Consider the following 144,179-nt stretch of genomic DNA (forward strand, 5'->3'; position numbering starts at 1 on the left):
TTCGTGCAGGGGACGAGTGGAAAACAGCTTTCCGGACAAGGTATGGTCATTTTGAGTATACCGTGATGCCTTTTGGATTAACCAATGTCCCAGCTGTGTTCAGGCTTTTCCATGATTTGTTGGATCAATTCGTGGTCATTTATTTAGATGACATTTTAATTTAATCAGACTCCTTGCAGGAACACTGGCAACATGTGCGGCTGGTGTTGCAATGTTTGCGTGATAACCACCTGTTTGCTAAACGTGAGAAGTGTCAATTTGCACAAACAATGATTGACTTCTTGGGACATCGTATTTCACCTGCTGGGGTGCAAATGGACCCGGAAAAGATACAATCGTTGCAGGAGTGGGAACCTCCACAGCGGGTTAAGGATGTGCAACGACTGTTGGGGTTTGCAAACTACTACCGCATATTTATTCCCTGCTTTGCTGCCTTGACTGCTCCACTTTCTAATCTGCTCAAGAAGGGGGAGAAGTTCCATTGGGGTGCTGAGGAGCAGGCAGCTTTCGAGGCATTGAATGACGCCTTTGCTTCCAAGCCTATCCTCAAACACCCTGATCCAGGCCAGCCATTTGTGGTGGAAGCAGATGCTTCCAATGTGGCTGTCGGTGCGGTGCTCCTCCAGGCCTATGCTCCCGCAGGCACCTTGTTCCCGTGCGCTTATTATTCCCAGAAGTTGTCAGCTCCAGAGCACAACTATATGATTTGGGACAAGGAGCTATTGGTGGTTATCACTTTTGAGACATGGTGGCACCACCTGAAGGGGGCTCGTCACCAAATCGAGGTTCGGACGGATCATCAGATACCTGGTTCATATTACCATATGTGGTGGACATGTTCGGATGCAAAGAAATATTGGACTAAAATCCACACATGATTGGAAAAAATGATAAAACAACATAATAGACTTTAAACCAGAGATCTTTTTATTGGGAATTATACCAGAAATATACAACAAAGAGCTGAAATATTTGACTGTAAATGTTTTAACAGCAACTAGAATTGTATTTGCTAAGAATTGGAAAAACGATAAAATACCTATGCAGGAGGAAGTTATTAAGAAAATTATGGACTGTGCTGAAATGAGTAAATTGACATCTGAAATTAGAGAACAAGAAGATAAACAATTTTATATGATATGGGATTTGTTTTATCAATGGTTGGACAAAAAGACATGGTAATGTAATAGACTAGATAACTTTCTAATAAAAGTTTAATAGATTGATATAAAATATAATATAGACATATATAACCATTGGATGAAAGTATAATATAAATTTTAAAACAAAATTTGGAATATCATGAAAACCCCAAATACACATTCTCAGAAAATTAGAATTCAAGTCCTACACTGCAAAAACAGATGGATTACTCTACTTGACCAGGGTAAAGCTATAGATGCAATTTACATAGACTTCTGCAAAGCCTTTGATTCAGTGGTACATGACAAACTACTGCTATAACTAAACTCTTATGACATTTCGGGATCACTTCATAAGTGGATTACTGTGTTCCTGTCAAACAGGCAACAAATAGTAAAAATAGGGAACGCTATATCAAACCCTGCTCCAGTTAACAGCAGTGTCCCCCAAGGCAGCGTTCTAGGACCCACCCTCTTTATACTCTATATAAATGACCTTTGCGATCACCTTATAAGCAAGTGCATCCTCTTCACGGAGGACGAAAAACTATTCAACACCACCGACAATGCTACTGTCCTTCAAAGTGACCTTGATTATGTGTCAGAATGGTCAAACATCTGGCAAATCCAAATCTTGACCAACAAACGCTCTGTCCTACACATTGGTAAAAAAAATCAGTACACCAAATACAAACTAGGGGGATATGACCTCATTGACAATCCTCACTTTGTCAAGGACCTTGGAGTTCTCATATCAAATGACCTAAGTGCCAGAGCTCACTGTAACAGCATTGCCAAAAAGGCATTAAGAGTTGTAAATCTAATCTTACAAAGCTTCTCCTCTGGAAATATCGAATTGCTAACTAGAGAATACAAAACTTTTGCCAGACCAATACTCGAATACAGCTCATCAGTCTGGAATCCACACTGCATATTGGACATTAATACAATTGAGCGAGTCCAGAAGTATTTCACAAGAAGAGTACTACACTCGCAACAGAATACCTTATATCACCAGGCTTGTGATTTGGGGCTTGGACAACCTTGAACTAGGCCACCTATGGTTAGACTTAAGCATAGCACACAAAATAATCTGCTACAATGTCCTACCAGTCAATGACTACTTCAGCTTCAACTGCAACAATACAAGAGCACACAACAGATACAAACTCAATGTAAACCGCTTCAAACTCGATTGCAGAAAGTATGACTTCAGCAACAGAGTGCCTGGAATGCACTACCTGACTCTGTTGTTACATCCTCTAACCCCCACTCCTTTAACCTCAAACTATCCACTATTGACCTCACCCCATTCCTAAGAGGTCTGTAAGGGGCGTGCATAAGTGCACCATCATGCCTACCGTCCCTGTCCTATTGTCCCCATTTATTTGCACCTATTTCCTGTATTCTTACTTATGTTAAAACTTATACCTATGATCTTGTAAGCCAGTGGTTCTCAACCTTCCTAATGCTGTGACCCTTTAATATAGTTCCTCATGTTGTGGTGACCCACACCATAAAATTATTTTTGTTGCTACTTCATAACTGTAATTTTGCTACTGTTATGAATCGTAATGTAAATATCTGAAAATAATATACAGGTAAAAATTAGAATATCGTGCAAAAGTTCATTTATTTCAGTAATGCAATTTAAAAGGTGAAACTAATATATGAGATAGACTCATTACATGCAGAGCAAGATAGTTCAAGCCGTGATTTGTCATAATTGTGATGATTATGGTTTACAGCTCATGAAAACCCCAAATCCACAATCTCAGAAAATTAGAATATTACATGGAATCAATAAAACAAGGATTGTACACAGAACAATATCGGACCTCTGAAAAGTTTAAGCATGCATATGTACTCAGTACTTGGTTTGGGCCCCTTTTGCACCAATTATTGCCCCAATGCGGTGTGGCATGGAAGCTATCAGCCTTTGGAACTGCTGAGGTGTTATGGAAGACCAGGATGCTTCAATAGCAGCCTTCAGCTCTTCTGCATTGTTCAGCCTCATGTCTCTCATCTTTCTCTTGGCAATGCCCCATAGATTCTCTATGGGGTTCAGGTCAGGCGAGTTTGCTGGCCAATCAAGCACAGTAATCCCATGGTCATTGAACCAGGTTTTGGTGCTTTTGGCAGTATGGGCAGGTGCCAAGTCCTGCTGGAAAATGAAGTCAGCATCCCCATAAAGCTCGTCTGCGGAAGGAAGCATGAAGTGCTCCAAAATCTCCTGGTAGACGGCTGCGTTGACCCTGGATTTAATGAAGCACAGCGGACCAACACCAGCAGATGACATGGCTCCCCAAATCAACAGACCGTGGAAACTTCACACTGGATTTCAAGCATCTTGCAGTGTGTGCCTCTCCATTCTTCCTCCAGACTCTGGGTCCTTGGTTTCCAAATGAGATGCAAAAGTTGCTCTCATCAGAAAAGAGGACTTTGGACCACTGAGCAACAGACCAGTTCTGTTTTTCTTTAGCCCAGGTAAGACGCTTCTGACTTTGTTTGTTGTTCAGGAGCGACTTGACAAGAGGAATACGACATTTGAAGCCCATGTCCAGGATCCGTCTGTGTGTGCTGGCTCTTGATGCACTGACTCCAGCCTCACTCCACTCCTTGTGAAAATCCCCAACACTTTTGAATGGCCTTTTCCTGACAATCCTCTCCAGGCTGCGGTCATCCCTGCTGCTTGTGCACCTTTTTCTTCCACACTTTTCCCTTCCACATAACTTTCTGTTAATGTGCTTTGATACAGCACTTTGGGAACATCCAGCTTCTTTTGCAATTACCTTTTGTGGCTTTCCCTCCTTATCGAGGGTGTCAATGATGGTTTTCTGCACAACTGTCAGGTCAGCAGTCTGCCCCATGATTGTGATTCCCTGACTGAGAGACCATTTAAAGGCTCAGGAACCCTTTGCAGATGTTATGGCTTAATTAGCTGATTAGAATGGGACACTTTTGAGCCTAGCATATTGAACCTTTTCACAATATTCTAATATTCTGAAATTGTGGATTTGGGGTTTTCATGAGCTGTAAGCCATAATCATCTCAATTATGACAAATCACAGCTTGAACTATCTTGCTTTGCATGTAATGAGTCTATCTCATATATTAGGTTCACCTTTTAAGTTGCATTACTGAAATAAATGAACTTTTGCACAATATTCTAATTTTTTGAGTTCCACCTGTATAACAAAAGCTTTAATAATACAAAACATGATACATGGCATAGTTCAGTCAATACAGTTCATTAAAGTTTCCTATGATTTACCATTCTGTGTTGTTTTTTTACGTACCTGTTAGTATCACAAGTGGGCAGTATTCACACCAACCACAGCTGAATATAAAAAGACCCATCAGCATCCAGATTAAGTTTCCATGGTACAGATTTTTTTTTTTTGCGGTAGTTGATTATTTTACAGTACATGTGCTGGTCAGACAGTATATAGTTAATTGGGAATTGGGAGTTGTCCCTTTAAGTGAATGCCTCATGGGAAATGTAGTTAATGCCTCATGGGAAATGTAGTTCATGTCATGTGGTCACATCTGTAATCCTGATTGGTCACTGAATTGATCCTTGGTTGGGTTTGGGGGAGTTTCCTTTATTCTTGCTTGGACCCCAGCATCATGCTGGTGTCTTTCCCTTTGCTCCATCATTATGGGATCAAGATAACTACACTGCTCAAAAAAATAAAGGGAACACTTAAACAACACAATGTAACTCCAAGTCAATCACACTTCTGTGAAATCAAACTGTCCACTTAGGTAGCAACACTGATTGACAATCAATTTCACATGCTGTTGTGCCAATGGAATAGACCACAGGTGGAAAGCATAGGCACTTAGCAAGACAACCCCAATAAAGGAGTGGTTCTGCAGGTGGTGACCACAGACCACTTCTCAGTTCCTATGCTTTCTGGCTGGTGGTTTGGTGTCAATGTGTGCTCCTTTCAAAATCCAAGAAAGAAATACCCAGACTCCATGGATCAGAGCAAAGTTATCCTTTTACTGGAGAATGAAAAGGAAGCTACAAATGGAATTCCGAAACTGAGAATTTGGCGCGCAGATCACACATACAAAGAAATGGAATTGTTCCCACCCCCCGAAGTCCAGAAGTCTCTTCCAATTAAAAGTTCTGAATATGATCATGTGGGCATCTTCAGGTGGTGATGAGGCCTCTGTCCGTTGACCTTGACATATTTTGATAAGACTTCGCAGCTGCGCAAAAAGGGATAGAGGCTAGCAAGGAAATGGAAAGTTGAAAAGAAGAAATCATATACCCCCTCCCTTTTCTGCCCACAGTAAAAGAATGCAAAACACCTCCAGCTCTCTTCCCCCCCACAATTACCCCTCCCCCCGTTGCTAATGACAGCCGAAAGAAAGTAAGCCTAGCAGTAGAGAAAATAAGGGAGAAATAAATGAGATAGATAGCAATTAGGGTACCCGAAGAGATCTTGAGGCTGACATTCGGACCCCCCTAGAAAAAGGACATTAGTCCCTGTAAGAGAGAATAAAAAGATACGTTAAGCATTGCATACATTCTTATGGTTTATCCGGATACTTAGTATAAAATTTCTTTAGCAGTTCAGCGGCCCTAACGTCTTTTTCGTTCACCCACTCAGCATGAGAGGGGGGAAAATGTTTCCAGGCTACAAGATATCCCTCCATTTTCGAGAGTCCAAAATTTCTTTAATCTCAAAATGTTGTTCACCCTCAATCAACAATGGGACGGGGGGATCAGTCTGGGTCGGTCTCAATGCACAGGTATGTTCGGGTTTTAGCAGGCTAACATGGAAAACAGGATGAATGCGGCGAAGAGTTTTTGGTAGAGTCAATTGAACCGTCACAGGATTCACAATTCGCTCAATAGGAAAGGCCCCACGTACTTAGGACCTAACTTTTTGATTTCTGAGTGGTTTGCAGATATTTGGTTGAGAGGAATACTTTGTCGCCTACTTGATACAACTTTTGTGGGGCTCTCTTCTTGTCCGCAAACTTCTTATGGGATTGGTGCACCTCGTCCAGAGCTTTACGAGCGACTGGCCAATTGAGTTGAAGTTGAGATATCCAGTCATCCAATGACTGGATATTGGGTTTCTCGCGAGGGAGTTCAGGTATGGGTACAAAATCTTGCCCCGTGGCCACTTTGAAGGGGTAAACCCAGTACTGCTGTGGACAGAATTGTTATACGCCACCTCTGCAAAAGGTAGTAGATCCACCCAGTTGTCTTGCTGATAATTTATGTAACACCGGAGATATTGCTCTAACACCCCGTTAGTCCTCTCACAGGCCCCATTAGTTTGGGGGTGGTGGGTGGAGCTTAAACCCTGGGTGGAGCCTATTAACTTCAAAAATTCCCTCCAGAAGTTCGAAGTGAATTGAACCCCTCGATCTGATATCACACGTTCAGGGACACCATGCAGTCTGTAGACATGTATAATGAACAGTTTGGCTAACGACTTCGCCGAGGGAATCTTGGAGCAAGGAATGAAGTGTGCTTGCTTGGAAAATAAAATCGGTCACCACCCAGATGACTGTGTGCCCAGCACTCTCAGGTAAATCTACTATAAAGTCCATAGAGATTTCCTTCCAAGGGGCAGTTGGTCTGGCCACATTCTGCAACAGACCTGGCAGCTTACCAGGATGTCTCTTGGCTGAAGCGCAAACTGGGCAGCTTGCTACATAAGTTTCAATGTCTTTTTTCAAGGAGGGCCACCAGAACTGCCGCTTCACCAGGTGTAAGGTCTTCACGAAACCAAAATGACCCGTTGCCTTGGAGTCATGAGTCTGTTGTAACACTTGGCTCCTCAGTGTTTTTGGTACATACAGCTTCGCACCCATCCAGGCTAACCCATCTCTAACGGTGCAGTTATTCACATTTGCCTGGAACCACTCATCTGTTTTCAGAGCTTCTTTAAATTGTTCGTTCAAGTCATTGGGCAGACCTGCCTCTTGTTTCTTCTTTTGCGCTCTGGTGACCACTGGTGCAGCCAGCTGTGTGGTGGGCACAATCGGACTTATCACTTCTTTTCGAACACTGTTGTATTGAGGCATTCTAGATAAAGCATCCGCCATAAAATTCTTTCCTCCTGGGATGTATTTCAGGAAAAAATTGAATCGCTTGAAGTACTGGGCCCACCTAACTTGCTTAGGAGATAATTTCCGAGGCGTTTTTAGAGCCTCCAGATTTTTGTGATCAGTCCATACTTCAAATGGGTGCCTTGCGCCTTCCAGAAAATGCCTCCAGGTCATTAGGGCCCAACAGACTGCAAAAGCTTCTTTCTCCCAGACGGCCCATCTACGTTCAGTGTCAGTTAATTTACGGGAGGTGTAGGCACACGGTTGTAGTGTCCCCTTCTCGTTTAACTGAAGTAAGACCGCTCCTACAGCCACATCGCTCGCATCAGCTTGGATCACGAAGGGGACATCCATGTCTGGATGCTTTAGCACTGGTTCTGCAGCAAATAGTCTTTTTAGCTTCTCAAAAGCGGCTTGGCACTCCATGGACCAACTCAACGGCTGGCTGGGTTTTGGCTTCGTTTCTCCCTTCGTTTTTAGGAGGTTGGTGATAGGCATGGCTATTTTAGCAAAACATGGGATGAACTGCCGGTAAAAGTTGGCAAATCCAAGGAAACTTTGAAGTTGTTTTCGGGTTCTCGGTGGGGCCCAATCCAATACGGCTCATACCTTCTCCGGGTCCATCTCGAGACCCTCAGGTGAGATACGATATCCCAGGTAGTCGATTTTTCCTTGGTGGAACTCACATTTGGACAATTTGGCGTACAATTTGGCAGCCCGCAGTTTGTGCAACACGGACCGTACCAATTTCACATGTTGGTCTCTAGTCTCCGTGTAGATAAGGATATCGCCCAGGTAGACCAAAACCCCCTTATATAAATGTTCGTGGAGCACCTGGTTGATCATTTGCATGAAAACGGCTGGTGCCCCCTGTAGGCCAAACGGGAGAACATTGAACTGGAAGCAACCCATTGGGCAGTTGAATGCAGTTTTCCACTCATCACCTTCTTTAATTCGGATTCGGTAGTAAGCCTCCCTCAAGTCCAGTTTCGTGAAGATCTTTCCCTTGGCCAGGTGGGCTAACATGTCCTTCATTAGAGGAAGGGGGTACACGTTCTCCACGGACACCGCGTTCAAATTTCGATAGTCCACCACCAAGCGCTTGGAGCCATCTTTCTTCTCGCGGAACATCACAGGGGCCGCCACTCGAGGTCTGGCAGGTTGGATGAAACCTCGTTTCAAGTTCTTGTCGATAAATGATCTCAATTCCTCCAACTCCCTTGGGGTCATCGAATACATCTTTGGTTTCGGGAGCGTCACCCCGGTAGAAATTCAATGCTGCAATCGGTTGACCGATGGGGAGGGAGCTCGTCGGAGGCCTCTTCGCTAAACACCTCCCTTAGGTCCCAGTACTCTTTCGGGATTTTCTCCTCTCCTTCTATGCGCTCGGCCCCGTGGAAACTGTCTCAGCAGGGTTTGGGGCTTCGGATGGGGATTCTCCCCAGGTTCCGGGGGTTGCTCCTCCCTTCCCGGAGGTTGGTCAGTTGAATCCGTATCCACCCCTCTCTCCAGTTCACTTGGGGATTCCATTTCCGAAGCCAGGGCAATCCCAAGATTAGGGACTGTTCCATCCCGGGAGCCACAATAAAACACAGGGTCTCGCTGTGGGTTCCCATGGTCATCTCTAGGGGCTCCGTTATGAAACGTGCAGGGCAACCTCCCGCCTCAGACCCATCCAATTGGCAAAAGGATATGGGCGTTTTCAAATTTCTCAGTCCAATGCCCAATCCCTTAACTACTTTCATGCTAATTAGGCACCTTGTGCACCCCGAGTCCAATAAGGCCAGCATTTCCCCCTCGGTACCCGAGGTGGGCACCCTTAGCTTAATTGGGATGGTAAGGGGGCCCCGGTTAGGACTTACCGGGATGTCGTCTTCCGAGTCGGTCCCACTCTCGTTGGGAGGAGTCGGAGGTCCCAGCTCTTTTTCCGCTGGGGGAGCGACTTCTACAGCCTCCCCTATCTTTAGCCCGGTTTCGCGAGGCCTGGTTGGGGAGGATTCGGGCTTCCTTCCTGGGCCCCGTCCCTTCTTTGGATCTGGTTTGACTCGACAATCCGCAATCTGGTGGCCCTCTTTCCCACAACGAAAACAGGCAGTAGATTTGGCCCTTGTCATCACCCCTCCCTTTCGCGGTTTAGGGGTCTCTCGGAGCCGGGGAGGGAGCAGGTTGCTCCATGCGGGGCCTCCTCTGCGTCTGCTTCGGGCTAGATCTATTTCCACCTCTTCCGCTAGCAGGTACCTCAACTGCAAGTCGTGTGGATCCCTTCTGGAGATGCACATGTGGTATACCTCTTCATTTAGGCCATCTTTGTAGGCTTCTATTAGAGCCTCCTGGGACCAGCCTCGGATGCGATATGCCAGCTGTCTGAACTCTTGGGTGTAGTCAGCAACTGATCTTCCCCCTTGAGTTATGGTTTTCATTCTGATCCTGGCCCTTCTCTCCGCCAGAGGGTCTTCAAACCTCCTCCTCAAAGCAGTCATGAAAACATCAAGGCTTCGCAGTTGGGGGGAGTTATCATTATACAAAGTCACCACCCAGTCAGCTGCCATCCCCTCCAGGGTCCTGGTAACACATCTTACTTTGGCTGCTTCAGAGGTGAACTCCCTTTCATATTCTGCCATATAGCTTCCCACCTGCACCAGGAAAAACCCCAAGTCCTTGGGATTTCCTCCAAACTTCACATCTAAGGAGGGCAGGTGGCGTCTTCTAGGCATTACCCCCGCTGCTGGGGCTCCCCGAGCGGTGGCTGGTTGTTGCGCTGGCGTGGGCTGGGCCAGTGGGGTGGTGGCAGCCCGGCTTCCCCAGGCTGAACTCGCTCCCCCTTCCCCCTCATATATTGGAGCCCTGCCGGGTTTCTCAGAGGCATCCTTAAAGCTTTTCCCGGCTTGATCCAGCCTGCATTCCATCTCCTCCCCTCTTGCCACAGCCGTTCCTCGCACCTCTTCGACTTACAGTGATTCCAGGAGGGGGGGTTCTTCCGGATCTCTCCATCCAACTCCTAACGACCATCTGGGCATCTCAGCTGGAGTTTCTTCCAGAGTAAGGTCAGCTAACAAGTCGGCAGCTGGCATCTCTGGTAACAGCATTGGCTGCCCCCCCACAGCTCCCTGGTCATCTTCATCGCTGGCTGGAGATGACATGAAGTGAAACCCCCTCGGAAGAAAAATTGGTGTTTTCTCCGGGTGGGCTGATGGTGAGTTTCGGAATAATGTCAATGTGTGCTCCTTTCAAAATCCAAGAAAGAAATACCCAGACTCCATGGATCAGAGCAAAGTTATCCTTTTACTGGAGAATGAAAAGGAAGCTACAAATGGAATTCCGAAACTGAGAATTTGGCGCGCAGATCACACATACAAAGAAATGGAATTGTTCCCACCCCCCGAAGTCCAGAAGTCTCTTCCAATTAAAAGTTCTGAATATGATCATGTGGGCATCTTCAGGTGGTGATGAGGCCTCTGTCCGTTGACCTTGACATATTTTGATAAGACTTCGCAGCTGCGCAAAAGGGATAGAGGCTAGCAAGGAAATGGAAAGTTGAAAAGAAGAAATCATATACCCCCTCCTTTTTCTGCCCACAGTAAAAGAATGCAAAACACCTCCAGCTCTCTTCCCCCACAATTACCCTCCCCCGTTGCTAATGACAGCCGAAAGAAAGTAAGCCTAGCAGTAGAGAAAATAAGGGAGAAATAAATGAGATAGATAGCAATTAGGGTACCCGAAGAGATCTTGAGGCTGACATTTGGTCACTTTTGAATGCTGGCAGTGCTTTCACTCTAGTGGTAGCATGAGACGGAGTCTACAACCCACACAAGTGGCTCAGGTAGTGCAGCTCATCCAAGATGGCACATCAATGCGAGCTGTGGCAAGAAGGTTTGCTGTGTCTGTCAGCGTAGAGTCCAGAGCATGGAGGCGCTACCAGGAGACAGACCAGTACATCAGGAGACATGGAGGAGGCCGTAGGAGGGCAAGAACCCAGCATCAGGACCGCTACCTCCGCCTTTGTGCAAGGAGGGACAGGAGGAGCACTGCCAGAGCACTGCAAAATGACCTCCAGCGGGCCACAAATGTGCATGTGGCTGCTCAAACGGTCAGAAACAGACTCCATGAGGGTGGCATGAGGGCCCGACATCCACAGGTGGGGGTTGTGCTTACAGCCCAACACCGTGCAGGACGTTTGGCATTTGCCAGAGAACACCAAGATTGGCAATTTCGCCACTGGCGCCCTGTGCTCTTCACAGATGAAAGCAGGTTCACACTGAGCACATGTGACAGACGTGACAGGGTCTGGAGACACTGGAGGATGTTCTGCTGCCTGCAACATCCTCCAGCATGACCGGTTTGGCACTGGGACATCATGTCTTGCTCCATCCACCAACGCCATGTTGCACCACAGACTGTCCAGGAGTTGGGGGATGCTTTAGTCCAGGTGTGAGAGGAGATCCCTCAGGAGACCATCTGCCACCTCATCAGGAGCATGTCCAGGCATTGTAGGGAGGTCATACAGGCATGTGGAGGCCACACACACTACTGAGCCTCATTTTGACTTGTTTTAAGGACATTATTACATCAAAGTTGAATCAGCCTGTAGTGTAACTCCAAATCCAGACCTCCATGGGTTGCTAAATTTGATTTCCATTGATAATTTTTGTGTGATTTTGTTGTCAGCACATTCAACTATGTAATGAACAAAGTATTTAATAAGAATATTTCATTCATTCAGACTAGGATGTCTTATTTTTGTGTTCCCTCTATTTTTTTGAGCAGTGTATATTTTCATACTATGAAGACAACTATGCAAAGATTGGACATTAGATGAATCTCAACGTAACAGTGAGTTATGCCCTGAGGATGCCTATTACAATCCAATAAAGAAACTTTGTATGGAACCTGTATTTGTATGGGGTGTATGTGATGGGGTTGGCGTGATGTCGTCATCACGCCGGGTACTCATATGTGGGCATATCTGCAAGTGGGCGGACCCACCTGGAGACAGATAGAGTGGTGTCTCGGTTCCTAAGACCATCGAAAATATGTGTTTTCTGATGGTCTTAGGCGACCCTGTGAAAGGGTCCTTCGACCCCCAAAAGGGTCGCAACCCACAGGTTGAGAACCGCTGTTGTAAGCAATTAAAAAATCAAATAAATAAAAATAAATCTTAGTTGTCAAGGTTGGAAAGCTGTTTGAAAGCAACAGGGAAGGCTTTCTTTCAATGGAGCAGACACGTTGAGTATAAAGACCACAAAAAGCCAGCTTGAACGGAACTCAGCTTGTACAAACCCACAATGTTGGCCAGCCCTGCACAAACCCAGTTTGCACCTGGGTGCGCGCAAAGCAGAACCCCAGGCAGGTAGGACAGCCACTCCCGTCTTGGATCTCGCCCACTGACGGAATGCAGCCCCCTGAAACACGTGCCCTGGGTTCATTCAGCACGATGGGACCACCACGCCAAACCTAGCCAACCAGGCACGGCTTTCGCATTCCCTTTCCTTGCACGGCCGGTCCCTGGAGCCGAAGACAAGCCAGTATTGTCTTCTTCTCACCTGCTTTAGCTCAGATCCGGATTTATCCCATCGCTGCGAAAGAAACTCCAAACATTTTCCTTCGCTCCGCCTTCGGCAGGAGGAAGAGCCTCGGGCGAGGTGATGGAAGTCGGAGAAACCATCCGGAAATACCCGAAGACGAACTCGACTGCCAGGCTTCCGATCAAAGGCGCTTTCTTTGGCGCTGGGCGGAAGTTGCTGAGAGTTTCCGTGATCGCCCCCCAACCGATGCCGAAGATCTCCGGAATTCCCCGAGTCCTTCTCAAAACTCACTTCCAGGTTGGGAAGCCTCCTCGAAAGACCCGGAAATGCCCGAAGTAGTCCGGAAAGAGTCGCCCGAGCGACAGCGGCCCCTCCGCCCTTCCCTCCTTTCCTGCCGAACGCAAGCCTCCGAAACCAGACGGCGCTTGACGAAGGGCGGCCGAACGTCCACGAGACGGCGCGAGCTCCGGGTCGGAGGTCGCCTCCGAGCGCTGAGGCCTTCTCCGGAATTTCCCGAACGCCGCCGAAGCTCCGGGGAGGGCAGGCAGCAGCGCCACGCAACATGGCGGACGGGGAGGAGGTTACTCTGGACGGGAGGCCGCTTCAGGCGTTGAGGGTCGCCGACCTGAAGGCGGCTTTGGAGCAGCGGGGCCTGCCTAAGAGCGGGCAGAAGAGCGCCTTGATTAAGCGGCTCCGTGGGGTGAGGAAAAAGGGCCCGGTGGGAAAGGGGCCCGGGTTGCTTCGCGCATGCGTAAACCAAGATGGGCAGGTTTTTTTGTTTTTGTTTTTGCTTCTAAGCAACGCGGGCCCCTGGCCCTGGGGTGCTGCCGATGCTACGCATGCGCGGGCAATAGCCCACTACTGCCACCAAGCGGAGTGGGGAGGAATGGGTCTCTGTCGGCTGTAGGGAGAAAAATGGGGGAAGAGTCCTATTGACAGCAGAAGCCTTGACATCACTTTGGGGGTTGCCCCATAGGAATAGGGGAGGGGATCCCCTTTTAAGTGAGTTGGGGGAAACCCTTGCAGAAGTTTAACAGCCTGTTGCTGATGAATGGGCACTTCCTGGCCCCACCAGTGGGGGAGGGCTATGGGGTGCCCCATGGCAGCCTGATCCTCTCCCCCCTGCCAGTTTTGCAACTTGCCTTTGACTCACTTTTGGGGGGTGGGGTGGGTCTCCATTCATCTCCTAAAAGCCCCCCACCTCCCCCAGCTGCATAAGTTTCCTAGCAGATGTTCCTGCAATGAGATGAGCCAGCAGGGCTCTGCTCTTAACCCTGCTTTAATTCAGATTTAATTCAGGTTCATAGTTTCACATGGGGACAGGTAGTTCCTCGCCCTTACAATGGTTCACTTACTGACTGTTCGGAGCAACAACGGCACTGGAAGAAAGGGACCTAGGAGCGTTTTTCCACGCGTAACGACCATTGCAGCCTCAATGGTCACGGGATTGACATTCAGGTGCTCAACTCACAGTTATGACTGTGGCAGGGATTTCCCCCTTTTTTGCCGCTTTCAGAAAAGCTAAAAGTGGACGGAGAAAACTGGACTTGCTTAACAACCGTGTGTGGCTGATTTAAGGACTGGAGCGATTCACTTAATAACAAATGTGGCCAGAAAAGTCGTAAAAAATGAGCAAAACGTGCAGAGCAAATTTCTCACTTAGCAACTTAAATTTTGGCTTCCATTGTGGTCATACGTTGAGGATTACCTGTATACTTTTTGTTTTAGGATGAGTGGGGTGGATGGATTCAGCTTTATAGGATAAAGATCCTGCCTTGAAGGATTAAGGGTTTTGAAACGGTTGTGGGCTGTGGAACTGCTTGCTACCAGAAGTTGTGGGTGCTCCATCACTGGAGGTTTTTAAGAAGAGACTGGACAGTCACTTGTGTGAAATGGTAAGCTCTGTTCTGATTGATTGATATCCCAATCTGGAACTAAGGACAAATTTCCTAACAGTGAGAACAATTAACCAGTGGAATGGCTTGCTACCAGAAGTTTTTGAAATAGAAGTTTTTTATTTTTATCACAACAACAAAAACAAACAAAAAACCTTTCTGTTCCACAGTGTGTCATTTGAGTCCATATTTCTTCGTGCACAAAATCATATCATACATATTTAACTTGTTTATATTTATAATTGTTCTTATCAATATTTTATATCACATTTGTCACTTATTCTATTATCCTTTTAAGTCCTTAACTTTCAATAATATATTTCAAGTTCATTTTTTTATTCTTACCTAACTCATCTATCAGTAACAATATGTTATACTATACTTATATAATTCAATTCTTTACTCTTCTATCCAACCATTCATAAAATAGATTCCAAATTTTATAATAGTCTTTTTCTTCTTGTTCTCTAATCGCCATTGTTAATCTAAATTCTATTATTTTCTTAATTATTTCCTCTTCTGTCGGAATTTTTTCATTTCTCCTATTTTGTGCAAATACAATCCTAGCTGCTGTTAAAATATTAATAATCAAATACGTTAATTCTTTATTGTAACCCTCAGGCAAAATTCCCAATAAAAATGTCTCTGGTTTTAAGTCTATAGGTTGTTCTATCATCTTCTCCAGCCACATGTGTATTTTAGCCCAATACTTTTTAGTATCTGTGCATGTCCACCACATGTAGTAGTGATGATCCTGGTAACTTCTGGCTTTTCCAACACTTCACGGACTTATCTTCAAACATCTTAGCAATTCTCATTGGGGATAGATGCCACCTGTAAAACATCTTAGACAAATTCTCTTTATAGGCTGTTGACATAGTTAATTTATAGTTTCTAGACCATAATATCTGCCATTTATCAAGATCCATTCCATATCCAAATTTTTCCCCCCACGCAATCATTGTTTCTTTTACTTGTTCATCCTCTAACTTCACTCCTAATAAATAACCATATAGTTTTTTAATCAACTTTTCTTCAGTGCCTGTTAGGATTTTATCCAATTCAGTCAATTCCTTATAAAACCCAGCCATCTTAATGTCTTTTTCATACCTTGTATGTATTTGGAAGTACGAGTACCAATTTATATTTATCCCTTGTGAATCAAATTCTTGCTTTGTTTTGAGTTCACCCTTTTCGTTTAAAATTTCATCATATGTAATTATGTGTTCCTTTTTAAACAGCTGTGGATATGAAAAGGCTTCTAAAGTTGATAACCAGACTGGTATTTTCAAATAATGATAGTCTGTTATCTTTTCCCATAATGTTAATGAAGCATCTCTAATGTCTCCTAAAATATCCACGTGTCTTACTTTATACCATAAAAATGCATGCCAACCCAATTGTAAATCATGTCCTTACGTTAGTAATCTGGCATTTTTCAATACAATCCATTCCTTCATCCACATCAATATTGTTGCCTGATAGTATAATTCCCAATTGGGTAATCCAAAACCCCTCTCAACCTTGCTTCCTGTAATAATTTTATCTTGATTCTTGCCTTTTCCCCCGCCAGATAAATTTCATCATTTTATTGAAATCTTCAAAATATTTTTTTTCAGTTTTATTGGAATCGTTTGAAATAGATACAATATTTTTGGCAGAATGTTCATTTTAATTGTCGCTATTCTACCTATTAAGGATAGTTGTAGATTTTTTTCCATTTTTCTAGATCTATCGCAATCTGTTGTAATAATCTGTCAGTTATTTTCTTTAAGTGTTCCACATCTAGCTGTCATTTGTATCCCTAAGTATTTTACTTTTTTTTGTAATTTGAATATTTCATTTGTCCATTAGTCTTTTCTTTTGTTTTTCTGTCATATTTTTCACCAGAATTTTTGTTTTTTCTTTGTTTATTTTCAGTCCTGCTACTTCGCCAAACTCCTCTATTTCTCTAATCAACTTTGGGCCTGTTTCCAATGGTTCTTCCAATATAAAAACCAAATCATCTGCGAATGCTTGTAATTTATACTCTTCATTTTTTATTTTCATTCCCTTTATTTCTCCATTTTTTCTAATATTTCTATTCAAGACTTCCAATGTCAATACAAATAATAGTGGGGATAACGGACAGCCTTGTCTGATTCCTTTTAAAATATTGAAGTTTTTTGTTAATTCTCCATTTATCATTATTCTTGCTGTTTGCTTATTATATATCACTTTTCATGCATTCGTATACCTGTCTCCAAAACCCATCTCCTCCAATTGCATCAACATAAACTGCCAATTCACATTATCAAATGCTTTCTGTGCATCTAAAAACACTAATGCCATTTGTTTTTCTGAGTGGGTTTCATAATATTCCAAATTGTTCAATATTATCCTCATATTGTTTTTTATTTGTCTCTTGGGCAGAAATCCATTTTGATCTGAATGTATAAAATAGTTTAAATATCTTTTTAATCTTTCTGCCATTATTGAAGCAAATATTTTATAATCAGCATTTAGCAGGGATATTGGTCTGTAGTTCTTTATTTGTTGTGGGTCGGTATGTTCTTTTGGTATAAGTGTAACATATGCTTCTGTCCATGAATCGGGTATTTTATTTATTGTCAAAACTTCATTCAATAGTTCCAACATTGTAGTAGAAATTGTTTCCTGAATTGTCTTATAAAATTCAGCTGGTAGCCCATCCGGGCCAGGAGCTTTTCCAGTGTTTTGTGTATTTATTGCTTCTATCAACTCCATCATTGTTATTTTTTCATCTAACATGGTCTTTACTTCCTTGGGTATTTTTGGTAGTTCTGCCCCTTGTAGGTATTGCTGTACTTTATTTTCTGATATTGTCCCTTGATCATATAATTTCTCATAAAATTTCCATACTATTTTTTTTCTCTTCATTTTCATAACATAACATGTCATTTTCATCCATTAGTTGTGGTATTCTCTTTGATTCTTTTTCTTTAATTTGTATGCTAACCATCTTCCTGGTTTATTTGCATTTTCAAAATAGTTCTGTTTAGCTCCTCTGATCTTTTGTGCAAGTTCTTCTTTTTCCATTAGTCCAATTTTGTGTTTAATTATATCCATTTGGTTTTTAGTATTTTTATGTTGTGGATATTTTTGTAAATCCTTCTCCAGTTTTTTATACTCTTGTTCTAAAGATTGTTGTGTTTGTCTCTTTTTAGTGTTCTTTCTTCTTGTATAGGTTATAATTATCCCTCTGGTATACGCTTTCATAGCGTCCCATACATTTTGTAATGAGGTTTCTCCTGGTTTGTTTTCTTTAAGGAAGAAAGCCAACTCTTTTTCCAGATGTTTAATAAATTCTTTTTTTTTCAAAATTGAATTATTCAAAGTCCATCTTGATCTTTTCTTCTGTCCTTTCCATTTAATCCTTATTGGGTTGTGGTCAGCCCAAATGTTTGTATCAATATTTGCTTCTTGAATATTAGGTATTAAATCTGTTGACATCCAAATCATGTCGATTCTTGACCATGATAAATGTCTATTTGAGTAAAATGTAAATTGTCTACTTTTGCTATTCAATTCTCTCCAAATATCTTTCAGCTCCTCCACCATCTTAAAAAAAAGATTTAGGTAATATTTTCCTGTTCTTCGTGTTTGTTTTCTGTGTTTTATAGTCCAGTTCAGTATTTACAATTGCATTGAAATCTCCTAGGATGCATATCTTATCATAATCCAGTTCAATTATTTTATTATGTAGATTTTTATAGAATTGGTCTTGCTGGTTATTGGAAGCATAAATTGTGATTAAAAGTACTTTTGAGTTATTTCTTATTTCAACCATCAATATTCTTCCTTCTTCATCTGTATAGATTTGCTTGGCTTTAATTGTATTTCTAATATATAGGACGACTCCTTTTATTTTGTTGTGCCAGTGATGTAAATATAGTCCCAATTCTAGAGCAATTCAACAAATGTGCGTGTTGTCTTTTGATATGCACTTCTTGTAAGGAAATTATATCCACATTTAACTTTCCTAATTTGTGGAATATCTTTTTCCTTTTAATAGCCAAATTTAGTCCATTTATGTTTATAGAAATCAGTTTCTTTTCATCTTCCATTATTTATACTTTATAGGTAGGATTTATTGCTCTTGTTGTTCTCTGTTCCCTTGGTTCTGTAATTATCATTTGGCCACCTACTGCTCCCTCCTCCAGTCTCCTCTCCCTTTGTTCCTTCTCCATTTCCTTTGCCATTTCTGATCGCATTTTAAGTTCCTCTTCTCTTGCTCTCTCTCGTCTTCTGTTCCTCCAAAGTATTCATCATAGAATAATTCTGCATTCTCCACCAAATCAATTCTGTGTCTTTGTTCTCACCAAATAAATGTCAAACCTTCCGGAATCAACCATCTATAGTTAGTTTCTTTTTTGATTAACAACTTTGTCAAGAATTGATATTCTCTTCTTAAATCTCTCACTTTTCTTGGTATTTGTTTCAAAGCTATAATGTTTTTTCCTTTGTACTTCAATAGATTGTCTCTTGCCTTCTGCAGTATCTCAGTTCTTATTGTTTTCTTGGTAAATCTCACATGTACTTCTCTGGGTAATTTGTTTCTCATTGCATATCTGGTAAATACTCGACATATTTCATCCATTCCATCCATCACCTTTTCCTCGGTCATCTCCACGGGTTCCGCTAGTATTTCTGTCATAATTTCTTTAAGGTTTTCTCCCTTTTTTTCCTCAATATTTTGAAATCTTAGATAGAAATCAGCTTTTTCCATTTCCCAAAATATTGAATCTTTCCCTTTCTCACTTTCAATCCTTGTCAGTCTATTATCTATTTCTCCCACTTTCTTGTCTGTTTTATCACCTTCCTTCCATCTTCTGTATTTTTTCTCCATATATCATTAATACCTGTTGTATGCTTCCTTCCATCTTCTCCATTCTTTCCTCTAACTTCTTCATTCTATCTTCTGCATGCTTCCCTTGGTCTTGTATTACTTGTAACATAGACTTAATTTCTTGCATGGAAGTCTCCTTTTTCTTTTTCCTTCTCCTGTCGTAACATCATAGTAATGAATTGTTGACCAGCTGAACTCAGGGATGAGGAAGTAGGAATTGATGATTCTGTAATTATTCTCTTACTCATGTCAAATCAAATTATAATCCACTCGCAAAAACCCAAGGGAAAATAAAAACCAATCTTCAAATTCTTCTCTACCTTAATCCAATTTTATCCAATAAAAAAGGGGATCAAAAAAAAGGAAAAACAGAGAAAAAGAAGACAAAAAAAAGAAACAATGATGGAATCGATGAAGTCCAATAGCAAAAAAAACCCCTGTAAGATTCAAAAAGCCCAATAAGGAGATCAGAGGAAAAATTCCCCCAAAAAATAAGAGGGGAAAAGAAAATAGCAATGCAAATCTATCCACTTCTACATGAAATAGAAAAAAAAGGAATGTCAAGAGAGAGGGGAAAAAAAGCCACAAATCCAAGGATAATCCATTTACTAGTCAATCAATAAATAATGGGAAGAAGAAAAAGTAAAAAAGAGAAATATAAAAAAAAGATTTAAAAAAACCAACCCAAAATTAAGCCATATTAAAAAACTGGACCAAAAAATAACATAAGCCGGTAGAGGGGGGAGGAGAAAAAATAAATCCAAAATGTATCACAGCAAAAATAGGTTGGTCAAAAACAAAGACAAAGCACAAAAAAAAAAAGAAAGGTGCCAGCTATAATTTATAAACCCATTGTAACTAAATAAAACAAAGTCTCAGTGTAACATTCAGTAAATCCAGAAAGCCAGAATCAAAAGCCAATGTCTTTGTTCAAGGTCACGTTGTTCTTTCTTTTAATCTTACTCAACTTTAAAGGCAGCACCTGTCTTCAGTGCTGACTTATCTTTCTCTACTTCTCTGTAGTCAAAATAATTAGTTTGTTATTCTTAAGATTTTTCCTGTGACCTCTAGATGGCAGTGCTGCTTAGCTTTCCTTATAATTCCTTAGTAATGCTGTATCTCTATAACCAGTGAAAGTAAAAAGGGAAAGTCACAAAGGAAAAAAAAGAAGGAAAAGTACTTTGTATGTTTAAGCTGAAAAAGCAGAAAGAATTCAATTTCCAGTCCAGTTATTTAAACAAAGAAACCAGTCAGAATAATCCTTCCCCCCTCCCCGAATTAAAAAAAAGTCCAAATAAGATTGACAGTTCTTGCCATTCGCCACTATTCTTAGCTTTCCTGTCTTCCCTTTCTTTGATAATTCTTTTATCTGGTGTACTCCTCTCTATTTTTTGATATAAAACTTTCTCACCCAAACCGACGTACTGTTTTATTTCTTCTTCCGTTCCGGGGCTGGCACAGCTTCTTAGCGGCTCATGATAAATGGCCACTTCCCTCCGCTGTCAGACTGCAGGAGCTTTCCTGGATCTACCAGGGACTTTGCAATATCCCTGGGATCGACAGGATGTGCTCCTTTCACTCACCGTCTCACCAGGACAGTTGGGATCCCCTGGGACCGTCTAGCTGCGGGGGTATTGGCGGCTTTCCCGGAGCCCCAAGAAAACCGTCTTTCTGCTGCCGCTCAAGCCCTGCCCCACCAGAAGTTGTGGGTGCTCCATCACTGGAGGTTTTTAAGAAGAGACTGGACAACCATTTGCCTCTGGAATGGTATTAGGTCTCTTGCCTGAGCAGGGGGTTGGACTAGAAGATCTCCAAGGGTCCCTTCCAGCTCTGTTCTGATTGATTGAGCTGGCATGGCTGTGCAGAAGGTGCATTGTAGTCCAGGTCATCAAACGAAGTACATGCCAGGAAAGGCCAGAAAGCGGAGTACAGGTAGTCCTCAACTTAAAACTGTTCATTTTGTGACCGTTTGAAGTTACAGCAGCATGGAAAAAACAGACTTATGACCATTTTTAACACTTAAGACTGTTGCAGCATCCCCATGATCACATCATCAAAATTCAGATGCTTGGCAACTGGTTTGCATTTATGACGGTGGCATTTATGACTGTTTGCAACCTTCTGACCAACAAAGTCAATGGGAAAGCCAGATTTGTTTAACAACCATGTGACAGTAGTTATTCGCTTAACCACAGTGCCAAGACAGGTTGTAAAATGGGGATTCACAGAACAAGGGTCTTGCTCAGCAATGGAAATTTGGGGATCAATTGAGGTCATAAGTTAATGACGGTTTGCAGATGGTGTGGGCCATGCTGTGGCTTTTGAGAGGTTTTTCATGCTTGTTTTTGATGGGTGGATTTAGGAAGATGGAGTTGTGTCCCACAAAGTTTATTTATTTCTTTTAAAACTCAAGGTGGCAAATCTACCCAATATACCTTTCCTCCTCCTGTTTTCCCCACAACAACAACCCTGTGAGGTGGATTGGATTGAGAGATTTTGACCAGCTCAAGATCACATAGGGTATCTGGTTTACATGGTTACAGTGGTACTAGAATTCCCCATCTCCTGTGATTGGCCCAAAGTCACCCAATTGTCTTTCATGCCTAAGGCAGGACTAGAACTCCCTGTCTCTTGGTAATTGATCCAAAGCCACCCAGCCAGCTCATGGTTAAGGCGGGACTAGAACTCTCCATCTCCTGACGATTGGCCCAAAGTCACCCAATTGTCTTTCATGGCTTAGGCAGGACTAGAACTCACAGTCTCCTGTGATTGGCCCAAAGTCACCCAGCCAGGTCTCATGACTAAGGTGGGACTTGAACTCACCATCTCCTGCTTTTAACCTGTTGGTTAGTGCCTTAATCACTAGTCCCAAATTAGCTCAAACATGAAGTTGTTATCTTCAAGTTTTATAACCAGGTTTTTTTGGCACTGAACTCCCGTCCTTGCCTGAGGCTGCCATTTTCCTTCCTCGGGAATGTACAGCTTGGGATGATCAATATTAAATATGATAAACTTAATGACAGAATTGAACCAGTCAATGTAGCATCCTAGTTAGTGTGGTTTCACACAGATGGTGGCAAAACTGAACTTTGTGCCTAGACAGTTTATCTCCAAAGGATACTTTGTTGTACAGGAAGTCCTCGACCTACGGCCGCAACGAAGCCCAAAATTTCTGTTGCTTAGTGAGACATTTGCGAAGGGAATTGGCCCCCACTTTACAACCTTTCTTGCCACCATTGTTAAGTGAATCGCTGCAGTTGTTAAGTGAGTCACACAGTTGAGTGAATCTGGCTTCCCCCATTGACTTTGCTTGTCTTAAAGTCGCAAAACGTGATCACCTGATCCCAGGACTCTACGACCGTCATAAATATGAGTCAGTGGCCAAGTGTCACATTTTGATAACCTGATCATGGTGTAGCTGCAAGTGTGAAAAACTGATCATAAGTCACTTTTTAAAGGACTACCCGCATTCAGGTGGGATTTCAACACAGAACTTAAAATATTTGATGCCTTGTTTGTCCATCATTGGCTGCTTATAATGCAATTCTGAAATTATTAAGGTTGTGTTCTAGGGGGATTGCACTCTGTTTTAATTCATTTGTAATCTTTTGGAAGCAAACTGATTCGGACTCTTAAGGCAGCATAGTATAGTGACTAGAGTCTGCACTGAGGCAGGGGACTGATTTGGTTCATTGCTCACCCAGGGACCAAAAAAATTTCTTTTCCTCGGCACTTCCTGCCCCATAAAATTGTTGGAAAATAAAATGACCGAGGAAGGGCTGCATGCTTTAGCCTAGAGCTCTTGGAGAAATAAATAAGAAATATTAAGAAGTAAGTACAAGTAGTCCTCCACTTAAGACCACCATTGAGCCCAATGTTTCTGTTGTTGAGACATTTGTTAAGTGAGTTTTGCTCTGTTTTATGACGTTGCTCGCCACGGTGGTTAAGTGAATCACAGCACTTATTAAGTTAGTAACACGGTTGTTAAGTGAATCTGGCTTTCCCATTGATTTTTTTTTGCTTGTTGGAAAGTCTCAAAAAGTGATCATGTGACCCCGGGACACTCCAACCATCATAAATGCAAGTCAGTTTCCAACCGTCGGAATTTTGATCAAGTGACCCTGGGGATGCTGCAAATGTAAGTTTGAAAAATGGTCACAAGTCCTTTTTTTCAGTGCCGTTGTAACTTTTGAACAGTCACTAAACGAACTAGTCGAGGATTCCCTGTCTGTGTTTGCTTGGAGGAATCCAGGTGCATCAGGGAAGGTGGAACTCATAGTTTTTAGCACAGCTGCTCTTTTGCCTTCAATTTAAGAAAAGCCGGCTTGATTTAAATTATGGTTTATCAGGTGTTACCCTGTTTCCCTGAAAACATGACCTACCCCGAAAGTAAGTCCTAGCTTGATTTTTACACATGCACCCAATATAAGCCCTACCCCAAAATAAGCCCTAATTAAGATCCCACCCACTCCAGAGTGCACAAGTAAAAATTAAGCTAGGGTGGGGATGGGGGGATGGAGCTGCCCTATTACTTACCTTTGGACAGTTGTAGCCAGGCTTCGCACACCCTGACACCTGCCTTGCCAGCCCATTTCTTCTGTGGCTGGCAAGGCTTTCCTGAAGGCCTCTGTAGCTGATAACAAAGCTCTGGATCAATCCAGAACTCTGTTATTGGCTGCAGAGGCCTTCAGGAAAGCCTTGCAAGCCGCAGAAGAAGAAGTTCCAGTGAAAAGAAGGCTGGGGGCAACATGCACAAGTGAGGTTAGTCAGCGGAGGACATCCCCTGAAAATAAGACCTGGTGCCTTTTTTGGTGGCAAAAAATTATAAGACAGGGTCTTATTTTTGAGGAAACACGTTTGGCCTTGGAGTGCTTGGCAGGTCATGAAAAAAGGGTGTGGTGTGTCAGAGACAACAATCAGCCCCACATTTCCCGGCGAGAGAGGTTAGATTTTGTATACGGGTAGTCCTCGGCTTATAATTGTTCATTTAGTAATGGTTCGTAGTTACAACAGTGCTGAAAAAATTGATTTTTGAGGAATTTTCACCCTTAGGACTTTGGCAGCGTCCGATGATCACGCAATCAAAATTCAAATGCTTGGCAACCGCCGTGTGTGTATGACGGTTGTGGTGTTCAAGGGTCATGAGATTTTTTTTTTTACAACCTTCTGGCAAGCCAAGACAACGGGGAAGCCAGATTTTTCACTTAATAATCATGTTACTGACTTTAAAATAACAGCAGTGATTTCCCTGAACAATCGTGTCAAGAGAGATAGTAAAATGGGATGAAGCTCACTCAACAGCTGTCTTGCTCAGTCACAGAAATTTGAGGGGGGGGTCAACTGTGGTCGTACTTCGAGGATTCCCTGTATGTATTTCCCCTCAGAAATAATTTTGGACGGGGGTGTTTAGCTACCTTCGTGGCCAATACGGCAAATCTAATTTCAGGTGTGCAGGTGGGAAACTTGTAGAAGTGTCTGAAATTTTCATCTCATCGTAACTGAAAAACAGTCTTAAGTCCCTTCTTTCAGCGCCATTGTAACTTTGAATGGTCACCAAATGAACTGTTGTAAGTTGACTGCCTGTACTCTCTGTGGTTTCATTGCGTTTTTCATATTCAGTGCTGCTGATCTTCAGCCAAGGAAGGGTATTAAATATTTTGAAAGCAATGACCATGTACAGAAATTGTAGCCATTCAAAAACTGTCCCAAATCAGATTTTACTGCATTTTTCTATGGCTTTGCTCCACAATCTTTATCCTCACAATAATGCTCTTAAGTTAGGTACATGAAGGATATAAAGTATGTATGCTTGAGGATTATTTAATGAGCTTGCAGACTGGGAAAAATTTCTCTTTTAACCCTTTGCCCTGTTAGCCTGGTTGAAGCCACACGATATGGTGTAACCTGGTTTGTTTGATATTGGCCTGTGTCTTTTGCTGTTTTGGTATCAATAACCAATGGTGTAAGCAAGCATGTGAACCCATTAAATATGTCCCTGCTTTGAAAGAGTCACCAAAAAGTTAATAAGAGTTGAAATTCTAAAAAGGACAAAAGATGATGGATAGATGTAGAATATTTTTTTAATGTGGTTATTTTATGAAGTGTTAGAAAAAAGAAGTAGAAAGTAGAAATTGGGAAAATAATGGTGAGTTGGCCATGGTGAATTGGTTGTGGAGAGTTGTCCTGCAGAGAGTTGGTGTCATGCCCCTGGTGGAGACTGACTCTGAGGAAGAGGAGGAACAGCCAACAGGGAGTGGAAGTGTGGCTCCAGAGGTGGTGGAGGAGGCTGGGGAAGGGCAGAGGCCGGCTGAGCAGTCAGAGGAGGACCCAGGCCCATCCCCTATCCATCCTAGGGCACGCAGGGAGGAGAGGATCAGGGTAAAATGTGGTTTACTCAGGAGGAGAGGGCCATGGTCCTCTTCATGGGTTGCAGGTGTGAGATCTGCATAAAAGGTTGGACCTGCATGCTAACACGCTGGAGACAAATTAGTGTTTTATTCCTAAAGCAAGTTTATCTTGGTTGGCGTTCTTCCAACAGACTGTCCCTGGTTATCTTCCTGAAGTTGGCAATTATCCTGGTCTGTCGTGGAACTTTATTCAGTGCGGTTTGTTTTTGGTTTTTGCTTCATTATTGGCTCTTTGAATTTGAACTGTGTTTCTTTCCTTTGAAATGTTATTTTGAAAATAGTTTACTCCTCCATTATGAACAATTAAACAGTGAAGCCAAGTTGAAGGCATTAAAGGACTTTTAGTTACATTTTGGATTTTGTTATATTTCTGATATTCTCTGGGTCATCACAGTTGGCCATGGTGAGTTGTCTTGTGGCAAGTTGGCTGTGGTGAGTTGGTTGTGATGAGTTGGCTGTGGTGAGTTGGCTGTGGTGAGTTGGCTGTGGTGAGTTGTCCTGCAGTGAGTTGTCCTGCAGTGAGTTATCTGAGGTGAGTTGGTTGTGGTGAGTTGGCCATGGAGAATTGGTCTTGGTGAATTGTCCTGCAGAGAGTTGGCTGTGGTGAGTTGGCTGTGGTGAGTTGGTCATGGCAAGATGGCCATGGTGAGTTGGTCCATTTCCTCAGTGGATTTGCTGTGGAGCTTCACTCTTAAGACCACAAGTGAGAAGTTTAGATAAAGGTCGGTTGTGTGAAAGATGGAGGGATGGGCTGTACCCAATTTCTCCCAAACAGAATCGGTTCTGATCAAGTTTATGTCTTCAAATTTGGTTTGGTAGTCCTTGACTTCTAACAGTTCATTTAGTGACCGTTCAAAGTTACAATGGCACTGAAAAAAGGGACTTATGATCATTTTTCACACTTACGACAGTTGCAACATCCCCATGGTTCCGTGATCAAAATTCAGATGCTTGGCAACTGACTCATAGTTATTTTTTTTAAACAAATTTTATTAATTTTTAAAAACAATACACAAACAAAACGTAGAATATAATAACATAAGACATCTTTTCTGAAAAACAAATAAAACATCTTATTTAAAGACAGGATAATTCCAAATTATCACATTTCCATACAAGCACAATTTAATATGTATATTTATCTTATCTGTTCAACTTCATATCTTTTCCCAACTTCTCTTTATTTCTCCCTTTCCTTCTGTTCAGTTATATTTCTTTTGCCTTGGATTGTATATATTCATTGTATCCATCTGTCTTATTTACAATTTCGTTATTCTCTTCCAACATTCTTCTAGCATTTTATTAATTCAAACACAGACAAACAAAACACAAAACATAAATACATAAAACTTCTTTTTGGAAAGCGGCTTACCCCGGGTTACATCTTTTTGTACAGACATAAATCAAATTCATACTCACTTAATATACTTTTTCATATCTTATTTAACATTCTATATTTTCTATATATTTTCTCTCTTCTATTCACTTTCTTAATTCTATTTTATTTGTTTCATCTCAGTTTAGATAATTATACTTCCATCTTTTGTCCGTTCTCTTTCAATTATCTATTTATCTTTTCTTTCTAATACAATATTTCTCCTGTAATCACTGGTTGAAGTATGACAACTTTTTATCTTTCCCCTAAATTTAACTCTTAAAATAATACATACTTTCCATACTGATTCTGCTTAGTACATTCTAAGTACTACATTTTAGAATAATAAAACAAAAAAAGAGAATTAAGTTTATAATATAGTAAAAACAATATTCCATAGGAAGTTAAACTCTATTGTTAAATCTTAAACATTTTTATACATTCCCTTTAATGCATTATTAACTCATATAATATTTCAGTTTTCTAACTCGATTTCAAATACTAATATCTACAATACAGTCTTATGGACTTTTGCAGAATCAATTTTTAAAATTATATTTTACCCTTTGTCTCTGAAAAAAACCTGTTTTTTAACATCTTGTTTTAAACCTTTATGACTTCTCTTTCTTTTTTCCCTTCCTTTCTTATCAATTCTAGCCTTTTTGCCCCCCCATCTCTCAAACTCCACTCTCTTAATCTTCCCTCTCTGTTGTATTTCTCTTTTCTGTTGCTTTCTGACATTGTATCGATTTTTCATCTTATTTTTCCCTTTCTTGGTTGCTTTTTTAAGTTCTGAATTCTCCATTTTCTTTCCCCCCTTTCTCTTTTCTTCCTCAACTAAGATTATTTGTCCATTAAAGATGGCTTCTTCTTCTTCATCCCAGCCTTCTTGTTGTATTTCTTGGTAGGTAGAAATCGCCATTTCTAAAAAGTGAAAAATAGATCCAGAAGAGCCCTTGCCTTCTTGTTCCTCTTCTTTTAGCTTTTGAAACTCCATTTGCAATTCTTCAACAGATAATGCCATTTTTTTTTAAGAACAACCCAAATGTTTTTAATCTTTCAAGAAATAGTTCCCAAAAATCCCAAAGTCACAAAGCAATCCAAATCAGAACGAACTGTTTCATTTAGCACTTTCTTCTTTTTATATTTTCTCTTCCTGGGGTAGAATTCAATTACACAGTTCCAAAGTAATTTTTTAGAAGTCTTATTGCTGTTTATTTCTAGTCTTATAAACTCCAAGCAGTCTCCTTCAGTACAATCTTAAAATAAGTTATTTATCTCTTCCCTCCCACTTATAGCAAAAAATTTGTAGTTTTTAATTCCAATGTTCAGAAATCTTTTATCCCCTTGGCTTTAAATTTCAAGTTTAGTTACCTTCTGTGCCCAAGCAGGTTTTTCAGATTTCCATCTGCTATTTCTGTGGGGAGGGAGAGTGAGAGAAAATAACTTTCCCTTTCAATTTTCTTCCGCTGCTTTTACAGTCTTCTTGGGAGACAATGTATCATTCAAGCAATTAAATTTCCAGGGTGTTTAAAGGTTCCTTGTTGTCCCGGTTCAGCCAAAAACTTTCACTTTCTCCGACTTCCTCCTGCACAATCTTACCCGGCTGCAGGCTTCTTTGTGGCAGCCATTGCTGACCGCCGCTCCACCGCCTTGGGAAAAAGGAGTTTAGCCGGCTGAGGAGGGGGTTTGCGATACTCCCAAGCCCCTACCCGGATCTCCTCTATCTTCGGTTGCCTTTACGGGGCAACCATATCCTCCAGATCCAGCTGGATTGGAGGCACTTCGGCGGCGAGCGCAGCAGGAACCGCGCACGACCGTGGATTCCTGCCGCCGCCAAAGCCTTGCAAACCAGAAGCCACAACTGACTCATAGTTATGACGGTTGCAGTATCCTGGGGTCATGCAATCCCCTTTTGCGACTTTCTGACAAGCAAAGTCAATGGGGGGAAACCAGATTCGCTTAACAACCATGTTACTCACTTAACTGCTGTGATTTCACTTATCAACTGCAGCAAGAAAGGTGGTAAAACCGGGCAAAAATTCACTCGATAAATGTCTCGCTCAGCAACAGAAATTTCGGGCTCCGTTCTGGTTGTAAGGCAAGGACTACCTGTATAGGACGAGGTGATGAAATATTAGCAGAAATAAACAAACAAAGCAGAAACTTTGGAGTGTGCCCATTCCTGGTTGGCAGAGAAACCTGGTAGATCTGGGTCAAGGCCATATAAAAATAAGAGTAATTCTCAGATCAGTAAACCTGGAATAAAGTGATTGGTGTTTTACTAAAGAGGCCAATTAAGCAAGCTCCTCACTGCAAATTGAATGGAGATTAAAAGGAGATGTTTGTTTGGTGATGGTTCTGCCTTGAGGACTGAGAATTGCACAGCTATCACTCCACCTTCTCCAAACATAAGGGTCAGTTGGTGGGATACTTAATCTGGCCCATGGGGCTGCCCTGGAAACAGCAAAGGACTGGCCTTCCCAAGCTCTGTTTTTGCTGGCAGAGGGTTGCAGGAGCCAGCACAGCTGAAAACGGAGCTTGGGAGCCCCTTTTCACTGGCAGAGTGCTCAGGCCACCACAGGCACCCTCGATGTGAGTGATGACAAGGTGGCCACACCCACCCTGGCCACACACCCCCAGGTCAAACACAACCCTGATGCGGCCCTCAATGAAATCAAGTTTGATACCCCTGTCCTAATGGGTCAAGAGATGGGAGGCCCTGCTTGATAAGCTTCAGGGTAGCTTTCCCAATGAAAGTGCAGAGTAGATCAACTAAGATGATTAAGGGCCTGGAGACTTAAACATGTGAAGAAATGGTGGCAGAAATTGGGTATGGCCAGTCTAGAAAAAAGAAGGACTTGGGGGGGACATGATAGCAGTATTTAAGTATTTGAGGGGCTGCCCCAAAGAAGAAGGGGTCCACTTATTTTCCAAAGCACCAGAAGGCAAGATCAGAAACAACAGATGGAAACTCATCAAGGAGAGAGGCAACCTGGAGAAACCTCCTAGCAGTGAGAACAATTCACCAGTGGAACGGCTTGCCACTAGTAGTTGTGGATGCTCCAACATAGGAAGTTTTTAAGAGATCGGACAACCAGTTGTCTGGAATGGTGTAGGGTCTCCTGCTTAAGCAGGTGGGAATGGACTAGAACAGCAGTCACCAACCGGTGGGCCGCGGCCCACTGGTGGGCCATGAGAAAATGTTGGTGGGCCACAGAGAAATCTCACCCCCAGAGCACCCCCCGCAAAGCAATGAAACACAAGGCTGCACTGCCCACATGGCCCGCGGGAACCCTCCCCACCCACTCACTCCTTACCTGGCAAACTTGCCCAAGAACAGACGAAAGGTGCCCTGCCCAGCCTCAGTGCTCAACCTCGGCACCGCAGGCCATTTGAGGTTGAGCATTGGCTGCTTTTAATGCCCTATGTCTAGAACCACACAGTGATGTTTCTGCACGCTTGACCAGTTGGATGGGGGACTGACCACTAATGGAGGGATCCAGCAGCCTCTAAGGCAGCGGCCCACTGGTGGGTCGTGAGAAAATTTTGGTGGGCTGTAGGGAAATCTCACCCCAGAGCACCCCCAAAGCAATGAAACACAAGGCTGCACTGCCCACATGGCCCGCGGGGGAACCCTCCCCACCCACTCACTTTTTACCTGGCAAACTTGCCTGCTAAATTTCTGTTTTTCCTTTTTCCTACCATCATCTGTTCTGCTGTGCATGGAGATTTAGATTAGCTAGGAAGCAGGAAATGGTTGGATTTCGTGCTTTCTAGCTAGTCTTTAGATCTTTGGCTCTGCTTTTAAGCACAGCTGAACCTCTCTTAGGACTGAAGGTTTGCTTGCAAGTAAATTCAGTGCAGATTCACTGTAAGCAAATTTGAGAGACTGAGCTAGATGATGGCAGATAGATACATCACTGAACGATTCTGTGAGCAACTCAATCTGCCTGCTTTGCCTGATTTTGGGTAAAAGTTGCTCTTTATAAAAATATATATATATATTTATAATATTTACATATAAGCCATGCCCAGCCAGTCACATGACCACCAAGCCACACCCACAAATTAGGCCACACCCACAGAACCAGTTAGTGGTCCCTGGGATCTAAAATTATGAGTTTGGTGGTCCCTGAGGCCCAAAAGGTTGGTGACCCCTGCTCTAAGGGACAGGTTGGATGGGGGAGGGAGGGAGGGATCCTGCAGCCCTCCTAAGGAAAGATTCCTGTGTGCTTGACCGGTTGGTTGGATGGAAGGATGCTGGGGAGGTCTGGCCTTTAGAAGGGAGGGCTCCTAAAGCCTCTAATGGAAGTTCCTGCACGCTTGACCAGTTGGATGGCAGCTGGTCTTTAAAAGGGATGGCTCCTGCAGCTTCTAATCTAAGGTTCCTGCTGTGCACTTGACCGGTTGGATGGATGGATGGGGGGTCCGGCCTTTAGAAGGGGGCTCCTGCAGCGCCCACCCACATGTATTGGGGACGGAGTATCCCAAAAGTGGGGGGGTTGGGTCGGGGGTTAATTCAAGGTTGGCAACCCTGGACTAGAAGACCTCCAACTTTATTCTGTAAGTGGAAAATAAGTTCAGCATTTGGACCCGTTGAGGGCATGTAGAAACCATCTCTAATGTCATCTCCTCTTTCGTTTGTAGGCCCTGATGCTCGAAAACCTCCAGAAGCATTCAACCCCCCACACCACCTTCCAACCCAATTCTCAGGTAAGATGTGCCAGCCCATCCTTTGTCTGTGGTTGAGCCAGTCCTGGGTCTACCTACTTCCTTTTTTTGTCCCTCTCTCTTTGCCAGTTGACATGGAAATTAATCATAGAGTTTGGCCTCCTTGTGGTCCCAAATAGAAGATTTAATTACCAGTTATCTCCTGTTTCCCTTCTGTGGCTTCCATGCCTGAGTAGCGTGTCAGGCCTTACTCTAGATCTGTTCATCAAATTTGGCAACTCCCATAATTCCACAGCATGGCTGGCTGAGGAATTCTGGGGGTCAAAGTGCACAAGTCTTAAAAGTTGCCAAGTTTGGAGATCCCTGCTGTATATTGGTGTTTCCCAACCGTAATCATTTTAAGATGTGTGAAGTCCTTGGCGGTCTCTGAGCTTGGTTGCTTTCTTGAAGACATTTCATGACCCAACTATGTAACATCATCAGTGCTAGAAGGGAGTGGAGATTGGGGAGAGGAGAAGGAGGGAGAGGAGAGGGAGGGAAGGAGGATGATTGTGGGTTTTTTGGTGCTCTCTGAGCTTCGTTGCTTTCTTGCAGGTGTTTCATTACCTGACCAGGTTACATCATCAGTGGTAGAAGAGAGTGGGGATTGCTCTCTGTTCATATGCAAGTCACTTGCCCTGTCAGTGTTGGTAGGAGTGTTCTTGGGCTGTTCCAGTTTCCACTGGGAAACAGTGAGCATCCTAGACCAAACCAAGTCCAAAAACTCTAGAGAATTCCTGGAAGCCTGGCACTCAAACAAATCAGCCATCAACAGGCACATAGTGTCAGTCTCCGTTTGGTTTTGTAGAAACTCTGGCAATAAACCACGTTATTCACAGTTCTTTGTGGATAGATGCATTTATTATCACTCGTTTCTTCCCAACACGGCAACAACAGCAATTCCGAGTAAAGCCAGTGCTGAGAGCATCTGCCTCTCAGCGCTTTTTATTATGCAGTCCCAACCCCGTTCGGATAACTAACATCCGCCCTCCCCATTTACCCTGCTCGCCTCCACCCCGCAATGTTAAATGCAGCTAATAGCTGAAAACCATTCCCCTCCCACGAGCAATACAACTTACAAAACCTCAAGCCGCATCCTAACCAACTGTTCCATTTTGGTAAACTATTTCGCCCCGCTGTTCCGTCCCATTGAGCTGTCGTGTCTCGTCTTGGTAAAATGAGAAGGAGAGGAGTGATAAAACCCTCCCCCAAACCATTCCCTGTCAGATTGTTGTGCAGATAAGGGATTGATGGGTCGAGCCAGTATGGGAACTGCAGGAATGGAGGACCTTTCTCGATCAAGTCAACGTGTTGGAAATGGCAGGAGCGTAGGATCTTTCCCCAACCAAGATAACGTGTCGGGCTTCACACCATAGGACGGGTCGGCAGGATTTTTGAAGCCTGACACATAGAGATAAGCAACATCTACATATCATTCAAAAGAGACAATCAAAAAGCCAAAATGGAAACAAAAAGTCCAAAACCAGCATTCAGCCCCTAGATGACCGGAGATTAACACTAATATTAACACTAGACCAGTGGTTTCCAAACATTTTCAGTCCACCGCCCCCTTGGTGTTACAAACTCATCCTCAGTGCCTCCCAACCAGGGGTGGGATTCAAATTTCTGTGGGCGTGGCCTAATTTGAGGGCGTGGCTTGCTGGTTATGTGACTGTGTGGGCGTGGCTTGCTGGTCACATGACCAGGTAGGTGTGGTTTGGTGGTTATGTGACTGGGTGGGCATGGCCAGGTGACTGGCAAACCAAATACAAGTGGTCCTCACTTAATGGCCGGTTGTTTAGTAAGTGTTCTAATTTATGACTGGCCTCCCCAGAGCTACTTGACCTGTTTTTGGAGTTTTGACAGCCATGCACACACATACACACACACTCCCTTCTAACCCTGCTGGAGCAGGTCATTGGAGTAGAATCGTCAAAGCATCTCTGATTAGATTTTAGTAGTGAATAGAATCTAATCAGAGATGCTTTTGCCGATTCTTGTTGATTTGTTTTATTTGTATTTCTTTGTTTTATGTTGCTGAATTGCATTGACATGGGTGTCCCTTCTTGTGCACAGCCCAGAAGCTTTTGTGCTTCTTTGCAGCAAAAGTTACTGATCTCTGGCTCTGCTCTACTTTTCAAATGCTCTGTCACTGTCGCATTCTAGGTGCCTGCCCTGCAGGTCCACCCCATTGAGCCCGCTGCACCAGAGGGACCTGCCCAAGCAGAGTGACGGGGAGAGGGTGCAAGCCGTTTTCCACCCACCCACGCCCCCAACCCCAATTGTGCCTCCATGCATGCACGCCCCTTGCCAAGCTACAGAAGGCTGCGGGGGGGTGTGTGTCCCAGACCCTGGAGTGGGTGGGTGGGTGCAGGAAGACTCCTTAATCTGGATTGCAACCGGGGAAGGGGTGCAAGGCTGTTCCATTTTTCACCCACCCACGTACCCTTTCCCCAATTTTCCTGGCTTGGGGGAAAAAAAACCAGCGCTGCTCACCCCCCCACCCCATCAGTCTGTTCCTGTGCACAGGCCCACAAGCTCCCGCTCACACACACACACACTTTGCACCGACAGGGCATCCTTCCCCCGCCTCCCCCCTTCACTCCCGCCCTCCACCATGCAGGCACCCTTCTCCATTTGTTACACCTGCTCCTGGCCAGTGGAGGCACAGCACGCCCGGCCCCGCCACGCATCCATCCCATTAATCCTGGCGCCGGAGGAAGAGGGAGGTCCCGCTGCAAAAGCACAGCTTGCTTCTTCCAGCATCCAGCATTGCACAGATACCACTGCACGGGTGGGCTAACCGGTTGCTTCCCCTGCCGCCGTTTTGTGCTGGCCGGAACTGAGCAAGCGATGTTCCCAGCGCCTCCACCGCTACCGACCCTGGTCAGCCACCCCTTCAGGCCACTGGCTCCTCCTCTGCCGCCTCGTCCGCCGTCCGATGCCCTGGCCAGCGAGGCAGACCTGGCCGGCTGCAGCAAGGAGGAGATAGTGCACCGTTTGCGCCGGGAGGAGGCTGAGAAGCTGGCGGCACTTGGTGCAACACAGCTGGATGATCCAGGGTGTGAACCGGCAGCTGCAGGAGCACCTGCGCAAGATCCACGAGCTGAAAGACGTCAATGGGCAACTGCAGGTGGAAAACTGTGAGCTGCGTGACCTATGCTGCTTCCTGGATGAGGACCAGCTGAAAGCCAAGTGCCTGGCCTGCCACTGGCAGATCTTCAGGCATCACACTGCGCAAGTCCTGTGCTACGAGGTGGCCCGCTGCCTGCACAAGCTGGCCAGCTTGGAAGGGCTGCTCACCCCATTGAGCCCCTTGCACCGCTCTGGTGCAACAGTCAATGGGGTGAACCTGAGGGACCAGCGCCTTGAACGCCCCCTGCCGTCTCTTAGCGCCCACAGGCAGAGGTGCTAAAGCGGCAGGGGCATCGAGGCGTCGGCACCGCAGGCTCATTCCTGCTGACTTCACCACTTGAGCCGGCACCCGAATGGCAGCACGTTGGGAAAGTAGAGCAAAGCTGCTGCCACTGCATTCGAGGCGCCCGGCTCCAGAGCGGTGGAAGTCAGTGGGGTGAGCCTGCAGTGCCGATGCGTCGAACGCCCCCCTGCTGCCTCTTAGCGCCCCCCTAAGGCATCCCAACACCCCCCAGGGGGCGATACCGCCCACTTTGGGAACCACTGCACTAGACCAACAATCCAGAAGTAAACAATACCACAATGAAGGAACTACAGACTTGAGAGAACCAAGTTAACGGGAAGCAGCCCAGTCAATAAACCACCAAGAACATTCCCAGCAATACTTGTGGGGTAAGACACTAGTACATAAACAAGGAGTAAACCGTACTCCCTTCTACCACTGATGATTTTATCTAGTTGGATCATTAAATATCTGTAAGAAAACAGCCAAGCTCAAGAGATCACCAAAGATCCCACAGCTCGCCTCTTGTCTGTTTATATAGTACTGGCTTGTCCCTCACTTATGATGACCCGTAGTCTCTCAAAATAACCCAAAACATACATTAAAGTCCAGTAAAGCTTTCAACTTAACTTCACTGTTTTATTAGGCACAGTTTAAAGTCACAAAAGTAAATAATGAGGCAAACAGAAAACCAAAACAAACTGCATTGACGAGAGTTCTGAAGCAAGCCAAGATAACTAATTATAAACTCCAGGAAAATAACCGAGAAAAGTCCATGGGAAGAACGCCAGCAAAGATAAATCTCTTTCAAGGTGAACGCTAATTGACTTCAGCAATTCTAACTGCGCAGTTGCAAACTTATATACATAGTTCCCACCTGCAAGCCACGAGGAGGATCATGGTAATCTCCTCTTGAGTAGACCTCGCTTTTCCCTGATCCTCTCCTCCCTGCGTGACCTAGGATGGATAGGGGATGGACCTGGATCCTTCTCTGACTGCTCAGCCGGCCTCTGCCCTTCCCCAACCACCTCCACCACCTCTGGAGACACACCCGCACTCCCTGTTGGCTGTTCCTCCTCTTCCTCAGAGTCAGACTCCACCAGGGGCATGACATCACTCCTCCTCCTCTCAAGCCCCATTCCCTTCTGGCCTTATAATGTTACCTAGTTGGGTCATCAAACATCTGCAGGAAAACTGCCAAGCTCAGAAAGCAGCAAGGACCCCTCCTACTTCTCCTCCTCCTTCTCCCAAGCCCCACTCCCTTCTAGCCTTATAATGTTACCTAGTTGGGTCATGAAACGTCTGCAAGAAAACCACCAAGCTCGGAGAGCAGCAAGGACCACCACCACTCCTCCTCCTCCTCCTCCTCCTCCTCCTCCTCCTCCTCCTCCTCCTCCTCCTCCTCTCAAGCCCCATTCCCTTCTGGCCTTATAATGTTACCTAGTTGGGTCATGAAACATCTGCAAGAAAACCACCAAACTCAGTGAGCAGCAAGGACCCCTCCCTCCTCCTTCTCCTCCTCCTCCTCTTCCTCCTTCTTCTCCTCCTCCTCTTCCTCCTCCTCACAAGCCCCATTCCCTTCTGGCCTTACAATGTTACCTAGTTGGGTCATGAAACGTCTGCAAGAAAACCACCAGGCTGAGAGAGCTCCAAGGACCCCTCACTACTCCTACTACTTTTCTTCCTCCTCCTCCTCCTCCTCCTCTCAAGCCCCACTCCCTTTTTGCCCTGATAATGTTCCCTAGTTTGATAATGAAACGTCTGCAAGAAAACGTCCAAGCTCAGAGAGCACTAGGGACCCCTCAGCTCAACCTTGATCTACAAATAATCTCTTCTATTGGCATTTTTAAAATGCATAGACTTCCACTCCCAGGATATTCTGGCAGTTGATGTCTGCCCATTTTAAAATGTTTTAAGCTTGAGCAACGCTGCTCAAGGTCAGAATCCTGTTTCCTAAGGTTTGGATCTAAGGCAGGGTGTTCCACTCTTCTGAAGCCTGTTTTGTCTCCCGCGTCCAACCAGATCGGGGAGGAGATGAGCCAAAATACCATCATCAAGCAATACCTGGAAAAACAGCAGGAGCTGCTGAGGCAGCGTCTGGAACGGGAAGCTCGGGAGTCTGCCGACCTAGAAAGTAAGTGGAGTTTGCCCCATGTCCTCCCTCCCCTCCTTCTTTTAAGCCATAATACATGGGGGAAACCCAGCTTGTTTTTGAACCAAACTCATCTTCATTCTTCTTCTGCTTTAAACTTCCTTCTGAGCTCTGTCCGATCAAGAAAAAACATCTTCGGTAGCCAAGCAACTAAAAATTGCCTTGCAACAAACTGACATGTTATTTCATTGATCGATCAATCGATTTGCATCTCACCTTTATTATTTTTACAAATAAGGTGGCCAACATATCCAACACACCTTCCTCCTTTTTTCCTCACAACAACAACCCTGTGAAGTGGGTAGGGCTGCAAGAGAGGGACTGGTCCAAAGACATCCAGCCAGTTTTGATGCTTAAAGCAGGACTAGAACTCCCACTCTCCTGGTGATTGACCCAAAGTCACCCAATCAGCTTTCATGCCAAGGCGGAACTAGAACCCAATGTCTCTTGGCGATTGGCCCCAAGTCACCCAGCCAGCTTTCATGCCTAAAGAAGAACGAGAACTTATAATCTCCTGCTTTCTAGCCCGATGCCTTAACCACTAGACCAAACTGGCTATTCGTTTTTCTTTTCTTTTACCTTTCCCTTTCTTGTCTTGCCCTTTCTTCTCTGTTTTGTTTTCTTTTTTCCCCCTTTCCTTTCCTTTCCTTTCCTTTCCTTTCCCCTCCCCTCCCCTCCCCTCCTTCCCTTCCCTTCCCTCCCCTCCCCTCCCCTCCCCTCCCCTCTCCTCTTTCCTTTTTGTCAGATTGGGCTAAGGGAAGGGACTGACCGAAAGGCACCGTGAAAGTTTCTGTGGCTAAGGGAGGTCTGGACCCTGGATCTCCCTGGTGCTAGTATAATACCTTCACTGCTACCTATATCTAGTCCTTGACTTAACAATCATTCCTTTAGCGTTCCATTCAAAACCATTCAAAGTTACAACAGCCCTGAAAAAATGGTCTTCACGCTTATAACCCTTATAGCTCTGCTTAGAAACAGACATGCTGGTCTCAACTGTTGTCACCACCTGCCCTAATTCTTCCTCGGAGAGCCTGTCTTAGCATTAAAACAGCTGATGAGAATCATCCTTCAGCTGAGAGATTATTTTTTAAGAAAATGTATGTGAATGCCCAACTCTCTGTGACTCCAGCTTCCTCATTCCTCTATATATTCAAGTTGGACAGTGATTAACATTTATATGTATTTATATGTATGGGTGTAGAAATATAATATGCATGTATGTCTATGTCTGCATACATGTATATATGTATCTCTCTCTGTGTATGTCTCTGTCTCTTTCTCTTTATGTCTCTTCTCTATCTCTATTTTTGTGTCTCTTTCTCACTGTCTCTTTCTTGCTTTCTCTCGCTGTCTATGTCTCTGTCTCTTCTGTCTCCCCTCTCTATCTTTGTGTCTCTTTCTCTCTGTCTCTCTCTCACTCTCTGTCTCTGTCTCTCTTGTCTCTGTGTCTCTTTCTCTGTTTCTGCCTCTCTATGTCTATATCTCTTTATCTTTCTGTCTCTCTTCTCTCTATGTATCTTTGTCTCTCTCTGTCTCTGTCTGTTTCTTTCTTTTTGTCTCCTCTCTTTGTGTCTCTTTCTCTCTCCCTCCCTCTCCCTCTCTGACTCTGTGTGTGTGTGTCTGTCTGTCTGTCTGTCTCTATATGTATGTATGTATAGCATATCTAAACAGGTAATCCTCGACTTACAACCACAACGGAGGCCAAAATTTTGGTTGTTAAGTGAGACATTTGTAAGTGAGTTTTGCCCCATTTTGCCACCATTGTTAAAGTGAATCATTGCTGTCAATAAGTTTGTAACCTGCTCTTTAAGCAAACCCAGCTTCCCTGTTGACTTTGCTTGTCTCAAATGGGGATTGGCATGATCTCAGGAGACAGTAACGGTCATAAGTCTGAACCCATTGACAAGCATCTGAACTTTGATCATGTGATGGTGGGGATGCTACAAAGGTCAGTAACTCTGAAAAACGGTCCTGTCACATTTTTCCGGTGCCTTGGTAACTTTTGCATAGTCAATAAATGAACTATTGTAAGTCAATTACCTGTATGTGTGTTAGGTAAGTATACACTTTTGAGAGTGGACAACAGAATTTCATTTTTAATGTGTGCTTCTGTGCCCACGGGGAAAAAAAAGACAGTAAAGTTCTGAGCTGGAAATATACCATATTTCCCCAAAAATAAGACCCTGTCTTATATATTTTTTTGCCAACAAAAAAGGCACCAGGTCTTATTTTGGGGGGATGTCATCCACTGATTAACCTCACTTGCGCGTGTCGCCCCCGGTTTTGCTGGAACTACTATTTCTGCGGCTGGCAAGGCTTTCCTGAAGGACTCTGCAGCCCATAAGAGAGCGCCGGATCGATCCAGAGCTTTGTTATCATCTACAGAGGCCTTCAGGAAAGCCTTACCGGCCTTGCAGAAGAAATGGGCCAGCAAGGCAGGTGTCGGGGTGTGCAAGGCCTGGCTACAACTGTCCAAAGGTAAGTAATAGGGCAGCTCCATCCCCCCATTCCCACCCTAGCTTAATTTTTACCTATGCACTCTGGAGTGGGTGGGATCTTAATTAGGGCTTATTTGGGGGGGGTAGGGCTTATATTGGGTGCATGTTAGGAATGATAGTCACTTAACTGTTGGGTTGGCAATATATAAACCAGGAAAGTCATTTAATACTGTTGTATCTTTAAGAGAATGCTGTAATTGTGATTGGCTGAGGTTCCTCCAACAGCCATTAGATGGAGCCAAAAACCTGGTTTGTTCTCTTCTTGCATTTTCCCTGTTGCCTTTTGCCTGATTGTCGTTCTGCTTGGATTGCTGTGAGTCTTGCAACTGTTAGCAAACTCCGTTTACTGAACTTTGTTTATGATACTGGACTTCATTTTTGGATTATCCCTGGACTGATTGTATTGAATACTACCTGCTTTAACCGTGTATGATTTGGACTGTTTGTTGGACTTTGTTTACCCGTTTACTGGAAGTAAAACCTACATTTTACTGTTCAGTGTATCTGTATGCTGGTTGTGTGTTATTCAACACTACTCTCAGTACGTTTCCCTGAGTACACTCATTCTCCTAATGGGGAATACCTCAACAGTGCACATGTAAAATCAAGTTATGACTTACTTTCAGGGTAGGTCATATTTTCGGGGAAACGGGGTAATTCAGCAGCATAGTTGTTAATTGAATCCGGCTTCCCCGTTGATTTCTCTCATCAGAAGGTTGCAATGGGATCGCGTGACCCCGTGACAGTGAGTGTCATAAATATGAACCGGTTTGCTAAACACAGCTGAATTTTGATCATGTGACCACGGGGAATGCAGCAATGGTTGTAAAGGGTGAAAAATGGCAATAAGAGACTTGTTTTCAGTGCCATTGTAACTTCATATGGTCACTAAACAAAAACCAAGCATGGCCTGAAGAGAAATAATTTTTTGCGATCCCCTCTTGCAACCTTCCAACGAGCAAGGTCAACAGGGAAGCCCATATTCATTTAACGACCGGGTTACGAACTCATTGACCACAGTGATTCACTTAGCCGATGTGGCAAGAAAAGGCATCAAATGGGGGCAAAACTCGTTTAACAAACGTCTCACTCAGCAACAAAAATCTTGGGCTCAATCCTGATTGCAAGTCGAGAATCACCTGTAAGGTACAGGTAGTCCTCAACTTACAACAGTTCATTTAGCAACCATCATGGTTGCAAGTCGAGGACTACCTGTATTTTATGAGTGTAAGGCCCCCCCAGAGTTACCCCATAGTAAGATGAGCGGCCAATAAATTTTATATAAGAAAATAATAAACGTTTTGTTCTTTCACCAGGCAAAAGCTACATCATCTCACGCAAGAGGGAAGAATCGGATGAAGAGGAAACCCAGAAACCAGAACAGCATCTCTCTCGCGTCAGGCAGGTAAATGACAGGAGCACAGGTGGGACGGGAGGGTTCAGCCAGGTCAGAGTCCCATGTGTCTCTGAAGAGGGAGGTGGAAGGGGCCGATGGGCAAGGTGATCGGAAGGAACAGGTGAGAGGGTCTCCCCATGTTTGAATAAACATTTTTCTGGCCACATTCGGGAAGCCATTGGGTGATTTCCTGATTATTATTTTTTTCATCCTTTTGTGCTTTTCTACAGCCAAGAAGGAGGGCTTAAAGCACCTGTTTTCCCTTAATTCCTCTTTGAAAATAGGTGACAATTAGCACCACTTGTTATTTGGGGTGGGTGAGTGGCTGCTGGATGTTGGCAGTTTGGGCTGCGGGGGGGGATTGTTGGCTGCTAAAAGAAGCTTCATAAATGGTCCCTTCAACGCATCATAGAATAGTATAGAATACAATAAAATAGAAAATAATAGAAAATAGAACAGAATAGAAAAAAAAATAGAACAGAATAGAATAGAATAGGGAAAGGAGTGGACTGGAGTGGAATGGAATAGAATGGAATAACAGAGTTGAAGGGGCCTTGGAGGTCTTCTAGTCCAACCCCCTACTTAGATTGGAAACCCTATACCATTTCAGACAAATGGTTCTCTTCTTAAAAACTGGTGTTGGAGCATTCACAACTTCTGGAGACAAGTTGTTCCACTGCTGTAACTGTCAGGAAATTTCTCTTTAGTTCTAGGTTGCTTCTCTCCTTCATTAGTTTCCATCCACTGCTTCTTGTCCTGCCCTCAGGTGCTTTGGAAAATAGGTGGACACCCTCTTCTTTGTGGCAGCCCCTCAACTATTGGAAGATGCTATCATGTCCCCCCTAGTCCTTCTTTTCATCAAACTAAACACCCCCAGTTCCAGCAACCGTTCTTTGTATGTTTTAGCCTCCAGCCCCCTCATCATCTTGATTGCTCTTCTCTGCAGTCTTTCTAGAGTCTCCACATCTTTTGGGGGGGCTCTGTCATTGTACAGGGGAATGATTGAGTCTGTCATCTGCACCTCTGTAACGGTATGGTTTGGCATTGCAACCAAACAAGACAAAGACTTCAACGGATAGTTAGGACAGCAGAAAAAAAAACCATTGCAACCACCCTGCCTTCCATTGAGGACCTGTATATTCTATGGGTCAGAAAGAGGACTGTAAAAATATCCCCTCACATCCTGGACATAAACTGTTCCAACTTCTTCCCTCGAAACGACGTTATATGGCATTGCACGCCTAAAACAACTAGACACAAGGAGAGTTCCCCAACCCTCCTGTGTCATCACTCTGCTAGACAACTCATTCCCACAACACTGAGAAACTGCTTAGTAGGGCTTTGTTATTATTGTCTTTCTCTTCTTTCCTACAACCTGTTTCCTTATCGTATGACAACTTTGTTGCTTCTAGCTTACAATTTATATGACAAGTAGTCCTGGACTTACAAAACTTCGTTTAGTGACTGTTCAAAGTTACAATGGCACTGAAAAAAGGGACTTAAGACCATTTTTCATACTTAGGACCTTTGCCACATCCCCTGTTGTAAGTCAAGGATTACCTGTATATTTTTAGCCATGTTGTATGACTGTAGTTAGTAGTATTATCCTTCTCATCTTCTCTACTACCCCTTCTTATCAGTATCATTATTATGATTGTTGTTACTCTGCTGTTTTGCATATACAGGTTAGTCCTCAACTTACAACAGTTCATTTAGTGATGGTTCAAATTTACAACATCAATGCCAAAAGCAACTTAGGGCCACTTTTCGAACTTACAACCATTGCAGCATTCCCCACGGTCACCATGATCAAAATTCAGACGCTTGGCAACTGACTCATATTTATGATAGTCGCAGCGTCCTGGGTGGGTCACGTGATCCCCTTTGCCGACTGTCTTCTGAGCAAAGTCCATGGGGAAGCCCGATTCACTTAACCGTGTTACTAATTTACCAACTGCAGGGATTCGCTTAACCCCTGCAGCAAGAAAAGTCATAAAATGGGGCAAAACTCACTTAACAAATGTTTTGCTTAGCCACAGAAATTTTGGCGTCAATTGTGGTCGTACATTGAGATCTAGCTGTACGCTGAGAACTTTTGCATCCAAGACAAATCCCTTGTTGTGTCTAATCACACTTGTCCAATTACCATATTTTTTGAACTATAAGACACACTTTTTTTTTTGAACAAATTTTATTGATTTTCCAAAACAATACACAGACAAACAAAACATAAAATATAATGACATAGGAATTTTTTTTTCCTTAAAAAGCCAATACAACAACTTATTTAAAGACAGAATTATTCCAAGTTATCACATTTCCAAACAAGCACAGTTTGATATATATATTTACCTTATCTGTTCATCTTCATATCTTATCCCAAACTTCTCTTTGAAGACACACTTGTCTCCCAAAAGTGGGTAGAAATGTCTGTGTGACTTATGGAGCAAATATTGCTGAAGCCTCGTGCACCCACTGGCCCCCACCCTTCGGCTGTTTTTGCCCTCCGCACATCTGATTTTTGGCCCTGTTTTCAACCTGTTTTTGGCCTGTTTTCCCAGGGCGTGCAGAGGCCAAAAACGGGGTGTGTGGAGGCCAAAAACTATTTTTTTTCTTCTTTTCCTCCTCTAAATCTGGGTGCGTCTTATGGTCAGGTGTGTCTTATAGTCCACAAAATATGGTAATACTGCTTTATTGGCCAAGTGTGATTAGACACGAGGAATTTCCCAAACCTTTCCAGATTTGCGAATCGGTGGGACAGGGGATTGTTCTGCTTGAACAGACGGCAAGCACATGCATTCAGACCTGGTTTTGTGAGAGTCAGGGATGTGCGGATGCCACTCACACAAATGTAGTGTGCTCATCCATGGCTCATGTAAGTAGGGATACACCCATCGCTTCTGTGGCCCAGTTGCAAACAGGCTCACACCTCAATAGCGGGCCTCAGCCTCCGGATTGGGGACCCCTGCCATAAAGTAATCTATTCTACCCTTTTCCTTTAGGCCAGAGCAGTGAAGACTGCAGGAGGCGGCCATGCGTTGGTGAGCGAAGAGCGGGAGACTTCCCTTCGGAGTCAGAGAGCTGCCCAGTGCGTGCCTGTCAAAGAGGAGGAGGAGGAAGAGGAGGAAGAAGAGGACGAGGAAGAGGAGGAAGAAGAGGAGGAGGAAGAGGAAGATGCGCCACCTTTGCTGGTTGGCCAGAAGCCCGTGAGGCCTGAGGAGCCAGGCATGTCAGCTCCCCAAGAGACGGGCATGTTCCAAGCTTCCCTGCCCATCATCCTGCAAGCCCAGCAAACGGAGGCTTGCTCTCAGATGCCAGACAGCCCAAGTGGCAAAGCCACCGTACCAGTCCTTGCACACTTGCAGAGGTCAGAAGACGAGGAGGCTCAGCCCCAGGCGACAGACCCCGGGGAAAAGCAACAGGCGGCTCTAACCCTGGTGGAATCCCCCGTGAAAAAGGATCCTCTCCCGGATACCCCAAAGGAGGTTGTACCCAAGTTACCCGAAGCCATAAAAATGGAGACTGAGGAAGACCCGGGTCTTCCGAAGGAGCCGAGTTTGACTGAAACTCCCCAGGAGAAGGAGGAGGAGATAATGGAACAGGGCAAGACCCCTGTGGCTGTTGTCTTGCAGAAGGAGGGCGAACCCCAGAGCAAGGGGACCCCAGAAGCAGCGGCAACCCAGGCACTGCGCAGGCTAGAGGAAGAGGCGTCTGCTGCCACTGCGGCGCTAGTACAGACCTCTCTGTCTCCCCCACAGCTGACTGAAGCACAACAGTCACAACAGGATCCACGGGGGGACAAACCACCTCCACCGCTCCTGACCAAGGAAGCCCTTGCGGGACTCGCTCCCACAGAAGAAGAAACCCCTCCTCAGCTCTCTCAGCCGTCTCCCCCCGCTCAGGAAGCTTCAGCTGTGGCCAGCCTGGGAGCCTCACTGTCCCCCTTGGTGCTCCCGCCACACCAACCCTTATGGCCTGGCAGCTCCCGCTCCTCCTCATCCTCCAGCTCCTCCCACTCCTGTTCTCATTCCCATTCCCTGGGCAGCTCACCGCTCTGCTTCCAGGCTAGGAGGACCTGCTCCGCTTCCTCTGAATCACCTGCTCAGAAACGACCAGCTTTGGAATCACAATCCTGCTCCGGCTCGGAGCAGCATAGCAGTTCGGGCTCCCGGTCCCGTTCCAGCAGTGGGGGCAGCAGCAGCAGCAGCAAGGTGAGTGGATTCAGGGGTGGCGTCTTTACAAACCAAGTCGGGAAATTTTACAGGTCGTCCTTGACTTAAAACAATTCCATTAGTGACCGTTCAAAGTTAACAATGGCCCTGAGAAAAAGTGACTTATGATTGTTTTTGACACCATTGCAGCATCCCCATAGTCACATCATCAAAAAACTAGGTAGGTAGGGAGAGACAGATGGATGGACGGATGGACGGACGCATGACAGAGATTAGATAGATGACAGATTAGATGATAGGTAGCTAGGTAGGTAGATGACAGAGATTAGGTAGGTAGGTAGACATGACAGATATGGACGGATGGATGGATAGATATAGGTAAATGATAGGTTAGATGATAAGGTTGTTCTGACCTAGGCTTCACAAAATCATGAAGCAGACTCCTCGTCCTGACAAAACCCATTTTATTTAGGCTAATGTGAATTCCTCTCATTCACATCCAGCAATGTCCCAGCAAACAGTCTTTCAAAAGTGATTTACAATCATGGACCTTATCAGGCTTGGAGAGTTGCCAGGCCAATAGCTTCCAAGCGCAACGCTGTGGCAGAAAATACTTAGCAAGGAGTCAGGAACAAATCTTCACCCTAATTAAATGAACTAATTGTCTCCTGCAAACCCCACTCCCCTTTCGCTCCTCTTTTATACTCTAGGGGAGGGGCCAGTCACTGTCCACCTGTGGCTTTAGTCCCAAGTCAACCCTTGTTCCTTAGCTGTTCCCTTCTGGCAGCTCTGTGCATGCGCACACTGGGAACAGGCTCCAGCTGTTCTTCTGCCCCACTGATGTCTGACTTGGAAGGCAGCTGATAACTGTCAGACGGCCCTGGCCCCATCTCTGCCTCTGACACAGAGCACTCGTCTGAACCTTCCCCAGACTCCAGGACAAGGCCCATATTCCTCCCCAACCTCCTCACTGTCTAAGTCTGCTGCCAGCTCTGCTGGCAGACCTCAACATAAATAGACATACATACAGATAGATAGAATAACTTTATTGTCACTTTGAATGTCCGCTAATTGGCATACATTAATATGAAATTTTGTTACATCCAGCTCTCAGGGTCGCCACCTCCAATATACACCACATAAACATGACAGAATAAATAAATAAGTACAAAATGACTGTCAGCGTTCCAGCAAACCTCCATTTTTCCTTGTAAGGCTGCAACAGGTCAGGATGGGTGATACTCTATTTTAGCTGCTTAGGACTGAGTCTGTGCAAAAGGCTTATTAGCCTAGCTCCGCCCACTCTGGGTAGCTCCTCCCAGTTTCTACTCAGTCCTTAGCAGAGTAGGACGCAAAGTATTGCCTCTCCTGCCTTTGGAGGTTTTTTGAGTCCAAAGGCAGCCTTGCAAGGAAATTTCTTCTAACAGAGAAAAAAAGCCTCCGTTTACATTCCCCCTTTGAATTTGGTACTCCGCTTCAGAGCTGATGTTCAGGAGCCGTCAAACAGCTGAGGACTGCTCCAGAGGTCTGGAGCAGCCTGCAGGGGCCACGGGGCCTTTTTTCAGCCCTCCAGGGCGAAGATTGGAGGTTTTTTCTTTGGTCAGAGGACTGTTCTTCGAGGGCAGGCAATTCCGCCCTCGTTACAGAGCCGCGGAGCCGTTTAGGCTTGCTGCGGTGAAGGAAAAGCCGTCTCTTTGTCGGGCGGCTTTCTGGAGAGTGGGGGCATCGGCCACGCTCTATTTGGAGCCGCAGGGTCGTTCCTTCCCCCGCGGTGAAGATTAGCAGCAGCTGGATAGCGCTGCTAAGTTTGGGGCTGCATCGGAGAGCAGCGAAGCTTAGAAGAAGGGACCCCGTGGCCAGAAGAGGCCGTATGCAGAAGGCGGTGGCCATTTTGGAAGAGCCTCGTGGCCAGCAGTGGCCATTTTGGCAAGGCCTCGTGGCCAGAAGGGGCCATTTTGAAGATTACAGGCCGGCAGCAGCCATTTTGAAGAGGCCTGAAACCTTCTTCCTGCCACTTCTGCGCCTTATTTGGTCTCCACCATGCTGATTCCTGTTGTAGCTGTGTGAAGACTGCGAAGGGTAGGCGCTTTATTTCATTCTTCCGGTGGGGGATTAGTTTCCCTATCCTGAGGTGGACCAGGACCCTCGGGCTTTCCAGCTGGGCCTGGTCTATATTTATTGCCTTGTTAGGCCCAGGAGGGTACGAGTCCCAGTAGGAAGTGTTAAAATGTCCTACTGAAGGTTCATAGGGCAGAAGAGACTGGTGGTTGGAGTGGGGATGGAGTATTCCCCTGAAGTCACTTTATAAATCCCTTTGTGTGCTCTCCTCCTTGCATAGGACTTTCAGTCCAGAATAGGCCTTGCTGTTCTAAGATGGCTGAAGCCCCAAGGGAAACCAGAGCTTCCAAAGCTGGCTCCTGCTGCTTCTACCAAAGGAAAGTAGCCTGTGAAGAAGGCCTCAACAGCGGAGGAGAAGGATGCTTCTATGGTGCCATCAGGCCATAGAGAAGCAGATAGCCAAGGTGCATCAAGCCTCTACTTGCATGCCTGTAGAGCTACTTCTCCAGCATCACTCATCAGTGAAGTGGATTTGGAGGAACCTAGACCTTCTAGACACGGCATCCAGACTTGGTCCCCTGATATGTCCAGGAGAGGCGCTTCTCCCATTCCCTCTGAAGGAGGCAGTCAGCTTGATGATCTTCAGGACGAAGCTGTACCTTGACGAGAGCATGGGTGCAGTAGACGGGGTGGAATCTTCCTTTCCTTCTACTGCTGCTGGCCTCAGCACAGCTGAACCTTCTGACCCAGATGTCCCTGTCAAATCTGCAGATCCTCATCAACAGAGCCATCTGGAAGGGCATTTCAGAAAGTTTGCAGAGAGCGACCCGACATTCTTCTGCAGCTTCTGTTTTATCAGAGGGAAGGTTTTGGGTTCGAGATGCTCTCTTGTCAGAAAGAGGTTCCTTTCTCCAGGATCCAGTTTCTGGGTTGGCTGAGAACTACGCTCCTGCTACCTCAGTGGCTCCATCACTGGTGGGGGAACCTGACAAGCCAGAACCTGACATGTCAGCAGATGAAGGCACTTCCCATGAGGTTCCTGTATTCACAGGTTGTTTCAAACACACCTTGTTTAGTCCCTTGTTGTCCAAGGCGAAGAACACCGCCAATCTCAAGGGCACAGATGATGAGGTAGCTGCCTCACTTCCTCCTGAGGAGTCAGATGTTCTGTTCGACGAACCGGAAGTGAGGAAGGAAGTGGTTCCATCTTCCAAACTGTTTCTGAAGGTGATCAGGAAACAGCTGGAATCTCCTGCCTCAGGGCGCAGTCCTCTGGCCTCCGACTGCAGGTTCTTTAACATGGGACCTGAACTTACCAAAACACTCCAGGTTCCCATGGTAGATACTCCTGTAGCAGCTTTGGCCTCCTCCTCGTCTGCTCCATCTGATCCAGAGGAAGTCCTCAAGGCAGAGGAGAAATGAGTTGAACAATAGCTACAGAGATCTCATCTGGTGTCTGCCTGGTTAGTCAAGGCATCTACTGCAGCGTCGTTCTTCACTAGGACGTCGCTCAAGTGGCTTAAGCAGCTGTGGGATAGAATTCCCACATCGGATGTCCGAGCCCACCAGAATATCAATAAGATCATGGCTGCAGAATTCACAGCTGATGCCACCCTTCATAGTGCTAGATTCGCCACAAAAGCCATTGCTTCCTTGGTGGCGGCCAGGCACATGTGCTGGCTATGCAACTGGCAAGCTGATGGCAGACAAAAATGGAAGTTGGCGTCTGCCCTGGTCCAAGGGAATAAGCTCTTTGGTGAGGTCCTTGAGCCCCTTTTAGTCGAAACAAAAGATAAGCAGAAAATTCTTCCTTCGCTTCTCAAGAGGGCTGAGCATTGGGCCGCTCCTTACTTCAAATGTCCTCAGTTCAGAGGGGAATCCAGTTCCAGTTTCCACCGGCCGTCCAAGTCCACTTACCAACACCAGGAACCTCCTCCTGCTTGTTCAGGCAAGGGCAGGCAGCAGTTTACTGCAAAACGGCCCTTTTGAGGAGGAGGAAGTTGCTCATACCGTCGCCAGTGGTAGTGCACAGTCTATTCCCATTGGTGGCCAATTGGAATGGTTTGCGGACCAATGGGAGGGTATTACTTCTGACGCCTGGGTTTTGTCCACTGTTAGATCAGGTCTTTCACTGGAACTCTACTTCACTCCTCCGAGGTTCTTTATCTCCTACCCAGTATCTAGGGATGCTGGGAGACGGAGTCTGATGGAGTCGGCCATCCAGCATTTACTGGATCTCAAGGTCATTCAGGAGGTTCCCCTAGATTCTACTCTAGAATTTTCATTATTCCCAAGGCCTCGGGGGGTGGGTGGGGTGGAGGACAATGCTTGACCTGAAACGACTCAATAAATATGTTGTGTACAGGCGTTTTAAGATGCACTCTCTTTCTTCCATCTTGAAAAGCATTCAGAGGGGGACTTCTTCACATCCATAGACTTGATGGAAGCCTATTTGCATGTTCCCATTTGTCCTCTCATAGAAAGTTTCTTTGACTTTGTTACCAGGGGCGCCATTTCCAATACAGGGCCCTTCCCTTTGAGTTATCTTCTGCCCCTAGAGTTTTTACCAAAGTTCTGGCTCCCCTAGCAGCGCACCTTGGTTCCTTCCTGGTGCGTTTACAGTGTTATTTGGATGACATTTTAATTATGTCTTCTTTCAGAAGGCTCAGCAGGATCTGCAGGTCACTATGTCCGTTCTGCAGGACCTGGGGTTTTCCATTAATAGGAAAAAGAGCCATTTCTCTCCTTCTAATCATCTTCATTTGGGAGCCATCATTGACACTAGATTGTGTCAAGTTTTCCTATCACAGGAGAGACTGGACAGCCTGCAGGGGATGATTAGGGGCATCCAGAGTAAGAGTTCTGTTCCTTTGGCCCTTCTATCTCAACTTTTGGGTAAAATCGTTTCCTGTATTGGCATTGTTCCCTTCATGCCAGATCCCTGCAGTGGTTCTTGTTACCTCACCAGAGGGCGGGGTCGAGTCATTCCCCTCGGAAGGTAAAATTGACTAAGAACATTTCACTTCCATTCCATTGATGGCTTTCCAGAGCCATGTCCAAAGGTCAGTCTTTCACGCTTGACACCTGCCTCGTCCTCACTACTGATGCCTCCTTATCAGGTTGGGGGGCTCACATGGACTCCCTCTGGGCTCAGGGCTTATGGTCTCCACAAGAACAGGCCCATAGCATCAATTGGTTAGAGCTCAGGGCTGTTCGTTTGGCCCTTAAAAAGTCTGACAATCAGGTGTTGGGGTCTAATGTCCTGGTCATGACTGACAATGTGGCCACAAAAGCCCATATCAATAGACAAGGTGGTACCAGGTCCTTATCATTTATGACAGAAGCGAAGTCCCTGGTTCGGTGGGTGGAGCGACACCTTCTGTCTGTCTATTTCTGGCTCTGATAATGTACAGGCAGACCTGCTCAGCAGGGCTACCACTGATTATGCCAAATGGACATTACATCCATCTCTCTTTCATCAAATCACTCTAAGGTTTGCATTGCCGGTAGTGGATTTGTTTGAAACTTCCCTTAATACCCAGTTGCCCAGGTTTTTCACTAGATATTTCACCCAAGGGTCAGAAGGAACCAATGCTTTACATTGTAGCTGGCCTTCGGGCTTGCTGTATGCCTTTCCTCCATTGCCACTGATCCCAGCTGAGATTTGGAAAATCTTGTTGGAACAGGCCGAGGTGATATTAGTGGCTCCCTTTTGGCCTTGTCGGACTTGGTTTGCTGATTTGATGGGCCTGTCAGTTATTCACCCTTGGCGGATTCCTGAGGCGGATGTCTCTCTTCTTCAGGGGTCTCTGATTCATCCGGAGCCCCAGTGGCTACATCTGGCAGTTTGGCGATTGAGTGGGGCATCTTAAAAAACGCCCACCTCTCCAACAAGGTGATTCAAACCATTCAGGCCTCCAGGAGACCCTCTACAATTCGTATTTATGAGGCTACTTGGCAATCCTTCTCTTCTTGGTGTGTCAAGTCTAACATCTTACCGTTACAATCCTCGGTGGCTGCTGTTCTGGAATTTCTGCAGGCAGGCCTGGATAAGGGCCTTTCCCCCAACACTCTCCGCAGACAGGTGTCTGCCATCTCATCGGTGTTAACTTGTGGGAAGTTAGAATTTTTGACTCAGCACCCTACGGTCCATAGGTTCCTCAGAGGAGCAACCAACCTTTGTCCTTCTATGGTACATAGGTACCCCATTTGGGATCTGACCAAGGTCTTGCAGTCACTCACAAAACCTGTTTGAACCACTTCAACAGTCCAGCCTACACCTCCTTACCCTGAAGGTGGCATTCCTGGTAGCAATTACTTCGGCAAGGAGAATTTCAGAGTTGGTCGCATACTCTGTTCGTCCTGATTCTCTGTCTTTTCCATCCTCACCGGGTGGTTTTACGGTTGGACCCGGCCTTTATCCCTAAGGTCAATACGTCTTTCCACAGAGCTCAGGAACTGGTTCTTCTGGAGTTTTGCCCTCATCCAGTCCATGAGTTGGAGGAGGCTTGGCACACTTTGGATGTGCGCAGGGCCTTAAAGGTTTATATTAAACTTACTTCTGAATTCCGCATGACAGAGTCTCTTTTTTGTTCTTTCCAACCTTCCACTTTGAAAGGTAAGGTGACTCCATCTACAGTAAGTAGATGGATCAAAGCATGCATAGCTCGAGCCTATTTCAGTTGGTCCCTGCCGATACCCAGGAGTATCACAGTGCACTCCACTCGTAGTGCGGCAACTGCGGCGGCTTGGGCTACGCAGGCATCGGTGGAGGAGGTCTGCAGAGCAGCCACGTGGACTTCTCCTTCACCTTTCATCTGTCACTACTGTCTGGACTCCTTCACTTCAGCGGATGCAGCGTTTGGACGACAGGTCCTACAATGAGTCGTTTTGGACCATGAAAGCCAGAACCAGTCTTAACCCTCCTGAGGACAACTCTGCTTTGGTATGTCCCATCCTGACCTGTCACAGCCTTACAAGGGAAAATGGGTGTTGTTTACCTGAACACCAGTTTTCCTTGTTAGGCAAGACAGGTCAGCTCCACCCTAGGGGACTGATCCTTTCAGAGGACCCATGGTGGTGTTCCAGATAATGTTCTTGTTTTTGTTCTTCCTTTCTTAGAGGCAATCCGGTCTGTTGCACTGACCGCAGAAACTGGGAGGGGCTACCCAGAGTGGGCGGAGCTAGGCTAATAAGCCTTTTGCACAGACTCAGTCCTAAGCAGTTAAAGTAAAGTATCTTGCCTAACAAGGAAAACTGGTATTCAGGTAAACAACACCCATTCCAACCAATAACTCCGAGACAGCATCTCTCAAAGGTTCCTTTTATTTGGATAGTAACTGGTACGTCTGTGGAATCCCGAATCTGAAAGTTTTGGGCTTCCTTGCAAAAGTAAAAACTACAAATCCATCCCCCATACCCATCACCACATCACATGGCCCAATCACCATCCATCCCAAAGTAAGATTTCCTTTTCACTATGCTCAACACCACCTGACCTTGAAACAGCAAAATACTTTTATTTTGTCTAACTAGATATACTCAAATGAATTCTCCCCTCCCACTTTCCCATGCTCAATTGTGGCAGCGTGGGAGCATCAAATGTCAATATGGCTTCCAAAGCTGACAGGTGTCCCCCTTTGAAAAAAATCACATCCTGGAAGATAGAATAAACAAAACACAACCAGGGGTTAATGCGATGCCCTTAACCCAATCTCCCCCCTCCAAAAGGACCCTTTGGCTTGTCAGGGAATTTTTCATGGTATTGGTTAACCAATCTGTCTGCATGTACATCCCAACTTTTCACCCAAGTAGCTTCTGACAAAGGGTAGACTTTCCATAGCACCAAATATTGTAATCGTCTTCAGTGTAATCTAGAATCAAGGATTTTTTTTATTTCATAGTGTCTCACCTTGTACAATCAGATGTTTTGGGGGAGCTGCTGGTATGGGTCTTAGATTTGACCCTACAGCAGGCTTCAAGAAACGACTGGAACACTGGGTGTATTTTCCCCAACAGCCGAGGGAGGCTTAATTGGACTGTCACTGGATTGATTATCTTAGATATAGGGAATGGACCCAAGAATTTAGGGCTCAACTTTCTACTAGGAAGTTTCAACTTAAGATATTTAGTTGACAAAAACACTTTGTCCCCTACTTTAAATGGTGGTTGGAGGGATCTATGTTTGTCTGCTTGTTTTTTATATTCCTCAGCGGCTTCAGTTAGAGCTTATTTTGTATCCTCCCAACCTTTCTTTAATGATTCCATCCACTCTGTTAAAGACATGGATGTTGGGGGTTCCCTAGGCAACTGCAGCATAGGGACAAAATCCATGCCAATGTTGATTTGGAATGGAGTTAAGCCTGTGCTGCTGTGTATTGCATTATTGTAAGCAACTTCTGCAAATGGTAACAGTTCCGACCAGTTCTCCTATTCTCCTGTTGATAATTTACATAACATCAGCTCTCTGCACGGCACCGTTACACGCAGGATGGAACACTGAGGAAAGCCCTTGGGAACGACCCAGTGGACTTCAAAAACTCCCTGCAGAACTTGGCAGTAAACTGTACACCTCGACCTGAGATTACTCTACAAGGTACTCCGTGGAGCCAATAAATATGCTTCACAGTTTCGCAAGTTTCTTAGCCTAAGGTAGTCCGTTACATGTTGTAAAGTGGGCTTGCTTAGAAAATAAGTTGATAACAGTCCAAATCACGATACTTCCTCCACTCTCAGGTAACTCTACAATGAAGTCCATTGCAATTTCTTCCCACAGCTTCATTGGTTCAGCTACTTGTTGAAGGAGGCCAGGGGTTTTTCTAGTTCTGTGTTTCATCATGGCACAAATTGAGCAGTTTTTCACATAGTCCTCGACATCAGGTTTCATTTTTGGCCACCAGAACTGTCTCTGGACTAAATGCAGGGTTTTTAAGAACCCAAAGTGTCCCCCCAGCCGCAAGTCATGGCTACGCTTCAGTACCATTAGTCTTAAGAGTATTGGGTACATAATTTTTTGTCCCTTTCCAAGCCAATCCTTCGTTCATTGTCAAATCGAGTTGATGTTCAACAAACCATGGATCGGTTAAAAGTGCTGCTTTCAACTCGGCTGTCTGTTTGTCTTCTAGGTGTCTGGGGCTGCGTTTGGCTTGGCCTCGGGTGGTAACTTGGCCTGCAGGTTGGGCTTCTGATATCATAGTTTGTGCTACTTCCTCTCGGCAACTGTCAAATTGGGGTTTTCTCAGTGCGTCTGCCAGTATGTTTTTCCCTCCTGGGATATAGTTCATGTTAAAGTTGAATCTCTTGAAGTATTGAGCCCAATGGACTTGTTTAGGCGATAGCTTTTGAGATGTCTTTAGAGCTTCAAGGTTCTTGTGATCAGTCCACACCTCAAAAGGCTCCTTCACTCCTTCCAGGAAATGCCTCCAAGATAGTAAAGCCCATCACATGGCAAATGCCTCTTTTTCCCAAACCGCCCACCTACGCTCTGTGTCTGTCAACCTTTTGGACACATAAGTGCAAGGCATTAGCTGGTCTTGAGAGTTCTTCTAGAGAAGAATAGCCGCGACAGCCACATCACTAGCATCCGCTTGGACTATAAAAGGTTTGGTTGGGTCTGGATGCTGGAGGATAGGCTCAGCAGCAAATAGGTGTTTTAATGTCTCAAAAGATTTCTGACAGTTCATTGTCCAAGTAAGGGGTTGATTGGGTTTTGGTTTGGTTGGGGAAGGCCCAGTTTTCAGTAACTCTGTTAAAGGGAGGGTGACCTCAGCTAACAAAGGAATAAATTGTCTATACAAATTGGCAAAACCCAAGAAGCTCTGAAGTTGTTTACGTGTTTTGGGGGGTTGCCAGACTAGCACTGTCTTCACTTTTCCAGGGTCCATCTCAATCTCCTGGTTAGACACTCAGTAGCCCAGGTAGTCCAACGACTCTTTATGGAATTTGCATTTTGACAGCTTTGCATATAACTTGGCAGCTAAAAGTTTTTTCAGGACTTGCCTGGCTAATTTGACATGTTCTTCTATGGTTTTGCTGAATATAAGAATGTCACCAAGTAGACAAGGACCCCTTTGTACAGGTGCAGATGTAACACTTCATTGATTAATTGCATAAATACCACGGGGGAGGGGGCCTTGGAGTCCGAAAGGCATGACTCAGAACTGGAAACTACCCAGAGGGCAGTTGAAGGCAGTTTTCCATTCGTCTCCCTCCTTTATGCGAACTCGGTAGTAGGCTTCTCTCAGATCTAGCTTGGTGTAAATAACTTGCCTTTAGACAGGTGATTTAATAAGTCCTTCATGAGGGGGAGGGGGGACATGTTTTTTACGCACACCCCGTTAACCCCACCTAAAGTCAACACATAAGCATAAGCCTCCATCTTTCTTCTCTTTAAACAGTACTGGGGCTGCCAACCTAGATTTGGCAGGTTCAGTGAAGCCTCTGTCTAAATTGGTATCAATGTATTTCCTCAACTCAGTCATCTTGGCTGGTGTCATGGAATACATCTTTGGTTTGGCAGTTTTGCCCTGGGTTATCTAACTCGATGGCTCGATGGGGGGGGGTGGGGATAAAATGTTGCACTCCTCTTCACTAAAAATCTCAGCCAAGTCCTTGTATTCTTTAGGGACTTGGGGCTCGCCTGGAGGAGAGTCTGAAGCAGTGGCTGCTGCTTCTGGTTGTGGATCCCTGTTGGGTGGCAGTTTCTTTGTGGGAGGAAGGGGGAGCAGCGGGCTGACTCCAATTATGATTTTTCGGTATCCGTCTTCCCACCTGATGGTAAGGGCCCATTTATCAAGCCAAGCAAGTCCCAATATGAGAGATTCTGACATTTTTGGAGCCACTACAAAATGTATGAGCTCACAATGTCTGCCTATCTCTAGTTTGATTAACTCTGTAATTTGGGTGGCTGGGACTCCTCCAATTAACGTTCCATCTACCTGTTCAAACCTGATTGGGCGTTTTAGGGCTTTAGTCTTTATGCCTAATTGTTCAACAGTGGGAAGCCCAGTAAGGCATCTGGAACACCCGGTATCTATTACTGCTTCTACCTCCCCTGCTTTCTCCATCTCACGCACCACCAGCTTCAATTTAACTGTAAACGGGGGAATGGCAGCACTCACCATGGGGTCCCCTTCTTCATCTGCCTTTCCGGGGAGGATTTATTTGGCCAGAAGTTCCTCACTCTCTTCTGTGGGGAGGGGGACCCTCTACAGCATGTCTAGCAAACCGGTTAGTGTCTGGAGGCTTCTGTGGATTTCTTCGACCACTGGCAGCTGTACTAGGCCTCAGTGGGGGAACAGGTGCAGGAGCCAGACAGTTGGCTGCCCTATGACCAGCCTGGCCACATCAATAGCACTTTATAATCCTTGTGAGTTGGGTAGGAGCAGCTTCAGCAGGTTTAGTCAGAGGCCCTCTGGCCATAGTTCTCCTAGGAGGGCCCTCAGAGGGAGGTTTTCAGTGTGGGTTGATTTTCCTGTCCAGCCTAAGGGACATGGCATACCAATCCTGTAATCTTTCTGGTATTCCTCTGGTGTTGCATGCTTTCTTGACTTCTGGGTCAATAGCATTCTTAAAATAGTGCAGAAGTATTCTGTCAGGCCAGTTCATGAGGTTGCTTGCGACCCTTCTAAAGTCCCATACAAAGTCTTTTAAGGGTTGCTTGCCTTGCTTCATTTCCATTATTTTGTCTTCACTTTCCCCAATTCTATCAGGATTTTCAAACCTAGCCCTAAGAAGCTCAATAAAGGTATTGGCATCTTGTAGCTCTGGGGCGTTCTCATAGTGCAATTGCGTCCTTCTCATTCATCCCATCTGTAATTGCAGAAACTAGGTCGTGGTCTGTTGCATAGTGGTTTCCAAACTGATCTATGTGTGACCAGATCCGGGTAAGGAAGTAAGCAAAGTTTTCACATCGTCTGTCAAAAGTTGCTTTGAAAGCCACTTGATGGGGTGGGGGGATCGCCATAGGAACTGCGGGCTAAGCTGGAATGTGTTGAGCCGACTGGGGCATGTAGGGGCCGTGTAGCTGTCCCCCGAGGGGCGGCTGAGCTGGGATCTGCCGAGCGGCTGGGGCATGCTGGAAGAAGGGCCCCTGCAGGGTTGCTCCAAGAGGCGGCTGGATTGGAACCTGCTGAATAGGGGCCATCTGTTGAATTCTTCCCCATGCTGGGAAAAGGGGGGTGGCTGCAGTCTGCTGCCTGCACAGATCCCCTTGCTGAGGAGGGATCACTGCTGTTCCTTAGGCCCAGGGTACTCTCGAACCAGGTGGTGCAACTGGTGCTGGCATCCACTGGCATTGGACCCACCCCTGACCAGGATAGAATCCCCACCCTGGAGGAATACTCTCCACAGGGGGTAATTCCTTGCTGGCTGTTGTTGAGGTAATACCCTGTTAGGAGAATGAGCACGTACAGGGAGACGTATTTGAGAGAAGTGTTTGAATAATACACACACAGCACACAGATAAGTGTACAGTATGTAGGTTTTTACTTCCAGAAACTTTTAAGCAAAGTTCAAGATAAGCAGTCCAAAGTCATTCACAGGTTAAATCAGTCAGTTTTCAGTCCAGGGATAATCCAATAACAAAGTCCAGTGTCAAAAACAGTTCAGTATCAGACTTACATCAAATCCAAGAATATCAGTCAATTAGGAGGAATGGCAAAACTCTCCAACAGAAGGAAAAAGAGACTCACTGAGACACTCTATTCTGAGACTAAGACTAAACAACCCAGGTTTCTGGCTCCATCTTATGGCCGTTTGAGAAACCACACCCAATTACAATATTATTTTTGCATTTTCTTAAAGAGGCAGTTTTAAAATGTCTATCCTGGTTTATATATTTCCAACCCAAATAGCTGTGAGGTGACTCATATTCCTAACAGCTGTGGAGGGGGAGGAATTGGGTTTTGTAACGTACCCAATGTCGGCTGCATCTGCTGTCTCTCCCTTGCTGCTTGGGCCTGCCATGCTGGGCTGATCCTTAGGCCACCTCTGACCAACGCCACACTGATTCCACTGTCAAGTCTTGGACTAGGGAAGGTGAACGTGGGCTATGTTAGGACCCAGCTCGTCTGGAGAGGCTGTGGCTGTGAGACACAACTTCCCACCTTAAGTTGCTGGAATTGCTCTGGGATCCCTGCCAACAACTGGCTTCGGGATGGAGGCAACAGGTTCCAGTCTTGGGAGTTGTCTGATTCCAAGCTCCCCCCTCCCCCCGCCGCTTCTCCACTCTGTCTCGTGGGCCGTCCTCAGGGCTGGAGTAGGAAAGGTGTTCAGGCCGCTTCTCCTCCTGTCCCATCTCTGGATTCAGCTCTGTCTGGCAGCTTCTCCATTAATCCGTCTCCTTGAGCCAGGTGCCTAGCCTTCATCTTTCCTCTGCAGCTTCCACCACTTGCAAAAATTCTTCAGAAGGGGGGCAGGGGGGCTCAATTAGTTCTCTGGTGGCCGGCCCCATAGCCCCTTCTGTAGCTTCCTCCCTTTCTTTCATCTTCACTGAGACTTCACACTGCTCCATTTTTTGAGTCAGTGCTGGGGCTCAGCACCCCTGACAGCCCCCTTTCAGGGGGCTGGAGTTTGTTTAGAGATTCGGGATAATGTCAGCATTCCAGCAAACCTCCATTCCGACCAATAACTCTGAGACAGACATCTCTCAAAGGTTCCTTTTATTTGGATAGTAACTGGTACATCTGTGGAATCCCGAATCTGAAAGTTTTGGGCTTCCTTGCAAAAGTAAAAACTACAAATCCATCCCCCATACCCATCACCACATCACATGGCCCAATCACTATCCATCCCAAAGTAAGATTTCCTTTTCACTGTGCGCAACACTACCTGACCTTGAAACAGCAAAATATTTTTATTTTGTCTAACTAGGTATACTCAAATGAATTCGCCCCTCCCAGTTTCCCATGCTCAATTGTGGCAGCGTGGGAGTATTGAATCTCAATATAGCTTCCAAAGGTGACAATGACGCAAATACATATATCATATGACATATTATCTTTTCCTGTGCCTTCTGTTTTTTTTCAGCTTTCTATTTATTGCTTACACGTGTTTTTTCCAAGTTTTCCGCAGCTTTTCAGCTAGTCCTCAACTTACAATGCTTCGCTTAGTGACTGCTCGAAGTTACAACGGCACAGGAAAAAAGTGACCAAGGATTGTTTTTACACACAACAGTTGCAGCATTCTCGTCGTGTGACTTAAGGATTTTGGATGCTTGGCAACTGGTTCGTATTTATGACAATCGCAGCGTCCTGGGGTCATGCAATCCCCTTTTTTGTCCTGATAAGGAAAGTCAATGGGGGGGGGGCAGATTCACTTAATGACCATATTATTCACTTAACAAATGCAGGGATTCACTTAACGGTGGCAAGAAAAGTAGAAAAAACTCATTTAACAAATCTTTCACTCAGCGACAAATATTTGGCTCTTGATTATGTTCATAAGTCGAGGACTTCATGTTGTACAGACATGCTTTATACATACACTCAGCGACAGAAAGTTTGGTGCTCCCTTGTGGTCGTAAGTCGACTAGCTTTATAAGCAAATCAGCATAGCTGTTTGCTAAGAAGGCCGAGTTTTGAACCCAGGGCCTAGAGCTAGGGGCTTTTAAATCAGAGCTGTAGGAGCCTTGTGGGACGTTGCCACTTGAGCAAGGCTGTGCCAAACGCTTTCTGAAAATAAATATATACCATTTCCCACAAAATACGAACTATTCTGAAAGTAGGTCCTAGCTTGATTTTTACGCGTGCACCCAATATAAGCCCTACCCCCAAAATAAGCCCTAATTAAGATTCCACCCACTCCAGAGTGGACGGGTAAAAATTAAACTAGGGTGGGGATGGGGTGTGGAGCTGCCCTACTACTTACCTTTGGACAGTTGTAGCCAGGCCTTGCACACCCGAACACCCATTTCTTCTGCAGCCAGAAAGGCTGCCAAGGCTTTCCTGAAGGCGTCTGTAGCTGATAAAGCTCCGCTTTGTTTATCATTATTTTGTTTATATTTTGTCAGCTGCAGAGACCTTCAGGAAAGCCTTGCCGGCCGCAGTAGTTCCTGAAAGCCTCTCAAAGTGAAAAGGAGGCAGAGGGCGATGTGCGCAAATGAGGTTAGTCTGTGGATGACATCCCCCGAAAATAAGACCTGGTGCCTGTTTTGGTGGCAAAAAAAAAATATAAGACAGGGTCTTATTTTCAGGGAAACACAGTATATTTCCAGCTCAGAAGAAGTTGATTTTTTTCAAGGGATAATGAGAACATTTGATGTAAAGAAACCATTGGATTTTAGCCACCTTCCTTCTCGTTTCTAGACAAACGTTTTCAAGTTTTGTATCTTAAAAGAAAAAAAGATGCATTTCACAGCTTGCCAAAAAAAGGAAAATGAGGCAGGAAGCTTGGTTTAAAGCACTTCAGGATGCTTTTTTAAAAGAACATTTTTTTCAGTGTGTTATACAATTTGAGAGGTTCTATCCCTCCAGTCGTTTGTCCACGAGTGTCTTCAAAGCCAATGAATTTCATAAAAAGACTAAATATCTCCAGAATTTATATCAAGTCGTTGAAGTTCAAAAGTCCAGCAGCTTTTTTTAAAAAAGGCATCTTCATTTAATTGCTTCGTATCCCTCGCTCTTTTGAAAGTATACAAACTGCAGAGACCTTTATAGGATATATCTTCCTTTCTGCGTGAAAAGTGTTTGATCAGGCAGCAGAAACTATGTATAAATTAGATGAAAACATTTAAAAACGTACATTTTCCTCCCTGAAAACAATTCTTTCTCAAATGAGCGTCTACCCTGTTTCCCTGAAAATAAGACCCAACTGGAAAATAAGCCTTAGGATGATCTTTCAGGATGCTCATAATATAAGCCCTACCCCACAAAATAAGCTCGTTAAGATTGTCAGCCAAACGACCGCATTTAGAAACCATATTTCTGCGAAAATAAGTCCTAATGTGTCTTTTGGAACAAAAATAAATATAAAACCCTGTCTTATTTTCGGGGAAACAGTATCTAGATTTTCATTGGCAAATCCATAGAATTAATCCTATATTTTGTGAGGTCCCTGCTGCTGTCTGAGCTTGGTCGTTTTCTTGCAAACATTTCATGACCCAGCTAGGTAACATCATCGGTGCTAGAAGGAAGTGGGGTTTGTGGAAATGAGGAGGATGACCGTGGGGTCCTTTTCTATGGGGAAATCCATAGAATTAATTTTATATTCTGTGAAGTCCCTGCTGCTCTCTGAGCTTGGTTTTTTTGAAAGACGTTTCATGACCAAACTAGGTAGCATCGTCAGTTCTCAGGGTAAATAAAAAATGATTTTTTTAAAAAAAAATGATTTTTTAAAATTTAAATCGGATTTTTTTTCTTTAAATTGATTTTTTCTAGTTTTATCAAATTTATTTTAATAAAATGTCTTTGGAATAAAAATCTATCTGAATTTGAGATACATTCATACTTTAGTTTATTCAGTATGAAATGGAGCTTAGTGATGTAGCACGAGGCTATATATATTCTGCAATATTTACATTTTGGGTAAACTCATTCCACAAATCCAAGCTCTGCAAGCTGAGATGCACCGCGTTGATGCATTCACACAATTTCACAGGAGGGATGACAGTTGCTCTTTAAAAGTTATGATTTAAATCGAGTTGATTTAAATTGAGCCTTTTTACTAGTGATTTAAATCTGGCACTGATGTTACCTAGTTTGGTTATAAAATGTCTGCAAGAAAACCACCCAGCTCAGAGACCACCAGGGACCCCCACCGTTTGCCCGAGCTACATAATACAGGTAGTCCTTGACATACGAGCACAATTGAGCCCAAAATTTCCATCGCTAAGTGAGACAGCTGTTAAGTGAATTGTGCCCCATTTTACGGCTTTTCTTGCCACGGTTGTTAAGTGTGAATCATTGCAGTTCTTAAGTTAGCAACATGGGTTGTTAAGGCCAATCTGGTTTCCCCATTGACTTTGTTTGTTGGAAGGTTGCCAAGGGGGTGGGGTCACGAGATCCTGGGGTCACGTGAACTGTCAGAAATATGAGTTGGTTTTCAAGCATCTGAATTTTGATCACATGATCGTGGGGACATTGCAACGGTCATATGTGTGAAAAATGATCCTAAGTCACTTTTTTCTGGGCTGTTGTAACTTTGAACGATCACTAAAAGAACTGTTGTAGGTAGAGGACAGCCTGAATTCTCTTCTATAGGAATTGAATGAATGAAAGAGGAAGGAAGGTATGAAAGAAAGGGAAGGAGGGAGGAACAGGAAGGAGGGAGCAGAAGGAATGAAGGAGAGAAAAGGAGGGAGGGAGGAGAGGAAGGAAGGAAAGGAAGAAGTGGAGAGGAAGGAAGGAAGGAAGGAGAGAAAGGAATGAAGGAGAAAGGAATGGAGAAAGGAATGAAGGAGAGAAAGGAATGAAGGAGAGAAAGGAATCAAAAGGGGGAGGGAGGGAGGGAGGAAGGAAGGAAAGGAAGGAAGAAAGGGAGAGGAAGGAAGGAGAAAAAGGAAGGGAGGAAGACGAAGGAAGTAAAAGAAAAGAAAGGCTTATATTTCACCTTAACCCACCTAGCCTTTTTGGAGAACAGTGGGAGAACCAAGAAGTGCCAAAAATTCTGTTTTTCTTTTTTTCTTTTCCAGTCCCGCAGCCATGAAGCTTCGCGGGACAGCAACAGTTTTCCACACACCAAAGAGCCCTCCCCACCCCACAGCCCCAAGGCCCAGCACCAAGAGGTCCCCTCCAGCCCCAGGGAAGAAGGGAGAAGCACCCCATCCCCTCCTCCGAGGCCACACAGCCATACCCCACAACACCAACCACCAGCACGCGGCATGCAGGCCAAGACCACGTTTCCAGAACGAGTATGGGGGCGTCTCCTCGGGGGTCCCAGCTCCACTTCAGCTTAGAATTTGGGGGGTGGCGGCGGCTAGGAGACCTGTCCCTGTAGCCCCTTCCTGCTAAATTAACCCTTTCCCCCACAGGGCAGCCCAGAGCCGCTCTTTCCCACGGAGGAGGGGTCTGGCCTAGACACCGGGGGTCTCGCCTCGGAGCCGCAGCGCCCGATCAAGCCACCGCACAGCAAAATGTGAGTATCAGGGTGGGCTGAACCATGATGGGTAGCTCACCTCCCACTCATAGAGTGCCCGACTTGGGAAGGTCGATCCATTGGGGGGCACCCCGAAAAACACAGGAGACAACAGTAAGCTCTCTGTGGCCCAGAACATACCAAGCGTGGTGCAGTCCCTCACCAATCAAGCAGAATGGCTGGAGGAAAGAAAGGAGGTTCGAGACGGGATATCACTGAGAAACTGACCAGACCATGGCCCGTTCCAGTGGGGCTGAGTCAACCTTGGTCTCTTTAAGCCAGGATCCTGTAGGGGTGACCCTCTGTCCTTTCTCACATCCCAGGGTTGTGATATTTATATATTTATTTATAAATATATATATATTCATCCCACTACAATTATTTGTAATTTTTGAAAAAAGGCATTGGCACTCGGCTCCATCTAATACCCGAATTAAGGGATTATTACAGGGTCGTAAAAGGGTAGCCCCTCCCCCACTACCCCAGTGATCCAGATCCCAGCTTGGCTTGGAATCGGTCAGATGTGCCCTGCGTGAAGGGTGGATCCTGTTTCTTGGAGGGGGAGCCACCTTCAGCCCTCCCACCCATGCCCAAGAACAGACGAAAGGTGCCCTGCCCATGTACCAGCCTCAGTGCTCAACCTCGGCACCGCAGGCCATTTGAGGTTGAGCATTGGCTGCTTTTAATGCCCTATGTCTAGAACCACACAGTGATGTTTCTGCACGCTTGACCAGTTGGATGGGGGACTGACCGCTAATGGAGGGATCCAGCAGCCTCTAAGGCAGCGGCCCACTGGTGGGTCGTGAGAAAATTTTGGTGGGCTGCAGGGAAATCTCACCCCCAGAGCACCCCCCCAAAGCAATGAAACACAAGGCTGCACTGCCCACATGGCCCGCGGGAACCCTCCCCACCCACTCACTCCTTACCTGGCAAACTTGCCTGCTAAATTTCTGTTTTTCCTTTTTCCTACCATCATCTGTTCTGCTGTGCATGGAGATTTAGATTAGCTAGGAAGCAGGAAATGGTTGGATTTCGTGCTTTCTAGCTAGTCTTTAGATCTTTGGCTCTGCTTTTAAGCACAGCTGAACCTCTCTTAGGACTGAAGGTTTGCTTGCAAGTAAATTCAGTGCAGATTCACTGTAAGCAAATTTGAGAGACTGAGCTAGATGATGGCAGATAGATACATCACTGAACGATTCTGTGAGCAACTCAATCTGCCTGCTTTGCCTGATTTTGGGTAAAAGTTGCTCTTTATAAAATATATATATATATTTATAATATTTACATATAAGCCATGCCCAGCCAGTCACATGACCACCAAGCCACACCCACAAATTAGGCCACACCCACAGAACCAGTTAGTGGTCCCTGGGATCTAAAATTATGAGTTTGGTGGTCCCTGAGGCCCAAAAGGTTGGTGACCCCTGCTCTAAGGGACAGGTTGGATGGGGGAGGGAGGGAGGGATCCTGCAGCCCTCCTAAGGAAAGATTCCTGTGTGCTTGACCGGTTGGTTGGATGGAAGGATGCTGGGGAGGTCTGGCCTTTAGAAGGGAGGGCTCCTAAAGCCTCTAATGGAAGTTCCTGCACGCTTGACCAGTTGGATGGCAGCTGGTCTTTAAAAGGGATGGCTCCTGCAGCTTCTAATCTAAGGTTCCTGCTGTGCACTTGACCGGTTGGATGGATGGATGGGGGGTCCGGCCTTTAGAAGGGGGCTCCTGCAGCGCCCACCCACATGTATTGGGGACGGAGTATCCCAAAGAGGGGTCGGGTCGGGGGTTAATTCAAGGTCCCTCCTTGCCCTCGCGGCTCGACCCCGCCCCTCGGGGTCCTTTCAGCTCCCCCTTCTCTCTCCCCTCCTTTATCTCTCCCTCCCCTCCTCCTCCTCCTCCTTCCGGGGCTGCCGGGAAAGCCTCAGCGCCGGCAAGATGGCCCCGCCGCCGGTTCGCGCCTCCGCTCTTTCGCCGGGGTGGTCACGCTGTTGCCGGGGCCTTCGCCTGCGCGCTCCCCCACCGAGCCGCTGCGGCGCCCGCGAGACTGCTAAAGAGGCGGAGCCTCCTCGCCTCGGCCATGCTGCTCTCCGAGAGCAAGGGAGGTGAGACCGGGAGGGTCCAGCCGGCCTCGGCTGTCACCACAGCCCCTCCCCAATGCCTCCCTCCCTCCTTCCTCTCTTGCGCCATTCTCTCCTCCATTCATTCATTCCCTTCCTTCCTGCGGCCCCTCCCCTCCTATTTTTCTCTGCCTCGCGCCTCCTGGGCTCTCCCCCGCTTTTTCCTGCCCTCCATTTTCTCTCTTCCCTCCAGCCAGTCGGCCCTTCCCTTTGACAGGGTGCCCCCCCTTCCGTGCGCCTCGCTTTCGCTTTCTTCCCATGAGGTCTCACTTTCACTGCGGGTTTTCTCCCTTGCTTGGCTGGCTGGCGGTTTCTTCCCTCCCTCCCCTCTTTTTTTTCTTCCGCCCCCCACCCCTCCGGGTCCTCTGCCTGACCTCCCAGCTGCTTCTTCCTTTGCCCTCTTCCCTTTCCCCATCTCTCTCTCTTTCTCCATCTATATCTTATATCTCCACACACCCCCTCCAGGAGTCCAGGTTCTCTGCCTGCCTTCCAGCTGCTTCCTCCCCTGGATTCTCCTCCTCCCCCCCTCCAGGGCTCATCCACCCATACTTCTGTCTCTCCCCCTTTTTCTTTTTCACTGCCTGCCCTTTTCTCTGCAGATTTTTTTTTCTTCTTCCCTCTCCCTTGCTCCCTCTTTCCATCCCGCCCGTGTCTGCCTTCACCTTGCTCTTCTTTCCCCTCTTTCGGCCTCTCTGGCTGCTGCTGTTCTGCTCCTGGCCCTCAACTTTCTCTCTCTTCCCCCCCTCCCCTGAGCAATAGTGGGGGGGAGGCTGGGACGAGGTGATCTGAGGCCCCAGGGACTGGCAATGGGGTGGGGGTGGGGGGCCTCTGAGATGAGAAGGCAGTGGTATAATTGACGGGGATGGAATATGCTACATGAAAGAAGGTTCAGGTGGGTGGTTTGGGAAAAGGGGCCATTTGGGGGTCTGGGTGCCTCCCCCCCTTCGGATTCTGATTCCTCCCCTTGTTTGGACATGGGGCAGCCTACAGCCAGCCCTTCGGCCAGGGAAAGAAAGGCCCTTCTCTTGTACTGTTTGGGGGGGAGGAGAGGAGGTGTTACTCTAGAGTTGGGGGAACAATATTCCAAGGATGCTCAGGGACTGAGAAGTGACCTTTAGATGGGCTGCAAGGAAGGGAAGGGTGCAGCGCGTAACTGAAGAAAGAAATGAATGGAAGTTGGCGCTGCTATGGGTCAGGGGTTTCTTGGGGCAGTGGGCCCTGCTATATGGGGTAGAGGCTCCCCAAGGCCTCTTTTTGTAAAGGCTGCTGCCCTTCCCAATAAAAGTGAGGTTCCTCTTGTCCCCTAGTGACCCCCAGTTCCCCTGCCCCCCCCCCAGTGATGGCCTCTCCCTCTTTTCACGCAGCGAGGAGAAGCAGACGGTGCCAATGGAGCTGTCGGAGCCCCAACCGGACAATGAGGCCCTGGAGCCCGGTGGCCCCGAGGATCAGCCTTCCACACACCCCTCAGGCCCTGAAGCAGGTCCCGAAGATGAGAAGAAAGAGGTAGCGTGTTGGGAGGTGCCCTTCAGCATAGAGGCAGGGGGCCCTAGGGGGTATCCATATGAGCGGCTGGGGAGGGTGGGGCTTTCTTGGGGCAGATGAAGGGCCATTCAGCCCTGGGTGTGTGTGTGTGATGGGAACAGAGGAAAGGCCTGGGGGTGGGATCTAAGCTCCCCAGCAAAATCTTTGCACTAGGGACTTGATGCCCCAAATCCCCCACTTTTTCGTGCAAGGAGATCTTGAAGGCAGGGGAGTCTGGGTGCACCACAATTCACTGGGTTTTTTTCCAAGCATGTACAATTCTGCTTCCTGAGAATTTCCACTTGGGTGTGCTTGGGGGAAATCTTATTTTCCCACCCACCCACCGCCCTTAATTTTACAAAATAAACCACTGCAGTTGGAAAATAGGTTAGGCCTATCAGGCTGAGAACGAGCAGAAGCAAGAAATAAGCCTTCCGTGACATGTTTTTCAACTGTAGTCCCTTTAAGATGTGTGGACTTCAACTCCCAGAATTCCCCAGCCAGCAAGTCAAAATGCATCCACCTTAAAGCATGCCGGATGAGGAATTCTGGGAGTTGAAGTCCACATGTCTTAAAGTGGACAAATACTGTACCAATGGCTAGCAGAGAAAAACAATCACTTCTTGCCTTTTTAAATTTTTCTTGGCTAGCAAATACTGCATTCATGTCCCAATTTAGTGCCAGATTATACCCAAATAAGAGAAAATACCGAATATTGACATGGAATTCAGAATCCCAGAGGTGTTTGGTATTTTGATTTTTTTATTGTCCAGTCTGGAGGCAGAATCTGCATTCTCAGCCTGGTGCTTATCCCATTTACCCTGCCTTAAGGCAAAACTGGTTTGAGTTTTTTCAAAGCAGTGAAAAAACCCAATCCCTTAATCAGGATTCCTGCTCTTAAGCATATTTTGGCATGCTTAATTTTTTGTCTGTGTGGTGGTGGTGGTTTACTAAACTAGATCCATTGCAAATATTTGGTTTACCCTTCGGCCATTGCTGATACTTTGTCTCCCCCCCGCCTTCCACCTGTAAAGAATTGGCCTCTTTCCCCTGTGTTGTATAAAGAGGGTGTGAGTGGGTTTTGTGATAGGAGGGCGCTGGGAGGTCTTGTGGGGGAGGGGATTGAATACATTTGTGCAATCACACGTACATATTTGCACTCACAACTCAGATCCTGGCTTTTCCGTGCTGCTGAGGAAGAGGGGTGGGTGGGGACAGGCCTTGCTTCTCCCCTCACCCTAAAGATAGCTACCCCACGCAACCCCCCTCCCCCATTGATGTTCTCCTCTGGACTCGTTTGTTCTGAATCCCATTTTAAAGAGGCATCAATCTCCTGGGAATGCGAGAGAGAGAGAGAGAACTGGAGAGAGAGAGCGTGGACACATTTGAGCAGGCTGCAGCCGGACATCCATGGAGGTTGGACAGGGAAAGAAACCACAAAGAGAGATTTTGAAGATGGTTGACTTGGCCCTTCCTGGAACTGTTTTCTGCCTTCGCTTGGTGGGAAAGTCCTCTCAACGCCCGTAGCCATGCAGAGAAAACGTGCCTCTCTGAGTCCCACCTACTCTGTGGGTCTTCCTTTGTGGGTCTGAAAACTTGATGGTGCACCTCAACGGGTTCCTTGTTCATCTCCACCATCTGTGACAGCTGCAGCTGCAGCTGCTGCTCTTGGAAGGCCACCTGGTCAAAACTCATCCAGCCTTCGGAACGAGGTATCCAAAAGACGCCCCACAACATGTCAACCTCTTCTGTCTCCTGCCCAGGGAAGTTTGAAGCCACATCTCCTTCACCGTCACAAGGAAGGCTTCCGTTGACATGAGATGAATTGCCCTGAAAAGAGCTATCCAAATCCTCCCGGATCTTGTCACCAATCCCGTTGCTCCTAGGATCCCGCCATCTTCCCTGATTTGGAGGACGTTTTGGTGCCTGCGTGACTTTTCCATCCGCCAAGGGGGGAGGCCGTCATCCCATCCCCCCGCTCCCAGTCACCGATCTCCAAATCCCTAGGAGCCAGATTGACGCCAGATCGACGTCCGTCTGCCAATCCTGAGACTGGGCTCCAGAATTTGGAGAGAAGCTCCTCTGTCCTCCCTAATGCTGCGGATATGCAGAGGTCTTCTACCCGTTTCACTGACCTCCCACGAGTCCTGCTTTCTTCCCGCCAGTGCCATGAAGGACCTGTTTGTGGCCTTTTTCGGGTATGCGCTGTGGGTCGCCTAAGAGGACTTGGTGTGCGGAGCGTCCCACAGACCCCAGAGGACATCCTTGCGGTGTGTTATTTCTTCCAAAACAAAAAAGGACTGTCTGTTCTGGTTAACCTGTTTCACCTGTCATCAGTATGTCTGCCCCGTTGTGAATTTTGACAGTTTTCACTTAAAAAAAGAGTCCCCGCCACGAACGGGACAGTGCCACATCCCGCTGTCCCGATGGTCTGCCTGCCGAGAACTGACTGATGCCTTTACCCTCGTGATGACCCCCCACACACTTCCGCCCTTGTGCGTGAGGGTGGCAACTTCTGTCTTGCCCTCTCTCTTCTGAGACACTTTGACTTCCGACCACCAGCCAATCAAGCACTAGGTTCCTACCTACCTACCGGCCAACCAATCAGCACCTCTCTTGTCACCCAGCCCAACCAAGCCACGCACCTTTCAGGCCAGGGAGGGCTCTTTCCAATTGGACCAGCCGTTGCCTAGATACAGCGTACACACACTGAGGTGTGATTGGCTGAACAGAAGACCTTGCCCCAGGTGTGAGAGGGTACCTGGAGCACTTGTCCTAATTTTATTTTTTTTAAGTTTTTTTTCTTGTTTTTGTGTTCTTAATTTAAATAGAAAAAAAGAGAAAGGGAGAATTGGAACTGCTTGGAGGTGGGGTGGGGTGGGTGGATGGGTCCCATTATGGTTTTAAATGGAGGGGTCTCCCCCCAGCTTTCTTTGTTTCTTAAATGATGGGGGAGACTTCGGGAATTAGCTTAGGTGTGTCAGCTCAGTTGGGTTAACCCCCCTCCCAAAAATCCTCGCTCAAAGTGATCCCTGTGTTGACCATTGGAGTGGCACCTGGTTTCCATTCACCTGCCCCATTCCAGGGACACCCACTGTTCAGCCATGAAGTAGAGAATAACAGAGTTGGAAGGGACCTTTGAGGTCTTCTAGTCCAACCCCACTGCTTGGGCGGGAGCGGGGCTGGCCTAAATAAAAGAGGGTCAGAAAAGGGAGAAGACCCACAAAGCGAGGAACGAGCAAAATACATTTTTTACAGAAATGCAAATATCTGGGTCTCAGTGGCCGCTGCGACCCCTACCTGGGTGCACAGAGTGGGGTCAAAGATGATGTAGACCTGTGAAAAGCCTCATGGACAACAAATCTTTGTTGTGTATGTTGCCAGAATTTAGCCTAGGTGCTCTCTCTGAGCTTGGTTGCTTTCTTGCAGACGTTTCCTTACCCAGACTAGCTAACCTGATCAGTTTGTTTGTTGAATGACCATTCAAAGTTACGACAGCACAGAAAAAAATACAACCAATTTTCACAGTTACGACCTTTGCAGCAGCCTCATAATCACGCCATAATTCAGATACATAGCAACCAGTTCATATGTAAGACCAAGGTCATGTGATCCTCTTTTGTGACCTTCTGACACAGTGAAATCAAATTCACTTCACAACTGTGTTACTGAGTTAAACCACTGCAGTAATTTCCTCGGTGGATAAAAATTGAGTACAAAAAAATTAAAAATTGAATTTTTTTTTACTTCAGATATTTTTAAAAAATTTAAATTGGTTTTTTTTTATTTTTATCAAATTTATTTTAATAAAATGGTTTTGGAATAAAAATACCAAAATATAGTTTTCTATTTGAGATACATTCATACTTTAGTTTATTCAGCATGAAATGGAGCTTAGTGATGTAGCACGAGGCTATATATATTCTGCAATATTTACATTTTTTGTAAACTTCATTCCACGAATCCAAGCTCTGCAAGCTGAGATAACATGTACCACGTTAAATCGATTAAATCGACTTGATTTAAATCAAATCTACCCTGGCTTTCCTTAACAACTGTAGCAAGAAAGGTCGTAAAACAGGGCAAAACTCACTTAACATATGTCTCAACCACAGAAATTTTGGGCTTAATTGCGGTCGTAAGTCAAGGACTGACTACTGCAAGAAATCAGCCAACCTCAAGAGAGCCACCCCCTCATTTCAACCCTGAGCTACAAATATTCTCCTTTATTAGAGTTTAGCCTGATTTGCAAAATGCTTCCTTTGATTCCCACCCAAAAAATCCACCATGCCAGAAAGCAGAGCCAGGAAGGAGTGGAAATAATTTGGCTTGAGACAGAAGGAATTTTCCAGATCACTTTCCCGCCTGGATTTGTGCAAATCCAGGCTTGGGAAAGGAACAGTTCTTTGAGGGTGGGAAAATCTGGAATTGTGCAAGCCATCAAGAATAACAGAGTTGAAAGGGACCTTGGAGGTCTTCCAGTCCAACCCCCTACTCAAGCAGGAGACCTTATACCATTCCAAACAAATGGTCATCCAATCTCTTCACTTCCAGTGATGGAGCAGCCACAACTTCTGGAGGGAAGCCATTTCACTGATTAATTGTCAGGAAGTATCTCCTTCAACTACAGGTAGTCCTCTAATTACGACCACAATGGAGCTCAAAATTTATGTCGCTTAGTGAGAAATTTATTGAGTTTTACCCCGTGTTACGACTTGCCACAGTTTTTAAGAGAATCGTTGCCGTTAAGTTAGTAACACGGTTGTTAAGTGAATCGTATTTCCCCATTGATTTTGCTCGTCAGAAGGTCACAAAAGGGGATCACATGACACACACACACACACGGGACACCGCAACCATCATAAATATGAGTCAGTGGCCAAGCATCTGAATTTGGATCAGGTGACCATAGGGAATGCTACAACGGTCATAATTGTGAAAAATGGTCCTAAGTCACTTTTCAGTGCCAAAACTTTGAACGGTCACTAGGTGAACTGTTGTACGTCAAGGACTACCTGTACTCTGGTGGGGAACTATGGCCCTTTTAGGAATGGTGGAGTTTAGCTCCCAGAATTCTTGAGTCAGCCATGCTGACTCAGGAATTCTGGGAGATGAAGTCCGCCAGTCCTAAAGGGGCCATAGTTCCCCACCTCTGAAAGACATAATTAGGGTTACTTGAAGAATCTCCTGTAGCTGAATAAATGTTGCAGCGGAGTAAAATCTCTCCAAAATACCAGAGAGATGAAAAGGCCCGATTTTTAAACATGTCTATTGTGTTGAACCTACTCCAAGGGTTAAAATGGCTAAAATTCACAACTGCTTCTCTATTCTTATTATTCCCCACCACCACCATGAGCTGATGGGCCTGTCTTAATGAACTTTTCTAGCCCATCCATCAAAGCTTGGTATTATTTGCCTGCTGGCCTGCATCGACTTAATATATCCATTGGCAGGACAAATAATCTGACGTCATTTGATTCCTTGTTTCAAAATAGATAAGCTGTATTTGAAAGGTTTTATATATACTGTATATAATATGTAAGGGAAACCCACCATTTTTATTTTTGCCCACTTTCTGGATTTTTTTATTGAGAGAGATACACAGATACAGGCAAAAATATTTCAATTTAAAAAAAGAAACAGGATATACTAAAGAATTGCTAGCAATGGGTTTCCCCTACATTTGTGTGGGCTTTTAATTCCCATCATTTCCAGTCAGTGCAGGAAAGGGTAGGCTGGCTGGGGATAATGGTATCTGTAGTCCCATGCAGCTGAGATCCAAGGGTTTGGGCCTCCACCAACTTCAGCCTTTGCTGTCACTGCGGCTTCCTTATTTTTTTCATTAAAAGCATCCAGTCTTGTTTCCATAATACAGACATAAAAACTGAGGAGAAACTTCTAAAAGCAGGAAAAATAACCATGGAATTCTTTTTTTTTTTAATTAAAACCTTTCTGGAGCAAATGTATGAAAACAATAGTTTGCCTGTTAAAAATATTGCTAAAATCATGAAAATCAACTGCCTGTTTCCAAATAAAAAGGGAATCTGAGTAGAAGTGGTAGTTGTTCCTCAATTTGGTGCCGCAACTAACAAGGCTGTGTGTGTTTTACCCACTGGTCACTAGTGGGATGTGGACTTCAGTCTTAGATGAAGGTGTGTCATTCTTTCCTATCCCTGGAGTAGTTTTAGCTCTGGAAACATTTACACCCATCAAAGAGAATATTTATAGCTCAGGGTTGAACTATTGTAAACCTCCCTCCTTTCTAACACTGATGACATTACCTAGGTTGGCAACGAAAAGTTTACAAGGAAACAACCCGACTCCACAGAACCATTTCGATTTCTCCTACCTGTGAGGACTAGAAACCCTTTTGGAACATTTTTTTTTCTGTTTGACCTCCCAAAAGGCCAGATAGAAAAAAAATGTTCTAACAGGGTTTCTAGTCCTCATGAGGGCTGCTTCTAGGGATGCCACTCCAATTGTGGACATCCCTAGATGGCAGGAACCGTGTGCAAATAAACTTGAGCAGATTTCGTGGTCTTGCAAAGTTAGGGAGGCAGGATTCTCCCCTCTTTATTTCATTGCCGAGGCAGCAGGAGATCCTAACTCTAACCCCTCCCCACTTCATCTGGGCCCCTCCATTTAGGCCTTCTCTCCCCCCACCCCTAGATGTCCCTCAGATGCGACGGCCACTTTCCAAATCCTCAATATTGACTTGACTTCCCCCGCTACATGGGGTTTTCTTTCTTCTGTCTGTCCTCCTGTTCCTCCCTCCCTCCCCCCGTCTGTCTGTCTATTGCACTTCCCTTCTTCCTTCCCTTTCTCCACAGGGTTCGGCTCAGCCCAAGGCCTTCAAGAGGAAGATCTCCGTGGCCTGTAAGTAAAAGGGTCAGGTTGTCCACCCATTGAGTTCAACCCTCCCTTGACTACCTGGTGAGACATATGAGGAAGGTTGGAGGTGCTCTGGAGTCTCACCTCCCACTCCTGAAAGCTGAGGTCTCCAACCATGACCACTTTTAAGACTTGTGGACTTCAACTCCCAGAATTCCTCACCTCAGCATTGCTGGCTGAGGAATTCTGGGAGTTGAAGACCACAAGTCTTTAGCCAGGGTTGGAGACTGAGGCATTCTGGGAGTTGAAGTCCACAAGTCTTAAAGTTGTCATGGTTGGAGACCTTTGCTTTAAGGAGTGGGAGAGCACGTCTTCTGTTTAGCTGCTGGGATGGAGGAAGGGTGGACATTCCCTTGCTTCCCCAGAAGAGACAAGGTCACTCTTTGGAGCAGAATGCAAGGGATTGTAGCCTTGAAAAAACCTCTGTTGGGTAATTTTTACTCCCACTCACTTAAAAGCTGGCTAATCCAATAGCTGCCATTGCAGGCCTGGGTGAAAGGTGAAAGAAACGTGCTAGCTTAACTCACAAGGGGTGTGTGTGTCCCATCTGTGCCTTGGCTTTGGGGAGGTAAGCTCAAGTCACATTCCCAGAGTGATGGCCAGTGTGATTAAATACACAGCATATACAGTTACATTAAATGCACTAAATTAAATACGTTAAAATACACTGGTTATAAATTAAATACACTAAATACACTGAAATACAGGTAGTCCAGACTTAATGACCAGTTCTCTAAATGACAAGCTGAAGTTACAACTGACCTTCCCAGAAGGTGTTCGCTTGTTAAAGATTTTTAGCCCACTTTTATAAGTAAAAAGTGACAAACATGCATGATACTCCTTCCTCCTCCTGTTTTCTCCATAACAACAACCCTGTGAGGTGGGTTGGGCTGGGAAAAAGGGACTTAGGCTTTTATGCCTAAAATGGGACTAAAATTCTCAGTCTCCTGGTGATTGGCCCAAAGTCATCCAGCCAGTTTTTATGCCTAAGGTGGGACTAGAACTTCCAGTCTCCTGGTTTCAGAGTCAACACCTTGACCACCACACCCAACTGGTTCTTGCGAGAACTGCAAACTGCATTTTTAGGCACTTGGCTACCGGCTCGCATTTATTCCTGTTTGCAGCATCCGGCAAACCGTTTTTGACTGGTTTCTAGTGTTTACTTCCCGATTTCTGGCTAAAAAAATTCCCTAATGGCTTTGTTTAACAACTGTTTGTCCCTGTTGTTAGGTGTTTTTTTTTTTTTGCAAACACATAGTGGCTTGCTTTTAACAGCAACTTACGAATGTAATTCTGGGCTCAGTTGTGGTTGTAATTTGACAATTCCCTGAATGCATTTGATTGGATGGGATGCATATTTCTTTATTTTTAAAAGATGTGCCTGGTAAAATATTGTTATTTTTTCAACGGTATTATCCTTGGCACCAAATGCTTCAGCCAACTTACTATACGTAGCATTGGGGTCGCAGAAACAGTTCATTTAATGCCTGTAGTAATGAAGGCAGCTGTGATTTTACTAGGAAATGGCTAGCTCAAGTGTTTCTCAACCTCCGCCCGTTTAAGATGAGTGGACTTCAACTCCCAGAATTCTATGCTATGCTAGCTGGGGGAATTCTGGGAGTTGAAATCCACCCATCTTATAGGGGCAGAGGTTGAAAAAAACTGAGCTAGATTCTTTTTTATCCCAATATATAGCCCTCAGCTTACAACCTTTCATTTAGTAACAGTTTGAATTTACAGCAGCATTCAAAAAAAGTGACTTATGGCCATTTTTCACATGACAGTTGCAGCAGCCTCATGGTCACCTTGATCAACATTCGGGCACTTGGCCTCTGGTTCATATTTATGACGGTCACAACGTCCTGGGGTCATGTGATCCCTTTTGCGACCTTCTGACAAGTAAAGTCAATGGGGGAAGCCAGATTTGCTTAACAGCCGTGGCAAGAAGGATTGTAAAGTTTAGCAAAACTCAGTTGTCTCACTTAGCAACAAATTTTGGGTGCAATTGTCATAAGTTGAGGGCTATGTGTATTGGCAGATCATGCAGAAAAGGGAATGCTGCTTAGGGAAAACGGGTGGATGTGAACTGACTCACTCGAGCCACCTCACAAGCCAAGCTACCCCAATTGTGTCAAGAAAGGTCGTAAAATAAGGCAAAACTCAGTTGTCTCACTTACCCACAGAAATTTTGGGCCCAATTGTGGTTGTAAGTCGAGGACTACCTGTATTGTCAGATCATGCAGAAGACGACACGGGGGTTAGGGAAAGCAGGTGGATGTGAACTGACTCGCTCATACAAGCTACCTCAAGAGCAAAGCTGTCCCCAACCGTGTCCCGGGGAAACTGCTCTGGTTTTTAACTCCTTTCCTCCCTCCCTCACTTTTAGCCTCCTCCGTGGCCAAAGGCTCCATCGCCACGAACAGTGATACCGAAGGAAGCCAGTTGGCGGGCCGCAAACGGCGCTGGGGCTCCAGCACCGCCACAACCCAGAAGAAACCTTCAATCAGCATCACCACCGAGTCCCTCAAGGTAGCCAGCTAGCCGCGACAAAAGTCGACTCAGGGACAGCCAAGATCAGACCTTGATTTGCTTTTCTCCTTCCTCCTCTTTCTCCTCCAGAGCCTGATCCCGGAGTTTAAGCCACCTCCAGGAGGCCAGGAAGCCGTGATGGACCTTCATGCCGACAACTCCCGCATCTCCGAAGACGAAGACGAGCACCACTTGGAAGAGCCAGCTCATGAGAAGGCACTCAAGATCTGCCGTACCGTCATGCAGGTTGGTGCTTGAGGGGTGGGAGAATGATGGCTCCCAATTGGTCCCCAGGGCAGAAGTGGCACACAGACGCAAAACTGCGAGCCACAAAGCTGTGTGCATGCCAGACAGCCAATTTGTTAAAGTCCATTGTTTTTACTGTTCTCTCGTCTCCCATCAGTTTGGGAGTGGTGGACAGCCAATCTCCCATAAATGAAATCATTAATCGCAATGCTATTTATTTATTTTTTTAAAGGCAGATGCTGATTCCAGTTCTCAGATTTAGACGCCGGTAAAAACTAAAAAATATCCTAAAACCTGAGCCAAGGACCTCGTATAGCTGTCAGGTTCTTTATCTGCAGGGTGATCCTCCTTTATTTAACACAACCATCCCACTGCCTAAAATTATTCTTGCAAAATGTGTTTGGCTACCGAAGATCTCTGGCCTTTGCCCACCAAGACAGGAGGGAGAGAGGAGCCACTGTTGCTTCTCTCTCTGTGTGTAGACCGAATACAGCTTGCCAGGAACACTGATGATGGTTACCTAAGTTGGTGATGAAACATCTGTAACCAAGCTTAGTAACTCCACAGAATATAGGATTACCTTATGGATTTGCCATTGAATCAATTGATAATCTACTGTACATAAAAAGAGGGTGTCCACTTATTCTCCAAAGCACCCCAAAACAAGACAAGAAACAACGGATGGAAACCAATCAAGGAAAGAAGCAACCTAGAACTAAGAAATTTCCTAACGGTGAGAAAAATTGATCAGTGGAATGGCTTGCCACCAGAAGTTGTAGGTGCTCCAACACTGGAGGCTGTAGGATAGGGTAGGGTAGAATAGAAATAGAATGAAATTGAATAGAAATAGGATATAGAATATAGAGTAGAATTAGAAATAATAAAAATAGAAATATAAACAATAGAAATAGAGTTGGAAGGGACCTTGGAGGTCTTCTGGTCCAACCCCCTGCTCATGCAGGAAACCCTATACCAGGGTGGGCAATTAATTTCTGTCGGGGCCACATGGAAAATCAGATCTGCGTTCGAGGGCAGAATCAATTTTATAAAAGGCCATTATAAAGGGCCCATTATAAAATGCAGCAAATTATATATAAGAATATTTTATATATATATTATAATCTTATATATAATTTGCTGCATTTTATAATAGGCCCTTTATAATATTATATATAAAAAAAAGTAATACCACGGCTGCTCCTGCTACTACTTTCCACGCTTTCCAAACATGAGCCCCAGGAGAGAACAAACAGCAAACCGCGCTCAGGGGAATCCAAGCCCACCTAAAGCTAGGCCGCTGCTGGTGGAGCCTTGCCCTGCCTTGGTGCCCCGTTTCCCGGCTTGTCGGTCCTGTTCGGGCAGCACTTTAAAAGCCCTCCTCCTCACGTACTCGCCCGATGAGCCGCTCACCACGACGGCGGCTCCCAGCACCCAAGCAACTTCCCAGCAACTTGCGGCTTGCTTTTTCCTCTCGGGCGCTCGCGCCTGGCCCCGAACCACACGGCGGAGGGGAAGCCCAGGGCGCCGCCGGGCCGCCTCCTCCCAAGCAGCCCGCCCGCCCGCTGGGCAGAGACCCTTCACGCTCCTCAGCAGGAAGACGCTCCCGCCTGCAAACTTTGCCTGTGCAAAGTTTAAGCCTGGAAGCCCCGGAAACCCGAGCAACTTCCCAGCAACTTGCAGCTTGCTTTTTCATCTCGGGTGCTCGCGCCTGGCCCCAAGCGCGCGGTGGAGGGAAGCCCGGAGCGCCCGCCAGGTCGCCGCCTCCAAGCAGCCCGCCCGCCTGCTGGGAAGTTGCTCGGGTGCTGGGAGCAGGCTTTTAAAGTGCCGCCCGAACAGGACCGCTGAGCTGGGAAACGGGGCACCAAGGTAGGGCAAAGCTCCACCAGCAGCAGCCTAGCTTTAGGTGGCTCCAAGCAACCCGCTCAAGCAGCCCACCCGCCCATCAGTGCGGAACCTTCCCGCTCCTTGGCAGGAAAGCGCTCCCGCCTGCAAACTTTGCCTTTGCAAAGTTTAAGCCTGAAGCCCCGGAAAAAAAGGGGATCGGTGGGGACTCACCTTCGGAGAGGTCGCACTCGAAGGTGATTTCGAACTCCTAGCCGAGGCCTTTGCAAAGTTCTTCTTTTCTTTCCTACCCCAAGAACGCTCCACACTGTTTTGCAGCTTTGGGGGGCACGTGGCGCAGGGCAATACGTCACGCCCAGCTATCTTTTTTCAGGGGCGGGCCAGACTGGACAGACCAACGGGCCGGATGTGGCCCACGGGCCGTAGTTTGCCCACCCCTGCCCTATACCATTTCAGACAAATGGTTGCTTAAAAACTTCCAGTATTGCAGCATTCACTATTTCTGGAGGCAAGTTGTTCCACTGATTCATTGTTCTCACTGTCAGGAACTTTCTCCTTAGTTCTAGGTAAATGTCTTTGAAGAAGAGATTGGACAACCATTTGTTATACAGATGAAACTCAAAAAATTATAATATTGTGCAAAAGTTCATTTATTTCAGTAATGCAACTTAAAAGGTGAAACTAATATATGAGGTAGACTCATTACATGCAAAGCAAGATAGTTCAAGCTGTGATGTGTCATAATTGAGATGATTATGGCTTACAGCTCATGAAAACCCCAAATCCACAATCTCAGAAAATTAGAATATTGTGAAAGGTTCAATATGCTAGGCTCAGAGTGTCCCACTCTAATCAGCTAATTAAACCATAACACCTGCAAAGGGTTCCTGAGCCTTTAAATGGTCTCTCCGTCTGGTTCAGTAGGAATCACAATCATGGGAAAGACTGCTGACCTGACAGTTGTACAGAAAACCATCACTGACATCCTTCATAAGGAGGGAAAGCCTCAAAAGGTCATTTGCAAAAGAAGTTAGATGTTCCCAAAGTGCTGTATCAAAGCACATCAATAGAAAGTTATGTGGAAGGGAAAAGTGTGGAAGAAAAAGGTGCACAAGCAGCAGGGATGACCGCAGCCTGGAGAGGATTGTCAGGAAAAGGCCATTCAAAAGTGTTGGGGACTTTTACAAGGAGTGGAGTGAGGCTGGAGTCAGTGCATCAAGAGCCAGCACACACAGACAGATCCTGGACATGGGCTTCAAATGTCGTATTCCTCTTGTCAAGCCGCTCCTGAACAACAAACAAAGTCAGAAGCGTCTTACCTGGGCTAAAGAAAAACAGAACTGGTCTGTTGCTCAGTGGTCCAAAGTCCTCTTTTCTGATGAGAGCAACTTTTGCATCTCATTTGGAAACCAAGGACCCAGAGTCTGGAGGAAGAATGGAGAGGGACACACTGCAAGATGCTTGAAATCCAGTGTGAAGTTTCCACAGTCTGTTGACTTGGGGAGCCATGTTATCTGCTGGTGTTGGTCCACTGTGCTTCATTAAGTCCAGGGTTAACGCAGCCGTCTACCAGGAGATTTTGGAGCACTTCATGCTTCCTTCCGCAGACGAGCTTTATGGGGATGCTGACTTCGTTTTTCAGCAGGACTTGGCACCTGCCCACACTGCCAAAAGCACCAAAACCTGGTTCAGTGACCGTGGGATTACTGTGCTTGATTGGCCAGCAAACTCGCCTGACCTGAACCCCATAGAGAATCTATGGGGCATTGCCAAGAGAAAGATGAGAGACATGAGGCTGAACAATGCAGAAGAGCTGAAGGCCGCGATTGAAGCATCCCGGTCTTCTATAACACCTCAGCAGTGCCACAGGCTGACAGCTTCCATGCAATGCCACATTAATTGCAGTAATTGCTGCAAAAGGGGCCCAAACCAAGTACTGAGTACATATGCATGCTTATACTTTTCAGAGGTCCGATATTGTTCTTTGTACAATCCTTGTTTTATTGATTCCATGTAATATTCTAATTTTCTGAGATTGTGGATTTGGGGTTTTCATGAGCTGTAAACCATAATCATCACAATTATGACAAATCACGGCTTGAACTATCTTACTTTGCATGTAATGAGTCTATCTCATATATTAGGTTCACCTTTTAAATTGCATTACTGAAATAAATGATCTTTTGCACGATATTCTGATTTTTCGAGTTTCACCTGTAGAGTTTCCTGCTTGAGCAAGCGGTTGGACTAGAAGGCCCCTAAGGTCCCTTCCAGCTCTCTGTTAAATGCACATATTATAGGGAGAAAACTATTCTTGGAATAGATTCATCAGTGTTCAACTAGGGAGTATAATAATGTGTTTTTGTCCATTGCCCTTTTCACATTTTTTAAAATGTTCTTGCCTAGTTTTGTTTTGTCTCTGTTCAGTTTTTTTTGTTTTGACTTATATATTATTTTTCTGAGTAAAATAAAAAATTGAGATTTTTTTAAAAATGAAAGCAACCAAGCTTAGAGAGCCCCAAGGACTGCCGCTCCCCCAAAAAAATTGGTATTTCTCTTGCTCACCAAGACTAGACACCCTTTAGAACATTCTCAATTTAACATCTTATCATTCTCTGATACCCCTGAACTAAAGAGGGAGGAAGATCCTTCCTCGTCTCATTTTACAATACTGTTCTCTTTATATATATATATATATATATATAAATTTTCATTAGTTTTTAAAACAAACATAAACAAACAAAACATAAAAACATCAAATCATCTTCTATATATAACCATATAACCACCAAAGCCCCCTCCCCAAATGTGAGGTTTCTTTTCTTTCTTTTTTTTAATTTTTTTTTTAAAAAATATTGGTTTTTAAGACAAACATAGACAAACAAAACAAAAAAACATCAAGCCATCTTCCATATATATACATACACTGTGTCAGTTGGTTTACAAATTGTTTTGTGCTTCCATTTCATAGTCTTCAATTATAATTACATTGTATATAATCTCGTATTTTCAATCAATATATTAAATTAATATTATTATCAATCATTTGACTGTACTTTTATTCATTCATGTTTTCCAAAATGATCATATTTTACTTAATTTGTTTTATGACAGTTCAGATTATCATCCCAGATCTATCCTAGAATCATTTTGTAGATATAAGAAAAGAATACATCTTTATATATTTATTATTTTCTTAAAGTCTACATATTTCATTACTATATTTTATTGTCTAACCATTGATAGAAATAGATCCCAAATTTTATAAAATTGTTTATCATCTAGTTCTCTAATTTCAAATGTCAATCTACTCATTTCAGCACATTCCAATATTTCCTTAATGATTTCCTCCTATGATGGTATTTTCTCATTTTCCAGTTTTTGAGCAAATACAATCCTAGCCGTTGTTAATACATTTACAATCAGGTATTTCAAGTCTTTACTATATATTTCAGGTAAAATTCCCAATAAAAATATTTCTGGTTTCAAATCTATATGCTTTTTGTCATTTTTCCAGCCACGTGTGGATTTTAGTCCAGTATTTTTAGCATCCACAAGTCCACCACATATGGTAATATGAGCCAGGTGTCTGATGACATTTCCAACACTTTTCGGATTTATTCTTGAACATTCTTGCTCTTCTTGTCGGGGGAAAGTGCTACCTGTAAAACATCTCATACAAATTTTCTTTATATGCTGTTGACATTGTCATTTTATAATTTTGAGACCACAATTTTTGCCATTTCTCTAGATCAATCCCATATCCAAAATTCTTCCCCAAGCAATCATAGTTTCTTTAACTTGTTCATTCTTCTACTTTAATTTCTAATAAATATCCATACAATTTTTAATCACCTTTTCATCAGTACCTGTCAAAATCTTATCTAAGTCAGTCAGTTTATCATAGAAACCTTCTGTTTTAGAATCTTTATCATACCTTGAATGTATTTGCGCATATGAAAACCAATTCATCTTTATACCTTGTTCCTCTAGTTTTTGTATAGATTTAAGTTCACCCTTTTCATTCAATATTTCCCCATATCCTTCTTGTATATTATAGGATAAGAAAATTCTTCAATAGTCGATAGCCAGACTGGAATTTTCAAATAACATTGTCTTTTAATCTTCTCCCAATTTAACCACAGAGACTCCCATATATAATGTCTTCTAAAGTACCCCTGTGTTTTAGTTCCTTTATACCATAAAAAAGCATGCCAGCCCAGTAATAGATCATGTCCTTCTAGTGTCAACAATCTAGTTTTTCTTAATGTTATCCATTCCTTAACCCACATCAAATTTGTAGCTTGGTAATACAACTCCCAATTAGGCAAACCAAATCCTCCTCTTATTCAAGCATCTTGCAAAAGTTTTAATTTTATTCTCGCTTTCTTACCTTGCCATATATACTTCAACACAATTTTATTTAAATCTTCAAAATAATCTTTGCCAAGCCTAATTGGTATTGTTTGGAACAGATATAAAATTCTGGTAAAATATTCATCTTGATTGTTGAAATTCTGCCTGTCAATGACAGTTGTAGGTTTTCCCATTTCTTCAGATCAAATGCTATCTGTTGTTTGAGTTTCATATAATTAATATAATTATTCTCAAGTGCATCTTGATGTCAAGTATATCCCCAAATAGTTAACCTTATTCGTGACTTGAATTTTCAATAGGTCACCAGTTCTTCTCTTTGTCTTAATAATATGTTCTTTGTCAGAATCTTTGATTTTTATCTTTATTTATTTTCAAACCAGCCATCTCACCGTATGTCTCTATCTTTTCCAATAGTTTTAAAGCTGTCTCTAGAGGGTCTTCCAGAATGAAAACCAAATCATCCGCAAAGGCTTGTAGTTTAAATTCCTCCTTTTTGATTTTCATTCCTTTCATATTTTGGTCCTCTCTAATATTTCTATTCAACACTTCCAAAGTCAATACAAATAGCAAAGGTGATAATGGGCATCCTTGTCTTGTGCCTTTTCTTATGTTAATAGAGTCTGTAAGTTCTCCCTCTATCATTACTTTTGCCGTTTGCTTATTGTATATGCCTTCTATTGCTTGAATAAATTTTCTGGCAAAACCCATCTGTTCCAATAGTAGTAACATAAATCTCCAGTTCACATTATCAAATGCCTTTTGGGCATCTAGGAATATCAAACCCATTTGTTTTTCAGGATGCGCCTCATAATATTCCAAAGTGTCCAGAATTACCCTCATATTGTCTTTAATTTGTCTCTTTGGCAGGAACCCATTCTGATCCGGATGAATAAAATTATTTAAGTATCTTTTAAGCCTTTCTGCCAAAATTGAAGCAAAGATTTTATAATCTGCATTCAATAAAGAAATAGGTCTATAGTTCTTGATTTGTAATGGATCAGCCCCTTCTTTTGGAATAAGTGTAATGTAAGCTTCTGACCATGTTTTAGGTATCTTCTTATTTGACATAACTTCGTTCATGACTTCTAGCAATGGAATGCTCAACGATTCTTGTAATGTTTTATAAAATTCTGCCAGTAGCCCATCTGGACCTGGTGCTTTTCCATTATTCTGTCTGTTAAGTGCTTCAGTTAGTTCCATCATTGTTATAGTGCTTTCTAGCATTTTTTTCAGTCTCTTCAGGTATCTTAGGTAGGTTAGCATTTTGTAAATAATGCTTAATTTTTTCCTCATCAGAATCCTCCTGTTTATATAGTTGTCCATAAAAGTCTCGGATAATTGCCTTTTTCTCCTTATTACCATAGCACATTTGACCTTGATCGTCTATTAACTGTAATATTTTCCTTGATTCTTTCTCCTTTCTCAGTTTGTATGCTAACCATCTACCTGGCCTATTTGCATCTTCAAAATAGTTCTGTTTAGCACTTCTAATTTTTTGTGCCAGTTCTTCTTTCTCTATCTGACCCATTTTATGTTTTAATTATGTCCATTTTAAGTTTGATATCTTTTTTCTGTGGCATTTTCTGTAATTCTTTTTCCAGTTTTTTTGTGATCATCTTCTAAAGCTTTGATAGTTTTGCCTCTTCCTAATATTCCTTTTCTTTGTATAGTCTATTATTAATCCTCTCGCATATGCCTTCATTGTATCCCAAACATTCTGTATTGAAGTATCTTCTTTTTTATTTTCACTAAAGAAGAAGGCCAATTCTTTCTCCATCCATTGTGTGAAGACTTTTTCCTTTAAAATAGTATTATTTAATGTCCACCTAGATCTTCTTTTTTGTCCTTTCCATTTAATTGTCATTGGATTATGATCTGCCCATGTACTTGTTTCAATATTTATTTCTTGAATATTAGATACTAATTCTGTTGAGGTCCAAATCATATCTATTCTGGACCATGATAAATGTCTATTTGAGTAAAAAGTATATTGTTGAATTTTAGCATTTCTTTCTCTCCATATATCTTTTAAATTTAACTCATCTATCATTTTGAAAAAGGATTTAGGGAGAGTCTTTCTATTTTGTCTTGATGCTGTTGCTGTATAGTCCAGTTTATTGTCTACAATTCCATTGAAATCTCCCATCATAACTATATTAATATAGTCCAGTCCCATTGTTTTCATATGTAATTTTTTATAAAATTCTTCTTGTTTATCATTCGGGGCATAAATTGCAACCAGGAGTGTTTTTGTATTATTATCCACTATTTCAACCATTAATACTCTTCCCTCTTCATCAGTATGAATCAGTTTTGCTGGGATAGTTTCTTTAATATATAAAACCACTCCTCTTTTCTTACAGTGGGTCAGAGAGGTAAATATTTTCCCTGATTTTGGTCGTGCCAGTAATTGTTCATGTTGTTTTTTAATATGTACTTCTTGTAAGCAAATTATATCAAATTTTAACTTCTCTAATTTGTGAAAGGTTTTTCTTCTTTTGGTAGCTGAGTTCAGTCCATTTATATTCATAGAAATCAGTTTTTTTTCCTCCATGATTATATTTTGTATTTAGGTCTAGCAGCTCTCGTAGATCTTACTTCGCGTTGTTCTTTGGTCTCCACTTGTCCACCTACTGCACCTTCTTCTTTTCCCATCCCCATTTGGTCCTCTTAAAGTTCAGTTGAGATGATCTCTTTTTCTGTTTCTATTTCTCTTTTTTTTGAAAAATTCATTGTAGAATATTTCTGCTTTCTCAATTGAGTCAATTCTGTGTCTCTGTTCTTGCCATGTAAATATTAATCCTTCTGGAATCAGCCATCTATAATTCACCTCTTTTTTCAATAACATTTTAGTCAGGAATCGATATTCTCTTCTCATCTCTCTCACTTTTCTGGGTACTTGTTTTAAGACCACAATCTCATTGTATTTCAACGTCTTCTCTCTTGCCACTTGTAGTATTTGTGTTTTAATAGTTTTTTTTGTAAATCTGACGTGAACCTCTCTTGGTAAATTGTTCCTCATCGCATATCTTGTGAAGACGCGGTATATCTCATCTACTCCATCCATCATCTTTTCCTTTGTTATTCCCAGAGCTCCAGCCAGGATTTCTATCATTATTGCAGCCAAATTTTGTCCTTTTTCTTCCTCTATATTTTGAAATCTGAGATAGAATTCTGACCTGTCCATCTCCCACTTCAACATCCCACTTTTGTCTTGTTCAACCATTGTTAATCTGCTATCAATATTTCCAATTGTCACGTATCTTTGCTTATCTTTCTCTTCCATTTTTTGGAGTCTCTCATATTTCACCATCATTTGTTGGATATTTTCAGTTTTTTCATCGGTCTTCCCAATTCTTTGTTCAATACTCTCCATCCTTTGTTCAATACTCTCTGTTCTTTGTTCAATATTCTCAGCTCTTTGGTCAATGCTTTCTATTTTCTTTTCAATGATATCCGATTTCGTTTTAAGTTCTTGAATTCCTTGCATAATCATCTTTAAATCCACTTGTCCTTTATCTTGCTTCGACATTATCTGGGTTAAACATTGTCCTCCAGCTGTTGGTGAAGCAGGAGCAGAAGTTGAAATGCCAGAAGGTATGGATTTCTTACTCATTTAGGTAACTCAGGGTCTTCAAGCTCTTTTAATCCAATTAGTAGAGTGGTCAATTATAATCCAATTAGGAAAAAAGAAAAAGAAGAAAAATAAGAAAAAGACAATAAAGAAAAAAGCCCAAAATTAAAAAGAAAAGGTTCTTCAGGTTCTTCTAGACCTTAATCCTACTGTGAGATAGTCAATTATGATTCAAAATAAAAATTAAAAATGAAGAGAAAAAGAATAAAACCCAATAGTATTAAAAAATAGTAAGAAGAAAAAAAGAATTCTTCAGGTTCTTCACACCTTAATCCAATTGGAAAATCTCAAAAATAAAAAATAGCCATAAAAATGGATCAAAAATGAAAATGGAAAAGGCAAAAATCCCAATAAGAAAAAGAAAAAGATATTCTGAGGCTTTCCCTTTACAAAGAAAAATAAATAAATAAATAAAAAATAAATATACAATTATTACAAAATACTATGGGATTGAAGAGGAGGGATAAGACAGCTAAGAAAGAATAGAAAAAGAGCACACTGCGTTTTATTTAATTGTCCAAGGCTCTTATTATGGCTTCTCCACAAATTTCAAAGCCAAGCTTCAAATATTCAATTGTTGATAGAAGTTCCAAAGAACACCTGTAAAAACATTCTCCAGTGTTCTTCCCTCTATCTTATCAAATTCCAGTGTCCTGGAGAGAGTTTTTCACAGTTCTCTCAGCTTCAAATAAAGTATTTTTCAAGCCTCTAGTTGGCAGTGTTACAAGGTTTCTTTAATCCACTCCCCCTTCTTTCACAGAAAAAGCACAATAGAAAAAGAAGATATATATGTATATGTTATGTCTCACCTATATTCATAGATGAGAAGACAAGGTTTCAAAATTCAAAATATTCAGGCAGAAACAAAACCGAATTCAAAAGGATTAAATTAGCACAGTTGTCCAGTCCTTGGCAGACTTCCTGGAACCTGTCAGGCTAATCAGAATTGTCCATAACTCACAAGGCCACTTCAAATGTATTCTTCCAACTCATCAAACACTTTGCTTCCAAGCAAAGCTTGAGAATCAGCACGCCTCTTTAAATCAGCTGGATAGGCGTGTCAGTCTCTCCAATCAATGTTTGTCCTGACGCCTCCCTTCAGATTGACGTTTCCTGGTTCTTCTAGTTCTGGCGTCAATCCACGATCTGTCAGTTTCCTCGCTGGAAACTTCTGTCTCATTTGTTGATCATTTGCTGGCCTGAACGAGAGTCGAAGGTTCTGGGGAGGATTGTCTCTGCGACAATCTCTCATCCTCCTGGCTCACGTCTGTGTCCTCTGATAATTCAGACTCCACATTCACAGCAGACTCCAACCTTCCATTGTCAGAGTCATCAGAGTCAAAACTCCCAGCAGGATCGATCCTTCCAGTCACAACACTATCCCTCACCGCAGGGCCCTTCCCCCGAGTCTGACGATCAGGATGTGGTTTTGAAGGGAATTGTGCATGATATATTCGAATAAGGTCTGGGGCATGTACCTTGGACACATCCTGCCAAGAATGAATCTCCGTTTCATTTTCTAATCTCCCCACAAAGTACTGGAATCGTCCCTTCAGCCATCGTGAATCATAAATTCCAACCACTGTAGTATCTGTAACAGGTTCAGTGCTGGGCCTAGATGGAGAGCCTGTATCTTCTGGAGAACGGAGGGTACACGATGGGGTGTCAGGTACTAACAGGGAGCGATGAAAAACAGGGTGAATGCGCATGGAGCGCAGTAGGGTGAGCCGATAAACCACAGGTTTAATAACCGCCTCGATAGGGAAGGGACCAATAAAGCGATGATCCAACTTCCTAATCGGACGATCGACTGGAAGATGTTTCGTTGACAACCACACCTTGTCACCCACAGCCAACGGAGGCGTCGCTCGACGCGAACGATCTGCGAAACGTTTATAATCTGCTTTTGCTCGTTCCAATTGTTTGGAAATTAACTGATGTACAGCATATAACTCCGACAAAAAGTCTTGTGCTTCTGGAACTGGAGAATCTGCGATCGACAGGGGGAAAAACCTCGGATGATAACCCACATTGGCGTAAAAAGGTGTCATGTGGGTGGAGGTGTGTTGAGAATTATTAAAGGCAAACTCTGCCAATGGAAGATAAGTCACCCAGTCGTTTTGTCGTTGATTTACAAAACATCTGAGGTATTGGGCGAGGATGCCAATTACTTTCTCAGTCCCACCATCGGTTTCCGGATGGTGCGCCGACGCTAAGCATACCTGTACTCATAGAGCGTTCATTAGACTTTTCCAGAATTGAGCGGTGAACTGAACACCGCGATCTGAAACAACTCTGTCCGGTAAGCCATGTAAACGGAATACATGTTGTATAAAAAGCCGGGCAGTAACACGAGCCGAGAGTAATCTTCTACATGGGATGAAATGGGTCATTTTAGTGAGCATATCAACCACCACGAGTACCGTCATATAACCCGACGACGAGGGCAAGTGTGTTAAAAAGTCCATGGAGATTGCTCCCCATGGTCTGCCCGGAGTCGGCAGTGGTTGAAGGAGTCCAGGAGGCACACCCGACGCTGCTTTTGCTTGTCGACATTTTACACAAGAAGCAACGTAGGCAAACACATCATGTTGAACTCGAGGCCACCAAAAAGTCCGGGTGACCAAGTGCAGAGTTTTGTAGAAACCAAAATGACCAGCAGCGGGATTGTCATGACATTGCGTCATGATGAGGGCTCTAAGCGTCCTGGTGGGTACATACAATAAGCCCCGATGTCTTAACAAGTCCTCCTCCAAAGTCCATGGGGAATCAGGTCCAACTTCCCCCCTTTTCTGCTGCGTCCATGCGTCTTAATTGCTGCGCCTCCCGTATTCGAGCCTGCAAATCTACTGGATCTTTAAGCACAGCCAAGGATTCCGGTGGTAACATCGTTCATGGAGGAAGAGGATCCTCGGGACCGAGATATTCGGGTTTCCTAGACAACGCATCTGCTCTCCGATTCTGTCCGCTTGGAACATAAGTAACGGAAAAATTGAACCTTGCGAAAAATAACAACCACCGGATCTGGCGTTGGTTCAACTTCCTGGCAGTAGACAAATGTTCCAAGTTTCGGTGATCTGTCCGAACCTCCACCTTATGCCGAGCTCCCTCTAAGTGATGTCGCCAGGTCTCAAATGCAGCTTTAATGGCCAACAACTCCTTTTCCCAAATAGTATAATTACGCTCAGAAGCTGTGAGCTTCCTAGAATAGTATGCGCAAGGGAAAAGAGGTGCGCCATCCATTGGAGCTTGCAACAATACCGCCCCAATAGCCACATTAGAGGCATCTGTCTCGACCACAAATGGACAATTCGGATCAGGATGCCTCAATATCGGCTCGCCACCGCGCTTTCTTTAAAGTTTCAAAAGCCTGTTGTTGTGGAGGCCCCCACCAGAGCGGGACCTTCTTACGAAGGAGCTGAGTGATAGGATCCATTAGCTTAGCAAAACCTGGAATGAAGGTCCTATAGTAATTGGCGAATCCCAGAAGGCGTTGCACGTCCTTTACTCATGAGGGGCTTCCCAACTACACAAGGCCTCAACTTTTTTAGGGTCCATAGCGATGCCCTCGGAAGAGATGATATGCCCTAAAAACTCTATTGAAGACTGAAAAAAAACACTTCTCCAGTTTTGCATAGAGCTTATGCTCCCGAAGACACTGCAGCACTTGACGGACCTGATGAAGGTGGTGATCCCTGGACCGGGAGTAGATCAAAATATCGTCCAGATACACCACGACAAACCTATCCAGCATTTCCCGAAAAATGTCGTTCATCAAATGCTGGAATACTGCAGGAGCGTTGGTCAGACCAAATGGCATGACGGTGTACTCGAAATGACCATAACGAGTGCCAAATGCCGTCTTCCACTCGTCCCCCTTGCGCATCCGAACCAGGTTGTAGGCCCCACACAGATCGAGTTTAGTGAAGATAGTAGCCTCCCGCAACCGCTCCATTAATTCCGGAATGAGCGGCAAAGGATAACTATTCCTCACTGTGATAGAGTTTAACCGGCGATAATCACAACATAAGCGTAATTCTCCCGACTTCTTTTTAACAAAAAGAACGGGAGCCGAAAGAGAGGCGGCGATGGTCGAATAAACCCCGAGCCAAGTTTTTATCTAGAAACTCTCGAAGCGCAGCCAACTCGGGCTCCGACATGGAGTATAATCGACCCTTGGGCAGTGGAGCATTCGGTATCAAGTCCACGGGACAATCATAAGCACGATGCAGTGGTAATTGATCCGCCTCCTTCTCGCTGAAAATGTCAGAGAAGTCTGACAACTCCGAAGGTAGAGAAACAGCAGGAGTGGCGAAATCTTGACCGGCGCAGATATGTCTCAGATGGTCTACACATTGAAGACTTGGAAAAGAAATGGCATTCTGCGCCCAAGCCACCAACGGATCGTGCAAACGCAGCCAGGACACGCCGAGAACCAAGGGAGATGAAGGTTCAAGGTGATATAAAAACTTATCGCCTCCTCGTGATCCCCAATGATCATACGCACTGGCTGGGTGGCGAAAGCGAATGGGCCCAGACTTGAGCTCACGCCCATCCACGGTTTCCACCTTAATGGGTGGATCCACAGCAACCAATGGGATCTCAGTGCGTAGCAAAAGCTCTGTCCATAAAGCTGGTTGTAGCCCTGAGTCCACCAACGCGCAACAGCGGGAATTCCCTCCTTCTGGGACTAAAAAGATTCGAGTGTCCAGAAGTAAATGCCGAGGAGGGCCAGGATTTGCTTCAGCAATTTGAGGTGGGGATGTGAAACGTACCCGACCTAAGGTTTCCTTGAGGTCAGGTCTACCCTGTTTTCCCGACGAGCCAGGAGTGGTTTCAGGTACGGGTCTGCGGGTCCCTCTCCGTTTGCAGGAATTAACAAATGTCCCAGACCCCCGCAATAAAGGCACAAGCCTTCCTGAAACCTTCTTGAACGTTCTCGCGCCGTTAAGCGAAGGCGGAGTGCTCCCAACTCCATCAGCTCCTCCGTCTTAACCGTAGTTTGTCAACGAAAAGAGAAGGTGGTTCCACAACGGGCCGTCTGCTTCGCGCTGTTGTAAACAGGCTTCAATACGTAAGCACTGTATCACTAATGCATCCAGGTTTGAAGCCTGCTCTGCATGTACTAATTCATCCTTAATGGTATCAACCAAGCCCTCCTAAAATGCATCCATGTGGGCTGGTTCGTTCCAGTTAGAGTCCATACAGAAATGCGAAATTCTGCAATATATTCCTGCAGGAGCGTTTCCCCTGATTAATGTCCCATAACCGTCTAGCCACAGTTTGACTTTTAATTGGGTTTTCAAACATAACCCTCATTTGTTGCAGAAAACCCTGAAAATTATCCAGTAAAGGGCTATCTTGAGTTAACAAGGGAGTAGCCCATTTGGCAGCCTGCCCAGACAAAAGACTAATAATAAATCGTACCTTAGCCCGGTCATTTGGAAAGTCTTCAGGCCTCAAGGACATAAATAATTGACACTGCCCCAGAAATGCCGGAAACATGTCCATTTGTCCTGAAAATTTCTCTGGCATGGATACCGGGCTTTTCCTCAAGGGAGGGGCTGAAGGAGCAGCAGGAATTTGCAAGCTTGAAATATGATTCACCAACTGGGTTACCTGGTTTTGGAGGGTCTGGTTACTTTGTAACAGCTGGTTTATTTGTTGCTGTTGCTGCTCCACCAAATGCTGCAGTTGAGTTGTATCCATCTCGGTTTGAAGATGGTTTGTTTGGGCTTGGAAGCAAAAATGTTATGTCTCACCTATATTCATAGATGAGAAGACAAGGTTTCAGAATTCAAAATATTCAAGCAGAAACAAAACCGAATTCAAAAGGATTAAATTAGCACAGTTGTCCAGTCCTTGGCAGACTTCCCGGAACCTGTCAGGCTAATCAGAATTGTCCATAACTCACAAGGCCACTTCAAATGTATTCTTCCGACTCATCAAACACTTTGCTTCCAAGCAAAGCTTGGAGCACGCCTCTTTAAATCAGCTGGATAGGCGTGTCAGTCTCTCCAATCAATGTTTGTCCTGACGCCTCCCTTCAGATTGACGCTTCCTGGTTCTTCTAGTTCTGGCGTCAATCCACAATCTGTCAGTTTCCTCGCTGGAAACTTCTGTCTCATTTTGTTGATCATTTGCTGGCCTGAACGAAGTCAAAGGTTCTGGGGAGGATTGTCTCTGCGACAATCTCTCATCCTCCTGGCTCACGTCTGTGTCCTCTGATAATTCAGACTCCACATTCACAGCAGGCTCCAACCTTCCATCGTCAGAGTCATCCGAGTCAAAACTCCCAGCAGGATCGATCCTTCCAGTCACTATATATATATATAGAGAGAGAGAGTTTGTTTTACTATAAAATTAGTAAAGGGAGCCTCTATTCTAAAAAATATAAACAGTCAAAAAGGAGAGAAAGAATAGGTAAATATAAGAGAAAAAACCAGTCCAGTTAACAATTGCTAAATCGCGATAGAAGTTCAGTAAAAAAAAGTAAAAGTAAAAAGCCAAGCCTCACTTTGACATTTCTCTTTAAAAAATCGCCGCTAAGTCAGTTTTGTCAAAAATCTTACAGATTTCTTCTCATTCTTAGGGTGTCCTTAAGTCCCAAATATTAATGAAAAAAAAGTCCTCACCAAACCGATACACTTTCTCTTTCAGTCTCTTCCTTCCGGAGCTGTTCAGCAGCTTAATGGCTGCCTCTCCGCCGATGGTAGAAGGGCTTCTCCTGGATCAACTAGGGACTTTGCGATGTCCCTGGGATCGACAGGATGCGCCCCTTACTATCACCGTCTCTATGGGACGGTTTAGGTCCGTTAGGACTGACCAGGGGCAAAGATATCAGCTGCGATCTCGGAGCCCTGAGATTGCAGCTGTATCGCAGCGACGTAGCTCCGCCTTCTCCTTCATCTTGATTGTTGTTCTCCCTATTAGTGACAGTTGTAAATTTTCCCATTTCGCCAGATCTAGCATTATCTGCTGTTTAAGTTTAATATAATTATTCTCTTTTAGTGTACTGCATCTTGCTGTCAAGTATATCCCCAAGTACTTGATCTTATTTGTGACCTGAATTTTCAATAGGTCTGCCAATTCTTCCTTTTGTCTTGATAGCATATTCTTTGTCAAGATCTTTGTCTTATCTTTATTTATTTTCAAACCAGCCACCTTTCCATATGAACTTTTAAATGATCTTTTGCACGATATTCTGATTTTTCGAGTTTCACCTGTAGAGTTTCCTGCTTGAGCAAGCGGTTGGACTAGAATGCCCCTAAGGTCCCTTCCAGCTCTCTGTTAAATGCACATATTATAGGGAGAAAACTATTCATCAGTGTTCAACTAGCGAGTATAATAATGTGTTTTTGTCCATTGCCCTTTTCACATTTTTTAAAATGTTCTTGCCTAGTTTTGTTTTGTCTCTGTTCAGTTTTTTTGTTTTGCTTTATATTTTTATTTTCTGAGTAAAATAAAAATGTTAGATTTTTTTAAAAATGAAAGCAACCAAGCTTAGAGAGCCCCAAGGACCGCCCGCTCCCCCAAAAAAATGGTATTTCTCTTGCTCACGAAGACTAGACACCCTTTAGAACAGGGGTGGGCAAACTACGGCCCGCGGGCTAGATACGGCCCGTTGGTCATTTTAATACGGTCCGCCTCTGAAAAAAAATATTCCCCTCTGAAAAAAATATCGGGGCCGGCCAAAAGGGACCCCATGCCACATGCCAAAAAATCACACACACAACACGGAGCTGGGCAGCCGCTTCCCTGGTGGGGCCGAGGTCGCCGCCTGGGGAACGCCCACTGCTTTCCCTCGTCAGGGCCGGGCGGTGGCGTGTTGCCCTGCGCCGCGTGGCCCCTGCCAGGCAGCGTGCTTCTCTGCTGGTCTCCTCCTCCTCGGCCATACAGAACAAACAGGCAGAGAAGGAGGAGACCAGCCGGCTGAACAGGAAGCTTTCTGCGCGAAAGAGGCAGCTACTAATCTCCAGCTTTGCTCTGCTTCTCCAATGGTCCAGCACCACCCTGTTCTATGCGCCGGCTGTTCGGACTTGCTGGGCCTGACACATAGAACAGGGCGGCACCGGATGTTGGAGAAGCAGAGCGGAGCTGGAGATCATTAGCCACCTCTTTCGCAGCACAGAAAGCCTCCCCAACTGGCCAGCTGCTCTCCTCCTCTGCCTGTTCGTTCTGTATGGCCGAGGAGGAGTAGACCAACTCGGCTGGTTGGCGGAAGCTTTCTGCGCCCGAAAGAGGCAGCTACTAATCTCTGGCTTTGCTCCGCTTCTCCAGTGGTCCGGCACCACTCTGTTCTATGCGCCGGCTGCTCGGACTTGCTGGACCTGACACATAGAACAGAGCATGCTGCAGGCATCTCGCGACAAGCCCCAGGACATGTGGTCACCTGCTGGCTGGCCGGGCCAGGCCAGGCTGGAAGAGAGCACGTTCTCCAGAAGAAGGAAGCGTGCTCCGGGAGGGGCAGGTGCCGGGCAGGTGGGCGGATGTTCGGGACCACTTAAAGGTCAACTTTAAGAGTGCCCCCATGGAAGAAGCCGAGCAAAGCGTGGTGGCGGCAGGGTGACGGGGCATGTGTGTCCCTCCACAAGGAGTATGAAGGGAGGCAGACACTGCACCTCTCAGGAAAAAAGTAGGTGCCAAAGCCCTGGCTGTCACCTGGGAGGGGACCGTGGGCGGACCCATCGCATGCCCTTGTTGCCCCCGCCGCCTCTACTTTTGTTCTCGTTCTTGGCTTCTTCCATGGGGGCGCTCTTAAAGTCAATCTGGAAGACGTATTGTTAGATCGCCACCAACTCATCGTTGGGAGAGGTGCAGCCCCTGAATACTCGAGAAGTTTTGGGCAAGTTCTCTGACTTTTAAAACGCATCTGTGTGGTGTTTGCCTCCTTCATGCTCCTTGTGCATTCCGGGAGCACCTAACTGGAGCAAAGAGGCGAAGTTGACTGCTGTATGAAATGAGCACCTTGGCTTCCCCTCTTGCTCCTCACAGTTGCCCTCTGCTGGTGCGGTTCTTTACTTGGGCAGCCAGGCGCCCGCAGCAGCAACAGGCAGTTCTGCCGGGCTCGCTCAGGTGTCCAGCTGGGGCTGTCAGGAGTTGCTACCGCCAGCGCAGCTCAGTCCCAGCGTTGCCTTGGGAAGGAAGGCAAAACCAGGAGCCGCTGAGCCTGAGCCTCAGTGCCGCTGCTGCCGTTGCAAAGCGCCGCCCGCGCTCTTCCTTTTTGCCTCCGAGGGAGGAAGGAGGAGAGAAGAAGGGGCGATTCCCAAAAAATCTTGTGCTGACCCGGCCCGTCTGTCAAATTTTAAAAGTCAATGAGGCCCCGAGCCAAAAGTTTGCCCACCCCTGCTTTAGAACATTCTCAATTTAACATCTTATCATTCTCTGATACCCCTGAACTAAAGAGGGAGGAAGATCCTTCCTCGTCTCATTTGCAATACTGTTCTGACCCAGCTCCCTGTACACAACAAATCCTCTGAAGTAAGCTCAAAGATTTCTTTATTAGGAGCGCCAACAGCCCGACAAAATGTCTCTCTCTCACTGCAGGCAAACAAGCCTGTCCGGCCAGAAGATGAATAGTTGTCTGCCACATCTATTCGTCTCCACCCCCTACCTTTTATCCCCAGAGCTAGGGTGGGGCCTCGCTAGCAGCAGAGGCTCTACTGGCCCTTGGATTGGATTCGATTCGATTAGATTAGATTAACAGAGTTGGAAGGGACCTTGTAGGTCATCTAGTCCAACCCCCCGCCCAAGCAGGAGACCCTACACCATTTCTGACAAATAGCAGTCCAATCTCTTCTTGAAAGTCTCAAGTGATTAAGCTCCCACAACATCCGAAGGCAAGCTGTTCCATTCGTTGATTGTTCTCACTGTCAGTTCCATAGATTTCTACTGCTCTCATCTCCTCTGCCTTCTGTGCATCCATGCGTTCGGCACTGGACCCAGCTGTTACTCTTCTTCATCAGCCACCTCCAGACTTGACTATCTGAGCGCTGACAGACGGCCCAGGCTCCACCTCTCCCTCTCCCTCTCTCTCTTTAAGAGCTCCATTCCCTCTTACCCCTCGGAGCTCTTAGGTTGCCTTGATGCTGACCCTGACTCCCATGCCGCCGCCGCTGCTTCCTCTGATTCAGCTGCTGGAGGGGCCGGCGGCTGACAGGCCACAACAAACTTGAAGATGTTCGGATCAAGAAAAAATGGGGAAGAAGGGTTCCCCACAAACCAGGTTTAGAGCAGCACCGGTCCTGCTGTTTTGTCAAGTTCAGCCCGGTCCCTTCCAGCTGAGAAACCTCTGTCCCACCCTTCTTCCCTCCCAGGTGGTCCCTGTCGAAGGGCAAGAGAATGGCCAAGGGGAGGAGGAGGAAGAGGAGAAGGTCCACGAGGAAGAACAGCCGGAGTCGGCACCCGTTATCTCTGTAGAAACTGTGGCTCTGCCTCCCCTGGTAGAGCACGAAGTCAAAAAAGGTACCTGGGGAGGACGGATGACAACCGTCAGAAGACTGGGAGCTATTGACCCTGACAGGTAAGACTCACCTGTGTGAGTTTCTGTCTCAGTTTGCCCCACAGTCACACTGAGCGACACGCTCACCCGGCGGTCCATCAGCCAGCAGTGTTCCAGGGTCTCCATCACCATCGACGATCCCGTCCGCACGGCCCAGGTGCCCTCCCCACCACAGGGCAAGGTCAGCTGTATCGTTCACATCTGCAACCTGGTGAGTGTTTTTGGGACGGCGTAACTATTTCAGAGGTTTTTTGGGGGACATTGGGAGTCTTTCTTAACACCCGGATGTTTGTGTGAATAGGTGAGGCCCTTCACCCTGGGGCAGCTGAAGGAGCTGCTGGGCCGGACAGGCACCCTGGTGGAGGAGGCTTTTTGGATCGACAAGATCAAATCGCACTGCTTCGTCACAGTGAGTCTTTGGGGTTTCCACCTCCTCCTCCAGAAATTCTCCTTTCCAGAAAAATCGGCATTTTGCATCAATCCAGCTCTGCTCAGGTGCTTTTGAAGGTGAAAGCTACACTATACTGAGGATCCCAGATTGTCTGGGTTTGTTCGTGATGCTGCTTGATGCCAAATGCTATCCAGGTTTTAAAGGGAATTTAGAGGGTGTTTTAAAACAAGTTCTGCTTTGGGGGGAATTTTAACTGGAATGTCTACAGGGATTCTCTATCATCCAGGTAAGGGTTGTCCCAAAGATGCTTTTTTTCAAAAGGCAGCTTGAGTTTTCCTGGGTTTTTTCCCCCCTTGAAAATATTTCACTTCTCATCCAGGAAGCTTCTTTAGTTCAGTTTAAGAGGAACACTTCAGGATTTAGGAAGCAGGGGGAAGAAATGGCTGGAAACACATCTCTCTCCCCCACTCTTTCTCTCCTCTCCTCTCCCTCTTTTTCTCCCCCCCTCTCTTTCTGTCTCCTCCCTTTCTCTTTTTCTCCCCTTTCTCTTTTTCTCCCCTCTTTCCCCTCTTTCTCTTTCTCCTTTCTGTTTTTTTTCTCCCTCTTTCTCCTCTCTTTTTCTCATTCTCCTCTCTCTTTCTTTTTCTGTCCCCCTCTTTCTCCTCTCTCTCACCCTGTTTTTCTCTTCCCGCCCTCTCTCTCCCCTTTCTTTCTCCTCTTTTTTTCTCCTGTCTCTTTTTCTCGTCTCTCTCTCTCTCTGTTTTTCTCTCCTTTCTCTGCCTCTCTCTTCCACCAATATTGTCTTTCAGTATTCAACAGTGGAAGAAGCTGTCGTGACGCGAAACGCCCTTCATGGGGTCAAGTGGCCACAGTCTAACCCCAAGTTTTTATCTGCTGATTTTGTGGAGCAGGATGAGGTACGGAGCCCAACAGGGAAGAAAGATGTGGGACAGGTGGGGAGGGGGATCACCCAGAGTTCATTGCAAGAAAGTGAAACAGGAATACATGCTCCAAAAATGATGGGGTTTTTTTTTCCAGAAGACAGTTCTCTCTGACTGTTAGCCATACAGGTAGTCCTCGGCTTACATTTAGTGACCCTTCAAAGTTACAATGGCACTGAAGAAAAGCAATTTATGACCACTGTTGCAGCAACCCCATGGTCATGTGATTTACATTCGGGGGCTTGGCAAATGACTCATGTTTATGATGGTTGCAGTGTCCTGGTGGTCACGTGATCCCCTTTTGAGACCTTCCGACAAGCAAAGTCAAGGCGGGGGGAACCGGATTCAGTTACTGGTTATAAATCGAGGACTACCTGTAAAATTGACACCACAAGATAATGTCTCTTAGCTTTCTCGCAAGTATCCTTTAATTTTGTATTCCAGAGAGCTTCCACCTGCTCACCTGAGGCTGTTCCTTTCTCTTCCTCAGCTGGATTTCCATCGTGGTCTTCTGGCCAACCGTTCTGCCGAGGCCAAGGCGGATGAAGCGCCCACCTTCCCCGGGGTGGGCCCAACCACGCGGGGGGAACGGGAGCTGTCCCGGCGCTTGGAGGCACGGGAGCGGGAGGCGGCCGTGCGGGAGCAGTGGGCCGAACGAGAGCGAGAGATGGAGCGCCGGGAGAGGACCCTGGCAGAGCGGGAGTGGGATCGGGACAAGGTGCGCGAGGGGCCCCGTTCACGCTCCCGGTCCCGAGAGAAACGCCGCAAAGAGCGGCCCAAATCAAAGGAGAAGAAAGCTGAGAAGAAAGGTAACGAGAGAGAGTTTGGTCTACTGGTTAAGGCACCAGGGTAGAAACTGGACAACCATGAGTTCTAATCTCACCTTAGCCATGAATGCTGATTGGGTAAACTTGGGCCAATCACCAGGAGACAGTGAATTCTAGTCCCACCTTAGACATGAAAGCCAGTTGGGTGACTTTGATCCAATCAGGAGACTTGAGAATTGTAGTCCCACCTTAGGCATAACTCATCTGGGTGACTTTGGTCCGATCACCAGGAGAGTGGGAGTTCTAGTCCCACCTTAGGCATGAAAGCTGGCAGGATGTCTTTGGGCCAGTTCCTCCCTCTCAGCCCAACCCATGTCACAGGGTTGTTGTGGAAAACAGGAAGAGGAAGCAGTGTTAAATATATTTGCCACCTGGAGTTGTTTGTAAATATAGTAAAAGCAGAATCTAAGGCCTGGCCTCCTCCTTCAGTCTTTTCTTTTTTTTTTCTTTCTTTTTTTTTTTTTGCAAAAACTCAATAACAACCAACTTTCTTATCTTCCTCCCCAATAGAAAAAGCCCAGGAAGAACCTCCGGCTAAACTTCTTGATGATCTGTTTTGCAAAACCAAGTCAGCCCCTTGCATTTATTGGTTACCCCTCACGGACATCCAGGTGAGACGGGACGGGCACCGGCCAGGGTGACATGGTTGTCTCAAGATGTGGTTTCTTGGTTTCTTCAGCCCTGAGGATGAGAAGGTGCTTTCAAGACACAGTCCTTGACTTAAGGCCACCATTGAGCTTTTGTTGCTAAGTGAGACGGTGGTTAACTGAATTCTTCCCAACATTCCGACCTGTCTTGCTGCCGTGGTTAAGTGAGTCACTGTATCAGTTCAGTTAGGAACCCGGTTGTTAAGTGAATCGGGCTTCCTGATCAGCAGGTCACAAAAGGGGATCGCACGACCCCCGACACCACGAACGTCATAAATACAAGTTGGTTGCCAAACATCTGAATTTTGATCCCAAAATGGGGATGCTGTAATGGTTGTAAGTGTGAAAACCAGTTGTCACTTTTTTTCAGTGCTGTCATAACTTCCAACGGTCACTAAGTGAGGCTGTTGAGAACCGCCTGTACTTCTCGTCATAGGCATTTTGAGAGATAAGAAATGTGATTGTCGATGGTTATAAAAATGCAGCAGGCATCTTGGAGCACATATTCCAACAAAAGACACTTTAGAAGCTTTTTTGCAAGCTGCAGTTTAATAAAATGACAAGCTGCAATTTTAATAAAAATGTTCCCAGATTCTTCCTGATTTCCACTCACTAGGGAAAGCAGATTTGATGACTGGGCATTTTTTTGCCTGATCCAGAAACTTCGGGTGGAAGATAATTCCGATATTTGGAGAAATATTTCATGTACAAGTAGTCCAGTAGTTTCAGTTACAACGGCACTGAAAAATGTGATGACCATTTTTCACACACCGCGACCATTGCAGCATCCCCATGGTACCAGAGGAAAATGCATGCAATTTGAAAACTTAAGCACAATTTTTTTGAATCAGCAAATAAGCCAGGTAGGTGGTTGTCCCATAAATTAAAGATAGAGAAAGAAAAAAGACTAATCCAGCCACTTAAGGATGAGGAAGGGAAAGTATGCCATCAGATGGAGGAGAAAAAGAAAATTGTGCAAAGATATTTTGGTGAGCTTTATAAGCAAGAAGAAGTTACGGAAGAAAATATTAGATATTATTTGGAGAGAAATGGTCTGAGCCCAATCTCTGAAGAAAAAAAGAGAAATACCCAATAAAGAAATAACATTGGTAGAGCTACAAAGGTGATACAAAAACAATAAAACCCCAGGTCCGGATGGTTTACCTGGCGAATTATATAAAAACGTGCATGAAATATTTGAACCAATACTACTAGAACTATATAACGAGGCATTAATGGAAGCTAGACTCCCGAGGTCCTGGTCCGAGGCATACATCTCATTAATCTCCAAAGATGGCACCGATCAACAACTTGTTGCCAATCTCGTTGCTAAATACGGATTATAAGATATTCATGACAATATTGGCAGAAAGAATGAAACTGATTTCGAGTGAAATTATACATACAGACCAGAATTGTTTCCTGCCAAATAAACAAATCAAAAATAATATTAGAATAGTACTAAATTTGATTGAATATTATGAAGCACACCCAGAAAAACAGGCAGCTTTAATTTTCCTAGATGCGCAAAAGGCATTCAATAATTTAAATTGGCAATTTATGATATATCAAATTTAAAAATTGAATTTTGACACTAATATAGAAAAAAACATTACAAAAAATATATTCAAATCAAAAAGTGAGTGTACTGGTAAATGGAGACAGCACGGAAGATTTTGAAATTGTGAAAGGAGTGAGACAAGGGTGTCCACTATCGCCTTTGCTATTTATCTTTTCTTTAGAAGTGTTACTAACTGCAACCAGACAAAACCAGAGATTCAAGAGATTAAAATTAGAAATGAGGAATATAAGGTTCAGGCATTTGCCAACAATTTGGCATTTATAGTTGAAGACCCAATAAACACGGGACCAATATTGTTGTAACAAATAGAAAAATTTGGGGAACTGACAGGATTCAAAATAAATATAAAACTAAGATGATAGTCAAAAATTGTACAACAAAGCAGAAAATAGAATTAGAAAATACAATAGGACTACAGATAGTAAAGAAGGTGAAATACCTTAGAATTTGGCTATCACCCAGATGTTCATCATTAAAAGAGGATAATTATGTTAAATTGGTTAAACAAATTAGGAAAGAATTGGAGCTATGGGCAAAACTGAAACTATCTTTATTAGGAAGAATAGCCGCATTGAAAATGAATACCTTACCAAAATTAATATATCTATTTCAAATTATCCCAATTAAACTAGGGAAACCCTTCTTTACAGAATTAAACAAAATGACATCTAAGTTTGTCTGGTTGGACAAGAGGCCACGTATCAAAATGAAACTATTACAAGATAACAGGAGCAGAGGCGGTCTTGGACTACCAGAGTGGGAGCTCTACTATCAACAGCGGTGCTGAATTGGGTCGAAGATTGGGTCAAACTAAGAGATAAGAGAATTTTAACACTAGAAGGACATGACCTCCAGATAGGTTGGCACGCATTTTTGTGGGAAAACAAAAGTAATATACATACCTATTTTAATCACCATTTACTATAACTGACTACAACATGGAAGAAAATCAAAAGTAAACATTATATGGAAATACCACAATGGCTGTCAGTCATGGAGGCCATGATCCACCCACATAGGTTAGATTTAAGGAAAATGGTAAGCTATGGGGAATTATTAAATAATCAAGGAAAATCAAATCAAGAGCTAAAGGAAAATAGAATTGCAATTGATTGGTGGCCAGATTTGCAAATCCAAAATAAATATAAAAAAGATTTGAAACATTTTGGATTTGATAAAAGGCAAAACCAACTAGACAAAATTTTAATGGGACCGGAACAAAAATTTATAACCAAAATATACAAATACTTACTAGACTTTAAAATGGAAGAGGAAACAGTGAAAGGTACAATGATAGCATGGGCCCAGAATTTTGGATACAATATAGAATTAGGGGAATGGGAGAAAATATGGAGTGTAAATTATAAATTAACTATATCCTCAGCATACAAAGAAAACATGTATAAAATACAGATGGTATTTAGCCCCAACCAGATTGGCAAGAATTTATCCCAACACAAGCCCAAAATGCTGGAAGTATAAGAAGGTTGACGGTACATTTTATCATATGTGGTGGCCATGCCCCGAGACTAGGACATTCTGGATTCAAATTAAAAACTGGCTTCAAGAGATTACTGGTTATCAGATTGAGCTCAGACCGGAAACCTTCCTTTTAGGAATTATTAAAGATAGAATACCAAAAGAAATAAAATATTTATTGTTACATATCACAACAGCCGCCAGAATAGCCTTTGCACAGGTATGGAAAACTCCCAATATTCCTAAAGAAGAACTGATATTACAAAAAGTAACTGAAAGTGCCGAAATGAATATGTTAATGTTGAAATTGAAAGAAAGAGATGACTCTGATTATTACCTAATCTGGAATAAATGGTATGATTGGTTAGCAAACAGAACTAAAAAATAAGACAAGAAACTTAATTGTAAGAAGCCTTAAGAATGTAAAATGTAAATTTGTAAATTATGTAAGAATATAGGAATAACAATTATAGTTAAAGTTATTAATATTAGATAAATATAAATACAATGTGTTAAGATATTTATAAAAACGTGTATAGATGTTAAGAATGTTGTTGAAACTGATGCTTTATGTTGAAAATTAGAAACTCAATAAAAACATATTAAAAAAAATGTGACAACCATTTTTCACACATAGCGACCATTGCAGCATCCCCACGGTCCCGTGATCGAAATTCAGATGCTTGCTAAGTGACTCATATTTACGACGATTGCAGTGTCCCGGGGTCATGTGATCCCCTTTTGCGACCTTCTGACAAGCAAAGCCAATGGGGAAGTCGGATTTGCTTTACAATTGTGTTATAGGTAATCTTTAACTTACAACCACAATTGAGCCCAAAATTTATGTGACTAAGCGAAACAGCTGTTAAGTGTTGTTCCATTTTATGACCTACCTTTGCCAGAGTTGTTAAATAAATCACTGCAGTTGTTAACCCGGTTTTTGAGTGAATTTGGCTTCCCCATTAACTTCGCTTGTCAAAAGGGGATCATATAACTCTGGGACACTGCAGCCTCTCAGCTACTCTTAGCAAGTCTTGCAGGCAATAGAACGGATGAAATAAATACAGACCAAACAGGTGTTCCGGTAGTATCTTTACTCCGTGCTAAAAATCCAGCAAGTCCAAGAAGTAGTGACCCATTCAAAGCCAGCGCTAAGGCATCCGCCTCCCCAGCATTTCTATATATACTAACCCCACCCCTTCTATTTCCCCTTTCTCTGCTGCACCGGTAACTACCATCCAGTAGTTAAAATCCCCTCCAGCAATCGGCGCCTCATGTCTTCAGTGCCTGTCAGCTGGGAATCTGAACTGGCCCAGCGAGCCACCATAGCCTGCATATCCCGTCCCCAGGCAACACTTGCATCCCGCAGCTCTGGACACCCGACTCGTCTGGCAAGCTTCCCATTCCATTGTGATCCGACTGCATTGTCTCTACTGTTCCCAGTACGCCACGGTCTAGATGAGTAGGAAGGGCAGGAAGGCAGCTGGCAGCTTGGCAAGGACATCGGGATGTGCGGTAGGACAGCTGACAGCAGAAGGGGGGGGAAGTGCATCCCAGCTTGTTTGGTGAGCTCCAGGTCAGAGCTCGACACAGCCGTCATAAATATGAGTCAGTTTCCAAGCATCTGAATTTTGATCATGTGACTGGGCGGGATGCTGCAATGGTCATAAGTGTGCAAAAAGGTCACAAGTCACTTTTTTCAGTTGTGTTATAGCTTCATTAAATAATCATTTTAACGACCCCATAATCCCTTGCGGGATGGAGCTGAGTGTTTATTGGCCAGATGCCCTTCCTGCCACCAGTGTGGAGTTTTTTTCAGCATATATGTTCTCATTGTGTCCAGAGAGAGAAATGTCCGCCTATTTCCCCAATTTCTCACAGCCTCCTGATTGTGAGGCAAGAGCTCCACCTCTAGGCCACTCATTATAGCTTCATTAAATGAACAGTTTTAAATCAAGGACTCCCTGCAGCAATTCACTTAACAACTGTCTCACCAGCCAAAATGTTGGAGTCACTTGTGCGCGTAAGTCGAGAGCTGCCCGTAACGCAGCCTCTTCCCCTTCTGCTTCTCTCCTTGCAGTGTGTCCAGAAACAGGCTGAGCGAGCAGCTCGTGCTCGAGAACGGGAACGCCGGCGCAAAGAATTGGAAGCCGAGGAAGCCCGTCAGCGGGACCGTAACCGCCAAGCCGAGCGGGACAAGCGGCGGGAACACAGCAGAGAGCGAGAACGCGAGCACCCCAATGCCACCAGTGGTGGTGGGGCCAGTCGAGCAGGTGAATGTGGCGGCCGGGGAGACCGTGAACGGCGCAAAGCCAAAAGCCGCCACAGTCGGAGTCGGAGCACGCCTGTACAGGACAGAGGGGGGCGCCGCTGAGCTATTCCCCAGCCTTCCTTTTGACCTTTGGGGTGTGGGGAGGAGTTGGTGGTGGGGGCACTTTCCCTGAATCAAGCTCCTGAGTTTTACAGGCAAGGAGGAACAAGGAGGGGTAGAGAGTTTCTTTGCCCACTGCTGGAAGGGCCAAGAGGGGTCTGGTGTGGCTAGTGGCGGCCAAAGTGGTAGGGCTCTCCCCCCCTTCCCCTAACGGGATAAGTTTGATTCCGGACCCCTCCTGCTCCCCTCTTCTGGAGCCAGTGTCCTTCCTGTTGATTTGTATTTTATTTTGGGAAAATGTTTTTTTATTCTTCTGATGATATAGGAAAGAGAGCATAATAAAGAGATGGCATTAGTTTTAAAGCTGCTGTCCTGCTTCTTTTGGGGGGTGCAGAAAATGGGAAGCCCCCCACCATTGCAGGAAAAATAGTTTGCTATCCTCTTGCAAAGATGCTTGAATCCTGCCCTGATGCATAGGGCTCTTGTGCTTTTGCCCAAAGGGGAAGGGGGAAACCCCCTCTAGCAAGTTGTAGTGGTAGAATTTGTTCCCAAGCCAGCAGGAAAGACACCAAGCTGAGAGAGCACCAAGGACCCCACAGTGCAGCCGTGATCTATAAATATTCCATAGGTACAAATGGTGTGCCTATAGAATATTTGTAGCTCACGGTTGAACTGTGGGGTCCTTGGTGCTCTCTGAGCTTGGTAGTTTTCCTGCAGATGTTTCATTACTAGACTAGGTAACATCAGCAGTACTAGAAAAGACTGAGGTGTGTGGAGTGGAGGAGGAGGAATGTGGGGTCCATGATGCTCTCTCAGCTTGGTGGGTTTCTTGGAGACGTTTCATGACTCAGGTAACATCATCAGTGCTAGAAGGGAGTGGAGTTTGTGAAGTGGAGGAGGAGGAAGGGGAGAGCAGACAGGGAGGAGGAAGAGGATTGTGGGGTCTTTGGTGCTCTCTCAGCTTGCTGGTTTTCTTGCAGATGTTTCATGACCCAATTAGGTAACATCATCAGGGAGTGGGGTTTGGTAAACAAAATCCCAATCAAGGAACTCACAACTCACACAGTCAAACAGTTAACAGCCTAATCAAGGAGCCACCAAGAACACCCTCCAACACTAATAGGGCAAGCCGCTAGCATATAAACAGAGAACAAACCCCACTCCCTTCTAGCACTGATGATGTTACCTAGTTGGGTCATAAAATGTCTGCAGGAAACCAACCAAGCTCAGAAAGCACCAAGGACCCCAATTGAACGGTTCGTATTTATGCAGAAAGAACTATGTATTATATTTCATATATTTATTTAAAACATTTCTGAAGCCGCCCCTCTTCTAACCAACTCTGGGCAGCTACCAATCCAAAGTTAAAACAACCTATAAACTCATACTAAAACTGTAAAACGAAATGGATCAAAATGTTTTTCTTCTGCTTTCCTGTTGAGATCTGAGAACCAACCCACCAAATGAGAGCATCTTCCTTCATCAGGCCTTTTAACTGTCAAAATAGCTCCACCAGCTGAATGTCTCTGGAGATTCTCCATCATCCAAGTCATAGTTGTCCCAAAGGTGGGTTGTTGTTTTTCAAACAGCAACTGGACTTCCTGGTTTTTGCTTGAAGACATTTCACTTCTCATCCAAGAAGCTTCTTCGGCTCTGACTAGATGGGGAGTGGAAGGTATGTCTGCAAGGAATAAAAATCTTTCCATTCCCCACCATCCAGTCAGAGCTGAAGAAGCTTCTTGGATCAGAAGCAAAATGTCTTCAAAGAAAAACCAGAAAGTCAAACTGCCTCTTGAAAAAAGCATCTTTGGGACTTCGACTGTCTAATTTGACTTTCACGAATTCCAGAGTTTAGTTTGGTCACCCAAATACGGAGCACAGAGTGCAGAATTCAGCATACAAACTATACCTGCCCATTATACTATTCTCTTTTCAGCGAAACCAACATTAAGCAAAGCAGAAGAAATAAGACTTTCGAGATCAAATCTGGGTCATTCATTGGAACCAGAGGTTTAGTCTTCTGAGCTTTCGGATCCATCCTGGTGCCCATCCTCAGGGAACTTCTCTAGCAGAGTGTGTGCTTTGGGCTATTCTGTTTTGCAGCTACTAAGATTGTTGGCCAAGCAGGGACAAAAACAGCCAGGGAAATAATTGAAGTGTGGGAAACAGCCCTTTGTCAATCAACTGGCTTATTTATTACCTTTATTGTCAGAGTACGTGTACAATGAGATTGGCTGAGCCTCCCTTCATGCACCCCCACACACACAACTCACAGTGAGGACAGAAGTCCCTATCCCAGACCCAATCTTATTACACTATGTGACCTTGTTGCACAATGCGCTGGCCCAACTATCAAGTACTTAGGATCCACAATAAACAGCCATCAACACCCAATCAGCAACTAAAAACACCCCACACAACAGGCACCATATGCAGGGAGTCTGGCTTACAATAGTTTAGTCACTTCAAAGTTACAACGGTGCTGAAAAATGTGACTTAACTATTGTTTTTCACAGTTAAGACCTTTGTAGCCTCCCCATGTTCATGTGATCAAAATTCAGACGCTTGGCAACTGGTTCATACTTATGGCTATTGTTGTGTCCCAAGGTTATGCGATCCCCTTTTGCGACCTGACAAAGTTAACGGGAAGGCCGGATTCACTTAACAGCTGGGTTGCTAACTTATCAATGGCAGTGATTCACTTTAACAACCGTGGCCAGAAAGGTTGTAAAATGCGGCAAAACTCAATTTTAACAACAGAAATGTTGGGCTCAATTGTCGTAAGTCAAGGTCTACCTGTGTTCGCCTTCCTTCGTGAGACTTGAGAATTCACCTGCAAAGGAAATTAAAAGGCCAGAAAAAATATCTGAAAAGAAAAGGGAAATTTAAAATCAGGACTCTTAAAATTAGGCCACGGCATTAATAAAGACCTTGTAGTGATGGAAAAATAGGCTTCAAAAGCCTTAGCTGGAAAACTGGCTTGATGTCTTAAGACTGTTTAGAAACTTACATAAACACGATTATCTTTAATGTTCAAATAAGATCCAAATATAGCTGAATGTCTTAATGCAAGGGTTAAACTGAAAAGATTTGGGCTGGGCTTGGAATTAGCTTGCAAACGTTTGTTTGTTTTTTTTCTCCAAGTGAATCCTTTTTCCTTTTTGCACTTCTATTTTCTCCCTTCTTAAAGAGCTTTTTGGGGGAGCATCCGCGTCTCTTTTTCCTTTCTGTTTTCCTGCTCTCCTCTTGCAAAGGATCGAGAGGCATGATTGATGCACATGACACAGCTTTCCAGCTAGGATTTGCACACGCACAATCTGGCCTAACACCACAATGGCAGATGATGATTTACAGAAGGTTTCTCTCCCCCAAATGGAAATAAAAAGGCGTTCACCAGGATTTATCAGATGTGGTTGTTCCCTTCTTGGCAGATAGATGGCGCGAGTCTTCCACATAACCTGGTCAAAGGATGGAGGCAGTTCACTACTCTTAAGAAACAAAATAAATACACAAACGCAGGCCAAGGGGGCAAATTGCACAAAGAAAAAGGACTGAGCAAGAAAGGATAATATTTCTCCTCTAAGATCCTGGTCTCTTTCATTTTCTAACCTCCCCCACCCCCACTAAGATCTTGGTTTGTTGTCCCCCCCCTCCACCCTTGTTCCAAAACCACAAGATGCACAACTGGCCCCCAAGGAACATCTGCAGCTGTGACCCTGTCCTTTTCCTGCTTCCAGAGATCTGTTTTGCTTTCGCTCCCTCGCCATGTCCTTTTTTTTTTCCATCCTTTGCACAATCCTAGGCCCTACTCCCCGACTCCTCCCCCCATCCTACTCTTTATTTTTCTTCCTTCCTGGGCAAAGCTCTGCAGAGAATGGGAACTGTCATCCAATTATTTTTTTGTTCCTGCATCCTAGATCTTCGATCCTCGTTTTTCGGATGCCAACATTTGGCGTTGAGGCTGGGGGGAGGTGAACCAAAGGAAGCACATTTTGCAAGGCTTTAAGGCCCCAATCCATCTTTCACACCCACCACCACCCCTAAAAAGACCCCCATCCTTCCAAACAGTCCAGAGCATGCATGCACAGAGATGTAAACCATCTATACCAGGGGTGTCAAACTGGATTGCCTCGAGGGCCGGATCAGCATTGTAGTTCTCCGTAGGCCGGTTGGGGGTGGGTGGGGGAAATGGGATAGACACATCCTGCAGCACCCTGCTGGTCAAACCTTCACACAACACACACACACCCCGTGCCCCATTTTGGCTGGCAGGGTGCTGCAGGAGGCCGCCCAGGCCAAAAATGGGGCATGGGGGGGGCTTGCATGGCCCCCCTATGCCCCGTTTTGGCTGCCAGAGGCACTGTGGGCTGGTCCTTTGCTATTTCCAGGCTGGCCCCCTGGGGCAGTTCCGGCCTGCTGGCCTTGAGTTTGACACCCCTGATCTATATGTTCCTCCATCCATCCATGGCTTTCCTCTGCAGATCCCAAGATCTGGTGCCTTCGATCCCCTCCTTCAATCCCCCAGCTTGCTTCTATGGGAGAGATCCCCATGGTTTGGGTGGGGGGGGTACAGGAGAAATTGGGTACAGGGTCCCATCTGAGCTTAAAAGCCAGCCAAACTCCCAAAGTATTAAACCTCGGGTTTTTTTGGTGAGTTGGGAAGCTGTTTGTTACAGTACATCCTTGACTTACGACCACAATTGAGTGCAAGTTTTATGTTGCTAAGTGAGATGGTGGTTAAAGGAGTTTTGCCCCATTTTACAATCTGTAAAATACTACCGTTGTTGAGTGAATGGCTGCCGTTGTTTGGTTAGTAACCCAGTTGTTAAGCGAATCTGGCTCCCCCCATCAATGTTGCTTGCTAGGTCGCAAAAGGGGATCATGTTGTTAGAAATAACTAAATTCAAAAATAAAATGGTATATACTGTAAGATGCTTAAAGGTTTCACAAATAGGGGTTGGACTAGATGACCTTGCGGGATCCCTTCCAATTCTATTCTGTTATCAAATGAAATATATCTCCCTGTATATAAATCTTTGCTTTTATAATTTTGACATGCTCCATTGTTAAGACTTTTTATATTTTTATCTTATGCCTTTTATATTATTATTATGTTGGAGGGGGTTGTTGTTATAATCTCTTTGGAAAAATGGTAGTATATGATGAGCTTAGAAAGAGGCCCTGATGAGGGGATGCTACATTCCTTAACGCTAAGGAAAGATGCCACGTGGGCAGCCAAAGTAAGAGGTACAGAGGGGTATGGATGAGAACATAAAGGAAGGAGACAATTCTCCCTAGAGACATCCTAGGATTAGCTGCAACACCTGAGGGCAAATCCAATGAGTTTGAACTTGGGAAGGAATGAGTCTCAAGAAGGAGGGAACTTGGGTGATGAGATGAAACTGTATATAAAGTACGTTTTGAAATCTTAAGGTGAGGTTCTTAGCTCAAACCTCATGTTGAGATAAGCTAAGATCCTACCACTCTTTGCAAACAGCTTTTTTCCCTTTTGTATGCTTTGATTTAAGCTTGCAAATAAAATCTGTGTTTTCACCGATCCAAGTTCTTGTTATTGGAGTCATTTCCAACAATTGGTGGAGAATGCGGGCAACTGCTCTCTTCTGATGCCCTGGATGGCAGAGTCGGTGAGGAAGGCATGCCCCATTGATTTCAATGGTCCACAGTCAGCTCTGCTGTTCAGGAGCATGGAACGAGACACAGATCCGTGTTTAAAATAGAGGTCGGTTGAAAACAGAAAGAGAAGGAAGGGGACCAGGTTTATGGGATTGCCAGAAACCACTGGGCAACTCTGCGTGCAGACCTAGGGGTAAGTACTGGTAGTTCTAGTCAAGTAAGAACACACTCACTAGGCAATTTGGGGTTGGATAGGACTGAGAATCTGAGACTTGTGTGGGAGGTCTGTGGATGAGACGACCCTAGCAGTCCTTGGGCTGTATTGAAGGTCGAATAAAGGTCTCTATAGATCTTGATCTTTAAAAAACTAGCATTTGCTGGGAGGTTCAGGATTGGTAGAGAAGAGTTTGGATCTTTAAAATAAGCCAGCGTCTGCTGGGAGATTCAGGCTCTCCAGGGCAGAGACAGACCTTTAGTGGCAGTAAGGGGTGTCTTTTGCTCTGGCCAGGTGCCAACTGTGTGTGTATGAAGGTCTCACTGGAACAAGTTGGTAAGGATTGCTCCAGTCTGGTAACCAACCATGGGCAATTCCCATGGGTCACAAGGGAAATGTGTGAAGAAGATTCAGAAAAATCCAAAATTAAAAATTGATCCTTCAAGTCCCCTACGGCAATTTCTTGAAGGATGGGGAAAACCACCCTGTAGAAAATTAATTACTAAATTGGGTATAAATAGAGAAGATATGGTAAATTTGTGTTGTTTGGTGGGAGGATGAAAATTTAAGTTGGCCCCTATTAGGAACAAATGATTATTTTGTTTGTAATAATTTGTATGAATATGTAAAGGATAAAGAGTTCAAGACAATAGAAAATGTAATAGATAATGCCCTGATCTGGAACCCAGACAAATGGCCCTGAGAAGAGGGATCTTATAAAGCAAAATTATTCATGGTAAATAAGGAGGAGGAGGAAGACATGGGAAATAGGAGGTATTTACCCCCTCCTTATAACCCAAACACTGTCCCTGCAGCACCACCAATGCCTTCTCCTCCTTCCCATTTACCAAGTCCAAAACAAAGTGTTAAAAATTCCCCTGCTTTAAGCCACAGTGCTTTAAGTATAAAGCACTGAAAAGAGAATTGGAGCAATGTAAAAAAGATATTAGGAAATACTCTGGCATGGACCCGGACGATTCTACCAATACACAACTAGTTCAAATTCAGTTTGTAACAAAGGCATGGCCGAATCTTCTCAAAGCCCAAAAGATTGATGTCCAGCGAGATAATGAGAAAAATAGAAAGGGTAGAATGATGGTGAAAACAGTTAGAGAAGTTATAAAACAGGAGAGACCTCCAAAAACCCCACTCCAGGAAAGGTTAGGACAAGGAAGAAATTAAGGAATGAAAGGGTGGAACCAGGGAGTGAAAAGGGGAAGAGGACGTGGTGGTACGAGCAGGGAGGACAGAGTGAGTAGATGTTTTGGGTGTCACCAGCCTGGACATTTCAGGAAAGACTGCCCAATCCTAAGAAGGGAGATGCAAGTGTATACTATGATGGCATAAGATGAAAGTCAATACTAGGGGTGTCAGGGGTGATGTAAGGAAGAGGAAGTTGTGTTTTTAATTGACACTGGGGCAGCGAGAACTTTGATATCAGTATTAACTGAAGAGATGAAATTAAGTGGACAAAGTATTAGAGTATCTGGAGTAAAAGGGAAGGATTTGAAGTACCCAAATTAACCCCCCTCTAATTGGGAATAAAAGGACAAAATAAAAAGATAGAGGTGTTGTGATTGGAAGGACCAATCCTGTTAGGAACTTTGAATCTGATGACTGTTAGATCGTGGATTGATGTCAGAACCAGGAAACGTTAATCTGATGGGCAAGCCAGTTAATTAGCACGTTGCCTTAATGGGTATAAAAGGACACAGCTGAGCTAGTGCCTTTCGCCAGGAACAAAATGACTGTTTGAATTTCAAAAGGAAGTCCTAACAGTTTTGCCTGCAGTTTTGAATGAGGATGTTACTCCCTTTAGTTTGATTTGATTGTGAAATGTCTGCTTTCCGTTTGTTCGTTTGAATTTCCAAGAGGGGACATAACATAGAGGTGTGTGTGTGTGTGTGTGTGTGTGTGTGTGTATATATATATATATATATATATATATATATATATATATATATATATATACACACACACACACACACACATATATATATATACACACACATACATACATACATACATACATACATACATACATATACCTCTATCTTATATACCAGAAGCAGGTGTTAACTTGCTGGGAAGAGGTTCCCTAGCAGATCTTCAATTGAAATATGAATTTGGGCCAGTAGAGATGATTCCTATGAGGGTTTTGAACCCCACTCAAGAATCCAAACTAAGTACACTGCTCAAAAAAAATAAAGGGAACACTTCAAAAACACAATGTAACTACAAGTCAATCACACTTCTGTGAAATCAAACTGTCCACTTAGGTAGCAACACTGATTGACAATCAATTTCACATGCTGTTGTGCCAATGGAATAGACAACAGGTGGAAAGCATAGGCACTTAGCAAGACATCCCCAATAAAGGAGTGGTTCTGCAGGTGGTGACCACAGACCACTTCTCAGTTCCTATGCTTTCTGGCTGGTGGTTTGGTCACTTTTGAATGCTGGCAGTGCTTTCACTCTAGTGGTAGCATGAGACGGAGCCTACAACCCACACAATTGGCTCAGGTAGTGCAGCTCATCCAGGATGGCACATCAATGCGAGCTGTGGCAAGGTTTGCTGTGTCTGTCAGCGTAGTGTCCAGAGCATGGAGGCACTACCAGGAGACAGGCCAGTACATCAGGAGACGTGGAGGAGGCTGTAGGAGGGCAACAACCCAGCATCAGGACCACTCCCTCCACCTTTGTGCAAGGAGGGAGAGGAGGAGCACTGCCAGAGCACTGCAAAATGACCTCCAGCGGGCCACAAATGTGCATGTGGCTGCTCAAACGGTCAGAAACAGACTCCATGAGGGTGGTATGAGGGCCCGACGTCCACAGGTGGGGGTTGTGCTTACAGCCCAACACCGTGCAGAACGTTTGGCATTTGCCAGAGAACAGCAAGATTGGCAATTTCGCCACTGGCGCCCTGTGCTCTTCACAGATGAAAGCAGGTTCACACTGAGCACATGTGACAGACGTGACAGGGTCTGGAGACACTGGAGGATGTTCTGCTGCCTGCAACATCCTCCAGCATGACCGGTTTGGCACTGGGACATCATGTCTTGCTCCATCCACCAACGCCATGTTGCACCACAGACTGTCCAGGAGTTGGGGGATGCTTTAGTCCAGGTGTGAGAGGAGATCCCTCAGGAGACCATCTGCCACCTCATCAGGAGCATGTCCAGGCATTGTAGGGAGGTCATACAGGCACGTGGAGGCCACACACACTACTGAGCCTCATTTTGACTTGTTTTAAGGACATTATTACATCAAAGTTGGATCAGCCTGTAGTGTAACTCCAAATCCAGACCTCCATGGGTTGCTAAATTTGATTTCCATTGATAATTTTTGTGTGATTTTGTTGTCAGCACATTCAACTATGTAATGAACAAAGTATTTAATAAGAATATTTCATTCATTCAGACCTAGGTTGTCTTATTTTTGTGTTCCCTTTATTTTTTTGAGCAGTGTAGTTAGGCAAAAGCAGTACTCAATTTCTATAGAAGAATAGAAGGGGTGGCATCCCAACCCTTACCTAAAAACAAGCAAGAACTCAGGAAATTCTTAGGCTTGGTGGGATACTGCAGACTATGAAATGATGGGCGTGCTGATCTTACCAAACCCCTGTATGCGAAGTTAATTGAATCTGAACCTTGGAATTTTAAGTGGGAAGGAAATGAAAGAGGAAGCTTTGAAAATTTGAAATAAGCCTTAACCAAGGCTCCTGTGTTAAGTTTGCCAAATTTGGAAAAGCCATTCCATCTCTTTGTAAACACAGAGAATGGAATTGCACAAGGTGTGTTGGCTCAGGACTGGGCAGGACAACGGAAGCCTGTGGCATTCCTGTCAAAAATAATGGAAAATTGAACATTGTGAGCACTCCACATCAAGTCATAACCATTCTCCAGCAAAAAGTGGGGAGACGTAAGCAGACAGATTTGGTTTTAACTACAGACCATAATTTGAATCCAGCACAGTTCTTAGCCAACACTAGATCAGTGGATCAATATGGATTAGAACATTATTGTTCTGAAGTAATAGACTTACAAACTAAAATAAGACCTGATTTGGAGGAACACCCCCTTGAGAAAGGAGAGGCAATTTTTATAGATGGTTCTTCTAGAGGGGAGGGGGGAGCACAGAAAAACATACCAAAGAGATCCTGGAAGCAGGGGGGTCTGCCTTGAAGCTGGTCTGTTCAGGCTTGTGGATTGTATACACTGTATTTTGGAAGGACACAGATTCCAGATATGCGTTTGGGATGGTGCATACTTTTGGCAAGTTTGGGTGGAAAGAGGAATGATAAACAGCAAGGGAAAAGAACTAGTACATGAAACTCTGATAAAGGAAATAATGAATTCCTTATAAAAACCTAGAAAAATAGCAGTGACACATGTGAATGCACACCAAAAAGGAGAATCAGTAGAAGAAATTAATGTGTTCACTGAGAAAGAACAGAAAGGGAGTTACAACAAATAGGAGGACAGGAGGGGGAGAAGGGAAAGTGGTTTCTCCCAGATGGAAGACAAATAATAAGCAAACCAATTGCACGAGAATTGCTGGAAAAACTACATGAAGGGAGTCATTGGGGAATTCAAGCCATTGTGGATGAACTTTTGAAATGTTATGGTTGTATTGGAATATACCCTGTAGCAAAATCAGTTATAGATAAATGTTTAATTTGTAAACAGGTAAACAGACAAGCTGTCAGAGAACAACAGATGGGTGGAAGGCTACCAGTGCTAAGACCCTTTCAGTGTTTTCAAGTGGATTTTACAGAATTGCCAAAAGTGGGGAGAGTAAAATATTTATTGGTCATAGTAGACCACCTCACAGGGTGGGTGGAAGCTTTTCCCTGCAGTAATGCTACAACAACAGTGGGGTCAAGAGTATTGTTAGATCAAATTAATATTGGAAACACATATGCCATGGACTAAAAATGTCTTCCTTTAGCCCTATTGAGAATACGGACCCAACCTAGAAAAGACATTGGAAGCAATATGTACATAAACTGTCCAAATATTTCGATTTCCTGAGGAAACAAGGACTTTTGGCTCAAACACCACCTTTCCAGTCCATAAATTCCACCATGGTGATTGGGTGCTGATCCGGAGTAGGAAGGAGAAGTTAACCCCGAAATGGGAAGAACCATTCCAAGTACTACTCACCTCCAAAACCGCAATCCAGATGGCCGAGAAGGGTTTGATGCACAACACTCACGTAAAAGGCCCTGTGTCTACACCGACCACCTGGACCAGTATTCCACATGGGGACCCACTGAAGTCAACCTTGCAGAAACAATAAACTAATAACTGATGAGATTTGCCCCCCATAGGTTCTGAATTCGAGTGGAAGGAGCTGAAAAGAGGTGGCGAGTCCAAATCCAGTGGAGAAGTAAAACCCGGAGCTGGGACCAGGAGTGGAAACCCATATATGTGGTGTTAAAAATTAAAAATAAGGTTCAATCGTATTAAGTAAAAATAGAGAATGGGAAAAAGACCTTTTTAAGTCAACTTCTCTTTTAAGAAATTTTCATGCTGATATTTGTTATATGTGTAGTGGGGACTTTGAGAAACTGGTAAAGGATATTTTGAAAGGAGAGAATTTACCAGTTCACAGAGACTGATGCATGAAACTGGTGAGTGGATTGGAATTGGGATAAGTATAGCTTTGGTAATATTGTGGGCCTGGGTGGCTTATGGGGCCAGGAGAGAGTGGATTCCTATAATGTGTCCGAAAAGATCAGAGAGAAGAGACAGAGGCCCTCCCCAATGTGTTGATTCTGTGATTGCATATGTCAGCATGAGTGTTGCTGTTGTATTCATTGTCTAGACCAGAGGTGGTATTCAGCCGGTTCGCACCAGTTCGCACAAACCGGTAGCAAGAATTGGGCGTGGGTGGCCAAACCAGTAGTAACTTCTGGCTGGCCACGCCCCGACCTGGTCACCGCTCGCTCCCTTGCCCCACCCGCCCGATGCTTACTCACCCTGCCCACCTGACGCTTGTCCCACCTGCCTGACACCTAGTCACTCCTCCCCCATGCAGCACACTGGGTCCTCGTGGCTTGCCTTTAACCTGTCTTCCCACATGGTGACTGCACCCCAACTGAGCAGCCCTGATCTGACCGCTCATAGGTAAGGGTGAGGGAGGCAAAACATTCCCGGGACCTTGCCTCACCTCCCTCGTCATTCCCAGGACCTTGCTTCATCTCCCTTGCTGTTCCCAGGACCTTGCCGCGCTCCCACCCGCCATTCCTGCAACCTTGCCTGGCCTGGCCTTACTCGCCATTCCTGCAACCTTGCCTGGCCTCACTTGCCATTCCCGCGACCTTGCCGGGTCTGCTCCGCCGTTCCCGGGCTTGGCTGGCTGACTAAGCTGCCATGTGGCGCTGTCCCAGGTCTCCCCTACTATGTGGCAGCCACAGCGCAATGAGTGGCAGCGGAGGTGCAGAAAACCTGCTTGCCCGGGCAGCCAGGGCTTTCCTTCCTCCCCGCCCGGGTGAGCAGGTTTCTTGCATCTCCACTGCCGCTCGTTGCACCGCAACCACCACGTGGTAGGGAGAGCTGGGAGAGCTGGCAGGACCAGTCAGTCGGGCAAGGCCATCCAGACGATCCCCCAGTGCCCGGAGGCTACAAGGGTCCAGATGGAGAGGAAACCACTCCCCATCATTTGGAAGGCCAGGAACAGGACAGGGCTAGGAGACTTGTGGGACCCCACCCCCCTCTGAGGGTCCCTTTCCATCTCCCCAAGTTAGAGGGGGTGGGTGCCTCCTGGTCCTCTCCTTACAATACCATCATCTCGGGAGATGAAGCTGCCGCCCTTTTTCCAGAGCAGACCCATCCCTGAAAGTGGCTCCTCCAAGGGATTCCGACCTTTCTTGCCACCATTAAGTGAATTGCTGCAGTTGCTGTCCGTAACACGGTTCAACGAATCTTGGCTCCCCCCATGGACTTTGCTTGTCAGGAGGTCACAAAAGGCAGGGAATCACGTGACACGCGCCCCCTCAGAAATGCTGCGACTGCTGTAAATATAAGTCAGTTGCCAAGTGACTGAATTTTGATCACGTGACCATGGGGAACGCTATCAGAGTTGTATAAGTGTAAAAAAAAAAAAGGTAATAGCTCCCTTTTTTCAGGGCCGTCCTAACTTTGCGCAGCCATTCAAAGAACGGTTGTAAGTCGAGGACTCCCTGTCACCACAAAACAGCTGAATAAAAGCATCATCCTGCCCTCATGAGAGTCTGAATCCGCTGGGAGAGGAGCTGGAACAAGAGCCAACAGAGATCAAGAGGGCAGCTCCGTTGGCCTTGGAGGAAACTGGGGAAGGGCAGAGTCAGTCTGGGCAGGGCTTTTCAGGATCAGAAAGGCTTTTGTAGACAGGGAGGAGGAGCAGGAGAGACAGAGCTCAGGTGACGAGCAAGGACCACCCCCTCCTGATCCTAGAGCACGGAGAGAAGAGAGAAGGTGAGAACAATGCAGACTGACCCGACTACTAGGGTGGAGAGCGCCCCACTTCTCTTCACAAGGTAGAGGTAGTATTCAACCGGTTCGCACCTATTCGGGCAAACCGGCAGCGGTGATTTGGCGTGGGTTGCCGAACCGGTGGCGAGCCCTGGCTGGCTACTCCCCCGAACCAGGTTGCCCAGTCGCCTGCTTATCCCAGTCACTCTCCTAGCTTTCCCTACCACATAGTGGCCATGGCACAGCTCGGACGTGTGCAGCTGCTACACATGCAATACGCATGTGCAGCAGCCCTGGGACATCCGCCTGCCTGCCCGCCCTCCCAGATCACATTTTCTTCCTTCTCCTGGTGGACGCGCCTCTTCCAGCTCAGCCCAGCCCAGCCTGGCCCAGCCTGCCAGCAGGTGGGTGGCCGGATGTCCTGGGGCTTCTTGCCCCCCTTGTCACGATATGCCTGCAGTAGCCCCTCAGGCCGGCTGAGCCGGGAGCTGCCATTCCCAGGCTTCTACTCACCCATGCTTGGTCAATGCCTCTTTACCTTGCCTGAAGCATCTGGTCCTGCCCCTCACCCTCCCCTTCCTTGCCTGGCCTGAGAAGGTAAGGGCAACGGCAGGTGATAGCGAAGCAGCTGGGTCCCTATCTTCCCCTCTCTCTCCCCCACTCTCTGTGTGTGTGTCTCTCCCACAAAGCCGCGGCTGGGCTTTCCTTGGCGCTCTTTGCGACTTTCATTTCTTCTTTTTGGAATCCAGACTGGCTGAACAAGGATCACCAGCCACGCTGGAAACATGTCTTCAGGTGACCCATCTCCCCCTCCCCATCCTCTCGTGACTGACAGCTGTGGTGGGGCCGGGAGGATGGCGTGCACACCTGAGGAGGAGAAGGTTGAGAAGAAGGGTCGCCCGAAGGTAGGCTTCCAGTGCGGCCTGCGATCCTTGTTCAGCCAGCCTTGATTCCAAAAAGAAGAAATGAAAGTAGCAAAGAGCACCAAGGAAAGACCAGCCGCAGCTTTGAGAGAGAGAGAGAAAGAGGGAAAGAGAGAAAAAGAGGGAATGAGAGAGGAAGGGAGAGAGACAAGAAAGAAAAGAAAGAGAAAACAGAAAGAAAGAAAAAAGAGGTCCGGGGGGTGTTTGTGCAAAGCGCCGCTGCAGCCACTTACACAAGGCCCCCAGAGTTGCCGGGCAACAGTGACGGCCTTACTGTGCAGGAACAAAGCACAACTTGCCTTTCTTTCTCAGCTTTTAGATTCCTATTTGCAATGCAATGGGCAGCAAAGCTAGGTTCGTCCCCCTGATCTAGTAGCTGGAAAAGGGGACAGAGAGAAACTCCCATTGCCAAGGTACGTGTTGGTCGGAGGGGGTGAAGAAATTCAAACTTCAACCTCCTGGTGCAGTGAGGGGCTTTGGGCAAAGGCTGGAGGGAAAGGCCTTGGCTCACTCACGCTCTCTCCCTCTCCAGTCTATCTTGATTGAAGGTGGAGCCACATTGCCCTTTCCAAGCCCGCTGTTGGTGAAGCTGGGTGCCGGTGAGGCTGTCTTTTTGCTTAGCTTTATCTGGCTGTTGGGAGGAAAATGGATGGGGGCTTGGGGAGGAAGCCATTCTCTCCCCCCCACAACAGCTGGATTTAAGCTATGCAAAAAGCCAGCCCTCACCGGCACCCAGCTTCACCGACAGCGGGCTTGCAAAAGGCAATGTGGCTCTGCCTGCAATCAAGATAGACTGGAGAGGGGGAGCATGAGCAAGCACTGAGACCGCAGGAGGAGGGAAGCCAGGCAAAGGAGCAAGCGAGGGTATCCGCAGCATGTTGTAGCACATGCACTTTCCTTCACCCCCCCTTCTTTCAGAAGTCTCCGATCGGCTCCCCTTCTCCTCTCACCCTGTGCTGTCCAGACAGTATATAGTTGATTGGGAATTGGGAGCTGTCCCCTTAAGGGAATGCCTCATGGGAAACATAGTTAATGCATCATGGGAAATGTAGTTCATGTCATGTGATCACATCTGTAATCCTGATTGGTCACTGAATTGACCTCTAGTTGGGTTGGGGGAAGCCTTTGTTCTTTTCCTTGCCTGGACCCAGCAGCATGCTGGATCCCTTTGCTCCATCTTTATGGGATAAAGATAACTGTATTTTCACACTGTGAAGTCAACTATGCAAGGATTTGGACATTAGATGAATCTCAACATAACTGAGTTATACCTTGAGGATGCCTTGTGATCCAATAAAGAAACTTTGTATGGAAGCCTTTGTAGAGCTTGCCTGACTGTCTTTATATTCAGCCAGCAATTTAAAGACAGAACACACCCCATTAGCCAGCCTGCCAGCAGGAGGTGAGTGGGTGGGCTTTATTGTGTTCCAGGCATTTCCCACCTGAATGGCACGCCACATTTGCAATCCCCCCCACCCCAGAAGGCAGCAGGGGAATTGGGGGGGGGGTAGCAGAAGAGCTGCTTTCAAGCCTTTGGCTTTTGCGGGGGTGGAGAGTCTCCTTCTAGTTATGCAGGCAGAGGCACGCTTCCCATTTCAGTAGCTTCCCGTAGGGAAACCAATTTCTTAAAACAAGCCCTATGGCCCGAGCCAGACTGCCGGGCTAGCAGCAGAACTTCCATGCCCGGAAGTGGATCTGCCCATGCCACCCATAAGTGTGTATCTGCCAGCAGCAGATGGTTTGTACAAAATGAGAGGCTTTGCCTACCGTAGTAGAGCCACATCTCTCATAAGTGCTGAGACGCTGAGGAGAAGGCATTGTGTACCTGCCAAAAAGTCTTTCTGACAGCCTCACCTGTAGCAGAGATGAGAATGTCAAATGTCTCTAGCCCCTAATTCTCCTTAAGCATTGCCAAATGAGGAGCAGCACTGGCAGACTTTCTAAGCCTAAAGCAGAGAGGGAGGAAGAGAGATATCCAATCCAACCTCTGGTGTGTGTGTGGGGAAGGGAGAGATGTGGCTTCTTGGGGGTGCATTTTGGAGAAGTGTCAAGAGAAATGCTAGAAGGGCAATCAGCTTGGGATTAAATTCCAAATGAAATCGGGTCTTCAGGGTAAGGAGATGTGAAGAACTTTCAGCTGCAGGTTTCTAAAAATCTTATTAACCCATTAGACCAGAGTGAGCAAAAGAGATAGGCTCCCAATGAGGGTCTTAGCTATTTAACTTAGGAATAACGGAATAACAGAGTTAAAAGGGACTTTGGAGGTCTTCCAGTCCAACCCCCTGCTCAGGCAGGAAAACTCAGGATGCCAAGTCTGAGTGGAGGGCCAGGCAAAGATGTCAGAATAATCCTTGGAGGGGACCCTGTACCAGGGGTCTCCAACCTTAGCAACTTTAAGACTTCTGGACTTCAACTCACAGAATTCCTCCCAGAATTTTGGGAGTTGAAGTCCACAAGTTTGACTGCAACCAGGCTATGTTTCCAGCATTTTGGGTACAGTGCCACCTCTTCATTAGTTTGAGAGCAGAGGACTTCCCCACTGACCAGGATAAGGTGGATTTTGTAATTAGCCTGCTCTCTGGCTCTGCAGCACACTGGGCCACACCTTTGCTCGTGCAGGATAGTGCTCTACTGAATTACTTCTGGGGGTTTTGTGACCATCTGCGGTTGATGTATGAGGACCCCATTAAGACCCAGACTGCTGCTCCTCATTTGAAAGACTCACAGCAGGGACAGCAATCCCTGAGTACGTCAGCGAGTTCCGGCTGCTTAGCCAGGATTCTGCTTGGAATGAGGCAGCACTTATGGACACGTTCCAAGACAGGCTGGCGGTCAAGTTGCAGGATGAGCTGGCGCGGGTGGATTGTCCTGCGACCCTCAACGCATTGATTCACCTGTGCCTGAGGATCAACTCCCACCTGCAGAGGTGGAACCGTTGCCGTGCTTCCCGAGAGACTCCTGTGGCCCCTGTTGTGCGTGAGACAGGGAGGAGCCCATGGATCTCGGTGCCACCAGACCCCACCTGTCTGTGACAGAGCACAACAGACAGCGCGTTGAGAGGTTGTGTCTATACTGTGGGGAACCTGGACATATGGCTGCTTCCTGCCCCAAGAAGCAGCGAGGGGCATCAGCCCCAGGTCCTGCTCCCAGGATCCAGCAAACTTGGTCGGTTCCTGTGCCTGCTCCCCAGACCTGGAAAACCTTGTCGGGAAATGGGCGGGTCCAATCTAGGGGAGAACCTGGGTCGGGCATGCACAGGACTCGAGTCATGTCCCGCAGACGTGGATTCTGGACCCCCTCAACATTTGATCCTGGCAACCCAAGTGTTCCTGGCTAATAGTTCCTAGGGGATTCCAGTGCACGCTCTGGTGGATTCTGGCGCCACCACGATCTTCATGGATGTGGCCTTCGCAGCACAGTATGCAATCCCCCAGTGCTCTGTAGAACCTCCTCTGCTTGTTGAGACCATCGATGGCCGGGTGCTTTTGTCTGGGCCTATCAAGGCTGCCACCCAGCCCTTGCACCTGACTATCAGCTCGCATGAGGAGGTGATCCAGTTTTACTTCACTTCTGGATTGCATTTCCCTGTAGTCTTGGGCTTGGCGTGGCTTCGGACTCATGACCTGCAAATCTATTGGTCCCAGAACATGATCACATTCCCGAGCTTGCAGTGCGTGGACCACACCCGTCAAGTCTGCACAGGGCAGGTGATGAGTCCACCCGAGGTGTCCGTGCCTTTGGAACTCAAGGACTTTGCAGATGTTTTTAGTGAGCAGGAGGTGGACCAATTGCCCCCTCACTGGCCTTATGATTGCTCCATTGATTTGGTGCCTGACACACCCCTTCCCATGGTCCCTTTTCTTTGCTCACTTTAATTTCCATGTCACCTACATTCCAAGCAGTCGCAACCAATGGGCGGATGCACCATCCCGGAAGCCCGAGTACCTGCATCCAGAGGATCAACTCCTGCTCCAGACAGTGCTGCCCGTAGAGTCATTCTCCACTGTGCAGGAGCCAGTGGACTTATGGGCGCAGATACAGGAGGCGCAGTGGCATGATGCTTGGGCGGATCAGCGGAAGCAAGAGGTGGGACCCAACTCGCCGTGGTCATTCAAGCAGGAACTCTTGCACCACCACAATAAGCTCTATGTCCTGGCAGGGCCACTCCGGGGACTTATCTTGTCTCAGTGCCATGGCAACCCTGCGGTGGGGCACTTTGGCCTGTTCAAAACGTTTCACCTCATGTCTCAGACTTTCTGGGGGCCCCGACTATGACATGACATGCAGTCCTATGTGATGTCTTGTGTGCGATGCTGGCAGGCCAAGTCAGCAACAGGGGCTCCCCTGGGACTGCTCCAGTGGAGAGACCTTGGGGTGCCCTGTCGATGGACTTCTTGATGGATCTGCCCCCCTCATCTGGAGTCACCACAGTGTTTGTGGTGGTTGACAAGCTGACCAAAATGGCGCACTTCGTTCTGTATAGGGGCTTACCCACAGGTCACACCACCGCCTGCATGTTTATCCAGCACATCTTCTGGCTACATAGACTCACAGATCGGGTGGTGTCGGACCAAGGGCTGATGACGGCTTTGGATGTTAAAATCTGTTGTCTTCTCACCATCCGGAAACTGATGGCCAGATGGAGAAAGTGATCGGAATCTTGGAACAGTACCTGTGCTGCTTTGTCAATCAGCAACAGGATAATTGGGCGGACTACTTAGCGGTTGCAGCATTTGCATTCAATAACTCTCAGCATACCTCTATGTAAACCACCCCATTCCTCACCAATGTGGGCTACCACCCTCGGTTCTTCCCCTTTTTTAAAAAAAAAACAAGTTTTATTGATTTTACAAACAAACAAACAAAACAAAACATCATTAAACATTAAAAACATAAAACCTCTTTCCATTGTAGATCTTTACAAGGCAGGTAACATATTGCTTTATATCACGTACTTATAATTTATCCCATTTCCATATAAACACGTAAATTCCTTTTACCAAATTCCACATTGTTTCTCTTTAATCATTATTCAATCATATTTCCTTTCTAATTTATCTGCTATTCAGTCATCACATTTATATATTCCTCTGGCTTGTTTATAATTATTCTCATCTAGTCTTCCTCCGAGATTTTATTATTTAATTCTTAATTAAACGCACAGACATAAGACATAAACATAAAAACATAAAACTTTCTTCTAGAAAGTAACTTGGCCCCAGATTACCTCTTTTTGTATGGACTTCAATTGAATTCATGCTCTTCTTATATACCATTATCCATCTTATTTACCATTCTATATCTATTATATAACTCCTCTCCACTTTTGCCTCATCTTAATTCTGTTTTATATATTTAATCTTGCTTTAAAGAAAAATATTTTTATATCTTTTGTCCATTTCTCCATTTACATCTGTCTCATTTCCAATTTAAAAAGAATAGTTTCCCCTGGAATCACTAATCGGAGTATGATGCCTTTCTATCATTCCCCTAAATTAAAATTTAAAATAACACCTAAATCCCAATCAGATTCTGCTTAGTACATTCTACTATTTCAGAAACCAATACTTACAATAATAAATCCATAACAGTCAACACATTAATCCATTAAACTCTATATTTAAACTAATATTTTAAACATTCCCGTTAGTATTTCATTAAAACTTAATATCATTCATTATTAAACCTTTTAAAGTTATACCTTAATATTTTAGTCTTTTATTAGATCTTAAAAAGTTCTGATTATCTACTTATAATATAAATACCACTATTACAATACTCATGTGTACTTTGCAGAATCCCTTTTTTAAAAAAAATCCCATATATTACCCATTATCCCTAAAAAAATTTCCTTTTCTCCATCTTGTTTTATACCTTTGTAACTTTTTTCCCTTTCCCTTTCCTTCTTAGCCCGCCTAAACTTTTTAACCCCTCCTCTCCAGACCTCTGCCTTCTTGATTTCCTTTCTGTTGCATTTCTCTTTCCTTTTGCTTTCTAGCATTCTGTTGTTTTTGCATCTTCTTTTCTCTTTCATAAACATTTTTTTATTTCTTAAGTCCTTCCTTTTCGCTCCTCTCTTTCTCCTTTCTTTCTTAGTCACACCGCTTAGTTCATTAAAAATGGCTTCTTCTTCCTCGGCTTCTTCCAGCTGTTGTTTAATTTGCTGACACATGACAAGCGCCATATCTAGAAAACAAAGGGCTTCTCCCATAACATCTTTGCCTTCTTTCTTTATTTTTAAATATTGTTTTTTTAGTTCATCAAGAGATAGAGCCATTTTGAACTGTTTCTTCTTCTCTTTCTGTATCCTCTTCTTATTATTAAGCCAATCAGTTATTTCCAAACTTAAAACAGTTCCCAAAATTCCCAAAATCCCACAGTCATCAAACAGTCCAGGCAGAGTACAAGCTTCTTCTTTTACAGTTTCTCTTCTAGGGGTGAAGTCAAATTAGGGAAAGAAGAAACGTCCAATCTGTGCTTTAAATCTTTCTTAGAATTAATTTCTATTCTCTTTATCTTCAAGGCATCTCCTCCAGCAAAGTCTTAGAGTAAAAATTTGTTTTCCCAAGCCTCTCCTTCCCACTTATAACAAAGGAGTTTAGGTTTTACCTTCTATCAAAAGGCTGGTTTCCCTTGTCCATTTGTTAATTCCATAAGGGAGGGAGAGTAACTTCCCCTTTTCATCACTTTTCTTCGCAGCTGAAAACATCAATCAGGAACATTATAGCTTCCAAGCCAATACTTTCCCAGGTGTTAAATATGTCCTTAAGGTCCCAGTTCGACCAAGAAAAACTTTCGCTTTAAAACTCCTTCTTCCTCCTGTGCATTCTTTATCCAGTTGCTGCTTCTTTATGGCGGCTATAAAGACCGCCGCTCCACCGCCTTGAGAGAAGGGGGTTATTGCCGGCTGGGGGGTTTGCGATGCCCCTCATCCCCCGTCCGGTCCCCTTTCTTCAGCTGCCCCAACAGGGCAGCCTTAGCCTCCAAACCGTCAGGATCGGAGGCACATAAGGGCTAGCACAGCAGGGATCGCAGAGAAGGCGAATCCCTGCTGTCACCGGCCGACAAACCGGAAGTGTCGGTTCTTCCCCTTGACGCCACTCGACTCACTGGCTCCAGAGGCAAAGGATTTCTTGTCTGAGTTTCAGGCCGTTCCCCAATTGGTGCAACAGTATTTGGAGAAGGCTAAGGAGGACTATAAGCAAGTTGTGGACTGCTCTCGGAGAGCGCTGCTGCCATTGGCTATGGGGGATTAGGTGTAGTTGTCTCACTCGGCATCTTCTGTTAGACCGGCCAGTGAGGAAACTTGACCATTGATACCTTGGCCCGTTCCCTGTAGAGGCGGTGATCAACCCAGTTGCCTACTGTCTGATGTTGCCTTGCTCGTTATGGGTCCATCCGGTTTTCCATCGCTCCCTTCTGATTCCCAAACAGCCGGCCTGCCCACTCCACCAACCTGACCCTTCCCTGCCAGCTGTCAGAGTACAAGGTCACCAGTATTCGGGACTCTCGGTGGTTGAAAGGGTGATTCCAATACCTGATCGAATGGAAGGGGTACAGAGCAGAGGCGTTCACTTGGGAGGATGCAACTTCCATCCATGCTCTGGCTTTGGTGGATGCATTTCACACACAATTCCAGTCTCGGCTACATCTGGACCATCAGACCTGGGGGAAGGGCCCTGTGGTGAGGCATAGTGTTGTGGTTAGCCAGCAGCAGGTGCAGATGGCTGAGGAGAGCGAGGACTCAGATGAGGGGCCAAGACCATTAGGGAGTGGACTGCTGCCTTCAGAGATTGTGGGGGCTGGCAGCAGTGATGAGGAGGTTCCCGAGGAGCCTGTGCCAAGTGCACGTGCGCGCAGGATTGTTCATAGGAAAGAGCAGCTACAACAGCACAGGTGACTCGGGAGTAAGGCTGCAAGGTCCTCCTCCTTTAAGTAGATAAAAGCCAGCTGTAAAAGGAACGTACTTTGCAGAAGGCAAAGATGTTTTGAAACTCCAGCCTCGTGGACATTCCAGTATCCTGAGTTTGTATTTGAAGATTCTTATTTTGCAAATTATTTCTTGTCTGTTATCTTTTGGCAAGTCTTGCACAGTTTGGCAAGGCTTGTGCTTATCACAGCTAATTATTTTGTAAAAGCATTACAAGGTTTCTGTTCCTTTTGGATTGTGTTTGATTTGTTGGAAAAGGATGTGGGTCAGAACAAATCTGTGGAGCCTCATGTGCATTTGTCGACACCTGGAGAATTGTTGTCCTCTGTCTTGTGGGGCTTGCTCAGTTTGCCTGCTTCACTGAACTTCTTCCTCTGGTTATTGTTTTGCAAACCTTGCTTATTGAACTGCTGGCCCTGGTTACTGTTTAGCTAACATGGCTTACTTGAGACTTCTTGTAGCCAGAGGCTGCTGAAGGTGTGTGTGAAAGCTTTGCTCCAGGACTTGCAGTAAACATGGGTGTTGTGGCCTGCCAGCGGCCAGCAGAGCTGGCGGAAGACTCAGACAGTGAGGAGGTTGGGGAGGAACATGGGCCAGTCCTGGAGTCTGGGAAAGACTCTGACCAGTGCTCTGCGTCAGAGGCAGAGATGGGGCCAGGGTCATCTGACAGTTATCAGCTGCCTTCGGAGTCGGAGATCAGTGGGGCAAAAGAACAGCTGGAGCCTGTTCCCAGTGTGTAGAGTGTGCAGAGCTGCCAGGAGAAGGGAACAGTTAAGGAACAAGGGTCTACTCGGGCATAAAGGCTCAGGTGGAGGGTGAATGGCCCCTCCCATAGGGAATAAAGAGGAGCAAAAGGGGAGTGGGGTTTGCAGGAGACAATTAGTTCAGTGCATTAGGATGAAGATCTGTTCCTGACTTCCTGCCAAGTAATTTCTGCTACAGTGTGGCATTTGGAAGATATCAGCCTGGCAACTCTCCAAGCCTGATAAAGGTCTGTAATTGTGAAATCTCATGAAAGACTGTTTTCTGGGACTTTGCTGGAGAGGAATTCCCTTTAACCTAAGTAAAAAGGGTTTTATCGGGATGAGGAGTCTGCTTGATGATCACGGGAAGTCTAGGTCAGAACAATGGGAATGTTTGGGGGCAAAGTTGGAGCAATATAAAGGGGAGTTAGACCTGTTCTCTGGCTGTGTTGCTTTTGTGCCACGCCTCAGGTCATCACACCAATGGTGGGATTCAAAATTTTTTTACTACTGGTTCTGTGGGCGTGGCTTGGCGGGCATGGCATGACTTGGTGGGCGTGGCGTGACTTGGTGAGTGTGGCAGGGGAAGGTTACTGCAAAATCCCATTCCCTCCCCACCCCACTAACCTGCTTTCCAGCTCCCTTCTCCTGTGCAGGGCAACCAAAGAAGACCCAGCCGATCAGCAGGGACTCGGGAGGCAGAGAATAGATGGGGGCGGGGCCAGTCAGAGGTGGCATTTGCCGGTTATCAAAACTACTCAAAATTTCCGCTACCAGTTCTCCAGAACCTGCTGAATACCACCTCTGTATCACACCAATTATTGGGTTCAACCCACCATTTGGGCAAGGATTTGGCCTGGAAGTGGCCCTCTGGCTCCCTCCTTTTCAGCTCTCACCCCCTCCTGCACCCCACAAAAGAGGGGGCTGACCACCCCATCCTTCCCAGTCACAGCTGCCCCTCCCCCACATTGCAGATGTGAAGATCTGGCTTGTTGACGGGCAGAGGGGTTATTCCAGCTGCACCTGCGAGGATCATATGGGACAGGAAGGAGGAAGAGGAAGATGGCTGAGAAAATGGCCCCCTCTTTTGCCGGTGTGTGTGTGGGTGTCTTTGCGTGAGGTGGAGAATTTTCCCACATTTTTTTCTCTGACAGGTCTGGTCTATTTTTATCTTTCTCCTTGGCTTCCATTCCACTTCACCTCTTCCTGGAGAAAGGATTGCTTAGGAAATCTGAGCGGGCACCCCAAAAGAAGAGGGCTGATTCTGGCAAAGGACCCAGCCCTGGCATGACCTTTGACCTCTTCTCCCACCCCCAACCTCAAAATTCCCTTTTATTTCTCCTTTTCTTTTGTCCAGCTCTGCCCACTTCAGTGTCCTGCTTTCTCCAGGTGCTGGGTTCTAATTTTTTGATAATCTAGTATTTGAGGGGCTGCCACCAAGAAGGGGTGGATGGGTGGGTGGGTTGGGGGTCCAATCTGTTCTCCAAAGCCCCCAAAGGCAAGACAAGAAACGGGTGAATTAATGCATATTTGCATGGCATCAATGACTTAATCTTTTTTAAAGACTTTTTTTAAATGACTGTTATGGTTTATTTCATATTCTTTCTCTTCTTTTTTTCAATATTTTGGTGTTTTATATTTTAACTTTTCTTGAATATTATCAAGGAAAAAAGAAGCAATGGGTGGAAATTAATCAAGGAGAGAAGCAAGCTGGAATTAAGAAGAAATTTCCTAACAGTGAGGACAATTCACCAGTGGAACAGCTTGCCACTAGAAGTTGTGGGTGCTCCATCACTGGAGGTTTTTAAGAAGAGATTGGAGAGCCATTTGTCTGAAATGGCTTGGCAGGGGCTTGGACTAGAAGACCTCCAAGGTCCTGTTGGAAGAAATGTCCTTCTGAGTTCAGTTCCAAGTGGGGAAGAAAGACACTGGAAACATGGTGACTGCTTGGAAAGATGGTTTACTGGTGGACAGGATCACATGCCTTGGAGCTCTTGGGCTGAGAGATGCTGAGAGTCCTTTGGTTTTATGCCCTCTGTTGGGATTTGAATTTGAGCTTGTATTCTGATTGGTTGTCAGACTCCCATGGGGCCATGCAGCGGCAACTCTGTAGGCTGTCCTGAGTCCCAGAGTTGGTTGAGCCTTGCTGGATGATGATGTAATGAAAGGGCTTTCGGCAATTCCTATTATAGCTTTACCTGGAGTAGATCTTTGTTATGTAAAATAGACTGGCCTAGGCCAGAGTAATGGCCCATTAGCAAAGTGGGGGGGGGCTGAGTTTCTGCTTCTGAGATGAGTTTCTGCTTCTTAGTTTCTACTCTTTTTTAGGGGAAATATTCTGCCCTTTTAGTATATCCTAAAATATTTAATTTTCCTAGGAGAGGAGTGGATTTTAACTTCCAACAGTCCCTTCCAACTCTTGTTACTTTCTTATTCTCCTTTCTTGATGATCTCAACCATCCTCAAAATTTGGGTGTTTTGGGATGGGATTTTCTACTTAGTTTTGGCCCCTCCCTGGCCTCACCTCTCTGCTCAGTTTCCCATGTTTAATCTGGTTGGGAATGGCTTGGTGGTCACATGACTGGCTGACGTAGCTTGGTGGTCATGTGACTGGGTGGGCATGGCCAACTTGACATCGCTCATGTCAAGGGGTGCCTCACCTGGCCTCTCCCAGCCATTTCTTGTCACACCCAGCCTCAACTTTTTTTGACTTTATTATCTATGTCCTTTCATGGACCACTGAAAGGAGGAAATGTCTGACATGCTTTGCTCAAGAATGTGATAGGCAACAGGCTTCTAAGGGGCTGCCAGAAAGAAGAGGGGGCAATGTATTTTCCAAAGCACCAGAAGGCAAACAAGAAGCAATGGATGGAAACTGAACAAAGAGAGAAGCAAACTAAGACTAAGGAGAAACTTCCTGACAGTGAGAACAATTAACCAGCTTGCCACCAGAAGTTCTGGGTGCTCCAACACTGGAGAATTTTAACAAGAGACTGGACAGTCATTTCTCTGAAATGGTATAGGGTTCCCCCCAAGGTCTCTTCTAAGTGTTATTCTGTTATTCTGACACATTTCCCAGGACCTCTACTCAGGGTCTGGTGTCCTCAGTTTTCCTGCCTGAGCCAGGGGTTGGACTAGAAGACCTCCAAAGTCCCTTTCAACTCTATTAAATCACTTTAGGTGTAGGGACAGTGTAAAATATTAATATATGATAAATAATGGAACAATTAAAAATAATAACACAGAGTTTTCTCCCCCCTTCCTTCCCTTTTCGTTTCTTCCCCTTTCTTTTCTTCCCTTCCTTTCCCTTTCCCTTCCCTTTCCCTTCCCTTCCTTTCCCTTCCCTTTCCTTCTTTCTCTCTCTCTCTTTCTGTCCCTTCCTGTTTCTTTCTTGCTCTTTCTTTCTTCTCTCTCTCTCTCACACCCACACAGCCACACACACCCTTCTAACCCTACTATTCTGATTCTTTTTTTAAAAAAAAAAGTTTTATTTGGGTTTTCACACACAAAATACAAGTAAAAGATCTTTTTCGAAAATAGCATGGTCCCGAGTTGAACTTCGTTATACAGACACAAAACTCAATTTCATGCTCCTTTTTGTATTCTATTCCATATCTTATACTATTTTACATTTTCTGTATAGTTTTTCCCCTCTTTTAATTTTCTCAATTTTATTTTGGTTATCTCAACTCAATTCAAATCATTATATTTATACTTTTGTCTGTTCTGTTTCAATTTCATATTATCTTTTCTCATTAAACAAATTTTCTCCTGTAGTTACTAATTGGAGTATGACACCTTTATATCTTTTAATTACATCCATTCAACTCTTATTTAAACTTCAATATATATCTTAAGTTTATGACCTTCAATATAATACATAATACATACCTTCCAATCGAATTCTGCTTGGCACATTCTTATAATACACACTATATTCTTTTTTAAAAAAAGGATTGTAAATATATGTAATTATAAACCCTCATTCCATTCCAATTCAGTTCTATCATTAATAATCATTAAAATCTTAACATCTTTAACACTTCTTTTCAATTAAATATCATACTTCCTTAAAAACACATATAATCTCCATAATTAATTTTTCCCTTATTTCTCTTCACATATGTTTTATAAATCATTAAATATACCTTTTGTTACATTTATTTATTGACAAGCATTCCACTGAATTACGATAGCTATTTTATCAGACATTTTAATCATACATTGTTTCCTATTTTCTAAAATTATTTCTGCTTCTAATATAACCATACTATCTTATGTACCTTTGCAGAATCCCTTTTTCCATTAAGTTTTCACCCATTATCTCTAAATAGGCCCTGTTTCTCTATATTTTGTTTCTGTCCTTTATAACTTCTTTTCCTTTCTTTCTTCCCTCTCATCTTCTCCCTCCCCTTTTTACCCCCTTGTCTCTCTACTTCTAATTCTCTCTTCTGCATTTCCCTCTTCTGTTGCTTTCTGATTTTATACTTATTTTTCACTCTATTTTTTTTTGGAGTTGTTTTTCCCAATCTTAAACTTTCCATTCTCTTTCCCCCCTTTCCTTTTCTTATTTCTTTTTCGACTTTCTCTCCCTGGGGTTTTTGTTGCGATATTTCAGTTAGAAAGTATCTTTTGCAAGTCTTGTTGAGATTTGCTGTAAGTTCTTTTTTAATTAATTTAAGTCTCCTCCCTTCCAGATCCTACCCTTTTATTCTTTTTCTCTCCTTTCCTGTTTTCAAAAGCTTTTGATTATCCAGAAATCTTTATTATCCCTTTGACTTTTTATTTTCAGCATTAAATGCCTATTGATGTCAAAGTGGATTTTTTTTCCAATTTCTTGCTTAAGTCTCTTAGCTGTCAGTATAGGAAAAGGAGAAAACCAAATCTTTTCCCTTTTCTCTCTCCTTCGCAGCTTAAAAATCTTCTTAGGGAACAATGTTATTGTTTTTTAACAGTTTCAGTTCCAAGGTACTTTATTTGTTGCTTTTGCTGTTTGACCCAGTCAACCAAAACTTTCTCTTCTTATCTTCCTCCTGCACATTCTTTTCTGGTTGAGTTCTTCTTTGTAGTGGCCATTTCTGACCACCGCTGCAACCGCCTTCAGGAAAGGGAGTAATGGCCAGCTGGGGAGGAGAGATGTGGCTCTCCTCAACCCTGCTGGCAGTCTCCCCCCTCTTCACCACCTCTACAGGGTGGCTTAGCCCCGAAACCAGCCAGCTCGGGGCGCTCCAGCGGCGAGCATGGATCAAAGCCTCGCAGAGATGAGGTTTCGGTCTGTCGCTGAAGAAGCTCAAACCGGAAGTCCCCTGATTCTGTAAGGATCTCCTGCTGGAGCAGGGGGTTGGACTAGGTGACCTTTGAGAGCCCTTCCAGCCCTAGATTGCTGTGCTGTTTCAGAGTCTTCTGAAGCCAGGGTTTGTGTCCTTCCTTCCTCTCCTTTTTTTCTCCCTCCCTCCCTCCATGTATCTATCCATCCATATATTTCATTCACATTCTCCTCCCTCCCTCTCTTTCTTTTTCTTTGTCCCTTCCTTCCATCTCTCCCTTTCTTTGTCTATCCCTTTTCTTCCTTTCGCTTCCTTTCTCTTTTTTCCTTCTTTCTCTTCTCTTTCTTTTCTTTCTTATCTCTCTCTCACTCTCTTCCTCTCTCTTCCCCCTCGTCTCTTTATGGCTCTTTCTCCCCCCATATTTCTCTGTGTGTGTCTCTCTCTCTCTGCCCCTCTCCCTATCTTCCCCCTCTCTCTCCCCTTCTCTCTCTGTGTCTCCCTCTCTCAAAGATGACTGGGCCAAGACAGCAAGTTCAGACTGGCTGAACAACAATCGTGGAAGCGTCCCTTCAAGCGACCCTCCTCCTCCTCCTCCCCCCCCCTCTGGTGATCGGCGGCTATGGTGGGGCCGTGTGTGTGTGTGTGTGCACATGCACGGGAAGATGCTCAAGCGAGTGCCAAAGCACAGCAAAACCGGGCATGGGGCGGGCAGCTGTGGCTGGTGATCGTTGTTCTGAGGCAGAACATAAAGCAGGATATAAAAGATTGTTCTTTTGATAGTGAAATGTGTGTATTAAAGAAATGAAAAATGGGAAGGCGGAGCCACGTCGCTGCGATACAGCTGCAATCTCGGGGCTCTGAGATCGCAGCTGATATCTTTGCCCCTGGTCGGTCCCGACAGATCTAAACCGTCCCATAGGGACGGTGATAGTAAGGGGCGCATTCTGCTGATCCCAGGGACACCACAAAGTCCCTGGCTGATCCAGGAGAAGCCCTTTTACCATCGGCGGAGAGGCAGCCATTAAGCTGCTGAAGCTGGGACAGCTCCGGAAGGAAGAGACTGAAAGAGAAAGTGTATCGGTTGGTGAGGACATTTTTTTTATTAATATTTGGGACTTAAGGACACCCTAAGAAGGAGAAGAAATCTGTAAGATTTTTGACAAAACTGACTTAGCTGCGATTTTTTAAAGAGAAATGTCAAAGTGAGGCTTGGCTTTTTACTTTTACTTTTTTTTTTACCGAACTTCTATTGCAACTTAGCAATTATTAACTGGACTGGTTTTTTCTCTTATATCTACCTATTCTTTCTCTCCTTTTTGACAGTTCATATTTTTTAGAATAGAGGCTCCCTTTAGTATTTTTTTTTAATATATATATATATGTTGTGATTGGCAGGATCGGCCCTGTTAAGAAACTTTGAATCTGATGACTGTTAGATCGTGGATTGACGTCAGAACCAGGAAACGTTAATCTGAAGGGCAAGCCAGTTAATTAGCACGTTGTCTTAATGGGTATAAAAGGACACAGCTGAGCTGGTGCCTTTTGCCAGAAACAAAATGTCTATTTTGAATGAGGACATTACTGCAAAGAGATCTCTGTTTGTTTGAATTTTGAAGGGAAGTCCTAACAGTTTTTGCCAGCCATTATCTTGTTATTTTCTACAGTTTGATTTGATTGTGAAACGGCTGCTTTGTGTTTGTTCGTTTGAATCTCCAAGAGGAGACATAACATTATTGTTTCTGGCCTAAACAAACCATCTTTCAGGCAAGATGGATGTAAATCAACTGCAGTGTTTGGTAGAAGTGCAGCAACAGCAAATAAATCAGCTCCTGCAAAGCAATGTGACGCTTCAGAATCAGGTAACACAATTGCTGAATTATGTTTCCAGCTTACCAAGCCCTGCTGCTGTTCCCCCTGCCCCTCCTGTGAGGAAAAGCCCAGTATCCATGCCAGAGAAATTTTCTGGGCAAACGGACATGTTTCCGGCATTTCTGGGGCAGTGTCAATTATTTATGTCCTTGAGGCCTGAAAACTTTCCAAATGATCGGGCCAAGACAGGATTCATTCTTAGCCTCTTATCTGGGCAGGCTGCTAATTGGGCTACTCCTTTGTTAGTTCAAGATAGCCTGTTGTTGAATGATTTCCAGGGTTTTCTTCAGCAAATGAAAGTGATGTTTGAGAACCCAATTAAGATACAAACTGTGGACAGACGTTTGTGGGATATAAATCAGGGGAAACGTTCCCTCCAAGATTACGTTGCAGAATTTCGTTTGTTATGTTTGGAATCCAACTGGAACGAACCGGCTCATATGGCTGCATTCCAGGAAGGCTTGTCTGATGCCATCAAAGATGAGCTGGTCCATGCAGAGAGGGCTTTAACTTTGGATGCATTGATAGTTCAGTGCTTACGAATTGAAGCTCGTTTACAGCAACGTGGACGCAAACGGCTCGGTATGGAACCATCTTTGTTTTCTCTTGCACAACCCACGCCACCGAGAGTTTTCCAGCCCATGGTTAAGAGAGAGGAGCCGATGGAGTTGGGAGCACTCCGCCTCGCTTACCAGCGCGGGAACGTTCGAGACGGTTCCAGGAAGGCTTGTGCCTTTATTGCGGGGTCTGGGACATTTTGTTAATTCCTGCAATCGGAGAGGGAACCGCAGACCCGTACCTGAAACCACTCTTGGCTCGTCAGGAAAAAGGGTAGACCTGACCTCAAGGAAACCCTAGGTCGGACACATTTCACATCCCCACCTCAAATTGCTGAAGTAAATCCTGGCCCTCCTCGGCATTTACTTTTGGACACTCGAATTTTTCTACAGTCACAGAAGGAGGGAATTCCTGCTGTTGCGTTGGTGGACTCAGGGGCTACAACCAGCTTTATGGACCGAGCTTTTGCTACGCACTATGGGATCCCATTGGTTGCTGTACATCCACCCATTAAGGTGGAAACCGTGGATGGGCGTGAGCTCAAGTCTGGGCCCATTCGCTTTCGCCACCCAGCCAGTGCGTATGATCATTGGGGATCATGAGGAGGCGATAAGTTTTTATATCACCTCGAACCTTCATCTCCCTTTGGTGCTCGGAATGTCCTGGTTGCGTTTGCATAATCCGTTGGTGGCTTGGTCGCAGAATGGTATTTCTTTTCCAAGTCTCCAATGTGTAGACCACCTGAGACAATTGGAACGAGCGACGCTCCATTGGCTGTGGGAGACAGAGTGGGGTTGTCAACGAAACATCGCCAAGTTAATCATCAGACTCGGGGGAAGGGCCCGCGGTGTGGGATAGTGTTGTGATTGGCAGGATCGGCCCTGTTAAGAAACTTTGAATCTGATGACTGTTAGATCGTGGATTGACGTCAGAACCAGGAAACGTTAATCTGAAGGGCAAGCCAGTTAATTAGCACATTGCCTTAATGGGTATAAAAGGACACAGCTGAGCTGGTGCCTTTGCCAGAAACAAAATGTCTATTTTGAATGAGGACGTTACTGCAAAGAGATCTCTGTTTGTTTGAATTTTGAAGGGAAGTCCTAACAGTTTTTGCCAGCCGTTATCTTGTTATTTTCTACAGTTTGATTTGATTGTGAAACGGCTGCTTTCTGTTTGTTCGCTTGAATCTCCAAGAGGAGACATAACATATATATATATATATATATATATATATATATATATATATATATATATATATATATATATATATATGGATCTTTGGTTGTTCGGTTTCTCCGCGTAAGATTCAAGTATCTAGGCAACGTTTCGATGAAGTCTCATTCATCATCTTCAGGCTTCTGTCTTCAGCTCTTGCTTCTCAGAGTAATGTGAGATTGCAGCTGCTTCCTCCTTTTAACTGCCAGTGGGGTGGGACTTGATTGGGTGGGGGCTTGGCTGTGTTCTGATTGGGTGGGGTGTGTTCTCATTGGTAGGGGGTTTGGCTGTGTTCTGATTGGTTGGGGGTTAGCCGTGTTCTGATTGGTTGGAGGCGTGTTCTGTTCAGGTGGGGGCTTGGTTGTGCTCAGGTTAGTCTTAGTTGCTGGGGATTTGAGCTGGTGAGTTGTGATCTTGCTGTTTGGCTTCTAGTTCGTGGTCCTGCCGCATCTTCATAGTGGGTGTCGGTTTGCTTCATGTATGGCTCAGAGGGGTTTGAAGTGGGTAGTGATGCAGCTGCAGTGCAGCTTCTGGTCCATGGTCGTGTCTCATTTTCTGAATGGGTGGGAGTCTGTTTTCTACATGGAAGTGTGGTGGTGGCATCTTGTGTGGCTCTCATGTGTGTGGGTCTGGTGTCCTTCTTCATGTTAGGTACTGTCTGTTCATGAGGGCGGGTTTCCAAATGGCTGGAAGGCGGAGGTGTCATCTCGCTTGTTCATGCTGTGTGGGCGTTTTTCTATCTCTATGGCTTCTCTGATTATTCTGCTGTTGAAGTGTTCGGTTTGGCGATAGTTCTGGTATTTTTAAAATCAATTTCATGTCCTGTGGCTTTGAGGTGTTGGACCAGGGAAGAGGTCGTTTCTTCTTTTTTGATTGAGTTCTTATGTTCTTCAATGCGTGCACTTATTCTTCTGTTAGTTTGTCCAATGTATGTGGTAGGGCAGGCAGTGCAGGGGATTTCGTATACTCCTTGGTTTTCTAATTCGATTTTGTCTTTGGGGTTTCTTAGGATGGTGGATATTTTTCTGTTTGTGCAGAATGCTGTTTTGATGTTGTGTTTTTGGAGGATCTTGGATCCAAATATTGGATGAAAAACACAACATCAATGAGAACACACCCCCACCCAATCAGAACACAGCCAAGCCCCCACCCAATCAAGTCCCACCCCCACTGGCAGTTAAAAGGAGGAAGCAGCTGCAATCTCACATTACTCTGAGAAGCAAGAGCTGAAGACAGAAGCCTGAAGATGATGAATGAGACTTCATCGAAACGTTGCCTAGATACTTCGAATCTTACGCGGGAGAAAACCCGAACAACCAAAGATCCACATATAAATACCCGCGAGAACCTCAGAAAACATATATATATATATATATATATATACATGTTATGACTCCCCTTCGAAATTCAAACGAACAAAACCGAAAGCAGCCGTTTCACAATTAAATCAAACGGAAAGAAGTCTTACAAGATAACGGCTGGCAGAAACCACAGCATAAATCTTTACTCTGTCCGCAAACCAGTCCTGGCAATAAATCTTCAGCCTCAGAGCTCTTTGCTATAACGCCTTCACTCAAATAGTTATTTTGTTCCTGGCGAAATGTACCAGCCCAGCTGTGTCCTTTTATACTCATTAAGGCAACGTGCTAATTTACTGACTCGCCCTTCTCATTCGCTCCAGCTGATTTTGCCTTTTCAACCGTCTTCTATTTTTTACATTTAACCACAAATTTTCCAAGTTCTCATCTCCACTAGAAGACTCTCTCAAAACTTCCCTGTCAGCCATTCCCGGCTGTTGATCAGATAAGGAACCAGAGGAGGTCAAAGGTCCTGACAATTCTAATACATCAGATCTGTCGTCCTTTGTCACGTCCATCTCCTCATCCTGGTTATCAGTCCAATCAGTAAGCCAGGCTGGCTCATATCGTTCTGCCATGACCTCTTCACTTGAACTCATATCAATCACAGGAGCTGAATCCAAGCCCGGAGCCACAACATATACATATATATCTTTTTTTTCTATTATGCTTTTTCTGGGAAAGAAGGGGGAGTGGATCAAAGAAACTTTGTAACACTGCCAACTAGAGGCTTGAAAATACCTTATTTGAAGCTGAGAGAACTGTGAAAAACTCTCTCTCAAGGACACTGGAATTTGATAAGATAGAGGGAAGAACACTGGAGAATGTTTTTACAGGTGCTCTTCGGAACTTCTATCAACAATTGAATATTTGAAGCTTGGCTTTGAAACTTGTGGAGAAGCCATAATAAGAGCCTTGGACAATTAAATAAAATGCAGTGTGCTCTTTTTATTTTTTCTTAGCTGTCTCCTCTTCAATCCCATAGTATTTGGTAATAATTGTATATTTATTTTTTATTTATTTATTTATTTTTCTTTGTAAAGGGAAAGCCTTAGAATATTTTTTTTTCTTTTCCTATTGGGATTTTTGCCTTTTCCATCTCCATTTTTGATCCATTTTTGATGGCTATTTTTTACTTTTGAGATCTTCCAATTGGATTAAGGTGTGAAGAACCTGAAGAATTTTTTCTTTTTTCTCTCTTATTATTTTTTAATATTATTGGGTGTTATGACTCCCCTTCGAAATTCAACAAACAAAACGGAAAGCAGTCGCTTCACAACTAAATCAAACGTGAAAAAGTCTTAATAAATAACGGCCGGCAGAAACCACAGCATAAGTCTTACTCTGTCCGGCAAACCAGTCCTGGCAATAAATCCTCAACCTCAGAGCTCTTTGCTGTAACGTCCTCACTCAAATAGACATTTTGTTCCTGGCGAAAATGCACCTGCCGAGCTGTGTCCTTTTATACCCATTAAGGCAACGTGCTAATTTACTGACTTGCTCTTCTCATTTGCTTCAGCTGATTTTGCCTTTTCAACCGTCTTCTATTTTTTACATTTAACCACAAATTTTCCAAGTTCTCATCTCCACTAGAAGACTCTCTCAAACTTCCCTGTCAGCCATTCCCGGCTGTTGATCAGATAAAGAACCAGAGGAGATCAAAGGTCCTGACAATTCTAATACATCAGGTCTGTCGTCCTTTGTCACGTCCACCTCCTCATCCTGGTTATCAGTCCAATCAGAAAGCCAGGCTGGTTCAAATTGTTCTGACATAACCTCTTCACTTGAACTCATATCAATCACAGGAGCTGAATCCAAGCCCGGAGCCACAACACTATCCTCACCGCAGGGCCCTTCCCCGGTCTGACGATCCGGATGCGGTTTCAAGGGAAACGTGCATGAAAGTCCCGAATGATGTCTGGAGCATGAACTGCAGATGCATCCGTCCATGAGCAAATTTCCGAGTCATCCACTCTCCTCCTGACTAAATACTGGAAACGACCCTTGAGCCAACGCAAATCAGTAACACTGATCGCCGTGTCATCAACCTCCGCCTCCTCATGGGGTGTTGATGGGGAAGTCGTACCAGCTGGAGCACGCAGAGGACAGTCCGGGGAATCAGGAACTAAAAGAGAGCGATGGAATACAGGGTGAATATGCATGGAGCGTGGTAAGGTGAGCCGGTATGCCACAGGGTTGATAACCGCCTCAATCGGGAATGGACCGATGAAACGATGGTCCAATTTCCTAATTGGGCGATTGATCCGAAGGTGTTTCGTGGACAACCACACCTTGTCACCCACAGCTAACGGAGGCGATGCTCGACGTGACCCGTCCGCAAACCGTTTATAGTCCTCTTTCGCTTGTTCAAGTTGTTGTCTTACTAAACGGTGGACCGCTTGTAGTTCCTCCAGAAAATCTTGTGTCTCAGGAACCGGTGAATCCATCCAAGTTAATGGGAAGAAGCGCGGATGATAACCTACATTCGCGAAAAATGGCGTTACCCGAGTGGAGGTGTGTTGCAGTTATTAAAAGCGAATTCTGCCAATGGGAGGTATTTCGCCCAATCGCTTTTGTCGCTGATTAACAAAACACCTCAAATATTGGGTAAGAATGCCAATCACCTTCTCAGTCCCGCCATCAGTTTCGGATGATGCGCTGACGCTAAGCACACCTGAACTTGTAGCGCTGCCATTAACTGTTTCCAAAACTGCGCAGTAAACTGAACCCCACGATCAGAAACCACTCTATCTGGCAGTCCATGCAGACGAAAGATATGCTGTAAAAATAGCTGAGCCGAGTGCGAGATGAAGGCAATCTCCTACAGGGAATGAAATGAGCCATTTTAGTCAACATATCAACTAACATTTAGTACCGTCGTGAAGCCCGACGAGGATGGTAAATGCGTGAGAAAGTCCATGGAGATTGCTCCCATGGTCTGCTCGGAGTCGGCAATGGTTGGAGGAGTCCAGGGCGCACCCGACGCCGCTTTCGCTTGCCTACACTGGACGCAAGAAGCAACGTAAGAGAACACATCATGACGAACCCGAGGCCACCAAAAAGTCCGGGTGACCAAATGCAAGGTTTTATAAAATCCAAAATGGCCAGCAGCGGGTTATCATGACATTGTGTCATGATGAGAGCTCTCAACGACCTGGTAGGTACGTATAATAAACCCCGATGTCGGAGCAAATCCTCTTCAATGGACCATGGAGAATCAGGTCCGACGTCCCCCCGTCTCTGCTGCATCCACGCATCCAATCGTTGTGCCTCTCGTATGCGAGCCCGCAAGTCTACTGGATCTTGCAATACGGCCAAGGATTCTGGTGGTAACACCGTTCGTAGAGGAAGAGGATTCTTGGGCCCGTTATACTCAGGCTTCCAAGACAGCGCGTCTGCCCTCCGATTATGTCCACTCGGAACATAAGTAACAGAGAAATTGAACTTGGCAAAAAACAACGACCACCGAATCTGGCGTTGGTTCAATTTCTTAGCTGTGGTCAAATGTTCCAAATTTCGGTGATCTGTCCAAACCTCTATCTTGTGTCGAGCCCCCTCTAAATGGCTCCAGGTCTCAAAAGCAGCCTTAATGGCCAACAACTCCTTTTCCCAGATGGTGTAATTGTGCTCTGACGCTGTGAGCTTCCTAGAATAGTATGCGCACGGGAAAAGAGGCGCGCCATCTTTCGAAGCTTGTAACAGAACCGCTCCAATAGCGACATTAGAGGCATCTGTCTCGACCACAAATGGACGATTCGGATCAGGATGCCTCAATATCGTCTCGGCTAAAAATGCTTTCTTTAAAATGTCAAAAGCCTGTTGTTGCGGGGGCCCCCACACAAACGGGACCTTCTTACGGAGAAGCTGAGTTATGGGGTCCATTACTTTAGCAAAGTCCGGGATAAAAGTCCGATAGTAGTTGGCAAATCCCAAAAGACGTTGGACGTCCTTGACTCGACGAGGGGCTTCCCAACTACACAATGCTTCAACCTTTTTAGGGTCCATAGCAATGCCCTCGGGAGAAATGATGTGCCCTAAAAACTCTATCGACGACTGAAAAAAGAAACACTTCTCCAGTTTCGCATAGAGCTTATGCTCCCGAAGACGCTGCAGCACTTGACGGACCTGATGAAGGTGGTGATCCCTGGATCGAGAGTAGATTAAAATATCATCCAGATACACCACGACAAACCGATCCAGCATGTCCCGAAAAATGTTCATCAAATGCTGGAATACAGCGGGAGCGTTGGTTAAACCAAATGGCATGATGGTGTACTCGAAATGACCATAACGAGTGCCAAATGCCGTCTTCCACTCATCCCCCTTGCGCATCCTAACCAGGTTGTAAGCCCCACGCAGATCGAGTTTAGTGAAGATAGTAGCCTCCCGCAACCGCTCCATCAATTCCGGAATGAGCGGTAAGGGATAGCTATTCCTCACGGTGATAGAGTTTAGTCCTCTATAATCACACAGAGACGCAGTTCTCCCGACTTCTTCTTAAGAAAAAGAACGGGAGCCGAAAGAGGGGACGACGAGGATCGAATAAATCCCCGAGCTAAGTTTTTATCCAAAAACTCTCGGAGTGCAACCAACTCGGGCTCCGACCTGGAGTATAATCTCCCCTTTGGCAATGGAGCGTCCGGTATCAGATCCACGGGACAATCATAAGCACGATGTGGGGGTAATCGATCTGCCTCCTGTTCGCTGAAAACATCGGAGTAGTCCGACAGCTCCGAAGGAATCGAGACAGCAGGAGCAGCGATATCTTGGCCAGCGCAAACATGCCTCAGGTGATCCACACATTGTAGGCTTGGAAAAGAAATGGCGTTCTGCGACCAAGCCACCAACGGATCGTGCAAACGCAACCAGGACATTCCGAGCACCAAAGGGAGATGAAGGTTCGAGGTGATAGAAAAACTTATCGCCTCCTCATGATCCCCAATACGCATACGCACTGGCTGAGTAGCACAGCGAATGGGTCCCGACTTGAGTTCATGCCCATCTACGGTTTCCACCTTAATGGGTGGGTTCACAGGAATCAAAGGAATTCCAAAATGTTTAACAAAAGCACAGTCCATAAAGCTGGTTGTAGCCCCTGAATCCACCAGCGCAACGGCAGGAATTCCTTCCTTCTGGGAAGTGTCCAAAAGTAAATGCCGAGGAGGACCAGGATTTACTTCGGCAATTTGGGATGGGGGTGGAGGATGTACCCGACCTAACGCTTCCCTGAGGTCGGGCTCACCCTGCTTTCCCGACGGGCCAGGAATGGTTTCAGGCACAGGTCGGCAAGTCCTTCTCCGAGTGCAGGAATTTGCAAAATGTCCCGGACCCCCACAATAAAGGCACAAGCCTTCCTG

General features: G+C 45.1%; 1 protein-coding gene and 1 pseudogene across 3 annotated transcripts; both read left to right on the forward strand.

Annotated features, from left to right (window-relative positions):
• The first annotated feature begins 13,074 nt into the window (after nt 1-13,074).
• Nucleotides 13,075-111,211, forward strand: LOC113450251 (apoptotic chromatin condensation inducer in the nucleus-like). 3 transcript variants are annotated; one of them, XM_087918905.1, is made up of 19 exons: nt 13,075-13,445; nt 31,940-32,005; nt 37,443-37,554; nt 41,387-41,475; nt 44,469-45,677; nt 63,325-63,543; nt 63,664-63,767; nt 67,240-67,378; nt 74,227-74,272; nt 76,674-76,816; nt 76,907-77,062; nt 97,232-97,379; nt 97,470-97,627; nt 97,718-97,825; nt 98,617-98,724; nt 99,239-99,557; nt 100,086-100,186; nt 105,364-105,556; nt 107,591-111,211. In XM_087918905.1, exons 1-19 carry the CDS (start codon nt 13,308-13,310, stop codon nt 107,668-107,670), a joined length of 3,636 nt encoding a protein of 1,211 aa, XP_087775031.1. In that variant the 5' UTR covers nt 13,075-13,307; the 3' UTR covers nt 107,671-111,211. The 3 variants fall into 3 exon arrangements, with proteins under 3 accessions (XP_087775031.1, XP_087775030.1, XP_026577191.1); XM_087918904.1 differs by lacking the exon at nt 107,591-111,211 and having other exon boundaries at nt 13,077-13,445; nt 105,364-106,017; XM_026721406.2 differs by lacking the exon at nt 107,591-111,211 and having other exon boundaries at nt 13,077-13,445; nt 97,482-97,627; nt 105,364-106,017.
• LOC148123739 (coiled-coil domain-containing protein 85B pseudogene) lies at nt 34,856-35,417 on the forward strand (annotated as a pseudogene).
• Nucleotides 111,212-144,179: the final 32,968 nt, after the last annotated feature.

This window comes from Pseudonaja textilis, unplaced genomic scaffold (assembly GCF_049901715.1).
Source record: "Pseudonaja textilis isolate UNSWEBS1 unplaced genomic scaffold, rPseTex1.2 PTEXSCF20, whole genome shotgun sequence".
Lineage (NCBI taxonomy): Eukaryota > Metazoa > Chordata > Lepidosauria > Squamata > Elapidae > Pseudonaja > Pseudonaja textilis.

Excerpts from the sequence above, each read along its gene's own strand:
- LOC113450251 (XM_087918904.1), top strand. The coding sequence starts at position 13,308 with ATGGCGGACGGGGAGGAGGTTACTCTGGACGGGAGGCCGCTTCAGGCG. Across the intron at positions 74,273-76,673 it reads GAGGAAGATCTCCGTGGCCT|CCTCCTCCGTGGCCAAAGGC; the intron begins GTAAGTAAAAGG and ends CCTCACTTTTAG. Across the intron at positions 97,380-97,469 it reads AGAGCACGAAGTCAAAAAAG|TTTGCCCCACAGTCACACTG; the intron begins GTACCTGGGGAG and ends TTTCTGTCTCAG.